The following is a 131,612-nucleotide window of genomic DNA, read 5'->3' as shown; positions in this document are numbered from 1 at the left end:
CTGTGAGGTTTCAGTTCTGTTTTGTTTTTCTGTGGTAGTTTGTGCTGTCTTTTCTCCCCCTCCCTCTTCTGGTTTTTCTTCCCTCTGCAGGTATGCAGTAAACGAAAACCTGACAAGATCAGCACCCCTATGCTAATGTTGCTGCAGCCCCTTTTGTAGTCAGGCACAATTTGGCTATAGCTCACCTCCAAGCTTCTTTGTGAACCTGTTGAATAAGAGTCTTTTAAATAAAAACTCCTCTCAACAAGGTTTAATTATAAACAATATATCACAGTTTAATACAAATGTATTTATTTGACAAAATGAGGGAGGGAATGATTTGAAGTGAATCCGCCTGTTAAATCCGCTTCTGGTTCTGGAGCATGAGAAGGAGAGACGAGTGGGGGGCAGATACACAGATATGTAGGGACACAACTAATTATAGACTTTAAATATGAAGGTCAGAAAAGCTTGTAGTCGCAGTCCAAAATATTCAGCATACTTTCAGTGAGCTTAGGCTACATCATCACCCTAACTCTTTGCATATTAGAAACTATACACTTTAACAGCGAAAGGCTAAAAAAGTAGTGAGTGTGTATCTCCCCTTTCATGATTTTTTTTTTTTTTTTTGGGGGGGGGGGGGAGTATTTCTCCATATATTTTAGCTTGAAGGTCCATTTTGATTATATTAATAATTAAATATGCACCCCACCCTTCCCCTTTGGTACATGCTATGAGGGAATTAAAACGTCATGATTTTATGTTTTTACAAAAAAAAATCAATAAATCCAAAATTCATTTAGTTTAACAAAAAAATAACATCTTTGCTAACTTTTCAGTATTAAAACATTCATGCAATTCCACTGAAGCAGACAAAAATCCACTTCTACAGGGGTTTTTGAAACTATATTTGAGTGTCTTTGCCCCACAAAAGAAATTGCAGTAGTTTTAAATAAATCCATCCAGTCCTTTGTTTGTGGTCTGCACAAGTCTGACAACACAGAGAAAAATGTTCAAATGTTCTCATTTTATGACATTACAAGTTGGACTCTGGTAAAAAAAAAATCGCCTCCTCTCCCCTAATTTCTCTACTCATGGACTCCACCTCTAGCCTAGAGCAAAACTTTTGTGCAGTCTGCAATTTTCATTCTCACTACAGAGGAGGGAAGTCTACCAGGAAAACTGGGAGAGGGAAAAAGAGAGACTATTGGCTGTGGGTGGCACAGTACCCTGTGTGTGTGAAATACACTCAACAAAAATATAAACGCAACACTTTTGTTTTTGCTCCCATTTGTCATGAGATGGACTCAAAGATCTAAAATTCATTCCAGATACACAATATTACCATTTCTCTCAAACATTGTTCACAAATCTGTCTAAATGTGTGATAGTGAGTACTTTTGCTTTGCTGAGATAATCCATCCCACCTCACAGGTGTGCCACATCAAGATGCTCATCAGACACCATGATTAGTGCATAGGTGTACCTTAGACTGTCCACAATAAAAGGCCACCCTGAAATGTGCAGTTTTTGCTTTATTGAGGGTCTGGGGACTCAGAACCAGTCAGTATCTGGTGTGACCACCATTTGCCTCATGCAGTGCAACACATCTTCTTCGCATAGAGTTTATCAGATTGTCAATTGTGGCCTGTGGAATGTTGGTCCACTCCTCTTCAATGGCTGTGCGAAGTTGCTGGATATTAGTGGGAACTGGTACGCGCTGTCGTATACGCCGGTCAAGCACATCCCAAACATGCTCAATGGGTGACATGTCCGGTGAGTATGCTGGCCATGCAAGAACTGGGACATTTTCAGCTTCCAAGAATTGTGTACAGATCCTTGCAACATGGGGCCGTGCATTATCTTGCTGAAACATGAGGTGATGTTCATGGATGTATGGCACAACAATGGGCCTCAGGATCTCATCACGGTATCTCTGTGCATTCAAAATGCCATCAATAAAATGCACCTGTGTTCTTCGTCCATAACAGATGCCTGCCCATACCATAACCCCACCACCACCATGGGCCACTCGATCCACAACATTGACATCAGCAAAGCGCTCACCCACACGACGCCACACACGCTGTCTGCCATCTGCCCTGAACAATGTAAACCGAGATTCATCCGTGAAGAGAACACCTCTCCAACGTGCCAGACGCCATCGAATGTGAGCATTTGCCCACTCAAGTCTGTTACGGCGACGATCTGGAGTCAGGTTAAGACCCCGATGAGGACGACGAGCATGCAGTTGAGCTTCCCTGAGACGGTTTCTGACAGTTTGTGCAGAAATTCTTTGGTTATGCAAACCAATTGTTTCAGCAGCTGTCTGAGTAGCTGGTCTCAGACGATCTTGGAGGTGAACCTGCTGGATGTGGAGGTCCTGGGCTGGTGTGGTTACACGTGGTCTGCGGTTGTGAGGCCGGTTGGATGTACTGCCATATTCTCTGAAACGCCTTTGGAGACGGCTTATGGTGGAGAAATGAACATTCAATGCCCGAGCAACAGATCTGGTTGACATTCCTGCTGTCAGCATGCCAATTGCACGCTCCCTCAATGCTTGCGCCATCTGTGGCATTTTGCTGTGAGACAAAACTGCACATTTCAGAGTGGCCTTTTATTGTGGGCAGTATAAGGTACACCTGTGCACTAATCATGGTGTCTGATGAGCATCTTGATGTGGCACACCTGTGAGGTGGGATGGATTATCTCAGCAAAGCAAAAGTGCTCACTATCACACATTTAGACAGATTTGTGAACAATGTTTGAGAGAAATGGTAATATTGTGTATCTGGAATGAATTTTAGATCTTTGAGTCCATCTCATGACAAATGGGAGCAAAAACAAAAGTGTTGCGTTTATATTTTTGTTGAGTGTATAAACTTTTGAGCACGTTTTGACCCAGCACAATTTCAACAAATTAAATCACAAAGCAGCTCATTCAATGAACCGCAGCCTCTAGAACAGGCTTCTGTTCTAGAGGCTGGTGGAGTGGAAGCAGCAGGTTATGGAGAGTGTAAAGATGCTCTCGATGACGGAGTAGAGGAAAGTCAGGAAGATGTTCTTGCTGACTCCAAAGGAATTGAGCTTCCTAAGGAGGTATTTCCACTGCTGAAATTTCCTGAGAATCTCCTCTGTGTTGGAAGAGAATTTCAGCAGACTGTCAAAGATGGTACCCAGGTATTTGTACTCCTCGACTACTTTTACAAGCTTCCCGTGGATTAAGGTGTTTACTGCTGCAGCCAGTTCCCTCTGCTTGTTGTAGAAGGTCATCACCCTGTCTTTGGTCTTTTTGAAATTCAGCTTAAGGTAGGAGCTGTCACACCACTCCACAAAGAACAAGGAGACCACAGAGAACATCAAAAAATACAAAATACTGAGGAGCCTGATTTGAGGTATGATACCACAAGGTGAAGACAATAATCTGGCGCCGGCTGCATGGAGAGAGCCAGTTTAAATAAAGGAGCTGACGAGAGGGGCCACGCCTGAGCGCACACCTGCAACCAATCTAATCAAGGGGGGAAGGGAGAACACAGGATTAGCAGACAGACAGAGAAACTGACAACAAACATACATGGAAAGCACTAAAAAAAACCCAGATCATAACATTTCTGGTGTCTTTTAAACCCATGAAGGTTTGGCACCGAATGAGCATGACACATAGGCTAAGTCAGGGGTCGGCAACCCGCGGCCCTCGGGCCGCACGTGGCCCTCAAGCACCCCCCCTGCGGCCCCTTGGCATTCCACTTAAAACGAAAAAAAAAATAAAAAATCTTTTTTTCTTGAATTGTGTTAGTCCCGTACTGGCTTCTGTACATGGAAAACTGCTGTAATTGAACATGAAAGTACATTTTACCCCTTTGTTTTTAAAATTCAACATAAAATAGAGGATGTGTCATCATATGTAAACTTCCAGGCGCTGCTATAGCAACAGGTTGCGCGCACTTTCTCAAGTGGATCAAAATAGATTCTAAAAAGAGGAAAATAAGTGACGAAAACCGAGAATTCAATAGAGCCTGGACTGATTTTGTATGCATGCACAGTAAATACCGCTGGACTACCAGAATGTTTAATATGTGGCGATAAGTTAGGTTCCAACAAAAAGTACAACGTAGAAAGACATTTCCAGAAGCATGCTAATTTCTCCGAAAAGTATCCTGCAAGGGAGGCAAGACAGAGGGCTGTTTCGGAACTGATGCTTAAGGCATAAAAAAGCAAAATGAGCTTTAAAAAATTGATTGCTTCTCCCAATGCCACTACATCAGCCAGCTTTGTGGCAGCGCAGGAGATCGTCAGACGTGGTAAGCCATTTACGGATGGAGATTATGTGTAAGACACATTCATTGAAACATCCAACGAGTTGTTCGCTGACTTTAAAAACAAAACCGAGATCATTCAGAAAATAAAAGACATGCCCCTGTCCGCAAAAACAGTGAGGGACAGAACCGTAAAAATGGCTCTATTTTTGGTATTTTTTTTGCCAAGTATGCTTATAAGTAAATACAAAGTTGTTGGTTTAACACAGTATTCTACATTATTTCCTGCAGCAGACTAGCTAAATAAAAACAATCAAAGTTTAAGATGTGGTAAAAATGATAAAATATAAGCAAATGCTGGTGATATAGCTTTTAAATAATGATTATTTAGCGCATACAAGTACTCTTGTTTTTTTGCGGCCCTCAACAGTTGCCCAGATCTCATTTCTGCCCAAATGTGGCCCCTCACCGAAAAAAGGTTGCAGACCCCTGGGCTAAGTGAATTACAGTCCCTCAATTGTAAACTGGCGAGCTGGTATATTGTGCAAAGTAATTCAGTGTTTGGCTGTCAGGACCTGGCTCTGGTAGGTCACATAAAAAAAGGAGACAATGCCATGATAAACATTTTAATCAAATATTTATTCAAATTCGATAAAATTACATAACCAAACATTTATTTCACCAAAGTACATCAAATTGAATATTAATAAAGTCAGTGGTGTGTGATGTGCATGAGAAGAGGAAGTGAGTGTTAAGGTGACGTCAAATGCAAACCGACTAACAATTACTTAGCACACATACCCAAAATCCATAAAAACACAAAAATGGCTAAGTCTGTACTTGGGCAGCTAACTAGGAAACTGATGGGTGGAAGACCTCAATGAACAAGTCCATAATCAAAGAAAAGCTCTTTTTCCCCCTACATGATTACAACACAGATGAGAAGGCTTGGATATATTAATATTCATGTTGACTCCACCTCCTGCCACTTTGCTGCTGAATTCTTACAGTTACTGGATTACTTCAACCACACAACATGCTGACGTCCCCACACACAGGCGGGGGCACACTGGACTTGGATATCACAAACACTGCCACTAACAACCTAAAGTTCTATGATCTTGGGGTCTCTGACTAAAAGGCCCTTGCAATGAAATTGCCACTGCTATGCTCCTGCTATCAACCTGGCCTCCATAACATCTGACCACCAGCATCTCTCTTTCCTGCCACTTTTCTCATCAGCCAATGACGCAGTAGATTTCTATAACCACACCATGAGCAGAACCCTCGATATCCACACCACTGTTAAAACCAGGACAGTCACCTTCTCACACTGAGCCCCCTGGTTTACCATTGAGCTGAGCTCTGCTGCCTTGCTAGCATCTCACAACAAGAAGTTGAGAGCAGCAATCACAGAATGAAACCTGTGCCCTGTACCCCTTTCCTACAGCCCTGATAAAATCAAACATCCACGCTTTAAGTCCTCTAATCACCACAATCATTAACTACTCCATACTGTCTAGCCATGTCCCACCTACGTTAAAATCAGACCCCGGCTGAAAAAAAACAACCTAGACCCAGACATATTCACCAACTACAGTCCAAATTCCAACCTCCCGTCCTTTCAAAGGTCTGTGGTAAAAGCAGTTGCCGCCCAGCTTTCACAACGACCAACAACCTAACGTCTACGACAAATTCCAGTCTGGCTTGTGCTCTGCCCACAGCAATGAAACAGCCCTGGTTAGGGTCACAAATGACTTGCTAATGGCGGCTCTCCATCACTGCTTTTCCTCCTCTATCTGACGGCAGCATTCAATACCGTCGACCACAACAAAATAAGACAGAAAATAAAACAAAATTGGTATATAGGACCAATAAAGTACTGTTCCTGACATTGAGTCACTGAGTTGGATTTAAATGGTTTTTTTGTATGTTATAAGCCACCCTTATGAACACAGTTTTAAATAAATCTATTGGTAAGGAATTTATTCCCAGATTTTTGCAATATTCCCTTACTATGTGCAGAAACAAGCATATTGCACCTATCCTGCACTCATTACACTAACTTCCCATCTCACTCAGGATCGAATATAAAATCACATTACTTACCCATCAATGCATATACAGCAATGCCCCTCTATAACATAAAGAACTGCTCACCCCACAAACCCACATAAGACAACTCTGATCTGCCGCCACCAACTGTCTCCAAACCCCCAGGACGAAAGTCTGCTCAATTGTGGACAGAGCCTTGTCTTCTGCTGGTCCATGTCTGTGGAATGCTCTTCAGGATCATCTGAGGGGCCAACAGACACTGGACTCCTTTAAAAGGGATCTGAAAACTTCGTCAAACTCCAATTTGACTACAACACCCATAACCAACAAAGTATTATATTTCTGTCCACCAGTAACTTTTAAAATGAAGGTGCCTTTTGGATAATGTAAAAATGTCTTTTAAAACTGAAACAAAGTTCAGTTTAACATTACATAAAATGGAGCTTTCATCCACATTAAATTCAATGTGATATAACCACATATAAAAACACTTTTGTTCAACAATTAATATTGAAGACAAGCTTCATCTTTCTATAACTTCCTTCAAAAACTAAATCCACATACTGCATTGACAATATCAGCACATTCACCGTCTAATTTAGGCCTTGTTTTGTTGAATGAATGGGATTTGCTTTTCAATAGAGAGATAAGCCCCATTTCCACACAGCAGTCCGGTACGGATCAGTACAGTTTGGTACGCTTTGGTTCGATTAAGCCTGATCCTGTTTGTGTTTCCACAGCCACCCGTGCTCTATTTGGTAGGCGTCCCGTAAGCTGGATGCCGATAGTTGCTACGTAATAACATCACATGCACCGCTAACAGCAAACCACTAACTAATATATTCCACAATGGAGGAAAACGCGACACTAACAAAACCAACGCTGGAAGACATTCAGCAATTCATCTACTCTGTCACGTGTGGCTCTTTATTACAAGAACTCAATCAAGCTTGTTTCAAAGAAGGCTGTGTGCGGCGAGGAGAAATACATACTTAAACAATCACATGTGTTACAGTCAATGGTTTAAACACAGTGGAGTTTTGTTTCTTTCGAACAATCAGCGGACTGCAGTGTCATATCCCTGGGTTAAGGGGTTAATTTATTTAGTTTTTTCTGGTATAATGTCTTGTGTTTGTGTTTTACTTGTTCTGGTCCTCAGTTTTTGGTCATGTGCTCTTTGTTCCTTGTTTCCCTCCTGTCTGATTACCTGATGTGTCTCACCTGTGTTGTGGAATTTTTTCCATTACCAAAGAGTGAAAATAAAGAGTGAGAAGATCTATTCAAAAAGGAACCCCAAGATCGATCTGGTCTCAATGAACATTTATTCGAAGGCAAGATAAGCGTTCGAAGACCCCTCTCTCACACGGTGAGGAGAGAAAGAGGCCCCGAGAAAAGGCAAACATAAAAACTTATACATTTCCATCACACTACACAGATCACTCCCCCATCACGCCACATAGAGACACTGCCCACCTGGCAGGGCACCATCTATCCCCTAGTGTGAGAAAAGAGACTACATGACTATTTACCATCTCCCAAGGCTGAGAAGGAGATGGAGTCCAGTGAGAAAGAGCCTGGGTGACTCTTCCCACATGTACAGAGTGTGAGAAACAGAATAAAGGGAACAAACTGATGGGAAACAAAACACCCAATATGCTGTGCATGTAGTATTCTAAGACATTTCAGATACATTTCATATGACAGATTCTATGAGACCTTTGTAGTACACATGGAGTAAAATTTTCCATAACACCTGTCCCTTGTTAATTCCACCTCCATTTTCTGTCAGTTCTGTTGGCCACATGTCCTTCTCCCCAGTGTTTTTCCACTCTGCTGATTACCTGATGTGTCTCACCTGTGTCTTGTTAACTCCACCCCCTGTTCAGTATATAATGTCTGCCTTCCCCTCATTCTGTGCCAGTTTGTCTTGTATTTTTGTCCCTATGTCATCTTGTTTCCAGCGTCTGTGTTCCAGCATTTTCTGTCTTGACTTTTTGGAATCTGAAGAAGTGTTTCTGCAAGAATAGAAACACAGCACACACGAGCACTAACAGCTTGTGCTAATCATTGGCTCAGATTCCTCGGTCTTGGAGTTGTTTGTGTTCAATTTAATTTTTTCATTTTGCTCTGTGGCTGCAGTTATTTCTGATAGCTGTTCAGGTGAGTGTTGGGCTTTCACTTTAAACACATCCCACTTCTCAGGAATCAGGCCTTTGTTGAAGAGCACAGAAGCCAGGTAGGAGAAAACCAAGATGGCAGCAATTGCAGACAGCATGGAGATGGTCTTGACTGGAGCATACTGGACATAAACACCATCCTCAAGAGTGCATCCTGGGAAGTGTAGGACTGGTGCTAATCCAAGTGATGGGTCTCCACTCAGCAGTCTTAACACCAATCCCACAAGAAAACCCAGAACTGCTCCATAACCGTTGGAGATGTTGAAGAAGAGGACGCAGACGAGTTGAGGGAAAATAAAGATGTACGTTAATTCACCACCAAGAAACCAAAACAAGATGACGCTGTTTTTCAGGCTGGTGAGTGATGTACCAACCAGGCCCACTACCACCACAGCAGCACGGATCACCCACTGTAGCTCTCTGTCTGAAGCCTGGAGAAGAAAAGAAAAGACAAGAAAGAAAATTAACTATGCTTACATGTTTTAGTCATCCATCCACTTGTAATGGTGCCTACTCAAGTAGCAACCACCAATGTTGAAATCATAAGAAATATGTAGTCTAAAAACCTGCAGTTCATTGAGTGTCCAGTGGGTGCAGAAGCCCCAGAAGTCAGATACAGACTAATTCAAAAATGTTTATTTATTTTGGTTACAGAACAAATAAACTTGTTTAAACATTGTTATAAAAAGATCATGTCTTTGTTACATATTGTATAGGGGGTGAACATTTTTTAACTGATCTATGTTGATATTATGAAAGATAACAGCTTACATAAGGCAGACCTGACTGATGGATGGGTGCAGTGTAGCTGTCCTCGCCCCTGTCTTAAACATTTGGAGAATCCTCTCAAAGAGGCTCTTTATTTTATTGTTAAAAAAAATTCTATCAAGCAGTCCTAGCTTAGGAGCAATTTATGAACATTTTCAGAGCAACTCTGCTGGAGGGATGAACAAAAACTTCTGTTTTAATAAGTTGTTGTTGACCTTATTGTAAGGTATCACACATTTCTTTCCAGAAGCTGCAATTGTTTGATCCAAAAATTGGAGATAGAACAAGTGTTCTTTTATAAGTCACCATGCATGTCTCACTTTGCATTAAAGAAAGTCCAAGACAGGTTGAAGTCTCTGCTTAAATATTTTTTTCTTTGGTTCAGCCTGTGATTGAAAAATATTCTTCATCCAGTGTTTGGAGAACATTTTATTCTCTGCTACAGAAACTATGAAGCTACTTAAAAGTGATTCTCACTACGAACAGTTTTTCACTTTAGGAGCTCTTTCGAGGGCTAAGATCCTTTGTAAATTGCCTTCATCTTTAACAGAATCTAGTCCTAACTTAAAGGAAAAATTCATTAAAATCATACAATTTTTTCACGAGGTGGAACTCTTTGTTCTTAAGAAGCTTTGTGAATTCAGCCCCAGAAGTAAAACAATACCATCCATTCTCTTCTGCATTCTGTTCCCAAATGTTAAAATTGACGTCAAACCCAGCTGGTTGACACATACCAGTGAGGCCAGCTTTTTTTGTGATTCAACAATTAAAAAAAATGCATGATTACTACCTGAGGCCTTAGGAGGCCCTTGTATATGTTGACACTGAAGACAGAAGATGCTGAAAGCAACGCGGAGTCAGCAGATGACATCACAGCTGCCGCCACACATCCAATACCGATTATGGAGATGTAAGATGGAGTGAGGTGCTGCAGGACAAAGGGAAGAACAAAAGCTGCTTCCCCACGTTCATATGGAGATGGAGAACCATAGGTTGTCAAGTTCCAATCTGAGACATACAGGCAAAAGAAGAATTAAAAAATTGCCACATTAATGGCTTTGAATTTTAGTTAGCAAACGTGAAAATATAATTCAAAAGGCACAACAATCATTAAGAAGAGTAAATTGAGTAAAACTCTGTGGTTTGGTTTGTATCAGCAACAACAAGATGAATGCAAATAAATTATGTAGCCCAGTGGTAAATGAGGCAATAAATGAATATGTTAGGATCAAAATAAAATATGTATTGTCTTACGAACAACAGGATTACGGCATACATTTTAGGACATCCTCAGGTCTCAGACGAAGGTGTCAGACCTCAGACGAAAAAGCATCAGTTCTCAGGAAAACCTCTGTTGGGTGTCAGACCTCAGACTAAACAGCCTCAGATGAAACTGTCTCAGACTAAACGGCGTCAGACTCAGCTCTGCTCAAACTGAACGGCCTCACACATTTATTTTTATATTCGGGGGGGGGGGGGGGGGTCTAAACGGCCTCAGACATTATTTTATTTATTTATACATTTTAAAATTGGGGGGGGGAGCGGAGCGTTGCCGGGGAACATGAAACGTCATCAAGATGCGACCACAACAGAGTTGTCGTTTCGTCTGAGGCCGTTTAGTCTGAGGTCTGACACCCGACGGAGGTTTTCCTGAGAACTGATGCTTTTTTCGTCTGGGGTCTGACACCTTCGTCTGAGACCTGAGGATGTCCTAAAATGTATGCCGTACAGGATAAAACTAAACAAGTTAAAATAAGTTTATTGATAAAATTTGTCGAGCGTTAAAATGGTTAACTTAAAGACATTTAAGATATTTGCATTTGAAAACCAAGTTACATTTAAATGTGTAAAAAAGTGTCACGCGTTTGCACGTGAGCAAAATGAATCTTAGCACATCTACACATTTCCTCGGTGAATCAGAGTTTAACGAGAGTGTGCGTGTAAGTGCTTTAATTAATGAACGTGGAGCGGAGACATCGATTGGGAAACTAATGTGCCGCTGCATCCGTCTGGTTTCTCCTTGGTGACGTTTCAACAAGGAATTATTTTGGCGTCTGTGGACTGTGAGTAAGACTTTGTTTCAGAACCAGAGGACTGTTTCCAAAGTCTGCTTTGTGGGGAGAGGTTTAGTAGATTATGATAATGTGAAATAGACATTTTTTGTGCTTCTGTCACCTGACCGGAAACTTCCATCGCAATACACACTGGCATCCAGCAGGCCTGCAACGTGCTTGTTTCTGTGTGTCAGTGTGCATGTGTGGACCCCTATAGAGTTTAAGTCATCTTATCAAAGTGTATATTTAATTGTGTTTTGCGTTTAATATAGTTAAAAGTGCACATTTTTTAAGGTCAAGTTAATTTGTTACTGTAATTTTAGTTAAGTAAATTCAGGTTAACAATTGGGTAGCTACCTTTTTTAAATAAAACAAACCCTGTCGCCTGTCATTCTAGAAAAAGTAATTTGTCAAATCTTAGATAGTTAGAGTGGTAGGGTGCTACAATTATATACACTGCCATCATCGAGTGCATTCATCGAGTGCATTCTCTCCTCCTCCATCACAGTCTGGTACGCTGAAGCCAAAGCAAAGGACAAGTGCAGGCTGCAGTCACTCACTCTGCAGAGAAGGTGATGGGCTGCAATATACCAATTCTCCACCACCTGTACACCTCCAGGTACATGAGGCGTGCAGGTAAGATTGTAGATGACCCCTCTCACCCTGCACATGGAGTGATTGAGACTATCCCCTCAGGGCCAAAACCTCAGACCACAAGAACAGTTTCTTCCCCTCAGCTATCAACCTCATGAACAATGTCCCAGCCCCTCCCCCCACCTAACACAGACTCTCATCAACCCCACAGTCAGAAAACGAAGAGGGCCGTTACGCTTAGGAAAAGATATACACAAAATGAACATCCCTCACTTTAGCTGTTACACCTTAAAGGACTCTGCCTGTGTAAAGCATCAAACAACATGCATTTCACACAACATATGTTGCCATACTATGGAGATCTTGATATATAACTGAAACATGATAAGCAAGTAACACATAGAAACAAGATGGGTGTTCAATTACTGTTTGTTGTTAATTTACACTGATGCAAAAATACAAAGACACTACTTTCCTATATCTTGAAGTTTTGACATATGTTGCATTTTTGTGATGACGTTTTTTTTTCACAAAAAGGGAGAAAAATGTTTTTACCTGTGGATGCAGCTGCTGCTCCAATCAGTACAGGAGGTATAACAAACAAAAAAATGCTGAAACCAGCGATAAGGCAAGTGATCTTGGCTGTGGCTGTTGAAGAAGCTGACAAGGTCCTCTGGTGAACACACTGATATCCCAGAGACCCTAGTGCCTAGAAATCAGAGAGACTGTGTCACAAACACACAAAGAGACCCAAATGCACGACTCGGTAGGCAAAAACAGTTTCTCAAAAACGTTTAATCCAGGCAGGGTTCGGTACACGGAAGTCAGTCCAAGAAAGCAAAGGTACAGAATCGGCATGCAAAAACGGGAATCCAAAAACACACAGGGGTCAGAACAAGACGAACTGGCACAGAGTGAGGGGGACAGACATTAAATACTGAACAAGGGGTGGAGTTAACAAGACACAGGTGAGACACATCAGGTAATCAGCAGGCTGAGACACACTGGGGGAAGGGCATGCAGCCAACAGACCTGAAACGAGACACAGGGTGAGTAACGAGTAAACGGTAAAGGTGTCTGAAAACAAACTGTCTGATTCTTAAATTACCATTGAAAGTGGTTTACTGATAAATACATATTGTTAGACAATATATAATTAAGTGGCTATCTCACTGTCAATTTTCGAAACATGAGTCTTTTGCACCTTTATTGAATTTGCCTTAAGAGAACTGTGTTCTCTCTTATTCTCTTTGGATTACGTCTGAAAGAAAGTATCCACTGAACAATATATACCTCATAATTCCCTCTCTGAGAGCACCGACTTCTATTTGTGGAGTGACTGAAGATATTCCTTCTACATATTTGTTACAGGTCTACAGTAAAGTGCATTTGATAGTGGTCATTTTTTGGCTTCCTTACAAAGAATAAGAAATCGTCAATAATCCTCCAGGTCATTTTTAGCTCTGGTGTTCCAATCCAAGGAGCATGTAAAGTGTTGTTCATCAATGTTTGGCTAATGTCCACGGTGGAAGGGTTCATCAAAACAAAGGGAACACTGGCCCACTGTAGAAATACATAAAACATAAATGATAAACATAGAAAGGTGGTCACTTATTAATTTTACTGTCTAAGAAACAAAATCCAATAACAAAAAAGAAAGAAACCACAACTTTATACTCACCAACCCCATGAAAATGAGTACAAGCTGTATAATATCTGTATATGCTACAGAGTAGAGACCTCCCAGAAGTGTGTAGACAATGGCAACAGTAGCAGAACTCCAGATGCAAACAGCAAAAGGTAAATCCAACACCACATTCATGATTCCTCCTATAAAAATCATTGTGTATTCTTTAACAAGTCTCTCTGTATTCACATTTGTTGTATGCTTCTATAGGGCTCAACAGTGTGGTTCTGCAAGTAAAAATCCCATACACAAATTGAGTCTGTTTTGAACTACATATATCTTTGTATTGTAATTGATGAGTTTCTTTCTTTTACTCCTCACATTTACCAGCTGATAAAATATTGCCTCTCTTTTGAATCTAAGAAGAGGCTGCCCTCTTTTGTTTTTGTTCTCTCTTTTTCAAAATCATAGTACGGTAATACTTATGCATACATTGATTGCTGGGTTTTGTTGTTTTAGTTTGGGCTGGAGATACCAGGGGCCTGAACTACAAAGCAGGATTTGGGGTTAGCAAGCTAACTTCAGGATGAACCCTGGGTTTTTCATCCTGCGGAGCTGGTTCACTTCTTACCTGGATATATGGCCATGGTAACTTATACTGCACACCTAACCGTCTCTGAAGAAGGTTAGGTGTGTCTTTGAGTTTTAATGTAAAATTTTGCTTCTTATGGCTTTGAATTATATTTCATGTTAATATTAACTGTTTCCATGCCACTCTGTTATCATCAGAGCTGCAGTTGAAACATAACTTCTCAAACAAAAACAGAAGTTATCATAGTCAATTATACACTCAACAAAAATATAAACGCAACACTTTTGTTTTTGCTCCCATTTGTCATGAGATGGACTCAAAGATCTAAAATTCATTCCAGATACACAATATTACCATTTCTCTCAAACATTGTTCACAAATCTGTCTAAATGTGTGATAGTGAGCACTTTTGCTTTGCTGAGATAATCCATCCCACCTCACAGGTGTGCCACATCAAGATGCTCATCAGACACCATGATTAGTGCACAGGTGTACCTTATACTGCCCACAATAAAAGGCCACTCTGAAATGTGCAGTTTTGTCTCACAGCAAAATGCCACAGATGGCGCAAGCATTGAGGGAGCGTGCAATTGGCATGCTGACAGCAGGAATGTCAACCAGATCTGTTGCTTGGGCATTGAATGTTCATTTCTCCACCATAAGCCGTCTCCAAAGGCGTTTCAGAGAATATGGCAGTACATCCAACCGGCCTCACAACCGCAGACCACGTGTAACCACACCAGCCCAGGACCTCCACATCCAGCAGGTTCACCTCCAAGATCGTCTGAGACCAGCTACTCAGACAGCTGCTGAAACAATTGGTTTGCATAACCAAAGAATTTCTGCACAAACTGTCAGAAACCGTCTCAGGGAAGCTCAACTGCATGCTCGTCGTCCTCATCGGGGTCTTAACCTGACTCCAGATCGTCGCCGTAACAGACTTGAGTGGGCAAATGCTCACATTCGATGGCGTCTGGCACGTTGGAGAGGTGTTCTCTTCACGGATGAATCTCGGTTTACATTGTTCAGGGCAGATGGCAGACAGCGTGTGTGGCGTCGTGTGGGTGAGCGCTTTGCTGATGTCAATGTTGTGGATCGAGTGGCCCATGGTGGTGGTGGGGTTATGGTATGGGCAGGCATCTGTTATGGACGAAGAACACAGGTGCATTTTATTGATGGCATTTTGAATGCACAGAGATACCGTGATGAGATCCTGAGGCCCATTGTTGTGCCATACATCCATGAACATCACCTCATGTTTCAGCAAGATAATGCACGGCCCCATGTTGCAAGGATCTGTACACAATTCTTGGAAGCTGAAAATGTCCCAGTTCTTGCATGGCCAGCATACTCACCGGACATGTCACCCATTGAGCATGTTTGGGATGTGCTTGACCGGCGTATACGACAGCGCGTACCAGTTCCCACTAATATCCAGCAACTTCGCACAGCCATTGAAGAGGAGTGGACCAACATTCCACAGGCCACAATTGACAATCTGATAAACTCTATGCGAAGAAGATGTGTTGCACTGCATGAGGCAAATGGTGGTCACACCAGATACTGACTGGTTCTGAGTCCCCAGACCCTCAATAAAGCAAAAACTGCACATTTCAGGGTGGCCTTTTATTGTGGACAGTCTAAGGTACACCTATGCACTAATCATGGTGTCTGATGAGCATCTTGATGTGGCACACCTGTGAGGTGGGATGGATTGTCTCAGCAAAGCAAAAGTGCTCACTATCACACATTTAGACAGATTTATGAACAATGTTTGAGAGAAATGGTAATATTGTGTATCTGGAATGAATTTTAGATCTTTGAGTCCATCTCATGACAAATGGGAGCAAAAACAAAAGTGTTGCGTTTATATTTTTGTTGAGTATAAGTTAACTAATGACGGAAGCTGTGTAACTGTAGTCTTTGGAAGTCTGTCTGTCTTAAACGTATCCATATTAATAACAATTGTTCAGATTTTGTGAGATATGACTCTGCTCACGCCCGGCTCAGTTTTGCTTTTGATAGGTTATATGAAGCGAACGCCGCATCTTACGTTTGATTTTCTTCTTGGAATCTGAGGATGATAACCAGCTTTTATTCTGGGGGGGATATTTTCAAATGAATACAATTTTCAACTGAATAAAAACTTTTTTCAATTGAATAACACGGTTATGTTATGGTCTCCTTTGTTTGAGACTCACTAATTATTCTGGTTAAGGAGACTTTAAAAGTCAGAACCATCCAATGTTAGCTCCCCTATCAGACACAAGTTCATGTCAATGTAATCTTAAAAAAAAACATGGTTTATTTGTGATATTGTGGAAAAGAACGACATTTCCCATGATCATACGAGTGTCACAGTGGCATCTCTTATTCGTGGAGCTTGCTGTTACCTTGGAAATGCTTTCAGCCCCTCTGCACTGTTTAGGAACAGAAACTTCTGTTAGCAGACTCACTAGTTCTGTGACAATTAAGGATTTGAACAAGAAAATTCACTTCCTGAACCACAGCCGCAAAAAATCACTGGCGAGCTCTATAAAAAAGTCTACAGGAATTTACATCCTTGTAAACATTTACTGCATTAGACATATTTAAGCAACATCTTTACAAGTACATCTGAAAGTAACATGCTTGAAGGAAGTACCTAAACCAATTAGTGTTGAGGGTATCCAGATTACATCAACAAAAAGTGAAACCAGGCCCAGTCCAGCGGCTAGTGCTTTTCCATACTTCATTTTGAAAGGGTCCAGCATTGTCACACAGCATCTATCCCTCATTGGCTTGGAAAAAATAAATCCAGCTGAATAAAAAAAAAAGACAGAACACAACTTAGTAAGAACAGAAATTGTTACGAGTATCATTGATCCTCTATGAATTCTGGATGATAGATAGATAGATAGATAGATAGATACTTTATTGATCCCGAGGGAAATTCAAGGCATTCAGTAGCAGTATACAGACAGGCAGGACACAAGACATTAGTTACAATACACACCCGCTGTCCCCCCTCCCCTCTGTATACAAATCCCCCAAACAGATTTAGCAGCCCCTATGTGACTAAGAATAAACATAATTATATGTTAAACCTGTGCAGTTAGCATTAGCAGTTAGACTTAAAACTAATATGGCATAATGTACATAACCTGTGAGGAGAGAAAAACATGTGTTGGTTAAAAGAGACCTGTAAACAGTTAAAGAGCCTTAGAAACAAAGTGCTGACCTTTAGAAACTAGTTACATGTGCATGTACAGAAGTGTTTGAGCTTATGCCAGAGGTGTGAGTACAGTCGTTAAACAGTCAATGCAGGAATGTAAATTGGCTCACCCACTTAAAGGAGGATGATCACCATAGTAAATGTTTAAGCACTGGATGTAATCCATATTTTGCAAGCCCAGATCAAATAGGTTGAATGTCAACAAGCCTGACATGAGATCAGGGACGACTGAGAGCATGAATATGTATGTCCAAGTCCCACCTGATGAAGAAAACCCAGCAATGCCTCCTTCTGATCTTCTGAAGAACTTGTTAATGCTGCCCAATAGAGAGTATCCTGACATATACATCTGTACTGTCTGCTGAAGTAGCTGAACTGCAGAAGAAAAGAAGGATCCTTATTGGATCATCAAGAATGGTTCACAACCAAAATGGTTCCATGGAGTATTCGCTGCCCTGTCTCATCCTTGTCAAAATGGATACTTTGACACAATTGTTTATATTTGGAGGTATAGCTGTGGAAGGGAACTTCCTGCCCTTCCACGTGCTTATGTGGAAAGCATTATTCAGGAACAGCACAAATTCCTACCCTTGTCATGCATACAAGGAAAGCTATAAAGCAGAGAGATAAGCAGTAAACCCACCCAGAGCAAACATCCATGACAAGAATGACATTAAGTCAGAATAGCATAAAGGGAGGAAGGATGCAAATGTACTTGCAGAGGGAGCAGAGATGCATAGGCAGGCTAGTGCAGTTTAAATAAGGTGGCATAAAAATTATTTGGTCAATAGGATGCTTTCAGGAGATCAGCTTGCTAAGATCAGCTGACGCAAACTTTGGCACAATAGTGACTCCATGGCCTGTCTGAACTAACATGAGACTCCATATTGTACCAGGACACGTGACTTTGTTGACAGACAATACTCAAACTGGGAGTTTCAAAGATTGATCTTAATGCAGTGCTAAAGCACTAACGCTTATGGTAAGGAGGAATTACATAGAACAACAGACAATACCTGTCTTCTTTTACCTGAATAGTATAGTACCTGTAGTTACCTGATCAATTAGGTAATGTATTTTTGGTAGTGCACAGTAAGTTACAATCGTAAGAAAAGATTTTTTTTATAAAATAAGCAGAAACACAGTTGCAACACATTAATCTGGCTTATAATGATAAGTCTGACTATAACTATTTGTGCGTTTTTTGCATGCTCAAAAAACAGATGGCTGCCCTTTAATGGCAGAAAAACTCAATTTCCCTTCTACTCCAAGACAAAAATGTGCAATTTCTGAATTACCCAAGATGAGAATCATCCATCCATCCATTTTCTGCCGCTTATCCGTCTAAGCAGAGATGCCCTGGCATTTCCAACAGCTGAGAGACATAGTCTCTCCAGTGTGTCCTGGGTCTACCCTGAGGCCTCCTCCCGGAGGAACATGCCCGGAACACCTCCCTAGGGAGGCGTCCAGGGGGCATCTGGAACAGATGCCCAAACTACTTCAACTGACTCCTCTCAATGTGAAGGAGTAGCGGCTCTACTCCAAGCTCCTCCCTGGTGACCGAGCACTTCACTCTATCTCTAAGGGTGCATCCAGCCAACATACAGAGCCTATGGCCGCTTGTATCTGGGATCTCGTTCTTTCGGTCATGACCCAAAGCTCATGACCATAGGTGAAGATAGGAACGAAGATTGACCGGTAAATCAAGAGCTTCGCCTTTCGGCTTAGCTCCTTCTTCACTACAATGGACTGATACAGCGACTGCATGACTGCGGACACCGCACTGATCCGTCTGTCAATCTCACGCTCCATCTTCACCCCACTCGTGAAAAAAAGATCCCAAGATACTTAAACTCCTCCACCCGGGGCAAGGACTCCCCAACGACCCGAAGAGGACAAGCCAACTTTTTCCGGTCGAGAACCATGGCATCAGATTTAGAGGTGCTGATTCTCATCTCAGCCGCCTCACATTCGGTAGCGAACCGCCCCAGTGCTGAAGAACTGCATTGTTCCTCTTGGATCCGAGGTTTGACTAACAGCCAGATCCTCCTCTCCAGTATCCTGGAATAGACTTACCCAGGGAGGCTGAGGAGTGTGATTCACCAATAGTTGAAACACACCCTCAGATCCCCCTTCTTGAAAAGAGGGTCTGCCAGTCAAGGGGGAACTGTCACCGACCTCCACGCAATGTTACAGAGATATGTCAACCATGACAGCACATCAAGAGATTTAAGATACTCAGGGCGAATCTTATCCATCCTTGGTACCTTGCCGGGCTGCGGAACGCCTGGCTTGCCGGTACCCGTCAGCTGCCTCAGGAGTCCTATGCGCAAGCAATGCCCAATATGACTCCTTCTTCAGCTTGACAGCCTCCCTTACTTTCGGTGTCCACCACCAGGTTTGGGGATTACCGCCACAACAGGCACCAGAGACCCTGCAACCACAGCTCAGAGCAGCTGCTTTGACAATGGAGGTGGAGAACATAGTCCACTCTGACTCAATGTCTCCAGCCTCCCCCAGGATCTGTGAGAAGCTCGCCTGAAGGTGGGAGTTGAAGACCTCGCTAACAGAGGGTTCAGCCAGATGTTCCCTGCCAAGTCTGACCGGCTTCCTCCCCTGCCAGCGCATCCAACTCACCACAGGTGGTGATCAGTTGACAGCTCAGCCCCTCTCTTCACCCGAGTTTCCGAGACACACGGTCAGAGTTCAGATGACTCTACCACAAAGTCTATCATCGACCTCCGGCCTAGGGAGTCCTAGTGCCCTGGGGTTAGTGCCTGCAGGAGAGCGCCTGGTGGCCGGACCTTTGCCCGTGGGGCCCGGCCGGGTCCAGCCCGAAAGGACGACGCAGGCCCGTCCTCCTGTGGAGTCACCTCCCACAGAGGAAGCCGTACGGGTCCGGTGCATTGTGGATCGGGCGGCAGTTGATGGTGGATGCAGCTTCTGGCTTTTGGGACATGGAATGTCACCTCACTGTGGGGGATGGAGCCTGAGCTTATGTGGGAGGTTGAGAGGTACCGGCTCGATATAGTTGGGCTCACTTGGAACCCAGCTCCTCGAGAGGGGCTAGACTCTTAACTTCTCTGGAGTTGCCCGCGGTGAGAGGCGGCAGGCTGGTGTGGGCTTGCTCATAGCCCCACAGCTCAGTTGCCAGTTGATTTGTAGTTCACCCCGGTGAACAAGAGGGTCCCCTATGCCTTCCAGTAAGGGACAATTACTGTCGTCTCAGCCTATGATCCAAACAGCAGTGCAGAGTACCCGGCCTTCTTGGAGTCCCTGGGAGGGGTGCTGGACAGTGCTCTGACTGGGGACTGTATTGTTCTACTGGGGCACTTCAACGCTCACATAGGTAACGACAGTGAGACTTGGAGGGGGGTGATTGGGATGAACGGCCTCCCTCCCAGAGCAGTGTTCTTTTATTGGACTTCTGTGCCAGTCACAGTTTGTCTACAACAAATAGTATGTTCGAGCACAGGGATGTACATAAGATGAGAATCAGTCCATGTAAAATCATACTACACTTCTTATTTGTGGTTCGTAATCATGATGTAATTCAATCAAATATACAGTATCCTTTCAGATTTCATTTCAAAATCTTACCAATAATAAAAGATGAACTGTATGCTGTCATCATCACTAATGCGAAGGTTAATCCCATGGAAGGTGTGTACACCATCTCAGCAGTGCCAACAATAAAGCTTCCTCCGACCCACGTAGCTGCAGGGTGAAAATACACTCAGTAAATACTTTTTTATGACAACGGCAGCTATTTCTTTAGAGAAGAGGTTTGGTGATACTTCATTATCAATGATTAACCTTCGGTTGAATTCTTTAATGATGACTTGATTACACTATGTTGTGAAAAAAAGGTTAGCAGTCTTGTCATTTTGTGTCAGCCACCAAACACATTTTTTTGTAAATTTCACAAACATTTCTGAACATTTTTGATTGAGGTTCAGAGGAACCGAAACATTTACTCATTTTTTCTCAAGAGTTCATTTGGAATAAAAACACCAAGATAAAGGAAGGCATGCAAAAACCTCAATCAACAGGATTGGGGCAACCAATTTTAACCTTTAACCAATGTTCTTAAAAATGGGAAGCATTTGTTGTTCCCCCTCTTCTCCTTCAGCTTTGTTATTTTCAGTTCTACGGTATTAGCTGTGCGTCCGGACTTGTTAGTCAATCCTTTAGTAACTTGTGCAATTAAGATTTGATCTCAGTTACAAAAAAACTGTTTCGGATGGCAGACTAGCTCTCTTAAAAGCCCTCTTTTCTTTTTTTTTTAAATTCTTTTTTATGTTTTTCCAGGTCTATACAGTCAATGATAATTAAGCCATCTGCAATTGTGGCCCATGATAAAGTATCACAAACTCAGTAAGCAGTACAAAAGCATGCAAGGATCCATTAGGCATCCATACATCCTGTCATATAACTTTTTTTTTAATATAGTAAAATAAGAAGAAGAAGAAGAGAACTTAAGAAACAAACATGTTGGGGTAAACGTCATTGACACATACATTTTTTTTTTAAAGAAAACAAAAAAGGACACAAATTTACTTTAAACAAACAACAGTTGCATTGGCGTGACATACATTAACCATCTTTCCCATGTATTTAAAAATGTTCCTTGTTGCAATCGCAAAGCAAACGTAATCATTTCCATCTTAAACATATCATTGATTATGTCAAACCACTGATATAACACCTAATGTGTCAACAAAAAATAAAGTGTTAAGATGTAAGTAAATAGTTAAAATACAAAAGTTAAAGAGGTGCAAGTAGTGATTGGACTAGTGATGGGAATTCAGGCTCTTATTAGAGAACTGTCTCTTTTGGCTCGGCTCTCTAAAAAGGACTTAAGGATCTTTCCTAGACAGCGTCACATAACGCGACATCAGCTGATCACGTTCAGCTGTCAGTCAGCCTTAATAGCTGTTCATGTTCACACAAACACACAGGACCTGATTTTCTAAACGTTTGCATGTATTAAAACGTGTGCAAACTTGATACCACCAGTAAAAAATGTGCTGTCTGATCTACTAACAGCGAGCAGTGAGGATTGCGTCTTTCATATGAGCAAAACAACAAGTAATGTCGAAATAGTACGTTTGCCTTAATGAATATACAACATGAGGCGTTTCTGCACCAGCGTGCAAAATACTGGGAGGAGAAAATGGAAAGAAGTTAAGTTAGTACACGCAACATGATTGTGACGGTGTCTAAATTTAACATCTTTGAAAAGAACCCAGAGCCCAGTGTTGCGCACAACATGCTGCATTTAGGAGGAAACATAGGCACAATAAAAGACGTGTTAACATGTATAAATGGTATGCATTTATTTTTTTAATTTGCTTCAATAATGGTTTAAAAGAAACACCATTAAACTATAACTGAACATTCACAGCCTCTGCATTCTAAAGAATTTCAACATTGACACTTATGTCGTCCTATTTCCCTCTTTAATAACAAACACCTGAAGAACAACCTGCAGTCTGCTTCAAGCCAAAAGGACAATATCTACTGACAAACAGATTTTATATTGAATTGAGTATTTATTATTTGTTATTATGATTATTATCATTATACAGATTTGACTTAGCCTAGCCTATATTTTGACAATGAACACGTTTGTGACTGACAGGCTCCATCTTCATCAAACTGTCATCATCATCATCATCATATGGTGCATGGCACATAATAGAACAAGACTAAATATATACATTGAAGGACACAAGCATACAAAGTAACACACAAACATAGAAACACTGAAGACTAGTGTCTTCAGTGTAAATCAGTGATAGATACGACAGGAAACTGAAAGTACTTGGTCTTTTTAGATTATTGAAATGTTCAACACGCCCTGGTTCACACGGCAGGATAATTACGCAGATTTTGGCCCCGATACTCCCCTTCCGATAATCTTAAACACGCCCCGATCGTCATAACATAATCTTATAAAATCATCCTCTCATGTGTGGTGTGTTCAGACTGCTCTCGTCTGGTCGGAAGAATGTCAGGACCGCTCCAATCTCATATTGGGAATATTCAACATGTTGGATTGTTTTGGCCCGATTTCTCATCATGTGTGGTGTCCCCCGAGGGGGAAAACCAGCATGAGCCTGTTGACTGTGACGCGTAGCCAATCAGAAAGCGAGGTGATGTAGTGGCGAGGAAACACCGGTAGCAAAACAACAACTACTCACCTCTATATCATCATGTAGCAAGTACAGCTCATGCTCCCGTAGTCTCCACTCCTTTGACTGACCCCTCTTTTTAAAACGTGCTTTTCAGATAAAATCACAGCACAACCGATCCCTATTACATCCTCTTTGTCCGTTTGTTGACTCTGGAATCACGTTTGATCTCGAGAGGTTTTGCGAGATTTCCTGTCTGATCAGGGGACGTTCGCGAATGAAATCGGTTCGTGTGTGGTGTGTTGATGCTGCCGTGTGGCCGCACACCACACACTGTACGATCAAAAAATGTAAAACCTCCGATTATTTATCGCTGTGTGGTCTCTAAAGTTTGGAAAATCGGTCGACAATTTTAAAATCCTGCCGTGTGAACCAGCCTTCTGTTGGATACAAGTTGACTGTTTAGTCCTTTTCCTAAATGTTGTAAATAGAAATCTGACTCCTTTAAATAATTACCTTGAATCTGTGTGCGCATTCTTATGATGGGATGAGAGGAATGACTGGAGGCGTCTATTTAAGGTTAACAGAGTTTATTAACCCGATGAATCAAGAATACAAGTTACAGAGTCTCTGGGTTCAACACTATGTGTCCCTGACGACAGACAGATAGCTGGTCAGTTTGCGAAGTCTGAGCCCTGACTATCTTTCCCTGAACCCTTTTATACACTAGACAGAGAAGATCTAACCAAATAATGCATTCAAGAATGTGTGGTTTCCTTCCTCCAATTGGGGCATCTTTGCAAATTATGCGTCTCTTGATGTGTGGTTCCCATTCTCTCATTGGTGCATCATACTCCCGAATCCTTTCTCCAATCTGTAGGGGAAGACACTTCCTACCTGGCCTGTTTCTTATCATAACCTGACATCTAGTCTAGTAACCAATTCTTTTTAAGGAGAAGACCATTTAAGTGATTAGCTATTAAGGCTCACTAAACCTAAATAAAGTGGGTGAGTGACTAACTGTTCAGGGCTTTAAACTAAACCTATGTTTGAATTGGTGAGTGATTGGGCAAAATAGATATTAGTTAGAGGTAAATGAACGTCCAGTATTTTCAAGTAATAGCATATAAATGTGAATATAACAAAAGGAAAAAGTGGCTTATAAGAAAACCTTTTTAAATTTAAACATGTCAACACGTCTTTTATTGTGCCGATGTCTCCTCCTAACAGCAGCCTGCAGTGTGTAACACTTGGGCTCTTGGATTAGCACGTTCTTTTTAAAGGTGTTAAATTCAGACACCGTCACAACCACCGCAATTTTTGCCTGGCTTGGTAAATCACATTACGTGTACTAACTTAACTTCTTTGCATATTCTCCTCCCAGTATTTTGCGCACTTGGGCAGAAACGCCTCGTTTTGCTTATTCATTAAGGCAAACGTACTAAATGAAAAGTACGTGTTGTTTTGCTCATATGAAAGACGCAATTCTCACTGCACGCTGTTAGTAGATCAGATAGCACATTTTTTGCTGGTGGTATCAAGTTTGCACACGTTTTAATACACGCAAACGTTTAGTAAATCTGGCCCTTACAGTGTATAACTTAATATATCCTATGGATACTTTTTCGTGTTTTCGTGGAAATAGCAGCTGAAAACTTGCTCATTCAAGGGAGAAGCTGCTCTCACTCCAGTCAGTGGGACAAGCCAGCATCGTTCACCTGATACCTGAGGAGCTGAGGCGGCAGTACAGAGGCTGTAGAGCTGGCACTAAGCTAAAGGCTAGGCTAGCGGCTAAGCGATGGAGGTACAAGCCCTCGGTTCCGGTGATAGTTATGGGGAATGTAAACTGTCTAACCAACAAGATAGATAGAACAACTGGACATGTAGAGAGTGTAGTTTAATGTGCCTCACAGAAACTTGGCTGACACAAAACACCCCGGACGCTAACGTGGATCTACCGGGCTTCACTACAGTGAGAGCGGACAGAGACACGAAACGTAGCGGCAAACGGAAAGGAGGAGGACTCGCGCTGTTTATTAATACCAGATGGTGCCACCATGGACATGTTACTGTGAAGGAGGCAACGTGCAGCAAAGACATCGAGCTGCTGGCGGTAGGTCTCCATCCTTACTATATGCCCAGGGAGTTCTCCCACGCCATTGTTGTTTGTGTTTAGATTCTTCTGCGAGCGCACGTCGAGACTGCGTGTGACATCATCCACTCTAACATCTCGAGACTACAAACCCAGCACCCTGATGCTTTCATTGCCATCTCAGGTGACTTTAACCATGTTACATTGGACTCTACACTACCGGACTTTCACCAGTTTGTAAGCTGTCCCACCAGGAAGAACAGGACAATAGACCTGCTCAAACGTGATGGACGCCTACACTGCCACCCCCTACCACCTCTGGGGAAGTCCGGGAACCTGGTCCTACTCAAACCACAGTACAAGACAAAGATCCAGAGACAACCGGTAACAACATGCATGTTCTCCTAAGGCAGAGGATGCTCTCAGAGACTGTTTTGAGACCACTGACTGGAGTGCCCTGCAAGAGACTCATGGTGAGGACATTGAGGGAGTCACACACCGCACAACTGACTACATGACCTTCTGTATGGACGTTGTGGCTCCCACTAAAACTGTGCACTGCTTCCCAAACAACAATCCCTAGATTACCAGTGATGTCAAGGAGATCCTCAACAGGAATAAAAGGGCATTCAAAGAGGGAGACCAGGCAGAGCTGAAGCGTGTGCAGGGGGAACTCAAGGTCAGACTCTGAGAGGCAAAGGAGGAGTACAGAAGAAAGGTAGAGAAGAAGCTGCAGAAGAACAACATGAGGGAGGTCTGGGAGGGCATGAAAACCATCACAGGCTGTAAGAACAAAAACAACAATGCAGAAGATGGGGACCCTGAGAGAGCAAACCAGCTCAACTTGTTTTTTAACAGGTTTGATTGCCCTGTCGCTGCAGCCAGTGCCTGTCCCCCCAGCACCCCTCTACACACCCCCTCCCTCCCTCTCTTTCACTCCCCCCAACACATCCACCAGGACAAACACAATCTCCAGAAACAATTCATCCCCCCTCCCCCCCACCATCACCAGGGACCAAGTGAGCAAGGAGCTGAAAAGACTCCGCCACAGGAAGGCAGCAGACCCGGACAAGGTGTGTCCCAGGATGCTAAAGGCCTACTCTGCTGAGCTTGGGGAGCCACTTCAGCTAGGTCACCCATTCCAACACGCACAGGATCCCCTGCAGTTTGCATACCAGGTGAAGGTGGCTGTGGACGATGCCATCCTCTATCTGCTACACAGGGCTTAATCTCATCTGGACAAAGGGAGCAGCGTGATGAGAATCATGTTCTTTGATTTCTCAAGCGCTTTTGACACCATCCATCCCCTCCTACTGAGAGACAAGCTGACCGAGATGAGGGTGGACTCGCACCTGGTGAGGTGGATTACTGACTACCTCACAGAGAGACCACAGTACATCAGACTGAAGGACTGCACATCTGACACTGTGGTCAGCAGCACCGGAGCACCACAGGGGACTGTGCTCTCCCCTGTCCTGTTCACCCTGTATACCTCTGACTTCCAGTATAACTCCGAGCTTTGCCACATGCAGAAATACTCGGACAACACTGCGATAGTTGGTTGTGTCAGGGATGGACAGGAGGAGGAGTACAGGAGCCTGATCGAGGACTTTGTGGCGTGGTGCAGTGCCAACCATCTGCAGCTAAACACCTCCAAGACCAAGGAGATGGTGGTGGACTTCCAAAGGAACAAACCACATCTAGAACATGTTTCCATCGGGGGGGGGTCAACGTGGAGGTGGTCAGGACCTACGGGTATCTGGGGCTGCAAACAAGCTGGACTGGTCACCTAACATGGACACTACCTGCAGGAAGGGACAGAGCCGTCTGTATTTCCTGAGAAGGCTGTATTACCTTCACACACCACCCTCTGCACAGCACCTTCACCGGGCAGAGGAGCATGTTCAGTGACAGACTGTTGTCACAGTCGTGCTCCATGGAAAGACTCAAGAACTCTTTTGTCCCCCTGGCCATAAGACTGTACAACACTTCACTGTCACGGCAGGAAAGAAGCACACGGTGAATCCTGGACTCATTTTTCACTTTTTTCTCACTCCTCATCTGCACTGCTGACCTCAGAGTCAGCCTCCAGTTGGACACTTTAATGCATATTGATAGTCACCTTTTACTTAGCACTGGTCACTTTAATGATACTAACCCTAATCATGTCTAGTTTCATCCTACTGTATTGTTATGCTACATCTGTAAGGGTTGACATGATCACCCTAATTAGGTCAAGTTTCACTCTAATGTCTTTGACATTTATGCTACTGCTTCTCAATAGTTGGGTACTTTAATGACAATCACCCTAATCACTCCTGGTTTCACCTTATTGTTTTGGACACTTAACTCATTCCCCGCCATTGACGGAAATTTCCGTCAATTGGTGTTTTCAGTGTAATACGATAGGGGGCGCTCTGACAGATGTTGTGAAAAAGTTACAGGACTGTGGGGTCAAAAACCAACAAACAAGACCACCCGCGGGAAAGTAGAGAGAAAAAAAACAAACATTTTCTTCGTCCTTATTTTCTAGCGGTCGGAGTTCGATCAGTCTGTATGTGAGTTTGACGTGCGTCAAAAAGTAAACATTAGCCGTATAGATATGAGATAAAAGCTCTTGAACAGTACAAACATGCCGGCGCCAGCAAGGAGATATTCGGCTGCGGAAGCAACAGAGTTAATTATCGATACAGACTCTGATAATTCATTTTTTGACCTCCGTGAAACTGATCTGGATGAAGACGGCGGCGGCGACAGTGAATGGAGGGATTCAGGACGTGTAAGAGGTAAGATATGATCACGTTATTTTTTTATTCACCGTGATAGCATATGCATCTGATAATTCATGAGATAGCATGACGTCGAAATAACATATCTCTCATTTTTGTACATAAACTATGTACCAAACGAATTTTTGACGGACTTTTTATTGTAATTTCCAGACACAGAGTCCAGGTCTCCAAGATCCAGGTCTCCAAGGTCCAGACATACACGTAGGTGCAAGAGGTGAGTCATGATAACATATGTTATTTAGTTTGATAGTATGTTACTTGGATTGTATGATTATTAGATACTACAAGACAAGAGCATCTGCTAATTTGTGAGAGAAGATAAAAAAAAGAAATAATTTAGCTTTCATTTTGTACACAAACTATTTACCAAATGAATATTTGTTTGACATTTTACTGTCATGTTACACACAGAGTCCAGGGATTCAAGGCCCAGGTGTCCTTTATACAGACCTACCCAAGGTGAAAGAGGTAAGATGTGATATGAAGAGGCCGAAAAATAACGTTCCTCTCTTTGTGCACATCACACTGTTGAATAAAAAAATTGTCTTTCTAATTATTTACAGGTCGAACACAGCAAAGAGGCAGAGGTCGGACCTGTGGATCTTATGGGTGTGGTGGAGGTCAAGTACCTGGTGACCAAACAAGAGGGCCTGTAAACCAGCCAGGTGCAGGTCCTGGTCCAGGTAATCTGATGTGGAAAGTGATAGAATATTAGGCCTTTTCTGCTTATAATCAAAGTGTTTACTGCAATAAAGTTTCATCACCCGGTCCAAAGGAAAGGTTTGATATTTACAGTTTGAATGATGTTCGCTTACATTTATATTATACCAGTTATTTTATCATGTTTTATTCCAGGTTTGTGTGTGTTAATATAATTGTCTGACTTTTCAGTAAGGTGTTTGTGTGAAGAGGGCTTGTAGGAGTGAGTGCACATTCCAACATGTGTTTGATGTGTCCCTTTAAACTGAATCACTCACCAACTCAAACATAGGTTTAGTTTAAGGCCCTGAACAGTTAATTACTCATCCACTTTTATATAGGTTGAGTGAGTCTTAATTACCTAAATTGTCTTCTCCTTAAAAGGAATTGGTTACTAGACTAGATGTCTTTCTTGTGATAAGAAACAGGCCAGGCAGGATGTGTCTTCCCCTACAGATGGTGAAAGGATTCGGGAGTAGATGCACCAATGAGAGATGGGGAACCACTCATCCGAAGACGCATAATTTGGAAGTTGCCCCAATCGGAGGAAGGAAACCGCACATTCTTGAATGCATTATTTGGTTAGATATTCTCTGTCTAATGTATAAAAGGGTTCAGGGAAAGATAGTCGGGGCTCAGACTTCGTGAACTGATCCAGCATCTGTCTGTTGTCAGGGACACGTAGTGTTGAACCCAGAGACTCTGTAACTTCTATTCTTGATTCATCGGGTTAATAAACTCTGTTAACCTGAAAGAGACGCCTCCAGTCATTCCTCTCATCCCATCAAAAGAATGCGCAGAGATTTGAGGTAATTATTTAGAGGAGTCAGATTTCTATTAACAACATTTAGGAAAAGGATGAAATAGCAACTTTTATCCTTCAATACCAACTTTTATCCTTCAAAAGAAATGAACTGGCAGCCAAAAGACTTTCTTTTCACTGAGAATCCTGGACCTCTAAATGATGCTGCTGCTGGTCTTGATCATATCATTCGTAAGCCTGACCTTGAAATGTACTGGTCTACAGATGACATTTTGGCCTCCTCCTACTTCAACAAGGTCATGTCCCGCAACCAGTTTGAAATCATATGGAGATTTCTACACTCCAATGATTATGAATCAAGGCCAGCAAATAGCACTGACAGGTTGTACAAAGTCTGCCCTGTCTTATATTACCTTATATCTAAATTCAGTCAAATGTATCAACCTAACACCAACATTTGCATTGATGAGGGTATGCTTCTGTGGTGTGGACGGCGAGCGTTCAGGGTGTACAATCCCCAAAAACCTGTCAAATATGGGTTCAAATCCTACATCCTTTGTGATTCTGACACAGGCTACTGTTACAACATGAAACCCTATTGCGGAGAAGGCACTTCCCTGGGAGACACAGTTGTCTCTCTTCTTGATATTGAAAATAATAATATTTAAGTGTTTGTAAAAACAAAGTATTTCTGAGTGTATAAGAGAAGAAAAATGTATAATATAGTTTGTAAATGTTGTAGTGCTACACTATTCAAAGAAAATGTATAATTTTATGTAATCATTTTTATTTATTTTAGTTATTTATTTTAAAATATAACTGTAGTTGTCAAATGAAGGTAAAAAGAATCCAAATGTAAACTCAAAATCACTTTTTTTCTTGAAAATAAGTGTGTTTTACAAAAGTGCTGTTTTCTCAGCTTTTTGTCCGGAATGTTGTTTTTTTTGTGAAAATGGCCGATATTCAAGTGCTGATAAAAAAAGATGGAATGAAGTTTGAATAAAATAGTTTTTTGTATATGAAAGCAGAGGCTCTGATCTTTCTTTTGATGTATTCAATATTTACATATTCAAAGAACAAAATATTCTGTGAGTCTTGAAAGATTGGTGAAAATGGTGAAAAAGGCTGGCGCTGGCTGGCAAACATTCTAGAATTCTCTGGCGGGGAAAGAGTTAATGCTAATCATTTCTCCTTTATGTTGCTGAGCATTTAATGGCCCAATCTGCATCCCTAACTGTCTGCATTGACTGTTTAATGATTGTACTCACACCTCTGGCACTACCTCAAACACCACTGTACATGCACAAACAACACTTGTTTCTAGAAGGTCAGCACTTTGTTTCTAAGGCTCTTTAACTGTTTACAGGTCTCCTTTAATCAGCACGTGTTTTCTCTCCTTCACAGGTTATGTACATTTATGCTATATACTGTAAGTTTAAGTCCAATGCTAACTGCACAGGTTCAATCTGTAATTATGTTTACTCTTAGTCACATAGGGGCTCCTACATCTTGTTCGGGGATTATTGTATAGACTTAGACGGAACTTTATTGATCCTTTTGGGATGACTTCCTCAAGGAAATTTAGGTTCCAGCAGCATATACAATAAAATCAAATGTAGCAGGTAACAAAAAAATAAACAGAGGGGAGGGGGACAGCGGGTGTGTATTGTAACTAATGTCTTGTGTCTTGCCTGTCTGTATACTGCTACTGGATGCCTTGAATTTCCCTCAGGATCAATAAAGTACCTACCTACCTACCTATTGCAGTGAACACATTGAGAATAAGCAGAAAGAGGCCTATTATTCTATCACTTTATAAAATAAAGCACTTACACCCAGGGAAACACACTAGCGAAATAAAAACTTAAACAAGAGAAATCCAAAATTCAGGAATTCAAAACTAAATCCTGACTCAGGTACTGAGCCATAGCATTTATCCAGTGTCTCCTCCAGGCTTGTGCTGCATGTGATGTACTGATGATTACCGTTTAATGATTTATCCAGAGAGCAGTGGTTGAAATCACCCTAGGTAAATTTGGGAAAGTCTGGTGATATGTAATCCAGTTTATTTAATAAGTCTGTGATGTGTTTACTTATTTCTGCTCCGTTCATAAACTCCCAGAGAAGCCAAACTTGTAGAAATGCCATAAAAAGCATCTGGATATCCATGCCGATGGAAAAAAAATGCTGGGGGAAGAAAAAAAAAGAAAACGAGATGCTTTATCTGTATAGTATTAGTTTAGAAGTTAAAAACACTTTAGCATACCTACATCACAGTGGGGGATCATATAATAGTCACCAACCCTACATGGACCCATCACTGTCCGTGCAGGGTCCCAACACAAAAATGGTGGGAGTGGAATCTATGTTTGCGCTGAAAAATTATCTCTTTTTAGAGCATGCCATGTAAATTACCATTCCAACTCACTTATTAACTAACTTTTGTCTTTGTTCTCTTCATTATGTGTCCCAAATACACATTAACTTCACAGCATTGCCTGAGTGCAGTGAAAAAACTGTTTTTATTTATTCTCTCCTGTTCCTCCTTCTTGCGGTTGTCATTCTATATTGTCTAAGTTGTGTTCTACTCACCTGTCATTGTGAAGATTCCCACCACCAAGCTAATTCTCCTATTTCCCAGAAGAGCCATATCCATTCCAGTTGAGGCACTTTTCTTCTGTTCCTTTTTGGACTTGAAAGAAGCCCAGATGCCGGTTCCTAGAACCAGCAGGTAAAAGAACACCATTGCTATCAGTCCTGGGACGTTGAGAGCCATGATCAAACTGTTTGACTTGCTTTAACCAGAGGCTGATGTTTGCTTCTATTGTTTTTCTGTAGTAGCCACTGAGTCAGACTAACAGGTCCTCCCACTTATCCCACGTTTTTTTTCACCCTGAACTGCTACCTCCCCCCGGAACTGCTATCTTACCGTGGTGTGGGAGTTTGACCGCTCGAATGATCCTAAGAGCTATGTTGTCGGGGGCTTTATGCCCCCAGCAGACGGGGATAGTGTGGTCTAGTGGCCATGTACTCGGTCCTACACACATCAGGACTGCTTTTGGATTTCACCGGGACAGTTGCTAGGATTTACATTGCTGCACCGTTCACGGACGAAGTGGGACTTTTCATTCCACTCGTGTCACTTGAGCATTTTTATTAAAATTATTGTTAAAACTGATTAAGCTGTCTCTGAGTCGTGCGTCTGGGTCCAAACAATCAGTGAGTCGTAACACAGGCAACACCTCAACAAGGACTTTTTTGGTGGAAAATTACTAATTCAAGGTCTCATCTTTGTTGTTAAATAAAAATAAAGTATTTAATTGTAATGCTGGTCTCTTTGCTATTATTATAGCATTTAACACAATAACTTTATTGCATGTGTAAAAAGAGCCTTTGTTTGCCCATAATACCCTTATGGGTAGTAACCATCAGGGACCCATGATAAGCCCACATGGGGCCCAGCTAGTTTGGGCCTCAGATGGGAGAAACATGTGTTGCCCATGTGGGTCTAAGCAAGGGCCAATGGAATCCCCACCTTGAGCCCATCTGGGCTTGCCCACATGGGGCCACCATGGAACCCCCGGACCTTCACTGCACTAGGGCGGTTCGCTACTGAGTGTGAGGCGGCTGGGATGAGGATCATCACCTCTAAATCTGAGGCCATGGTTCTCGACCGGAACAAGTTGGCTTGCCCTCTCCGGGTCGGTGGGGAGTCTTTGCCTCAGGTGGAGAAGTTCAAGTATCTCGGGGTCTTGTTCACGAGTGGGGGGAAGATGGAGTGTGAGATCGACAGACGGATCGGTGTGGCGTCTGCAGTCATGTAGTCGCTGTATCGGTCCTTCGTGGTGAAGAAGGAGCTATATCGAAGGGCGAGGCTCTCGATTTACCGATCGATCTACGTTCCTACCCTCACCTATGGTCATGAGCTTTGGGTCATGACCGAAAGAACGAGATCCTGGATACAAGCAGCCAAAATGGGCTTCCTCCGTAGGGTGGCTGGGCGCACCCTTAGAGATAGGGTGAGGAGCTCGGTCACCAGGAAGGAGCTTGAAGTAGAGCCGCTACTCCTTCCCATCGAGAGGAGTCAGTTGAGGTTGTTCGGGCACCTGTTCCGGATGCCCCCTGGACCCCTCCCTCAGGAGGTGTTCCGGGCATCTCTCTCCAGGAGGAGGCCCCGGGGTCGACCCAGGACATGCTGGAGAGACTATGTCTCTCGGTTGGCTTGGGAACGCCTTGGGGGGTACCGGAAGAGCTGGAGAAGGTGTCTGGGGCGAGGGAAGTCTGGGTATCTCTGCTTAGACTGATCCATCCCCGGATAAGCGGTAGAAAATGGATGGATGGACATTTTTTTCCAACCAGTGTTGGTTTTCATTCGAGAACTATTTTATAATGTAAGCCTCAATCAGGGCGTGCTGATAATATCAATGGCTCGAGCATGCTTTAACCCTTGAGTGTAGTTTGCCGTTACGATCTCTGACTGGATCGGACCCAAAAGCACCACTCGTAAAACAGGTTCAAACAAGTGTCCAATTTAATAAACAATTAAGTGACAGTGAGGGGGAGGGGGTGATGCATCCAGGGATCCCAATGGTGAGGTGAACACTCGGTCCGAGTGTGATGTGAGTCTCCAATCCCGTGGTGAAGTTCCTCCTGAGAATATCAGCAGGCAGTGAGCAGGTAGTGAAGAACACACACAAATCCAAAAAACGACGATCTGAAGTGGTGTCCTCTGATGCACAGAGGAGTTAGTACCCAGCTTAACCAAGCTAGATGAAAAATACAAAAGGGCCGTGATCCAAAAAACTCAACTACCACACTGGTAAGACGCAACGATCTGGCACCGAGGCAGAGGAAATCCAGGTTTAAATACAGCCAGGGTTGATGAGACGATGAGATACACCTGGTGCAGCCTGCACCCAGATAGCCACGCCTACAGCCACACAGACTAACAGGGGAAGGAAACATGAGGATCACAGACAGGGAGCACAAACACACAACAGGAAAGGAAGGACCTGCCATGACAGGGATCATGACATTTGCTTTGCAATGATATTGAGTGCTGTCAGATGATGACCCCTTGAAGAGGTTTCCTACTACCATTAGTATACCACAGGATTAATCCTTGAGGATATTTTGTTTTTATGGTTAAATCTTCTTAAATAAGGTTATCACAACCCAGTCACCAGAGCAAAACGTTGACGTTGGCAAATTTCAGAAACGTTTCAAACAAAAAAAAAGTATTATTTCTACATTTCTAGAAATAATCGCTTGTGGCACTTTGGGGCAAAAGGAAGGGAAATAGTGTGGGTTTTTAGCTTTAAAAACAACTTTCTGCTTACGAAATAATGTAGAATATTTTAATCTGTCATTCACTGAATAGCGTGTTTGCTATAATGTGTATTGAGAAAATATGATTTTTTTTAAAGTTGCAATCTGGGTTCCCTACCATGCACTATGACTAGATACAATTAGAAGCTCAGATAACTCAGATTATGTTTACTTTGTGTTCCTTTTCATTTTAATCCCAACAAACCAGAGTGATCATTGATCACTTGTAGCCACTCATAACTAATGTCTAATGCCCTACAAAAATTTTACATCCAAGACAAGGCTGTCAAATGTGTAGCACTTTGTTTTGGCGTAGCGCCAGCAAGGAAAGGTATGTCACATCAAGTGTGCTGCAGAGGTTATGACCTCACACGTAGAAGAGCAGCTTTTGATCTGAATATTTAATTAGCAGTACAATGCATTTCAATAAAATGAAAAAATAAATCAGTTGAATACTGTTTATTGTGTTGAATTTTGAATTGTTTGAGTTGCAAGTCAAATGTTTGCAAACAGCCAGGGACTTTGTGTCAACTTTTTCTGTTGATTTATGCCATTCAAATGGAAATTTGAAAAAATGTCTATGGCAATGGAATGGAAAGAGACTGACTAGCTTTTAAAGCATTTTTTTCATTCATGAAGGTAGAATGCGGAGTTTAGTGTATGAGCCTTAAATTATCAACCATGCTATCTAGTGTGTGAGTTTGAAGTTTAGTCTGGTTTTAAAAGTTAAAGAAATAGGTATAGACTTTGTGGGTCATATACCACTCCAGAACAGGACATTTTTAATTAAATTACTCTTTTATTCTTATTTTTATTTTTTTTTATTGAATTGTCTTGGATGCATGTACACATTGCAATTAAATGGCACAACAGCACATGTGAACTAAAACATCCATAGTATTTAGAAACAGAAATGACTGAACATTAGATGTGTGGGAAGGAACATCGCAAAACCCCACACATGAACTGTAAAACAAATTAATGTTATTAAAAAAATTAATAATAGTAATAACAGTAAAAATAGAAATAGTACATAATAAAAGCCCAGAAGAAAACATAGGAATACAAACAAGGACAACAAGCATACAGACAATAGACAGGACAACAGACAAAAAGATTGACTTACAGTAAGTGGTTACAGATATGTTTACCGAGCTGACACCAAAAATAGCTTTTAGGGGGCAAAGAGAAATTGTTTTATTAAATAATTTAGAGAACAAATCAAAGAATGAAGACCAGAAGGCTTCCAATTTAGAGCTCACCCAAAACATATTATAGAGGGTCGCAGGCACTATTTTGCATCTGTCACAAAGCGGGTCTATGCCAGGACATAATCTAGCCAAAGCAGATTCACAGTAATGCAGGCGATGTAATACTTTGAACTGATCAAACTGCAGCATTCACATACGGAAGAAGAGTGTATATTAACAAGGGCTGCATCCCAAACAACATCTTCAATGTTAAAGCCGAGCTTATCCTCTAAGCGTTGTTTTATAATAGTTAGAGAAGGCTTATTAAATTAGATTATATAATCATAAATCCTGGAAAGCTTTCCCCTCTGAGATTTTAAACATAATGCTGCAATATGATATTAAATTACTCTTTGGTCTGACTAAAGTGATACATCTGGAAAAAAGAAACTTTTAAACAAATCTAGAAGTTGTTTCCCTCATTATACATTTTGCAGACATTTTATCATTATGGCTTGATGTGAATGGTTGTGCGCTAAACATTTATGGTGCCCAAGATAATGGCTCTAACAACAGTGACAGTGATGTCTACAGCATCAGAATAGCAAATGCTACTTGGCCAAGCAATGGGCTACAAATAAAATCTTTCCACTTCACAGTTTTATTCACTATTACGTAAAACACCATGTTGATGAATGGACACATCACATTATTACAAAACATCTCCTTGGGCAAACTGTGTTACTTTTAAGAGCCACATCATACACATGGGCCCTTCATGAAATAGTGTTCAGAGCACAAGCTGAGATCGTCAACATAGAACACACTGAGTTTGGATGATTGGAGGAACCCCCTCAGACAAGTTTGTTGAAATAGGTAACTTGTGAAATGTGAATTTTATCCATTTTTCTTGCGTTCAGAGAAATATGACAGATTTCCTGTTATGTTTTGACTATGATTGTATGCAGGTTTTATGTAGGTCCTAACATGGTTAATGTGCATAAAAAAATGTTATGCAAGTAGCACAAAAAATCCTCTGTGGGGAGGCATTTTTGAAAATTTCTAGGGGGGCGCCACTGAGCCAATTAGCCACACCCACTTAGGCCTACTATACCCACATGACAAGTGTTACTTTCCTACTGGGATCATGTGCATGACGTTTGGTGAATTTGCAACTATGTTAAATACCTCAAAAAATTACTTCCTGTTTGCAGCGTACAATGCGTCTTTATGGGGAAAGTGTTTGACGTAGACATTTGAGCTTGAAATGGTAGTATGGCCACGGTCTTAGGACGGTCCACACCCCTTTTGAGGAGGATACAATGAACTGTGTAGCTGTAGCTAGTGCTTATTCAGAAGCAGTAACTTCCTATTGTCAACAGATGGCACTGTGAGTAATACAGAAAGTACAAGCATGGTTGTGTTCAGGGCAGACCCTATATCAAGCATGACAGTGTTGGGTTCAGCCAGGAGGGCAAAGTTCAGGCTGTGTACGTTTGGAGAACTACGACAAAAGACTCTATATCCCAGCATGCCTTGCAGGTACTCCCAGAATGCTTTGCCACACCTAACACATAGGTGTGAAGTCTGGGAGGTATAAAGCCGGCAATGCCCCATTGTTCTTCCTCTTTCAAACGTCGTCTGGCGACGTCCGAGGATACTCCATCTGCTTCCTGTTTCACAACACGCTTCTCTTTGTTTAAAAGTATTGGCGCGCAGCTAATCCCAGGGCCTTGAAGCATACCGACGTCCTAATTTCCGAGCCTAGATCATCCACTTGAACGCATCTCAAAGAAGAGCGTCTTATTTCTCCCGTAGTAAAACGGTATTGAGAGAGACTGTAAGGATTACGTCTCGTTCCATCCTTTAAAGAAAGGACATCCACGGAGATCACCTCGCTCGACGGAGGACACTACGGCTCTGCTCAACCCCCTTGGACGCGCCGCCATCACCAAACTGCAGGAAGACCGTTCCAGGACCTCTTTTCTTCCTTTCATCAACCGTGGACAAAACGGTTACAAGTGAGGCTTAGCTAGGTCTGGGCAGTTAGATTTAGAGAGTGTGTTTAATAACTGAGTTATTATTGTGAAACGGTGATAATATTTGCTTGGTGTTTGACCACTGTGTCTTGGATTTTACCAGAGTAAAATCTCTTTTGTTTTCTTTATTTGTGCCGCTACATCCCGTGTGTTTCCCTGTGAACTCTCACGTCATAACCGGGTAATAGACTCATTATCAGAAAGACTAGTGTGAACGCCGTCTGATAGAAATCCGGCCACTGGCTTCTGGTAAGTGAAGTTAACTATGCTCTGAGTTGTGCGTGAGAGTCCAGGCCGAGATTGAGCTTCTGAGGTGCGCTTCTCTCTCGCTTTACACACACACGCACCTTTCGGCAGACGCACACACATAGAGATCTGTGGTTTTCCAGACGCTGCAGAAACGTAGATCACGTTCTGTGTCCGCCATCACGTGACCACGTGTGGTCCCTCTCTCTTCCTCTCTCTCTCACTCTTACACACACACACACACACACACACATACACACACACACACACACACACACACACACACACACGTGCCACGCTTGTTTGTTTTTGTTTGTGGCCTGTAGTTTGGTTTATAATAGTTGTTTGTTTGATTGAGTTTCAATGGTTTATTAAACGCAGTTTAATAACAATTATTGATTTATATTAATAATTAAATAAGCTTAATTATTAAATTTATTTTGACAACTAAATGTTACACCATAAAACCCCAACATAACCGTTGGTCAGGTATTCGCTCCTGAAATCCCCAACAACAGAATTGGTGATTTCTGATTTTTACTGCACGTCACGCCTTTTGATGAAATAATGTGTAGAGTATAATTTACTATGTTCAACATGTCTAAACAAACTGAGTTGGCGTCAAACGCATAAACGCTTTCGGACAAGTTCCTTCAAATAGGTGTCCTATAAACAGTGTTTTTTGGACTTTCAAAACATTTTGGTGGACTTCCTGTTGACATTACAGCCAAGCGCTCACTGACTTTTTTGTAAGTCTTGGCATGATTAAAGTAAAAAACAAAACAAATGTGTGTTGTCAAAAGGGGGCACCCTTGAGCCATTTTGCTAACTTTTTTTACAAAAACAATTTTTTTTTCACCAGACTCGATGACCTTGAAAATGTGTGAGTTTTTGTTTACGTTCAGGCCCTCAAAAATGTCTGCAAAGTAGCGGGAGAATAAAAACACTCCTAAGGGATACAATGGGGTCGTTCGCACTGTCAGTACATCGGGCCCTAAAATTAATCATTTGAGTCATTTACGATAAATCTATGAGAATGGGAAAGAAGAGAGGAGGAGGTGTAGGAAGAGGGGAGAAGTGAAAGACATAGGGGAGGTGGGAAGTAAGAGTGGAGGAGGGGAAGAGGTGAAGGGAAGAGAGGAGGAGGAGGTGTGGTGGTGAAAGGATCCTTGTGGGGAGAGGGGTAATCACGTTATCGGGGTCATCAGGTGGGCACCCTCCTTCAACGGTGTTTCGTTGATAGACCCGCAACACCTCCGGAGGGCACAACGGCAACACCTCTTTACTGTTCTTTGTAGCCCAGTTGGTGTACTTATTTTTTAAATCCAAATCCACCTGTTCCTTCTGAGGGCTTTCTTCAGCGTCTGTCCCTGAACTCCCATGCCCTTTAGGAGCTTGATTGTGGATGTGGCCAGAAATCCTCTGCACCCAACCTCTACCGGGAGCACATGTGTATGCCAGCCTTGTATGGCGTTATTATTGTGCCACATTGGCGAGAGGCCGAGGAGACGGTTTTGAGAGCACAGTGGCCCTCTCGCGAGCACATACTTTTATTTTGAACAGCAAATACATATCTGACCAAACCAAAAACATGATCTATGCCCGCTCAACTTTGTGTATGCACGCTCAACTTTGTGTACACGCTCTCTCAACCTCTGCTCCGTGTGCTCACGATCAGCTCTGCTCTCAACACGACCTCAAACACATTCGTTTGTGAGGTTTTTTGGTGCTGTATTGTCACATGTAGAGGTGTGTAAGAACAGCCAACATTTAACTTTTCACAGTTTCACAACACTGAATTACACAATTAATTTTCAACCAGACTACAAACAATTGCCGTAGCCACGTGTATCTCCTTGGGCAAACAAGTGTGTGCTGGTGCCACCGAAAGCAGTAACTGACTCATCTATCAGATTGGCCTTTCGTTCACACGGCGTCTGTGTTTCACAGGGGTGAAAACGCAAGCTTTTGAATTCAACCTCCAGAGTGGAGCGAAACGAATACGGGCGGCATATCGCTTCGATGCGTTTCTGTCACAGCGTCTCCGTGTAAACGGGGCCTTACAGTACGTAGTAGTTGACATAGATATATATAGAACATACATATATATATATATATATATATGATTGGTTGATGAGACGATCAGTTGGAAGCTACGCGATTGGATGTAAGGATAAGGATAATCTTTATTGATCACCCAATGGGGGAAATTTCACAACAGCTCCAAAAAACAGTAAAAACAGGGAATATAAACAGCATCAATAGCAAAAAAGAAAAAAAAAACAACGGCTATGAGCAAGTTTACATTAATTAAATAAAGGGGATAAAAAAATACAAAGACTTTAATAATAAAAGGCATAAACCCACAGCGTCATGACATGCAGGGGGTGAGAGGGATTCGCTAACATCCTCCTCTCAGCCCCCTCCTCTACAGAGGACAGTCCAGGACCGGACCGGCCCTCCTGACCAGTCTGTTCAGTCTCTTCCTGTCTCTCTCTGTGCTCCCTCCTCCCCAGCAGACCACTGTATAGAAAAGTGCAGACGCCACCACAGAGTCATAATACTTCCGTAACAGAGTCCTGCACACTCCAAAGGACAACAGTCGTCTCATCAACCAATCAGAATTACTCCCTCCCCTCCGCCATTTACAAGGGGTGTGACGGAAAGAGTTGCGTAATCTAATTTACTACTTACTACTTCTTCTTCAGCCTAAAAAACAATCTGTTACTCTTCCATGCCTTCATAACAAGTTTTAGTCCTTCAGAGACTTTAGTTACACTGCAGCAAATCTTTAAGATTTGATAGATAATCTTACATAAAGACATTTTCTATTAAGCAGATGGTTAAATAACAGTATTACCACTTTAGATTAGATTTCTTAATGAATTTGGTATTTTTTTTATTTCGAAGACATGCTCTCAATCTCTATTGAACCAGGTTTTTTACAAATACATTTTTACATTTCTTATCTGCCTATCTATGCCTGTTTGACCGCGACGAACAGCATTTCCCCTATTTACTTGAAAATGTTGAGGCAGTTACTGCCATTCTTGTACAAATACTTTCTCACCTTAAATCCAAAATTCATTTATTTTAATAAACAAAACATCATTGCAAACTTTTCAATGTTAAAACATTCATGCAATTCCATTGAAGCAGACATATGAGAAATCCACTTCGACAGGGGTTTTTGAAACTGTATTTGAGTGTCTTTGCCCCACAAAATATGTTGCAGTAAATTGAAATAAATCCATCCAGTCCTTTATTTGTCTGCACAAGTCTGACAACACAGAAAAAATGCTCTGTTTCAAATGTTCTCTCTGTTTATGACATCACAAGTTAGACTCTGGTCAAAAAAAATCCCCTCCTCTCCCCTAATTTCTCCACTCATGGACTCCACCTCCAGCCTAGAGCCAAACTTTATTTTATTCTCACTACAGAGGAGGGAAGTCTACCAGGAAAGCTCAGGGGTCTCAGGAACAGAGTGTCCTGAGAGAGCTGGTTTCTACAGGGTCACAAACCTCCTCTGGTGCTTGATTCATGTTATATTTTGACCAAAGCACTGCACAGATGTTTCATCTAGACCACAGTGGACTGTTTGAAAAGGTGGGAAAGAGGGATTATGTGTTCGCTTGAGGTCGCTTGACTCTAAAACGTAAATATGGGTCATAATTTCACGCTTGCACAAACGACCAGTGGAGTCGTTTTTGTGGAGGACAGGCTGGCATGTACACATGTAAAGGTTACTCTGCATTTGTCATTGTGTTTTTTGTAAAATATATAAATATCTAAATATGACAGTGGTCATGTCCAGCAAGTAGAACAGCAGCTGGTGAGTTAAAACATTCAGCGTCGATGCCACTTTTTTAACATATTTTGATTTGGTGAAGTGCAATAAGGGAATCTAGAAGATCCACCCCACTCATTGTTCTATTGTATTCTTTTACAACAGTGGTGCAGGGCACTTTGCTGATTACATTCTCGCTGGGGATGCTCCCGCGAAGTTACTGAGCGGTTATCAAACCATCTCACGGCATGTAAAGTGGTTTCTTCTCTAATTCATTCTAATTCTGTTTTGAGGTGTAGGGGTTTACTTCTGTTACACTTTAGAGCCGCATACAGATTTGATTGCTCTACAATGACATCAAGAATGTCTTCATGAAAAAAAGCCTGAAGCACTGGAGCGGTGACATTGTCAGGTGATGCTGGAATGTTGTCTTGCCATGCAGGGTAAGCAGTGACATTTAAATTGTAAGGCGTTATCCAGCATGGATATATACTTTTGTTATCCTGTAAATCAGAATATACTGTCAATAGCCTTAAAAGGTCGATTTTCGCCATGTTTTTGGAAAGAAATGTTACATAAATTATGCTAGGAATGAGATTTTCCTAAGTCCCTATGTAAAAATCATACTTTAGCTTGGTACGAGAATGGAAAGTTTGGTGTATATACAGTGGGTACAGAAAGTATTCAGACCCCTTTACATTTTTTACTCTTTGTTTCTTTGCAGCCATTTGCTACAATCAAAAAAGTTAATTTTATTTCTCCTAAATGTACACTCAGCAACCCATCTTGACAGAAAAAAAACTGAAATGTAGAAATTTTTGCAAATTTATTTAAAAAAACCCTGAAATATCACATAGTCATAAGTATTCAGACCCTTTCATTCCCTGCATTGCAAAGATAACAGCTCTTTTTGTTGTTCAAAGGTTAAACCTGCATGAATAAAGCCAGGTATAGACTTAATGCCTGCCCCTATTTAACATGACGTGCTTATAATCAACTAGTTTATAGTAAATGTGTTCTGTATACACTGTACTACATTGTTGTGTTCATCATTGGCTCTAATGCCTCGGTATGAGAGTTGCTTTCATCCATATTGTCATTCTCATTAGGTACTCTGGGGCCATCTATTGGTGGCAGTGGTAGAGGTGAGTGCTTGGCTTGTACACATCCTCATTTTTCAGGGAGCAGGCCTTTGTTAAAGAGCACAGAAGCCAGAATCAAAATGGCAGCAACAGCAGACAGCATGGATATAGGGTACATCCCAAGTGTCTTATTTGCAGTCTCCTCGGTCCTCTGCTGAACCGGAAGTAGTTCCAAAGCCGCCATGTTGAGGATCGTCCCAAAGCTCTTATAGCGAATGGAGGAGAGAGGATCGAGGAGAGAGGAGGCTGATCTGAGGAGCGATGACCGAGGAGACACGATAGCTGACTTCACGGAAGTCTTTTCACTGACAGACACGCCCCCTTCTCGTATATCACTCACTGATTGGACGCTGCACAGGGTCAGACTTCAGTGAAACTTCTCAACATGAGCAGAGTTTAATACCGGAGAAAAGACGGACATTAAAAAGACGCAAAACGGAGCGTCGGACATTTAAACAGATGATGAACATCAGTGAGTTTGTAAAGAGCCGCTCTGTGATGAGCTGGGATTAAAAAGAGTCTGACGAAGAGGAGTCCGTTTTATATTCTCACTTATCTTCTGAACGTTTCATCATTTAGATTCTAATCAATCATTTTCAGTATCCTGACACATAAATATCCGTTTATAAAATACAGAGTTCGTTGTCTAAATACAGGCTAGGTTAAGTCCAAACTGTTTAATAATAATCAATAATTATAGACAATTCAAAATGAAATCTTTTAGTCAGTAGAAACTGTCCTTTTGGTTATGAGTAGACTGCAGGTTGTTCTTCAGGTGTTTTTTTTATCAGGTAAAGACAGTAAACACTGTAACTGTGTGTGTTTGATGAGAAATAATACAGTGTGTGTGTTTGATGAGAAATAATACAGTGCGTGTGTTTGATGAGAAATAATACAGTGTGTGTGTTTGATGAGAAATAATACAGTGCGTGTGTGTGGACATAAACAGCTGTTCGGCTGATTGACAGCTGAACGTGATCAGCTGATGTCGCGTCATGTGACGCTGTCGAGGAAACGACGTCTCATGTGTCTTAAAGCTGATTTCCTCTGTCCTCTCTCCTCGGCTTCATTTCCTCCGTGCATCTCTGGTGGGCGGGACTAAGACGCAAGTGGAGGAGACAACTCGGAGGACACTCGGTGCAAATAAGGGAAATGAGATTGAGCCATAGATCTCCACTTAGCAGTCTTAACCCCAATCCCACCAGAAAGCCCATGATAGCTCCATAGCCATTCGAGATGTCGAAAAAGAGGATGCAAAAGAGTTGAGGTAAGATTATCACATAAGCTACCTCATTGCCAAGGAACCAGAACACTATGATGCTGTTTTTCAGGCTGGTAAGTGACGTACCAACTAAGCCAACAACTACAACAGCCACTTGAATCACCCAATGAATCTCTCTTTTTCTGATGCCTTAAGAAGACGGAAGAGAAAACAAACAGCTAATTAGCAACTGATTTACTCAATCATTTCACTTTGTACAGTTCACACTTTTTGCCTGTGTGTCGCAGTTAATTTATGCGTCAAATGCTTTTTCTCACCTGAGGCCTCAGAATGTTTTTGTATATGTCGGAGCTGAAAACAGAAGCTGCTGAGAGCAAAGCAGAGTCAGTTGATGACATCACTGCAGCAGCCACACATCCGATACCAATAATGGAGATGAAAGACGGAGTAAGATGCTGCAGGGTGATGGGCAAAGTTAAAGCTGCTTCCCCACATTCATATGGAGATTGAGAACCTTTTTTTCTATGTATTATCAACACAGTTGGATTGTTATTGTTGGGTTTAAATGACTGATAGATGGATGTAAAGATAACTGGTTTGCTGATGAAATTATTGTTCATCTACAAAAAATCCAAAATGATATAAAACCGGGCAAAAAGACAATTACACCATGTCCTAAGAGCAAGCGAGCAATGGACATTTTGTCACACGTGCTGTCCACATTGCATCCATCTAATATTTAATTAATTGCTCTGTGAATTTCAATTTCCCTTTGCAAACAGTTTGTCAAAAGGAAAGTGTGGTGGTTTGTTTTGAGCTGTTGACTCACTGTTACGTTCCCCAAACTTCTAGGAGATGAGAGGGATGAACAAAACTAAATAAATGGGTCAGTTGAAGAACAAGGAAACTAAATTTGTAAGTTAAAGAAAAAATAAGATTTATTTCTTCTGACAGGATCATGTCTGAACGAAGAAAAACAAAAGGACTCCTCCAGATCTTTGCACACACACTTCAGCTCCTACAATCGGTGATCAGCAAAAGAGAGACGAGCTCCAGCTCCAGCACACTGCCTTTATACCCCTGCCATCTGATTAACAGCAGGTGAGATTCACTCACCAATCAGGCCACCTGCAACAGAAAGGGAGAGAAAAAGCAGAGACAGCAGCCCGTGACACCTCCCCACATAAGACCAAAAACATTTGGTTTTTTTTTTATAGCAAATACACTATCAAAATTACTTCACCAATTCACAGTAATCTGGATCCACTCAGAAAAGTGAAAATTGTTTATACTGACCATAATCCACTTTAGAGGATCCTCCCCCTTCTTGTGCTTGATCTCGATATTGAAACCCTGGACCAGTAGAGCCCAGCGCATCAACCGCTGGTTGTGATTGTACATCTGGGCCAGGAAGACAAGTGGATTATGGTCAGTATAAACTGTCACCGGGGTAACACTGGAACCCAGGTACACCTCAAAATGCTGAAGCGCTAGAATCATGGCCACAGAATCATTCTCCACAGTTGAGTAGTTCAGCTGATGACGCTTGAGCTTGGTCGAGAAATAGCATACTGGATGGTTTTCCTCCCCTGTTCCACCCTGCAACAGCACAGCCCCAGCTCCAGAAGCACTGGCATTCACCTCGAGCCTAAAGGGACGTGAGAAATCCGGAGCAGCCAGTACAGGAGCACTGCAAAGAAAGGATTTAGCATTATCGAACGCATTACAACACTCTTCACTCCACACAAATGGAACAGCAGGGCTACACAGCCTGGTGAGAGGAGCCACAACTACCGAAAAGTTTCTACAAAAACACCGGTAGTACCCAGCCATGCCCAGAAAACGCCTGAGTTCCCGCCTGGTTGTAGGAGCTGGGTAAGCTAAACCTGCCTCAACCTTTGCATCCACTGGTCTAACCTGCCCTTGACCTACTTGCTTACCCAGTTAAGTTACTGGGGCCTTTGCAAACTCACACTTTGCAAGGTTTAATGTTAGCGATGCCTCAGCAAGCCGCTCAAATACTACCCTCAGACTGTCTAGATCATAGACTGTAAAAATAACCAGTCGCTGGAGTACACTACAATGTCATCTAAATACACATTACAGTTTGGGACATCACCCAACACCAGGTGCATCAGAGGCTGAAAAGTGGCAAGGGCATTCCTCAGTCCAAATGCCATAACTGTGTATTGCATGAAATGATCTTGAGTGACAAAAGCTGATATCTCCACTGCTCTGGCAGCCAGCGGTACCTGCCAGTACCCTTTTAGCAGGTCCAGTTTGGTGATTAACATAGCTGGGCCTATGCTATCGATGCAGTCTTCCATCCGAGGGAGTGGAAAAGAGTTGGGTACAGTCACAGCGTTCACCTTCCTGAAATCTGTACAAAAACAAGGAGAACCATCAGATTTAGATGCCAACAAACACGGAGAGCCCCATGGATGATGAACTGAGAACTTTGGGAACCCCCTGACTACCATCCCACCTCGGAGTGACACTTACCTGTTGCGGTTTTTCTCTGTCACTTATTGGAGAAACTACGTGGCTGTCAGCTGGCAACTCTGCCTCCACCGGCAGTGCCAACAACCCCGGAGAATCTAATTAACGGCAGGTGAGATTCACTCACCAATCAGGCCACCTGCAACAGAGAGGGAGGGAGAGAGAAAAAGCAGAGACAGCAGCCCGTAACACTCACATAACAGCACTTAAAGACAATGTCAATAAACAGCTTGTGGTGAGCTGAATAAAGTTTTTCTCTGGCGTTAACACGACACAAAGCACAAGATTGAAACGCTGATTTGGTTGTTATTGATGTCCCACTGTCTCTACTTTGTAGAACAAGCTGACAAGCTCTGTTAAGTGAGTAAAGACAAATGCCAGTGCTTCTAGAACCCGCCTCCTTCCTTGTCTGTCTTAAAATTGTAGCTTAAAAAAGGAAGCAATTGAGTCAAGCTCCGGTTCTATCTATGATGCTTGTTTTGCATGTGTCACATGCTGTTAGGACAGGCTGTCAGTCAGAGGGAGTATCCTTTACACTCCATCAAAATCTTTATTGAAAAATAAACACAATTTTGTTTACATGTACCTAGATGCAGCAGCCATCCCAAGCAGTGCTAAGGGTATCACAAATAGAATTACTACAAATGCAGCAGCAAAGCATGTTAGCTTAGCTGTGAATGTTTTTGCCGCAATGAATTGTGGGGTGGCACTTTCTTATCTCCTTTCGTAAAGGATGGTCCAGTGTTTCCTATGCTAAAGGAGGTTATAAAGGAAGCATTGAGCCACCTTTCTTTCACTTTTAGAGAATTCGAACGGCTCTTATCATAGCCGCCACTTAACTGCTTCCGGGGTGAAGGAAAAACTGCTAGTGAAAATAGATAGGAGGGACAATCTGAATGCACCCTGTGTTCCTTCCCTCATGTTGTCAGTTCATTGTAGTTTGACGGCCTACTGTTTGTGCGTGGCTTTCTCCATGTTTCCCTGCTCCTGCGTTTCGGTTTTGGATTTTGTTGGATTGCATTTTTGAAAAGGGAGTTTTGTTTTGCCTTTTTGTTTCTTTTTTTTCTGGTTTAATAATAAATCATTTTTGTTACCTGCAATTGGGTCCTCCTCTCTGTTTTCTGCCCGAGTCGTGACGATTACCTGGTCTGGGAAATTGAGTTTTATTTAAATGTAAAGCTGTTAACTTGACCAGTGAATGGCTGACTGTATTTCTGTGTGACATTTTACCTGATAGTCAGGTACTTGTTTTTATATTGTTTATGTTTTTCAATAAACTTTGGCACAGCTCTGCTTTTTAACAACAGGCGTTCAAACTATAACCACGCTTGAGGGATCTGAATGAATAGATAAAATGAATAACATATCAAAATGTTATTCCGTGACAGGGTGGGTATCTGTAAACAGAGTCGGCTGTCTTATAGACATACGAGGCCTCAATGAGTCAAAGCATAAAATGATTAGTACTGAATAATATAATGAAAATAACAGTACAGGTCCTTGTTTCTGTGACCTTCCCCAACATCACAGAGAATAGATCCAGCTCCAGGTGTAAACTATTTTTCAAGGAATTGTTTTTGTTCACCTCTTCCTAAAATACAGATACAATAGTATATGTTGACACTAGGTTTAGGGGTGCTGTTCATTTGTTGTCATTTGTGGTTCATTTAGTAAGTGCAGTTTGTTAAGTTGTTAGTTAAAGTAAAGTTAGTCCCTCTGTTTAATTGTGTTATTTAATTCAACAACACTTATTAGATCATGCAGTTTGTCTCAGTTTTTAGTTGTCACACAAAAAACAATTGAATCCTCTCTTTCCTCGATCTTGGTCGTAGAACAAATTGTTTGCTTTGCCAATGTGGGGGAGGGCTGTGGTACTCAAAATTCTTTTTGTCATTGTCTTTTAACATGTCAACTTGACCCATGCAGTTTCTGGCAAATTGGTTTGAAAAGATAACATCTTTGTTCTTATCATTTTTGTGGGGTAAACAGAAACCAAACACAAGCCTGAAGTAACTATGTATGCCAAGAAATAATGTTGGCAGTACCAGCGCCAGAAATGTACCAATGTTATTTATATTATAATACACCCTTATACATGGGGTTCTTATAACATTTAATAGGCTGTAGGGAATGGGTGGAGGGTCACAATCACAGTTAATGTTATACCAACAAAAAATATTTGGCCTCATTGTAGTTACCCATGTCCTCCCGCAGAACATAACTTAATTATTAATTTCTCTTGCAAAATTCCTTTTACAAAAAGGTTCAAAATGACTGGTAGTCCTCTCCCATCTAGCCCAATTTGGCATAATCCTGTTTTCATAGCAGTTGGCGTACCATCAGTCAACATCAGGTGTCAGAATTCTAATATTTATTGTCTGGAAGATACTTTATAATCAGAGATGGGAAAATGTTTGTTTTATATTTTCATCTAAAACAATACCTTTTATGAAAAAGATAGATAGATAGATAGATAGATAGATAGATAGATAGATAGATAGATAGATAGATAGATACTTTATTGATCCCGAGGGAAATTCAAGTTTGTTTGTTTTTTTTGTTTTTTTTGATACATTAATGAAGATTATAACAATTTTATAAACCATTGCTTTTATTTAATATAGGTTGAGACAGAAAAAAATACAATACAAAATATTCCCTCACTTTCCTGTGACAGAGTATATACAAATATTGTCTGTTGGTCAACAATTTTTGGCCATAGCCATTTGCAGTATTGCAAAAAATACTTTTTAGCAAATGTTTGCAAATGACACTTAAGTCTTGAAATATTTTCTGAACCTGAAGATCAATATGTATGAACTATAATATTTAAATTTGAATAAATTGGATCCTATTGGTACAATTTACCATGAGTGTTTAGAAAAAAGAAAATATGGCAAACACAGGTAAACTAACAGCTTGCTCAGTCTCGAGGGACTTGGGTTGGGAACCAGAGGATTGTCGGTTCAAGCACCAGCAAGGACCAGGTCCAGCAATTGGTCTGGTTGCCAGTCCACTTCCTGAGCACTACAGAGGCTCCCTTGAGCAAGGCACCAAACCCCACAACTGCTCTGGAGCATTCATTAATGCATGTCCATAAGATCATGTTTGTTCAAGTGTGTATTTTGGCCAATGTGTGATTAGCATGTTCATTAAACAGATAATTTGCCCTTGTTGTGATTAATAAAGTATAAATTATTCAAATCATTGGCAGATTGGCTCGATTGTCTCAATCTGAAAGTTGTTTTCATTTAATTTCTCTGTCTCACTATGTTCTTCTGTGCCATCTATTGGTGGCAGTGGTTGTGGTGAGTGTTGGGCTTTCACTTTGAACAAATCCCACTTCTCAGGAAGCAGGCCTTTGTTGAAAATCACAGAGGCCAAAAAGGAGAAAATCAAGATGGCGGCAACTGCAGACAGCATGGAGATGGTCTTAACTGGAGCGTACTGGACATAAACACCATCCTCAAGAGTGCATCCTGGGAAGTGTATGATTGGTGCCAGTCCTAGTGTTGGGTGCCCACTGAGCAGTCTTAACACTAACCCCACCAGTAAGCCAATAACTGCCCCATAACCATTAGAAATGTTAAAGAAGAGGATGCAAACAAGTTGAGGGAAGATTATGATGTAGGCCACTTCAGAACCAAAAAACCAAAACATCAGAATGCTGTTTTTCAGGTTTGTGAGTGTGGTACCAAACAAACCCACTACCACCACGGCTACACGGATCACAAGCTGAATTTCTCTGTCTGATGCCTGAAAAGAAAAACAACGAAAAATGAATGAAATTAGCTGTAAAGTTAGTACTGAAATGTGTTAAGCATTGCTAAGGGAGGAAACAAAAGTTAACTGTTCGAAATGTTAAAGAATTTCATTTGGGCCCAATGGATAATGACTGTTCCATTTATTTTCAGTTCTTGGATTCCTTTCCTATCTGTGGGACATTTTTCAAGTGTTTCCAAAGTGCACTAGGATTCACTTATCTATTTTATGAACTGATCCCAAATTAAATTCTTACGATCACTTTCAAGTTGCACAGTTTTGGACTTAAGTAGCACCATCTTCACTGTGATGCCTTATTCAGGTTTTAAAATGTTTTAATGGAGCAAATAAAAAATAATAAAAAAAAACAGCTACCCAAATCTTCTCACCTGAGGCCTTAGGATTTTCTTGTAAATGTTGGAGCTAAATATAGCAGCAGCAGAAAGCAAAGCAGAGTCAGCTGATGACATCACAGCGGCCGCCACACAACCAATACCAATAATGGAAATAAAAGGAGGGGCGAGTTCATGAAGAGTGATGGGCAGAATTAGAGCTGCTTCCCCACGTTCAAGTGGAGTTGGAGAACCATAGGAAGTCAGGTTCCAGTCTGTGATAATGAGACAAAAAAGGGAAAGACTGAATAAACGTAAGAGGTAAGAGAACGATTAAGGTTTTGTTGTTGTTTGTTGTTTTAGCAATTGTAGCCAAAACTTCTGCTATGCCATTCAGACGTCACTCTGATGATGAGGCCTTAAATGTAAGTAATGCAAAACCAATATATGACTGTCAATGTCTATTTTACTTCATTCTTTGGTATTAAGGGTACTGTACTTCTTTATCGTTGTTGGTTAAAGAAATAAAATAGAACTTTGTTTGATGTAACATTAAGCATAAACCATCTTTATAATGTTATGTACTGTACTTATAACTGTTGATTTTTGTTACTTATACTTCACTGACAGCTCTGGGGACATTGATAGTCCTTGATGAAAAAATGAAAGGCCATTAGATAGTTTTACAGCATCAGAATGCAGGCGTGATTTTTGAAGTGTAAAATCTGTTGATACCTGTCGATGCAGCTTCTGCCCCAAGCAGTATTGGAGGTATCCCAAATAGAGGTAAGATGAAAGCAGCAACACAACATGTGAGCTTGGCTGTGGCTGGGGAGGAAGCTGACAATGTCCTCTGGTGGAAGCACTGATATCCCAGATTCCCCAATGCCTTCAAATGAAATAGTTTTTTGTTAAATGTATTCACCTGTATGGCAATCACACTGGGCAGATGATGTATACTTTCTGCCTATTGTTCGCAGTAAAAGCATCCCTAAGGTCAGGGGTCTCCAATCCATATAGTAGATATCTTGTCAGGTATTATCTTGCTTTGATTAATCATGTTAATTAATGTTATTTCAAGACACTATAGATAAAAAACAGGTAAAAAAAAAAACACACACACACTTTTTGTTTGAACTATTTTCAAATAGCCAACATGAGTACAGCACTAAGCAACATTTAGCAAAGTTACAGTGGTAAGGAAAATTGTCTGAAATCTCGAGCAGAATGAGACTCATGTTGCTGAGTTGAGGGTCTGGAGGGGTTTCCACAGCAGCAGGTCGTGTGTAACGGCTCCAATATGCTCCACAGATGTGGATGAAGGGTTGAGTCACTATAAGCCCCAGACTGATTTAAACTATGCTTATATAATTAGTAATGTGAATGTAATATTTACATATTGAAACATATTTTATTTTAAAGTCAGACTATATCCCACATCACTTAAAAAATACTGCACCACAGTTACCCCCAGCTGAGTGCAATGTGCCGTCCTCAGTGTTTAATTAGAGAGCGAGAAGCGACAGATGGAAAATTGTGCTATTTTAATAAACAGGTCACTATGGCATTCAATAGCACCACTGACAATACCCATCAACAACAGAGAGACTTATATTCATAAACAGCATCATTCCTTCCTTACAAACAATAAGAACTCATCAATAATTATCCAGGTTTTGTTCAGCTCTGGTAACCCAGTCCAGGTGTTGTTGATCACCATCTGGCTCGTGTCAAAAGAGTAAGGGTTCATCATGACAAAGGGAACACAGATCCACTGCATAGAGAAAAAAAATGTACATTATGAATACAAAACTTTTGAAGGTGGACTCTTTGATGCCTTATTGTAGATCATTTTCTAAAATCAAAAAGCCAGACACACCATATTAAACAAGACAATATCAAACTCACCAAACTAAAAAATATGAGAATAAGCTGTATAATATCTGTGTAGGCTACAGAGTAGAGACCTCCCAGCAGTGTGTAGGTAATGGCGACAGCAGCAGAGATCCAGATGCACACATTAAAGGATAAATCCAAAACCACACTCATGGTTCCTCCTGTATAATAATATATGTATAAAAACATTGCATAACTATTGTTCAAAATATTAACAGTTCATATTAATTAAGTTAGACCTAAATTACTTCCAATTAATCGGAACATTTTTCATTTAACGTATAAAGTATTATTATGAAAACAGTATTACAGATATGTATGTTGAATGTATTTGTGTTTTTACCTAAACCGATAAGAGTTGAGGGCACCCAGGTCAAATCTATTGCAATGGAAGCCAGACACAGTCCAGCTGTAACTACTTTTCCATATTTAACATGAAAAGGGTCCATCATCGTCACAAAGTTTCTTTCTCTCATTGGCTGGGCGAACACCAAGCCACCTTTTAGACAAAAAAAAAAAAAAGATTTAATGTGATCCGATGCAAATTTCTAACTGAATCCCAAATAAATGCGTACTTTGTGTAATTGATATGAATTGAAAGGCAATTTATCATTTCAAGAATTTTACTTACCAGAGAGACAAAAGATTTGGCCTACTGTACAAACAAATATTTTGGCATCACGTAACTGAAGTCCTGATTTTACACCTGTGGCCAAGTGTCTTACAGTTTTAGTTGGGGGCAGAAATATGACGATGATGGTTGCTAGTCTCAGCCACAAGGCTGCCTGTAATGTGTTCCAGGAAGAGGAAGTGGAGTACCCAAAGGCCAGCTTACCTAATTCTGTATGGACCTTAGCTACAGAAAGCAATAGTAGGTCAGACGAGTGAAGGCTATAGCTACCGATGTTGGGTGAAATTAGGGTGCATAGATACTGTAGGAGGGGAGTATACAAAGAATGGACTTCTAAATAAATGTTAGCCAATGGATGTGCATCCGCAGAGCCAGAGAGGGCCAACCAGCCTTGGTGAACAAGGTACAGTATATTAATTTAGGACCCTCAGAGGCTTGAGCACTCAACCTTCAAAAATAAAGAATAGCATGTCGCCTCTGGCGACCCTATTTGAGCGCGAAGAGGTATGAGGTGTAGCGTTATGTCAGTAAATGTTTTGCCAGTATGGAAGCGCCTACTTACCTTCCGAGGTTCATGGGGCATCCTGAAGAGACTTTATGAGATTTTAAAAGATTTTATAAAATTTATTAAAAATTCTATAGGTAAAAAAGAACGGACAAAGTCTTTCAAAACTTGAATACAAACCAGTAAAGTAAAAATATAAAATGCAATATAAAGTAAAAAACAAGATATTGAAATTTGAGTTACCTGAGTATGTGAACCCCATAGGTATTTTCAGGTTTCGGACTCAGAGATTAAGTCCCCAAAAAGGGAATTTTAAGAATTAGAGAGATGTAGAGTCTTCTTGCAAGTGCAAAAAAAGTAGATTTTTGTTTCATGGCCTTTTTATAGCCAAACTGTCTCTTTGTCCGTAATCTTGAAAGAAAAAAAAACGTGAACAATGCTGCGGCATCTCAACTCTCAACAACTCTGAAAGTGAATTTTCAGAGGTGTCATACACCCGCACGTTATCATCCATACAACTCACAAGTGTGATTTTGGCTCAAGATATGGTGCACTCTCCCTGGCCTTAAAGGTGCAAAGGTACCTAACACATGCATGCATGATAAATTGTACATGTAAAAGCAATACAAAAAAAATATGATTATATGATATATGGATTAAATGGTAAATGGATTAAATACTAATCAAAGAAATAAACAAATACAGTAAAAACAAATGTAAAAATCTTTCTGATCTATCAAAACCTTTTACAGTAATAAGGGCTGTTTTCCTAGAACAACATTTGGAGAGAAAAAAAATGCTGGCTTCTATTTGAGAACATCGGTGCAAATAATTCTGGAGTTTAAGAACATATTTATAAATCTGCTTTGGACTGAAATTTCAAAAGAGCAAATTAAAGAAATAATTACATAGAGTATTGGTGAATGGAGCCTAGTGTCACATCCCCGGGTTATGTGTTCTGTTTATTTCTGTTACCCTCATGTATGTGTAAGTAACTTTGTTACTTACCCTGTGTCTCGTTTCATGTCTTTTGGCTGCATGCCCTTCCCCCAGTGTTTCCCGGTCTGCTGATTACCTGATGTGTCTCACCTGTTTTGTTAACTCCACCCCCTGTTCAGTATTTAATGTCTGCCTTCCCCTCACTCTGTGCCAGTTCGTCTTGTCTCTTCGTAGCAGCGTTACTAGCATTCTTCTGTTTAGCTTACATGATCTGACCCAGTTGTGTTGTGACCTCAATTTCCTGCCTGCCGTTTTTGTGCTTCTGCCTGGACTGATTTGACTACAGTGTACCAAACCCTGCCTGTGAATAAACGGATTGTGAAACTGCCTTTACCCCTGAGTCGTGCGTTTGAGTCTCTTGTCTGGTCCTGATACCTAGTGCTCTTACTGAGTTAAATTTGTGGGACATATTTTGTTTTAGCATGAAAAAAAATGCAATTATGATATATACAGTATTTTTAAACTCTTACCAATAAGGAAAGATGTGCTGTATGCCAGTATCATCACAATTGCCCACGTAGGTCCCAAAGAGGGTGTGTACATCATCTCACTTGTACCAACAATGAAGCCTCCTCCGACCCAGGTAGCTATAGGACAAAAAGACACGTACATTTAAATAGAAAATGACAGCTATTTGAAAAGAGGACAACATTTTGGTGGATAATAATTATTATTGTGAATTAAGGGTTAAAAGGATCTTATGCAATTATATAATCATATAAACTTTATTACAGGCTCTAAGCCCAATAGGCAGACAAACAACATATAAAAACAGTTACATAAACATATAAACAAGGAAAACAAAAAAAAAACCTTAGTCTTAGTCTTAAGAGTCTTAAAAGGCACTCATACCAAAGATGTGATTGATATTGGACTGAGCTACACCTGGGCCTTGTGAGCCTCACAACAATACAGTTTTGTGACTCATCAAGTCGACACATGAACTTAAACATCAGGTTCCTCAAGAGGGCCTGTAAACAGCATAATCTCAATTCACAAAAAAATCTTAGAAGCACTACTACTCCTGGGCTTCTTCAGCAGTATCCTCAAACAATCATTGTAATGCTACCTGCAGTTTGCGCATGGTCTCCTGTTTGTAGTTGACCCATAAAGGGGCTGCATACATAGGGGTGCAGTAAGCACGGAACAAGTTCACTTTTACATCATCAGAGCAGTAATGGAATTTCCTTACTAACATGTTCGCTTGGACATACAACATTCGTCTTTGCCTGTACATGTCAGCATCATCTTCCATCTTGTCAGTAATGATGTGCCCAAGATATTTTGTACAGTTGGGTACACAGATGCATTGCCCTGACAGGTAAAACATTGGAAAGTGCAGCTTCTGATCCTCCTTAGTCCTACAAGCTAACACAACACTTTTTTTTGCATTGTACTGTACATCAAACTCAACCCCATACTTTGAGCATATATCCAACAACTGCTGGAACCCTACAGTGCTTGGTGACATAATAACTAAATTGTCTGCGTACATCAGGTGGTTTAACAGAGTGTTCCCTATTACACAACCAGTCTTACATTTCCCCAGCTGCTTTGAAAGATTGTCCATGTATAAGTTAAACAGGGCTGGAGACAGAAACCCCCCCGCCGTACTCCATTCCACTCCATAGTATATCACTCTGTATATCAGGTATAGAAAATTCTGTAGTGCAAATGTATAATCGCAGGCCAAAGAGTTCAAGCAGACAAACCTCATGGTTAAACATTTCAAACACTTAGCTCAATGGTTCAGCTTGTAAATGTTTTGCAAAATGTACAGATAAGTAAATGCATGTTTTTTGTTTTGTTTTTTAGAGACAACGACTATACCAACTGAAAAACAGTTCCTGTAGCCATGTGTTCGATGTGTCCTTGGGCAAGACATGTAACCCCGAATTGCTCCCGTTGGTTACTTGGTTGTATATGAATGCATGTAAATGAGCTTAGTCAATTATTATTAGTGTATTATTAGTGTTTGAGAAGTCAGAAGATTAGAGAATCACTATTCAAGCTCCATTTACCATTTTAAATATTTACCAGAACAAAAATATCTGTGCCATATGTGAGCCAAATAGATTGCAATATTTTGAAAAGTTGACGAGGTTCATTATTAAACAGATAAAACTAATTTGGGCCCAAAACGGACCCATGTGGGAGTCAACACTTAACTTTCTCAGAATCTGTTTCAAAACCAGCAAACCATCAAAACTACTTTCTATTTGTCCTAAGGGCAAATAGTTTTAATCATAATTCCATAATCTAGCAATTTGGGTGATATGTCTACGGTGCCAAATGCATTTGTTTAAATCAGTGAATACCCCCTTGGTGTATTTGTTGTTTTCTATAGCTTCTGTTATTTATTTTATTATTCTATTAATGAGGACCTATTTGTTCGAAATCATTTCTCACTCATAGTTCATTTTCTTTTTTTTTCCTTTTCTTTATTTTAGTTAATATTTTATCCTCACTTATTTCTACAATAAACATTGACTGCAGAGTTGTACTCCCACCACCTTAACTTCTGCTTCTCTCAATTCTATTACTACCCGTTCATCAGCCTGGAACATCTTATATCAATTTAGGTGCTATCGTTTCTGTTTATTTCCTGACATTATGCTGCAGAGATAATTCAGATCAATAACAAAATAGTCATGTGTTGGTTATACAGCAAACGACAATCTGCATCCATGTTTTGTCAGCCAGTGTTCTACTTACCTGTCATGGTGAAGATTCCCACCAACCAGCCAATTCTCCGGTTTCCCAGCAGGGCCATATCTGTTCCAGTGGAAGCATTGTTCTTCTGTTCTCTTTTTGACTTGAAAGAGGCCCAAATGCCAGTTCCAAGAACCAGCAAGTAGAAAAACACCATGGATATCACACCTGGGATGTTCACAGCCATGATGGAACCAATGACTCACTTCCCCAGTACTGACGACAGAATTTTTAAACAGTCAAGTATAGCTCCACTGTTTCCAAATTCACCTATTGGCTAGCACAATAGATAAAGAATTTTAATATTCACATTTGAATTTGATGTTAGTATCTTTAAACACATTGCGATCAAATTCAAATTCATACATTTCCTACATTTAAATGCTTCAGCCATGTATTATTGTTGATATTTGTGTTATATTCTCACTTTCTTCACTTTTAGAGAACAGAAGACTATAAATGACTTGTACATCAATCATCCATAAACACCATAGACTGTAAATAGATATAACTAATGGTCCACTTCAAGTATAAATACATGTATGGGAAACAGGGACATTTGTGTATGATACCACACTCTACATGAAAGTAATAAACCCTTTTAATCCATAAATGATTGACTCCATAAATGATACTCTATGATGTAATAACTTTATTATATTATTTGGAGAAAAATATTATGTCTGCCCCATAATGTAATAGCTGGCCCATTTTTGGACAAAATGTTACTAGTTTTTGGGCTCAGTTACATTGTTGTCAACTTATTACATGGGGTTTTGTTACATTTAGGGAAGTTGTTACATTTCGGGCTCTAACAAGCAAAAATTATTAGTCCAAAGTCATGACAACACAGAGTTCAGACCAGAAGGCAGAGCTGCAGTCTTACATACTCCTCTGGGATTCCTTTAGAGGATTTTCCCAGAGACTGTATCTGTTTCCAGACCTTTGTTACCATCAATCAAAACTTAAAATATAACTTGGATTAAAATTAAAACCCCATTTATCTCCAGAATTAGTAACCTCGTGCCCTTACCTGGTGCAGATTCCTCCTCAAACTTTGGCAGTAAACGCTTCACAACTAGTGTTGCAAAATTCCAGGAATTTTCAAAGTTGGAAACTTCCCATGGGAATTATCGGGAAATTATGGGAGTAAACTTGTATTTACAAAATTGAAGGTTGTCCCTTAACTGGGAAATTAAATATAATTGGGGAAAATTTATTTCAGCATAATCTTGATTAAAACAACCAGATTTCATGCAAGCTCACTTGAATATGCTATTCTTAATCACATGCACAGAGCACACTGTTTACTGCAGGATTGTTGAGGCCATGCCCTCTATATGCATTGTGCACTCTTCCATCACATGCAGAGATGATTTCTAGAACCCTGGACCTCACTTTGAGCTCAGAGCACAAGACCATTGAAGCCACACATTTTAACCTGTGTACTACATAAAGGGAAGTAAGTTTTTTATGATATTATGGGATAATATATTTTAAAAATGTTGTGCATATCTGTTGAAAGGTTTTTGTGAATTGTATTTTGCATGGATTTCTGCTTATTACAATACAAAGTGTTTATATTTATGTATGGGTTTCATAAAGTACAATTAAATTACCCTCAATTTCCAGTGATTCCCATAAATTTCCATTATTACCATAAATTCCCATAATTCCTATGGAAAGTTTCCGATTTCAAATATTTCCAAAATTCCCAAGTTTAACTTACCATGGAAAGGTTATGGAAAATTACCAGAAACTTTCCACCCCTTACCTTTAGTTAGCAGCTATAGATATACTCAATATGTCTTTACTGACAGGCTGTGTACCACAGTCATTTAAAGTAGCTTATACTTGACTACACTTGATTTAGAAACATATAGACCTATACTGTATCTAGCTCCTTCTATCTTATAGTGGTGGCTAATCAATTATGTGACATTCAGGAATTTCCATCACAACAGTTTGAATGAAGATAAGGTTAAATGATTTACTACTAGCCTCAGACAGGGGACTTCAACCTGTGCTTATCCTGTGTAGTGAAAAAATACTCTCTGTCTGTCGTCCTCATTTGAACTTAGAATACATTGATGTTTGTGTGTCATTTGGCACCTGTTTCTCTGTATGGCCTTGCCTGAATCTCACTCTTGTAAATTTTTACTTTTTTTTTTATCTGAGTAAAACATGTTCCCAAACAGTGTGCTTTATCAGTACTCACCTTTGAAAGGAGTTACTGTTGTGTTTCACCTTACCAGGTGTTTCTTAAAAACTTGCTTAAAGAAGAAACTGACATTATTGCCTACTAATGCCTCAAAAGTGATTCATCTACAGTATGAATGAGATTAAACACTTGAAAGACTAGCAGAAGGAGTAGCCACAAGGGTGAGCCAAGACCAATGGCCATATGTTACTGATGTACAGTATATGCGATACACCTATAGCCTGTGAATGTAAAGACGTGTTCTGCGACAGGGACTGCCCCGGGAATCTTTGATGCATTTGTGACTGATGTAATAGTTTTGTAGCTGATTACCCCTTTTGCAAAAGACATTTTACTATATGCAATAAAATACACAAAGACAATTACCAATTATTACCAATTACCAGGTGTTGTGGATTTTTCTGATTACCAACAGAAAAATCCACAACACCTGATAAATTGTGCTGAATTTGATACTATCCTTATCTTGAGCTTCCTCGAGGTAATATTATGTGGAAAAACTCAATACATTTTCATGGCTGATTTGTTTCAACAATACATATCAATAAAGCCTGATCAGCCAAATAAACCAAAAGCATGGCATTATGACCTGGATAACCAGAAATGGTTACTGGTTAAAGGGATACTTCATTTGCATGAAGCTTTGTATCATTAGAAACATGGTAGTAGTGTTGAATGGTCGTGAATCCAACCTTCATTTTGCCCTGAGACGAGAAAAATGTGTTTTTCTTTGCTTGAAAGTTTTCTTCATGTGATGCAATATGACACTTTTTGCATCACATGAAGAAAACTTCCAGGCAAAGAAAAACATATTTTTCTCGTCTCAGGGCAAAATGAGGGCTGGATTCACGACCATTCAACACTACTACCATGTTTCTAATGATACACAGCTTCATGTAGATGGGTGAAGTATCCCTTTAAGCAGGACTACTCAATTGGTATTGTACCTCGAATCTTGGCGCTAGTGTATTTCTTAGTGAACGAATGGTTTTCTCTTACACATTCTCCTCATGTTTTTCCCTACTCATCAGCAACAGCAATACTCAACTGCTTCCTGCCTGCCTGCCGCTCTACAACTCTGCACTCACTTTACATGTGTTTGGACTTCAAGATCATCATTAACATCACCACTCCCAGGAGAGCATGCACCTTTGTTTGTTCACCCCTTAGTTTGTTTATTAAAAGAACACTGTTAAATCATATACCTGTCTCTGAGTCGTGCATCTGGGTCCAAACATTGTATACCCGTGTAAATCATAACAGATGTTAACCATTTATTTAGAGACGTTACACACTGAATGTGGTCAAATTGACCCAAAGATAATTGGAGGGTGAAGTTATATAAATGTCCTCGATGACGTCTGCCTGGCATCCTCCAACACTGTTACAATTTTGGGAGTTCTCTTTGATCAAGATATTTATTTTAACTCTTATGACGTTATTATTGTGACACATTGGTGAGAGGCCGAGGAGACAGTTTTGAGAGCACAGTGGCTCTCTTGCGAGCACATACTTTCATTTTGAACAGCAAATATATATCTGACCAAACCAAAAACATGATCTATGCGCACTCTGTCTCCTCGGCCTCTCGCCAATGTGGCACAATAATAACACCATAAACTCTCACATAAAACCAAGTTCAGCTGCCTATTTTTACCTTTGTTATATACTTAAAATCATATGTGTTCTGTCACAAAACTATGCTGAGCAACACGTTTTCCTCCAGGTTGGATTCTTGTGATTCTCTTTTATTAGGCTGGCCAGGTAAATCGCTGAAGATTCTTTAACTGTTCCAAAATGCAGCAGCTCTCATACTGACAAGAACTAGGCCTGATTGAAAACAAAAAATAATTAAGGGGCATACAGGAATACCACAATAAGGACAAAATAGCAAAAGCTGTCCCTGGGATGAGGAAATCTGGTAGAGTAGGCTATGGTAAAAGAGGTCATACTGTGGGTGTGGGGTAGGCTTATATTTACAGCCTATGTGTTGGCTTCATCTAAAAAGTAAGCTTTTGTTATAGAAAGCTGACATTTGTTATTCAAGAGCAGGAGAATCTCTGACAGGGTCTGTCTACAGCCGACTTATTAAGTGTGTAGCCTAACTTTACACTTCTCCTTTTCAAGCTCAATTATTGATATTGCTTTTTATTATTTCATTTTTTCACGTATTTTGTTCTTCTCTCAGAATCTGGTGTAAAAACCATTGATGCTTACTCCGACACAGAAGGTGGCGGTACTAAGCGCATTTCAAGCCGCCGTTCACCAAAGAAGAAGAGGCAAGCAAACTGCGCACGCGCGGTTTCAACTTGAATCTGGTTGGTCTCTTTCAAACTGAAGGCGGCTGTGTTGTTTTGTTAGCTCAACTCTAGGTAGCGCTAACTATAGCTCACGAAGGGAAAACGTACACGGTTTCAGTTCCTCATGTCTCAAAAATAACCATTGACAGGTACGTATCTGTGTTTGGAAGTAACCATTTTGAAGAGACATAGTTAAGTTATTTTCATAAACGCAAACAGAACTTTGTTAAATGATGTTATGCTTCAAACGCCAACTGACAGGTGCGGAGACGCTGCTAACAGGCTAACTTGATCAGAAAAGTGGGCAGTCAGTGAGAAACAATTGATTAACGATGTTTTATTAACGTTTAAGCAGCTCCATTATATCACTTACATGACTTTTACAACAAATTGAACTAAAGTCCCGACCTCGATAATAGCGTGTAGCTCTGGAGAACTATTTGTATTAATTCAACTCTGGGTTAAATATTGTTCTCAGTTACGAAATGCACTTTCTTTTTTTAATACAAAAGTAGCCAATACAAGCTGTAAACTACACACTTTCCTTTTTTCCCCTCCAGAAACATGGAACAGGTAGAGGACAACGATTTGAAGAGAGATCTCTCGTCACAGTTCAACACTTCTCCAGACTTACAGGTGATCTAATGGCAGAGGAAATAATAATAAAAATGTCTGCACAATGAATCACAATGGTTTACTTATCATAATATGAGCTTCCTCAAGAAACAAATTGCAAACTTGAAGTTAAGTCTCACCCAGTAGATGCACATTTGACCTATTTGATGGAGGCTCAGGTTTTATGACTATGCTTTAACAACAGTCACATGAAACTCCAGGTAACTGCATTCTGTTATTATTTATATATATAATTTGGCATGGACATCACAGATACATTAGACCAACCAAACGCATGAAGTGTTTTAGCAGTTCTCAACACCAGTTGCCCTTTGATTGTTTGGTTTCATTTTAGTGGGTAAATAACTTCTTTTTTATGACATGTTGCAGACAAGTTCTGTGTCAAACATAAACAACAGCAGGAATACAGGTAGAAATATAAACTGAGTAATAGATAATATGGACTCTTTAATATTATTATTATTATATTCTACACTAGATACAACTTTCTAACATCATGCAGGCTTCAAAAGCAGACTGCATTAATATGATGTTATCTTCTTTATATCACAATATATATCACAGATAGAAAAGGTAAGGCAATGTCAGTTTTGTCTTAAAGGGGACATGTTTTGAAAAAAAACATTTGGGTAACCTTTTTGTCTATCCACCCACTAAATGTGTTTCAAAGTTTGGTACATTACAAGTTGGATTCCGGTAAGAAAATCCTTCCCCTGTGATCTCTTCCAATTGACTCCACATCCAGCCTAGAGCTAAACTTTTACGCAGTTCTGCCATATTACTGTAATTGTCCTCTAAAGAGGAGTGATATCTACTCAGGGGGCGGGGTTCATTGCATTTAAAGAGACACACACACACCATAACTGAGCGTTCTGAGAGAGCTGGTTTCTACATGCTCACAAACCTCTTGTGCTTGATTCATGTTATATTTTGACCAAAGCACAGCACAGATGTTTCATTTAGAGCACAGGGGACTGTCTGAAAAGGGGGATAATATGTTCTCTTTAAAATATCTGGCAGCCCGAGTAGAATGTGTAGATTCTGATTTCATCATGTTTTTTAACCGTCATTCCAGGTTGCCCGAAATTGAAGAAAATGTCTACTACCACTTTTGCAAAAACACACCACATTGTGGTGTTGGATAACATCATTTCTTGTGAAAGTTTCCATTAGTGCTTTGCTTAAGTGCTTTTTACCCGACTTAAAGTGAAGGCCGCCAGTGGCAGTAATGTTGGCATCTAGTAACCACTCATTCAAAGAGGTGTGTTATTGGGTAGAGAAAGTCCCCAGTCGGACAAACTTTGGTCTGTTTTCTTGGTCAAACATGAGAGAAAATGTTGGCATTGTGAGAATAAACAATTTAATGAAAAGACATCCATATTGGAAACAGACTAAATTGGTATTTTAGACATTGGCCTGATTTTTACAATTGATGAACCTCTACTAAGATGTAATCTTTCTATTGGTGCAGCAGTCCATCATGGAGGAGAAAGAACACCTTCAGGTTTACCTCCGCATCAGACCCTTCACCTCAACAGAGAGCGTTAATGGAGAGTCCCAGGTAACGACATCATAAAATCAAATCTGTGTTTATAGATTAATCTGTGCGGTTTGTCTCATGTTAAAACATATCTGGATGATGTGACTCAATAAATGCTGACGTGTTGAAATTTCAAACCCTCCTAAACAATTTTGCATTATCATGTTTTTTTTGCTTGCAAAAAGTCACCATGAATGAATAGAGACCCCAATAACTTTTATGAGGTTACTAAAGATAATGTAAGAGAAAAACAATCATTTCAAAGAGAGATACATCATCATGTTCTCATCTTTTGTTTTCAACAGGACTGCATTAACATCGAGCCTCCTGACACAGTTCTCCTGAAACCTCCCAGTGTGTCCCTCCCAGCAAGGCTGAGCACTGATAGAGCTTTCCCACAGAATGGACAGCGCTTCCAGTTCTCTCAGGTTGGTGTTTCCCGCTAAATAAGGAAGTCACCCAGATTGTTTTCAACTTCTCTGGCCACAGAAAGCTTCATCCCTTTTTTCTTTGACGTATGTAAAGATATTTGCTTGGTTTTTCATTTGGAAATGCATTGTTGCGTTTTTAAATGTATTTGTGTCTCCCTTTATAACATCTTGTCTAAAAGAGGATCACAGACAGGACAAATGATCTTAGCAACAATGACATCACCTTATTGTTTTATGAACCACTTGGCACTGAAGTGTATTTAGTCTAAAAACAGGACTGATGAGGTTTTTCGCTCTCCTCTAGGTGTACGGACCTGAGACAAGCCAGAGAGAACTCTTTCAAGGCACCGTCAAGGACTTGGTGAAAGATGTTCTTGGAGGCGGCAACTCTCTGGTGTTCACTTACGGAGTCACCAACGCTGGAAAGACCTTCACATTCTTTGGTCAGTTTCACTATCCTTCATTTCAGAAGGGCTTCTGAAGCTGTTTCAATGAACACAGTGATCTACATGTGTCGTTTTCATGATGAAGAGCTTCATAGAGCAGATGCAGGAAACTTCTCCTTCAGCTGTTGGATGAGTTCTCATGAAGTATCAGATGGAGTTTCACCATTTTCAGTTCAGCTCAAGCACAACTATGTGTGTGTCAAAGCTTATGTCTGAAAGGGTTGGAAATGAATGATTTATGTAAAAAAAAAAAAGGGGGGGGGGGGTATGTTGCTAATAAATATGTGAGCGACCTTTCTTACCTAGTTCTTTGGCAAGCTGCAAGAAGACCTCTGGCTGATTAGTCATTTAACTATACAGGAATAACAGAAGAATTAGTGAACGGACACAATTTTGTTTTGTTTTTTTGTTTAGCTTGTTGCGTTCACTTGTAGGACCTCAGTTGAGGGACAGGACACATGGGGAAGACGAAGTGGATTGACATACACAACAGGGCAGACGGTCGCGGTTCCACCTTGGCCTCAGGGCATAATCAGACTTACATGTTGGGCCCTTTAAACAACCTTATTATCATTCGGCTCTTACACACGCCAGTTTCAGGCTTTGTGCACCCCTTACGTCTTGTGTATAATGTGTGACGCACAAAGGCATTAAGTGGTTTGGTCTCTGATCTGTCAGCAGAGGAACGAACAGACTGCAGCTCCTTTCACTCTGAATGTTTGATCTGCACTTGGACTAGAGAGAGAGAGAGAGAGAGAGAGAGAGAGAACTAGCATAAAGAGTTCTGTTTGCTGCAGATATCACTTTATTAGCAGAACATAACTTTTGATTATTTGATCATAAATAATATAAATTTTATACAAATATGTTAAGAACTATTTTAAAAAAAGTAATAAATTAGTGATATTAAGCAAGAGAAGTATGCAGGATTTTCTCTTTTCGAGTAAGTTTTTCGCCCTACGTGCCGACCTTATTGGATGTGCGAACACCATGAAAAAAAAAGTCAATCAGTGCATGATCGAGGAGGGAAAGTCTCTTTTTCTTTAAGATTTAAAAAAGATGTTAGCTGCAATATTTCCATGAAATGAGTTTCCTGTATATGAGGGGAGGTGGCCTCTTGAGATCTAAGTGCATGCTGCTTTTTCTCACTCCAGGTCCAGATGCTGATGCTGGCATCCTGCCCAGATCTCTTGATGTCATTTTCAACAGTATTGATGACAACGTTTTTACTGGGATGAGCATCAAACCTCAGCGGTGCCGGGAGTTCACAAGACTCACCAGGGAGCAGGAGGCGGAGGAGGCGCTGTTCAAGAGAAACCTCTTCAGACAACTTAAAGAGGTCATCTTTTAAAGAGAGCTTCACACACACAAGCGAGACACAAAAATAACTTGGGCTACTCGGGTCTTGTTCTCTGCATAGCAGTCTCGGTCACCTTTTGTTGTTGCAGTACTGGGAGTTATTTTGTCAGGTGTATGAGGAGGAATTTGAGTCCTCTCTTGTAGGCAGTAACGCCTCAATCTGAAAGAGAACCAAGGTTTAGATGCCAACAGATAAGTGTGACAATCAGTATCCGTGAAAGAAGATGATGTCATTTCCAGTGACATTTAAGGGCTTGAGAAAGAAGGTTCGAATGCTTCTCTTGTTTTATGCTCTCAAGAACTCAACCCAGCAGTGAAGAAGGTCGTCAAAGGCTTCTCTTTTGATTCCAGTGTTGGGAAGGTTCTGAGAAGGAGGGGGAAGGTCATGCTCTCGAGGCTTGTGAAGTGAAAAGTAGAATAGTTCTGAAAAAAAGGCTGTCGTGTTTGATCCGGGGTTTTTTTGTGATTTCTCATGACATGCTTTTAAAAGTGCTGCACTGTTAAACTTGTTTGTAAAAGAATTTGTCTATGACTCAATTTTAACTCTTTAACATTTACTGACTTTCAGGGTGAGAGGAGCAATGCAAGCCTGTTGAACTCGACTAATAAGACTCTACATGAAGGCAAGAATTCAATTTTTTCCCAAGAATCTTTTCATCAGGAACCTGTGTTTGTTTTTGTTTTTTTTTCTGTCTAGCTGCAGGGGCCCATTTCAGAAACTCCTAGTCTAACTCTGAGCTCTGAGTTGATTCACCCTCAGGAGGGACACTCAGTTTTTGGTTCCAGATCAGCTGATTTGAGTTTGTTAAATCTACTCTGAGTAAGTTCACTCGGTGTTCAGCGTCTGCACCAAGAGGATTAAAAGCCAACATTAATGGAGCCCCGATACTACAATTCACCATGGCAATAGATACCAAAAAAAAGATCCTCGTACTTTAACCTTCTTGAAATATAACCTGCAGATGTAAGGAGGGTATGAACAGGTTTTTAGAAGAATGAAATACACTGCTGCAGCACTCAGGAGAGAGAGAAGTGGTGTAAGAGAGAACAGCTGCTTGTGTAATAAAGTCTATTTAATTCATATTCAGAATTATGATAGCCTATTGGAATGGTAGTAAACCTGAAATATATCTTTACTAAGAGGCAAGCCAGCAGGAGAAAGGCGACTTTGAAACGGCTCTAAAAGAAATGTAAGAACAAAGTAGGCTCATGGTGGTAGCTGACCTTTTTATTATCTTTGTCCCAACATGCTGTGTTCACACACAGGCTAAATATAATCTCACCTTTATCCTGTTTACTTTATAAATTAGTCCTAATTAAATGAACATCTCCTCACATAAATGTAGACTCTTATTCCCTGAGGAGTAATGCTGCCCCTTCATCTCGAGGCTCCGAGACTAAAACACATTCCTCATACAACTAGTACAACTATTCAGACAAATGGTGAATCTTCCTTCACACATGGAGTGATACGGCATTTCTGGCTCTGAAAAAGTTGACGGAGAGAAAGTCAGGGTTCACTGAAGAAAACCTGCTCCCGACCAGGTTCAGTTCACTGATTCAGTTACTATAGTAACTGACTCCTTGCTAAAGTACCGGTAACTTCCCTCTCTGGAACAGGCCCGAGTTACCCATCTATTTCTCGGAACTCCCCCGCTGAAACAGAACGCTCAGAGTTTCCCTCATTTCAGGGTTAACTTACTGAAACAGGCCCCAGCACTGACAGTGACATCACCTGAAAGCTGCAAACAGAACATGAATAAAATACTAATCCACTGCTGTCACTGAATGTGATTCAGTGTATGCTATTACTTTCAACATGTTTTTAATGTTTGTTTCTTTACAGGCTCCTCCATGCTGGATGCTGCAGCTTCATCAGAAGACATAAACCTGGAAGTCGAAGCTAACACAAAGTTCTCTGTGTGGGTTTCCTTCTGTGAAATCTACAATGAAAACATTCATGACCTGCTGGAGGTCGTTCCCAGTGGGGCTCTGAGGAGGACTGCACTGCGGTTATCACAGGACGTCAAAGGCAACGCCTTCGTCAAAGGTAAAAGTTCTTCTCATATAAATAAGAAAAGAAAAAGTGCAATTTATTAATCGATTTTTTTCTTCTTATCAAAGTCATCACTCTTTACTCCAAAAAAAAAAGTATGTCGGTACTTGCACAGCCATGTACTGTAACTCAACATGTCATGGTGATCAGCCAACGTGACTGACAGAAATGAAAAGTGTTTGTGTCCTCCCAATTGTGTAAAGAAAGACACAAGTGCATTATCATGTTGTATCCATGTTCTTCCAGATCTGCGTTGGGTTCAGGTCAATAATGCAGAAGAGGCTTACAAGGTGATGAAAATAGGAAAGAAGAACCAGAGTTTCTCTTCCACCCGGCTAAACCAGCTCTCCAGCAGGAGGTACAGACGTTCAGCGTGCACTTTTCTTCACATACGGAAGCTGAACACCGAGTCCTCATGTTGTCTGTCTCCATACTTGATCAATTATGGTTCAAGACGTACTGACAAGAAAATCAACTAATCGGAGTGTCAAAAATCACACTTATTCCTGCTTTTAAATTCAGTCTGACAGTCAGTTTATTCTGTCTCTTTATAAAGTTATGAAATACCTGTAAAGCTAGTGTACCTGATTTCTTTTCTTTTTCTGCAGTCACAGTATTTTCTCCGTTCGCATAATGAGGATTGAGGACGTCGGGACTCCAAGGGTCCACATGGTCAGCGAGTGAGTAAATCTTAATTCTCTCAACATTGTCTTAGCTCAGAAGGACAGGATTTAAACAGTGTGCATGTATGTGATGGATTTTCTTTGTAGTATCATGTTATTTATTCAGATTAGGACTGTCAAGCAATGAATCCAGATATTTAAATATTTTACTACGTTTAATCAGGTTTCAAATTCCATTTTTAACAACTTTAAAAATGTAGCTTTTATTTTTGTGTTTAAATCTAAGAGTACTTAACTTTTTGTTTGTATTTAACCCCGTTTTTATTTTGAAATAAACAAGTACCTTCTGTTAGATCAAATGCTTCTCCACAGTGCGCCTAAAAGGACAAAATAGCATGTGATTAACCAGGTTAAAACATTGCAACGCATTCATTTGAGACCTTAATTAATCACAATAAACAAGTAACTGCTGACATCCCTAAGTCACTTCAATGTGTTTGTTATCAGGTTGTGTCTTTGTGATCTGGCTGGCTCAGAACGATGCGCAAAGACCCAGAATATAGGAGAGCGTCTGAAGGAAGCTGGAAACATCAACACCTCGCTGCTCATCCTGGGAAAATGCATCAACGCACTACGACACAATCAGCAGGCCAAGTGAGATGAGGACCATTATTACATCATTACCAATCTGGAGTTATCCCAGGATAAGTCTGCAGAGTTTGCCTTTCAACCTCTACGTAGGCAGGTGGAGCTGTTTTTATTGGCTGTTCTACCAGCTCAGGAGCAGCCCATCCCCGAGCAACCCTGCAGCATTTGGCCCCCCTGGAAGAGAGCCGTCCAATCAGAAAAAACTTTCAGGCCAAAGCTGAAATTAGGCTTTTTACAGCCGCCATTATAAAACAAATAAGGAATTTTTAGACCTGCAAATTAAAGCTATTCTCGAAGTTTCACAGACTAATAACCTGAAAGGTCAAAATGAGTTTAGTGTGGTTTCTTTATTTAGCAAAACCAGACCACAGCTAAAGGGAGAGCAACAATTTGACTGAACTTTATAACGTGGACAACATCACGATCTTGATGGGATTACAAAGTTGCTTATTGTGTGCTTGATGTATGAATATGGAAATGCTTTGCAATTGGGACAAAAATGGAAGTTCTATACCTGACCAGTGGTACCTTTTTTATTTATATCAAGCGTAGCAGCTCAAACCGTTCAGAATGCACTCAAGCTAAAGCTGACTGACCTGTATGTGTGCGTTTACTCCCTCAGGCTGCTGCAGCATGTTCCCTTCAGGGAAAGCAAATTGACCCACTACCTGCAGGGCTTTTTCTGCGGTCTAGGTAAAGCCTGTATGATCGTCAACGTCAACCAGTGTGCCTCCATGTACGATGAGACTGTTAACGTCCTCAAATTCTCTGCTGTGGCACAGAAGGTACCTACACCGTTTCCTCTTTCCTTCCTGTGTTGTGTTTACTCTCAGAGCTGCTCTCAGTCATCACCATCTAATGGGTGTTCCTTCTGTATTATCTGACTGTAGACCTTTCCATAAAATACTTCCAGATGTAAAATTGCATCGGTTTAAATTCTCTGTCTCTTCTTTTTATAATAGGATTAAAGACAGTCAATCTGTTCCTTTCATTATCCATGTAAACACCATGTGACTAACCAAACATGCAAATCCAACTTAGAAACTAAAATGACTCAAACACTCAAAAAAAGTAAAAAATAAAGTTATGACATCTGCTGTGCTGAGTTTTTACTCTCGTCTTTTTGCAGGTTGTTGTGCTGGCCACCAGGCCTCTTCCCATCATACCACAAAGGTCCACTGGGGAGGGATTGTTTGTCATCAGCAAAGATAGGAAGGCTGTTCGGGGCAGCAGGAGGAGCTCCCTGATTGGCTGGGATAGTAGCCTGGAGGATGTACAGGTGAGCTGTACACAATAAAATGCTTTTATAGTCCCGTTTTCATCAGTTTGCCTTGTTTTACATGGATGATCTTCATCAATCTTAAAATCTCGGGTCTAGGAGGACGTGGATAATGAGTCTGAGGAAGAAGAGAGCCTGATGGAGGTCTCAGTGGATCAGAATGGCAGTGAAGAAGAGGGGAAAGAGAATGACCAACATGTCATTGGACAAGCTAAGGTAAGCAACTTCACTTCATGAAGTGTTTCATAAGAAGATAATGACATAAAAAAACAACAAAGTACAGCCCAGAGAGCAGGATCAATGATGGAATATCAGGGAGGCAGGAATAATCTCAGGGGAGTGTGAACTAGATATAAACCATTGGCAGATTTCTTTTTTTTAAGGTATGGGAGATATACAGGATACTTTGTTATTCTTATTTTTTATCTCTTCATTTCCTGTTTCCTAAAGCTGTGTGTTTTACTTAATTTAATTATTGTTTGCTCATCAAGACTCATTGTCTCGAAAGCTGCAGGACGATCAGTAAAACAGAACAGAAACATTCTTTCATTTAATATCTAGTGGCTTCATTGTTTGTTGGGACTACCGTAAATTCCGTACTATTGAGCGCACCTGGATATAAGCCGCACCGGCTAAAAATAAGTAAATAAATGTATTTGTACATATATAAGCCGCACTTGATTATAAGCCGCAGGTGTCCACGCTATAACAAGAGCTATTTACACAGACGTAGGCTACCGGTAACATCCGCAAATACTGTAGCGTCCGTACGGACGTTAAAGGACGACGAGAGCGTTCAAATAATAACTTTTAATAACCCGATCACTGTCGGCCGTGACCACGCCGTTTACAGCAGAGAGCAACACATAACTTGCCGTAACAATCCAACTCTCTCCCCCAGCGTTCTCTCATACAGCCACTCAACACGTTCTCGCTGGTGCATTCACTGACTCTCCACATAATCGGAATTATGAACACATTATCAACTACTGACTTTACAACATGAACCGTTACAATACGAAGCTTAGCCGACGGTGTCTGTAACACGGCTGATGAAAAAGATGACCGTAATATATTTCACAAGAAAAAGTCCATCCATTCACTGCCTCAGAATGACTTCATTACTCACTTCCTCAGTCTCTGTTGTCGCTGTCAGTGTCATCTTAACGTGCAGCAGCTCTGTTAGCTTCTTTGACAGCCAGGTCGATCGCCTTTAACTTGAAAGCTGCATCATATGTATTTCTCCGTGTGTTTTCCATCATGAGGGTGCGTGCATGAAGCGCAAAATGACTGATATTAAGATCCGACGTGACGAAGTCAAATGTTTTTGCGGCAGAAGCTCATTGTCCCCCATAAAAAATCCATGCATTAGCCGCACCGGAGTAGAAGCCGCAGTGCTCAAAGTGTGAGAAAAAAGTAGCGGCTTATAGTCCGGAATTTACGGTACATATTTCATTGACCGTTCTCATGCAGAAAGATTTCTTATTGTCTTTTTATTTATTTCAAAACAACGTTAAATGTTGTACTACTGAAAGAAACATCATTCTCCAATATTGAACTCTTCAGAGGCAGGTGGCGCTGTTGAAGCAGCTGCAGCTCCAGCTGAAGAAGGAGCGAGCCGACAGTCTGCTCATGGAGGCCAGAGTCCGAGAGGAAGTCAGCAGAGAGTTCTCAGAGCTCTTCTCTGAGATGCAGAATGACTACACGTGAGATTTTGTTTCCTCTAGGTCACCGATGTAAATTCCTGGAAAAAGTGTGGCTCTTGTATTTAAGTGCTGAAAATCTGTGTTTGTTAAATCAGTGACCGCCTGGCGAGAGAGAGAGAGATCTTGGAGGAGCGAGCTGAAAGAAGACTGGAGATCTTTAAGAACCTCATTGACAAAATGGCCATCGCCGGACCGAGTCAGGATGCACAAGCCATGGTGACATATTTCATGCGTCCTGTGTTTAGCTTGACGGTTGACTGCTCACTGCCGTCAGAGCTAAAGTAAAGTCTTGTGAAAGAGTCGATATCTGGAGGCTGGTTTACCCATCGTAGTGCGTTTGGATCACGTTAATGTGCTACATTCACACTCCACACATCCAGCTCTCCAGAGCAGAGTTGACCAGTGTGAATTGTTCAGCTGTTGTTAAACTCCAGTTGTCTTTCCTGTCCATTAAAAGAAAGCTGGACGTTATAGGCTGTGAGAGCATCGTGAATTGCAATGTTTCCAACTTGTCAAAAAAGAATCTGATAACTCTTCTGTCCTTGCACAACTTCCTACATGAACAGCCCAAGGGGAAGTGTATATTTAGCTGCTAAGGCTAAGGCAGGTGGAGGTTAAGTATTTTTGTTCCAGTGTGCTCTGACAGAGCTGCCTCAGGTCACAAAACCTGGATGTTAAGCTCACTAATTGTCCCTGACTGATTTCTCCAATGTTTTCTCCCCCTTGCAGGACAAATCTCTGGACAACTTCTCTGAATTGGCAGATGTCAAAAAGGCAGCCGAGGCTGTTCATGCGTGTCTCGCTTCAGCCAGAGATGGGACTCAAGGGGACAGAGAAGACGCTGTGGAGGAGATGGAGAGAAAGGTGTTGAAACTGAATGAACTCCAGCAGAAACTCCAGAGCCAGGTCGCTTCCAGAGGTAATGGTTAAAAACAACAAACATTTCTGAATCCATCAGAGTCAGTCTCAGAAATAGTGGTGTGGCTAAATACTTATTTTTGTCAGACTTTCAATTTATGATACAAGCGTGAAAATTGGCATGAGCAGTCTCCATGGGTCACTTGATGAGAAAATTGTCCGAGACATTTGAAATTTCAAGATGGCGGCATCACATCTATGAACACTACTCTTAATCCAGTGATAGTTGAAGGGTAATGTGTCACTTTGATATCGGGTTAAACCTACCTGTTCAGACACCCTGGGTGATCTTGAAGTAATGAAAGCTGTACATAACATTCCACTGAGAGAACTGACTTTACCTAAAGTACAAATACACGTATTTTAAAGAACGTTACAGACGAGCAGCAGGAAGGAAAGCAAGCTGCATCACCGAGGACCCTTCACTCGTTTCAGCTGCTCGTCTCACGCAGAGGTTTCAGAGTACCCTTCGCCAAAAAAGACATTTAAAAATTAAAGCTTTGTATTCCCCCGTGCAATAGGTACTTTAAACAGGGCTAGGTATCACTGCTTTTTAAACGGGCTTTGCACTCATGTTTTTACTGACTTCTGGAACTGCTGGTGTGATTTTTGTTATGAATCTAATGGGTGTGAATATGTTTGATGTTGGAACCTCTAACCATACTGCAGCTCCTTCTCTGTCTAATAATGACCTACAGGAATTTAGAGAGGATCAAGTTTTTTGAATGTTGAATATTAAAATGTCACTCTACAAAATAAATGTTAGCAAGCTATGAAAACTTTTTTTTATCTAAACACAAACTGTATTTTAACATGATTGTTCTGTATACAAGTGTGACACTTCTAACCTGCTTTTCACACCCTTTTGTTTTTCGTCTCCTGTGTTATTTTGCAGCTGAACCCAGTTCAGAACACAATGACGAGAAAAGGAGACTCATCTTGGAGCTCCAAGAGGAGTCATTAGCGAATTCCCGGCTGGAGAAACAGGTTGAAGACCTGCAGAAGGGGGCAGAGCTGGACTCACAGAGCCACTCCTCGCTGGTCGAAGAGCGGCGTTCCCAAGAGAAAGAGCAGCTGCAGGTACGAACCCCTGCGGGTGAAATCTTAATGAGGAGGAATATTAATAAATTATTTATATATATATATATATATATATATATATATATACACACACACACACACACACACACACACACACACATATACATCTGTTCCTACTGGTTGATTTAATTGGTGCTGTGCAAACATTCATAATAAAAGGATGAATAATCACTCCTTTGACACAGGAGGCGTTAGCCGCCCTAGAGAAGGAGAAGCGAGGCCGAGAAGACGCCATTGCTGCTTTAGAGTACCAGACTTTGGGAAAAGAGGAGGCACTTGCATCCTTAGAGGAGGAAAGAAAAGCCAGGGAGGAGGCCTTCGCCACACTCGGGGATATGAAAAGAAGCAGAGAGGAGGTTCTGGCATCTCTCAAAGAAGAGAGGGAAATCAACGAGAAAGCAATGGCAGATCTGGAAGCTGAGAGGAGAGCCAAGGAAGATGCTATTGCGTCCTTTGAAGAGGAGAAGAAACGCAGGGAGGACGTACTTGCAGCTCTTAGGGAAGAGTCGAGCGGCAGAGAGGAGGCTCAGACTACTGTGGACGCTGAGAGGAGGGAGATCAGGTGGCTGCAGGAGGAGGCCGATAAGAAGGAACAGGAGGGTGAGGCACTGCGAAGAGAAGTCCAAGAGCTGACTGCCAAACTGGAAACAGCAGAGTGTCAGGTAGGCAACAAAATGCTTCTTTTTGTTTTTCCCTTTAAATTAATAATACATTTTATAAGGGTGCCTTTCATGACTCTCAAGGTTACCTTCCAGAGAAATAAAAAAATATAGCAATTTTATTTTGAAGGATGACATGATAACTTAATATCTATCTATACAAATACAGTTTTAATTATGATTTTTCATGTTACAAGGATTCATGTTTTAGTATTTTTAACCTGACATAAGCTTTAGAGTTGTATCTGTTGTTGATGTTTCACTAAATGGTTTTGATGCAGCAACAGTAACAGGAAGTGACGTTTGTGTTTATTGACCACAGGTGTCTCGAGAGACTGAGAGGGCTGAACCAGGATCAGTCCAACAACCAAACGCTCAGAAACAACTGGAAGAACACGCAAAGGAGATGCATGAAAAAACTTCCCAGATAAACGCCCTGCTGCAGGAAGTCCAGAGCCTGAAACAGGAAGGACGAGGATCAGCTGGCGGTGACGGTGATCAGCTGAGAGAAGAACTGTCCGAGCTGAGGAAGAATCTGTCGGAGGAAAAGGAGAAGAATGACAGCTGTCACAGACGAATGCTGGAGCTGGAGCATGAGCTGGCGCAGACAAATGAACAGTTGGAACAGAAACGTCTGATTTCCAACCAGCAGGCCGAACAGTTCACGGAGAAGCTGAACCAGCAAGAAGCAGCGTCAAAACTTGAACTTGAGGAACTGAAAAAGAAGCTTCAGGAGAAAGAGGAGATGTCACGCCTTCAGATAGATGAACTCGGATCCAAGCTGGAATGCAGAGAACGGGCTTCCAAAGAAGAAGTTTCACAGCTCAGAGCCAAGCTTGAGGAACAGTCGCATGTCTCGATTAAACAGATTAAGGAGCTCAATGAGAAGCTGCGAACACAAGAAGTGACCTCACAGCAGCAGATGGACGAGATGGAACACAAATTGAGTGAACAAAAAGCAACCTCAGGCAAACTTTTCGATGATCTCAAGCAAACGCTCAGTGAGAAGGAGCGAGCGACAGAGCAGCTCAAGGCTGAATTAGAAGAAGCTGCAGTTAAAAGTTCCTCTCATTCTCCTGCTGATGAAGAGCTAAGGAGATTAAACTCTGATCTCCAGGCTGAGATGGCATCCCTCAGGGAGAAAGTTTCTAGCATGGAAGAAGCAAAGGAGTCTGTTAGCAGAGCTAGCGGTCTCCTGAACCCAAAGGACGGGGAGGTGGGTGAGACGCTAGCAGAGTGCAGAAATGCATCAGCAGAGAGGGAGGCGCGGCTGCAGGAGCAGCTTCTGGAAAAGGAGGGAGAGCTCAAATTGCTCCGAAAGAGCCTCAAGGAGGCACAAGAGCGGCGGGAAGAGGAGGAGAGCCAGGCGGTCCAGGAGGCCCGGCGCAGGGAGGTGGAAAGGCGCAGGGAGCTTCTGGCGGTGGCCCATGAAGCCATCGCACAGAAGGACGCGGAGCTCGAGAAGAAAGCCGAGGAAATAAAAAGGTAAGACTTTTACAAGTTGATTCTTTATTATTTCACTTAGAAAAAGAGAGGGGCTCCACCTGATGTGTAGAACAGAGCGTGTCTCACTAACTGTAGCTCTGTCAGCCCGGCCTTACCATTGACAATGAGGTGGTCTTCTGATGTACTGAATTATCCCCAATCCTTCAAGAAGTCGACTCCAACATTTCCTGTATTCACAAACTTTAGTAAAAATCATTATGTTGGAAAAGGTGACTCAAAAAGCATAAACAGCCAGGTTATATAACGTCTGGAGTACCGTACACAAAACTTTGTTAAATCAAATTTTTTATTTTTAAACCATCAGCAACAAGAAGTTCAATAAGAAACTCATCAAACTCTAGATTAGAGTATGAGCCCCTGTTAAACTTCAGCTGTTTATTATCTTCTCTTCAGGGAGTTCTTTGTGTGCTTTAGCGAAAATGAACCCCCCCCCCCCCGGTGTTGTGGTTCTGTGCTACGCTTCATTATTCTGTCATGGTGAAATAAAACTTCTCTTAAACCCCTTATCTCTTCACACAAGTATCTGGATGTCCCCGTAGAGTTAGAGTCTCACTCCCTGGAGTATGAAGAAGAAAATGAATGCAGCGTTGTTTTCTTCCAGACTGAAGGAAAATGCCCAGCAGGACACGGTGAAAGTCAAGAGCCTCAGCCTCGACCTCCAGAGGAAAGAGGACGACACTTCAGACCTCCGAGAGAAACTAGCAGACTACAAGAAGCAAATTCAGCAGGTCCAGAAGGAGGTACACGTCTTTATTGTTGAAATAACCTCTTTGGTGTGAATTGTTCAGCTGTCATTAAGCTGCAAATATAATTGTCTTTCTCATAGCAGCACATTTTCAACATTTTCAGTTATTAAAAACATCTTTTTCTGTTCATGTCTGAAGGCCATGTTTATTTCTTTAAGAAGCAGATATGTAACTCTGACATTTAGTGTTTAAAATGGGTACTGCAGCCCACATTTAAAACAAAAGCGATCTGCCTGTCCACACTCCATCCTCCCTGTAGTCGATGTGAGCGCAGGTTGCGACGTTGCAGACACCGAAGCTCCACCTCTCTGGTCGTGAAGCTTTTTGGAAACGAGAACAGAGGCCATTTAGTTCAGGGAGAATGGGTTCTATCTGAAACAGTTTGCTTGCCTGCTTCCATCGCTGAAACGCTGTTTGGTTTGACATTTGGCTGTCAAAATTGAGGGGCGAATTGTCTGTTTGCCAAGTGCCTTAAAGCGGCAGACTTCTCTGGTCAAAACAAAACAAAAAAAATTCTGCTCTGGAATCTAAACTTCAGAAGAAAGACATACTGGCAGATGGATTGTTGTCAGAGAAGCCATCATGTTTCATTCATGTGCGATGATAGAGTGAGGTCATTTTATGATGTCATTCAGTAGAAATCTTACATTTCCATGCTCGCTAAAATGATTGTGTAGCGCACTGTTCTGATTTTAGTTTTACTTTTAAACACATCATTTGTTATAAATGGATGTCCTTGATTTTTTAATAATTCATAACGTAAGTTTGTAAACTTTTTTTTTTTTTTTTTTTCTTTCTCTGAAGATTTCGGCCATGAGAGAAGAGGAAAAGCTTTTGAAGCAGAAACTAGCCGACATGGAGAAAGCTAAAAAGCAGCTTCAGGCCGATCTCGCCATCAGAGACAGAACCATCCAGCAGCTCAAACTGGTAAAATACTCTGAAATCTTGAGCAGACCAAATCTCTCAAAGCTTTGATCTTCTTTTTTGTCACCATCTCCTTATGTCCTTCTTCCCCTCCTGAAGGAACAGTCATCAGAGGACAAGTCTGACAAAACGCTCCTACTCTACCAGAACGCCTGTAAAGGTAAAAAAAGATATGTTATACTAGAGGAAGGAGCCAATCCCAGCTGTGATTGGGCGAGAGGCGTTGTTATCCCCTAGACTGTTTGTCAATGAATAACAGGGCTGATCTATAGAGACAACCAGCCACACTCACAATCAAACCGACGTGCAGTTAAGAGTCACCGTTTAGCCTAACAGCATGTGTTTGGACTGTGGGAGGAAACCCACGCATGCACAGGAAGTACCTGACAGTGATTGGAAACAGGAATCTTCTTGCTGTGAAGCAACGAAAACCTTAGAAGGCAAACAAAGTATTAACTTACAAAGGGCTAACCTCCGCTCAGAGTTAAACCAAGCCGCAGTACGTTGAAACATTAGTCTTTTGCAGCTTAAAAACTTGCAGGAAGTGATTTGTGTTGTCGTGTTATTTCTTTGGATTCTGCCTGTGTGAAGGAGACCTCCATCTGTGGAGAGGCTGAAGTGCAAGACTTCCCTTCTTATCTGCACGATAATCATTCCCCATCAGATTGGCTTGCAAACAGAAAAGTCATTGTTAGATTTTGCCCTCTGGAGTCAATATATCTGTCTTTTGTCTGAAGTTAACATCCTGAGTGTCTCAGTAAGAATATGTATTTTAACTCTTTAACCTTTTTTTTTTTTTTTTTTATAATCGTCTGAAGAGGAAAAATTCCTGCCTTTGGGATGAACATATTTTAAAAAACACTCACTGCTGTGTGTGTGGACCTCCAGGACCTTCTTTTTTTTCTTAACCTGTTCTTGTTCTAATTACTGTTTCGAAGACCTTGAAGCCAAAGAGCGTGTGGTGGAAGACATGCGTTTGGCACTGACGGAGCAGGAGGAGACACAGGAGCAGATGGAGCAGATGTTGGAGGAGAAACTGAACCTCATCCAGGAGCTCTCCAGTGGTAAGAGAACAGATGAATAGGAACATGGAAACAAAGCAAACGAATAAGGGGAGTATTGTCCATGGAAAGCTTAAGAGTCCTTTCTTGCTAACTGAAGAGCTAGATCAGCAGTCGGATCAGTAAATCAAATGTTGGGTCACTATGGTAACAGAAAAAAGGAGGGGAAATAAGGTGCATCACAAACAGATTCAGTAAAACAACTTTTTTCTAAACTATTATGCTTTTTAGAGATCAATCACTGAAGCAGTAAAAAAAGTCATATAACACATAATTGAAGTTGTAGGCTCCAAACAGTTTGGGCTTCTTGAAGAAATGCCACCCCAAACGTCCTGGATAGAAGTTGAATCACATATTTTCTTCTAAATAAAACCGGAAGTGAAAAGAAATGGCATGCCAGCTGAATATGGAATATACTCTCACCGTACAGCTGTTCAACTGCTGGTTATTGCATATTTCTTATCAGCCAATCACATGGCAGCAACTTAATGCATGTAGGCATGTAGACACGGTCAAGACGATCTTCTACAGTTCAAACCGTGGATCCGAATGGCAAAGGAAGGGGATTTCAGTGACTTTCAACGTGGCATTGTTGTTGGTCATAAAGTGTCACAAAGTTCATATCATATCAAACTGGTTTCTTAAAGGGATACTTCACCCATTTGCATGAAGCTTTGTATCATTAGAAACATGGTAGTAGTGTTGAATGGTCGTGAATCCAGCCCTCATTTTGTCCTGAGACGAGAAATGCAATATGACGCTTTTTGCATCACATGAAGAAAACTTCCAGGCAAAAAAACACACATTTTGCTCGTCTCAGGGCAAAATGAGGGTTGGATTCACGACCATTCAACACTACTACCATGTTTCTAATGATACAAAGCTTCATGCAAATGGGTGAAGTATCCCTTTAAATATCGCAAGGAGTTCACTACACTCAAACAGCCTCCACAGTCACCAGATCTCAATCCAATAGATCACTTGTGGGATGTGGTGGAACGGGAGATTTGTCTCATGTATGTGCAGTCGAGAAATCTGTAATAACTTTGTGATGATATCATGTCGATGTTGACCAAAAAAACATGTGTCCAGCACCTTGTTGAATCTATGCCACATAGAATTAAGGCAACACTGAAGACAAAGCAGGATCTTACCCAGTACTAACAAAGTGTGTCTAATAAAGTGGCTGATCAGCTTTCAGGAAACCTTGAACTTGAGCTTGGAAGGGAATTGTTTAAGTAATTCTTTGAATCTAAATGTTAAGTTGTTTTTCTTCTTACCATTTCAGAGGTGCAGAAATTGAAAGGATTGTTATTGCAGCATGACGGCAGAAACAACTCTCAGCATCAGTCAGACAGTGCACCAGATGAAGTCAGACTGGCCAAACAGGAAAGTGCTCAGGCTAACGAGAGCTTAAAGGTAATGGATGGAAGGAATCTGAAAATGTAAGAAAGTGTTGGAGTATAAAATGCAATTTCATCGACAGAGTCAGCTCTCTAAGGTTTTTTTCAAGAGGTATTATTCAGACTGATACCTGATGAAATGTCTGGGTAGCTTTTCTCATGTTTGTACTTGATTTAGCCCCACCCCTCAATAACCAGGTATCAGATATTTAAAAGGACATTCTCTTGCACAGCTGTGTACAGAGAAACACCAGTCCGAACGCAGAAAGTGGCAGGAGGAGAAGCTGTCCTTGATTGGTCAAGCCAAAGAGGCAGAGGACAAGAGGAACCAGGAAATGAGAAAGTTTGCAGAGGACAGAGAACGCTACACTCGCCAGCAGAGCCAGTTGGTAAGAAACGTACAGAACACGGACAAGGACAAGTACCATGACTTAAAACGGCCGAGCCAAATCACAACCACAGCTCAAGGCTCAAACCGAGTCTGTCGAGCATTTCGTGACTCAAACATTCTCATTTTCATTTTGTTCCCCGTTTTTAACTTTCTCACACTCTTTTGCATCCAATGCAAAAACCTGCTTTTGTTCATGTGGCGTGCTTATCATCATGTCAGGAGTCCTTGACGTCTCAGTTGGCTGAGAAGGACGAGTCCATGGATAAGTGGAGGAAGGAGAGAGACACTCTGGTAGCAGCTCTGGAGGTCCAGCTTCAGAAACTTCTCTCCAGCCAAGCAGAGAAAGACAAACTCATCCAAAAGTTGAGCCACAATAACACACAGCCACCACAAGAGGTCAGTGTTACACAATGTTTATCTTTAACGTGTGCTCCCTGAGTCTGTCAGAACGTTGCTGCTTTTTTAGATCAGAGTCTAGCTTTCAGAAGATTGGGTGGTACTCTCTGGAATATAGGATCTGGTTTATGCAAAATGGAATCTGTCATCCCTCACATTTAGAGTAAATCTGCCTAAAAAATGATCATCATTCAGATGTATAGATGCTTCCCTCGGTTTGAAACATCCTTCTGAGTTTCACCTTTTGGAGTGTGTACAAACAGAAACCTCGGAGCAACTGGTCCCCAATCATCCGTCAGCGCCAACCTCCTGCAGTGATGTTATTGATCGGGGGTTTAACCAGAGGTGACACTGTGCTGAGAGTTTGAACCTCTAGAGCTTGTCTGGCCATGTGATTCAAAGATGATTTAGCCTTTCGATAACATTATCGTGTGAATCTAACCTTAAGTTTTCTGCAGGTTGAAAAACATGTCTAAGTCCTTACTTTAACCCTGCAGAGGGAGGGACGAGAACTTTTGGTTTCTTGCTGCACCAGAAGCAGAATTATCCTCACGAATCTGTGCCACACGGAGGTCCTCAATCAGTCATGTTGACCTGCAATATAATCTCCATTGTAGTTGGATTGGATATTGACGGAGCTTATTAAAAAAAGCAAAAAAGCAGTGATGGTCGAGCAACATAGAGATAAAATACATAGAGCGAGCAACCTTTAATAACAAAAAAGCAGTTATTAAGTTCTCTCTCTCTCTCTCTCTCTCTCTCACTCTCACTCTCACTCTCACTCTCACTCTCTCTCTCACTCTCACTCTCACTCTCTCTCTCTCTCTCTCTCTCTCTAACTTCAGTAGGTTTAACAGAGGAGTTAGAAACAAACCTGTAATGAAAGAATCCTGTGGTATAAGAAGGGAGCTGTAGCTCCTCCTTTATTTTTCTGTGTCCACTGGAGCGAAGCGTTGGATTACGATGTGTACTATAGGAGGTCATTTTGAGGCTCGGTTTGTTAATTTCACAGCCGGCCAAGCTGTTGCTCCCCCAGTGCTCTGCAAACTTCAGAAAAAGTGAGAGTAAAGATTACGTCAAGTCAATGCAAAGTTAATCAGGGTTTTTTTATCCTGACGGTTTGAATGGAAGTTACACATTGTCATGTTCTTATTAAGATTCGCTGGTGTTTTTTCGGTGAATGAGAATTTTCACCATGGAGCCCAAATTCTGTCTCAAATGCGTTTTTAATACTCTCCTTTGATGCCCTCCCCTTTTTTATTCTCACTGAGCATTAGTGTGGTTTCAAAGAAATTGTAAAAAGAAAAAAAAGTTTTCAGTGCAACCAGACGGGATCCCCAGGATAATACGCCACAGTGAGTGTGAATTATCATTCCGACGCCAGCTTCAGTGTCTCATATGACTGCAGTGATTCTAATAAAAAATGTGACCGGCACCATTAGGAGAGAATTACATTTCATTGTATACAGTGTCTCTGTATTGCTAAAATCCACAAAGGACGTGAGAAGAGGAGACTCGACAACATTAGCATTAGTCTGGTTTCTAAGAAATTTTAAAAAAGTTTTCCGTGCAACCGGAAACAACCTGCCTCAGCAGGGATTAACTGCACATCATTACATACAAATCATTCGAGCATTGATTCTCTTTTTATTAGCGACGCAGAACATCAACACACAATGCTGTAACTGAGTTTGATTGAGATTTTTAACTGGATTTTTGCTCGCCCTGCTGAGCGCATTGCAACTTCTCACTTCGGGCTTAGGGTTTACAGACCTACCAGGACATCGGAGAGAAATATCTAGTTTGGTAAAGAAATGTCCAATAGTTTGGTGTGCAGCTCAAATGTGTCCTGCTTGTGAAGTGGTCGTTCTAGAGCTGCAGCTCCTCTACTAACCTAAACTCCCTCCAAAGCTCCCGTGACCTGAGCATTTCATGTTTACGTTGAATCAACTTCCTTTTTCCTCACATGGTTTTGTTCAGGCACAATGTAAATGTAAGACTCTAATTAATGTATTTCATTTCAAACAATTAATTTATTGAAACAAACAAATCTGAGCTTTGAACAAGACTGAGTGTGAGACAAGGATTTGGTTACTGAGAAGAACCTTTCTGCTAATTTTATTTTTATTGATAAAAATAGTTTGAGCGTTCTAATGATTTGTTGCTCTTACTGATTTTATTTTTTTATTGCATGTATGGTGAGTGTTTAACTTCTTCTTACAGCTCGGCGATGATGGTGGCAGCGACGTGACAAAGCTGCAGGCTGCTCTCTCTGAGAGGGAGGCAGAGATCGTTCAAATGCAGGAAGAGCTCAAGGCTTTGAGAACCAAACAGACTGACACACTCACACAGGTCAGTCCTCAAGAAACACTCCACCAAAAACATCCCCTCGTAATGATCATAAAACCAACGCCGCTCCATCAAAAGGCGCCTGCTTAGTGGATTGTACGGCTGTATGTCAGAAACTGTCGGCTGCAAAAGATAGCGGTTGACAGTGTAGGAAAGTATTATCAGGAATCTTTCACAGAAGCTGTGATAAAACCTTTCAAATATACGCAGGGTGATAACACATGCACTACTGTTGACTTGTTTTTGGGTGTTTGTGACGTATAATATTGTTCAACTTGTGCCTGTGACAGAGTAACGAGTGCCCTGCCACATTGGTTGGGAAACCCGAAAGTGAAACAATCAATCGGAAGTCAGGAGGAAGGAGGGACACGAGGGCGTCAGTCAGCAGTCAGGTAAGCTCGTGAGATGACTTTAGGTTAGTCTGTAGTCAACTTTTTACATCCAGTATACACGTCGTTTAGGTTTTAGGATGCGTTTTAGAACTGTACTCGGTTTAGTGACCGGACGACACACGATATTACTTTCAGAGACGAGAGGCTATTTACAATATTCTTAAGGAAACTTTGATGACGAAATAAAAGAATGGAAATCTTGTCTTCTAATCAGTTTAAAGTCAGACGATGTGAAACAATGCAGGTCCCTTGTGACACGTTTTAACCAGTACCTGTAATCGTCTTTTGATATGCGTCTCTGCTTATATAATGTCCTTGTCTTATCTGTCACTATGTGGTTTTTTCTTTTTTCCAACGGGGAACCAAAAAAAGCTAAAATATGAAATAGTTTAAGGAACCAAATACTTTGAGGTTAGTTGTAACAAATGGGATGTCAACATTTACCACCTGAACCTTTTTGTATTGTCATCTTGCTCAGCAACACTTGTGTGCACAGGGCAACCTCCATTGTCTCTTCAATGACCCCAAACGTGACTCTGCACACATTGTTGGTACCACAGGGCTCAGCTGGCTTTCCTTCAGTCTTGGACTCCTCTGAGATTTCCACAGAGAATGGCAGGACGAGCCGCTTCCCCCGGCCAGAGATGGAGATCTCCTTCAGCCCTCTGCAGCCCAACCGCATGGCCCTGCGACGCCAAGGAGAGGAGAACGCCGTCACTGTCAAAATCACCCGCTCGGCACGCAAGAGGAAGAGCGGAGAGATGGAAAGGGTAAGAACTAATCACTTTAAAGCAGTTTGAGAGCAACTTTCAACAGAAGAAGCAACATTTTTCACATCCAAAAATAGGAAATTGTCGTTTGGTGTTTTTAGTTCACAACTGATCGAACATTCTTGATATATTTTGCCCTCGTGGGCACACTTCGTACAATATGTGTCTAACGACAAAAAAATGATGGAAGCCGGAAAAACCAATGTTCACCCGCAGGTTGTCCAAAAAGAAATACTCCCTAGAGAACTACAAACAACTGCAGTGCAACATAAGCCCCAGAAATTGGCTTTTTCAGTCATTTCCAGAGATGTGAGTTCATTTTTCACAAATGTTGAGAGCTCCCTATTCTGGGGAGGAAATGTCAGTGTGGAACCTTTCCCTAAGCCACCATCAATCCAGCACAAGTAGTGTGTGATTGCCTCCACGGTTACTTCTCAGAATGAAGGAACTGTAATTTGCTAGCGGTTTTACTTTTTGACACCATCACATGGCAAACTCAAGCAATCGTGACGTGTCACCCAATTGTTTGGAATATGGAAGTGTTTCAGTTTGAATGCTTGGGTTTAGTTTGTTTGCCGGAGGATTGGGGCTGATTTCCTGGTTGTTCTAAACGTTGCTGTCACTCTTGCTGCTAAAGTTCAACATTTGACTCTTTATCGGCTGATATCTTTAAACTATATTGATCTTAATAGATGGATAGATATACACATAAGCACATTGATTGTGTTGATCAGTTGTGGTAAAGTTATTGAAGACAACAATGGGCACTCAACTGGAAAGTAGCTGCATATGTACGTCGTGCATCATCACATCACAGTATGGAGAGTGATGACACTTGTTGTAATCCACATATCACACTGCATGTGTGTGTGCAATGTATATATAGATGTATCTGTACGTGTGTGTGTATATATATATATATTATATGTATGTATGCAGATATACTGTATAGATATATAGAAAGATTTTTTTATCTTTTTTTATCAGTCTGTCCCTGCTAATTGCTAAAGCTAGCTCTTAAATTCAGTTGAAAGCCCAATAGAGCAACAAGAAATTCAGCCAGGCCCACAGGTGACTGGAGTAGATCCTGAAGTGTGTAATTAAAAACTAGACTTTGAATCCATGGATCAATGAATCCAGTTTTGAACAAAAAAAATCGATTCTGAAAAAATGCAATCATGAGAGACCCAAAGATTCCCAGCCCTACCTGTGCATATCTGAAATGAAATTATGCCATAATCATGTGATATGATATCATCAACTGGCGGATTAATCAGTCGGGTTCTACATGTAATGTCTGTTATCATCTTAGTATCTGGTACCATAAGCCAGATCTTTTCAGTGAATCTATTATTTTGTTTATGAACTCTGTCACTTCTGTTAACTGTCGTACATCGTCTTTATTTACTTTGCTGTCCTGCTGCCTTTGTCTGTCTTGCAGCAGTGATTGTCAAACACACGTGCTGCTTCAGCTTTAAGTTAATTCAGAAGCATGTGCGTTGATGCAATAAGCTCCCTGCGACAAGAAACAAAAGGAGATCACTGAGATAAACATGCGACGCCGTTTATAAGCTTGGAATAAAAAGTAGACACGTTTTAGTAGTTTTTTTTATGTCAGTGTTGGCCTCACTAATTCTACCAATAAGATTGTGCAATTGACTGGAACTCAATGAATGCCGTTTGCATACTGTGTAGGCAAAGTGTGATAAGTGCGAGTAACAAGGTCAACAAGCCAATTCCATCTGTGCTGTTTGGAAAATGGATAACACAGGCCTCATCCTGTGATCAGCTGGGTTCCACGGCTGTTCTGAGAAAACGCTTGCATGTCCCATGTTGTGTTTTTAAAAAGTAATCCCAGAAACGGAGCAAAGGAGGCCAGACATTAAGACTTGTTAAGTGAGGCTGCGAAGGAGGGCGAGCAGGGTGAAGGTATTTCTCAGGAAACTGCCTCCCTGGAATTTGATTAAATGCAATGGAGGAATTGCACTTATGTTGATTTGTTTGTTTTGATGAATGCAAAGCAAGTAGGCTAATGCCTCTGCTACAACTGGCTCCCAAAGGCATGCAGCACATACAAATGCTAAAACAAGCAAGAAGGAACGTACACACAGCTCAGACAGACATGTTTCTATAAAGAACACACACGCACACACACTCACTCTGCTGGAGTTTTGCATTGAGACATTACTGCATATTTTGAAGGTTTTTTTTTAAGTAAGTCAGCAGCAGATATCGTCATGTACTGTCATACTGAATGTTTTTCACAAGACTGCACATGACATTTATTTCATGTTGCTGCCCATACATTTTCTCATGAATGTCATTTTCATTTGTTTGTTTTTTTATTTTTAGTAATAAGGGTCAAATGTTGTTATCTCAGTAGTTTGTTGAATTATTAGATTAAGATTAAAAACATAATCATGTAAGATAAAGTCTGAACTAACTAGGGTTACTCTGGTTCAGATCAGACTAGTTCAGTGCTTCAGTGGTGGAGTTCCGGTTTGATACGAGTTTGGTTCAAAGCGGGGGGGAAAAGCAACAAAAGTCCCAGATGCATTATTAGATTTCTCAAATGTATTTTAAACATTTTTCAAGTTACTGTTTGTTCTGAGTAGTCTGGTTAAGAACCACTTGTGGTAGCTAGTACAGAATTATATTGAACGTTAAACCAAAGAAAATTGGGGGGGGGGAAGGAGCCTCCTGCTGCATTTATAATACACACTTGAAACCAGGGTCATCCTGCATAGTCATAGTCGTCTGTGCTGCATAGCCTTAAAGACACATTTGCTTTGATAATGTCTTCCACCCTCTCTGCGTTCACAACCTGAGGATTTAAAAAAAAAAATCAGCAGTGGACACGTTTTGTTGCACACTTGTTTTTTGCTTCTTCTTTTTTTTTTTTTTTTAAGTAGCTCTGGTGATTGACACCTCTGGTTGATAGCGCCATGTTGGACGTGTTTCCAATGACAATCTGAACTGAGCACTAGAAGTGTCCCAACATAACGATTTTAAAGAAGCAAGAAGGGTCTCTTAGCTCTGGCGTGTCATAGTACTTCTGTAAAGTCAATCTTCTTTGTGCTTTTTTGTTTTTACTTTGTCTTCTTCGTTTACAAAGCAGTGTGGCTGCCTTGATCGATGTGTGGCTGCCTTAAATTTCGCCCTCTCAAACAAATTTGTCTTGTGACTGCATGCAGCAAACAGTGACATCTGAACTGTGACAAAAACAAATACTGTAACTGTAACCATATCCTACAACCCAGTCTGTATCCTTATTAAATAGTTTAAACACCATAAACCTTATACAACATGAAAAACACACTTGACCTCAACAATAACAAAGGTACAACTTGTATTGATCGGGAAAACATTTTTATTATTCAACATGTTTATTGCTCACAAGCGTCCTCGGTTGGGATTTCAAAAAATATTGTTGGAACTAGAAACATTCTGGTGGTGTAACATAGCACCAAGTCACTGTAGTGGATATAAATGATACAGCCACATGCATGCGTTCACAGATGGGTCAGAGACAACAATCTCATAAATCATAGATCCCCCTCACAAGGAGAAAGACACTCAGTGCCACATTTGAGACTGAAGTAAAACACCCACACACACGGCCCCATATGCTCCCCTCAGAGAACACATTGAACAGACCTTCTGCTAACATGAACAATAGGGCAGGTACAGTTCACGAACAGATCACATCAGGTTAATGTTTGTCACAGCTCCTCTGTTTCAGCAACCAGTTTCCCACCCTGCTTTCTTTCTCTCGTATAGGTCGGATGTAAAATATGAAAAAGGAGTCTACCGGGTCTTTTCACTGGCTTTAATAATTCAGGATGTTAACATCTAAAATTATGATCAAAAAAGTCATGTCTCAGTAGCAGAACAAGTCCAGTCTGTATTCCTGCTGCCTCTTCTTTTCTTTTTTTTTGTCTTTTGGGACACCGACGTCCCAAATCGAGCTACATTAAAGCACACATGTTCTTCTGTTTACATCATCATCATTGATATTTGTTGGTGTTGGCTGCACGTTTTCCCTCTTGTAAATATGGAATTTCCCAAGAGGCAGTGTGCTTGAGAGGTGCTAATATATTCTGAGTGCAAAAGCATGACAAAACCGTATGCTATTTGTTCAGTATAGGAAGTACTGTTAAAAAGTTGTATAATACATCTACTATGCAAACATACACCCATTCCCAATGGGTGAAGCCTTGGCCTAGAAGAGCGCTCTTCAGGTGGTCCCCAACCTTCACTGGGTGTTTCGACCCTTATCCACAACACCCTCCAGTTGGCGGGTCAGCAGTGACTGGACAGGTCACTGCCCCTCTCCTACAGGCTTCCAGCTTGTGTCCTCTCGTTTATGCCAGCGCCAACAGGAGGCTCTCTCCGCTGCTTCCCCCAAGTCTACGAACAGCCCCTTTCCTCAAGTGGCCTCTCAGCCCAATCTTTGTCATTAGATCCCACGCAGATTGAGCTGGGAATCCTCTACATCGAATTTCCACCTTCATCAGCCATGTTGTCCACCCCCTATCCCGGCAGTCTTGGGCAAGTTGCTGGTATTTGGCTTTTTTCCTCTCTGCAGCTTCCTCACAGCCCTCCTCCCACGGCACTGTCAACTCCACCAGGATGATCTTCTTCCCCTCTGGAGACCAAATGATGGTGTCAGATCTTTGGGTGGTGGACAGGACTGCTTCTGGGAAGTGGAGTTTCCTCCCGAGGTCAACCACCATTTCCCATCTCTGGGCTGACTGCAGGAGATTCTGCCTGGCTTGGTTGTGGGAAACCGTTCTATGGCCCTCTTTCACAAAAGTGATGGTGCTGAACAGCGGTCCTCCCTCATCCCCCACCTGTGCAAATTGATTGCTCAGAGTAGAAAGGATATCTGGAAGGGCTCCAGCCGCCACATTTCACTCCATGTGATGGTTCTCTTGGGGAGGTTCCACCTTGTCCAGGCGCCTTGAGTTGCGAGCTCAATGGATTTTGCTCTTCTCCCTTCTTCTTCAAGGTTTCAGACTTCATCCTGGATCAAGGTTCTCCTCTCCCTAGGGGTTGACTTTGACCACTGCTGGAAGTGTGTGGTTCCTAGACCCTGTCTTCCAGTGCAAGGGTTACTAATGATGTCTTTGGTCCTGAGCAAACTTTGTGCCTGGTTGATTGCCGTGCTGGCGGCCCACTTACGGCCAGATCTTGTCCTGACTCCTGCTCCCCTGGTGAATTGCTCCTGAGAGTCTCATATGTCAATGACAGTCTGCACTCGTCGACTTTGAACTCCTCCACCACTGATGACATCGGAAGCTGGAGCTGGACTGATCTTATGTAAAGCCCCAAGGATGTAAAGCTTGAGGGTACTCCCAACCATCTTCGAAGGTGCTTGTTGAACTTCCTCTCCATTTCTTCAACAGTTGATAGGGGTACCTCATACACGGTGAGATGCTACATGAGTCTTGATAGCAGGTAGCAACTATTGATGAAGTTACTTTAGTAGCAATGGGAGTCAAAAATAAAACGTTTTTTTGTTCTGACACACCTTACAATGAAACTATGCTAAAGATGATGTCAAACTGAAATATGAAAGACCATGTGTTCTGTTTGGTAGTCTTTGCTGAGAAGTGATTTGACCAATCCTGCAATCTACAGTCCATAGAAGTTTTTCTTTTAAGCAGCGTAGATGAACAGAATATTTTTGTTCTTTTTTTTGTTTCTGAGATTTACAAGACAAACCGCAAGACAAGCATTTCTGTAAGATAGTCGATCACACTCGCCATGAGCACTTTGTCCATCACAACTTCTCCTCTACGGGTCATTGGTTCAAAAATATAAAATAAAACTTCCATCCAAAGTATGCACAATGCAATCAACCTTTCCCTTTAAAGCAGTGTTTATAATAAAAGGTGCCAATTTACTAAAAAATAAAATAAAGTTTTTAAAGTGAACATTCAATTAAATAGATTAATATTTGTTGTTAGCTCAATCACTAGTATGAGAACTTTGTCCTTGATAAAGTCAAGAAAATACTTACTACTGATTTTTAAATACAGTTTTTGGAAATTGTTGCTACTCGTATTTTTTGGCTGGCACAAAGGAATAATAGATATCTGATTTAAATAAACGTTTGTGCTCAAACCAAAAAGAAAAGTCTTGTGTAGTGAAGTTTCCATGATTCCTTTCTCTCAGATGGGAATAGATATTTCATTTGAGTGCCATCCCAAAGAGAAGTTGTGATCACTTTTACTGGGTCATAGCAGAATAACAACAACAAAAAAGTTCAGCACTTTAAACCATGTTTGGGGTGCCAAACTTATAGTTTAGTTATTGTGTTTTCAAGAATTTCCCGTCAAGAAATTCAGGAGACTCAAGAGACGGAAGATGTACAGAGTAGGGGGCCCTTCTTGTCACATCTCTTCACTCTTCAATATTTAAAACCCTTCAGCAGTGAGAAGTGTGTAAAGACTTGTTGGCACTGTGCCGACATGCACTGACAAAAGCTCATTAGCTGGGACATATTAGGCTACATTCATGTTAAAAGTATTCCCATAGCTACACTCCTTTGATTCCGTCTCCGTGAACTTTGCTGGTATGATGACATTTCCCCGTTTGATACCAGCAGTGGGAGTACTTTTAAGGGAGTGAAAGCTTCGCGATGAAACCCCAAAGTAATTCCACTAATGACTGCCGTTCTGCTGACGGAGGTTGGTTCAACAGAGAGAACTGGAACAGACGCAAAAGCAAGGGAGGTGCAATGAAAAGCCCAGAAGATGGTTTTTTGCCTCCTTTTTTTTTGGTGGGGGGGAGGGAGGTAACACATTCAAATTGATGGGAAGTTGCATCACCATTTATTCTGGAGATCTGTGGCATTCTAATGAAAAGTTAAGAAAAGGAAAAAATCTCATTTTGATGGCAATTTAAAAATACTGGGATGGCATGATGAGACAAACTCTCAGTGGGTATAAGGATCATTTCTGCATGTAAACACTAAATTGTTGTAAACATTTGCCAACAGAGAATTAAAATGACACATCGATTTGACATGTCATTTTTTAATCATGGAAAAGAATTAACTTTAGTCTTTCTTTAACAAATTGGTCTCTAAGAAATGACATCATGCTGTTGCCGTCATGACCCAGTTTCCATTTGGAAAAAGCATTTGCCTAAACGTACATAACGTTTGTGAAATGTTCTCAGTTTTTGAGTGTTAAGGGCCTGAGGATCGAAATGTGTCAGCACACCAATGACCTGTCAGTTTGATAAGTAACACTTTTACTCATAAACAGAAAAAAAAGAGAGGATGTGGTTCTCAGAAACAAACTGGGAAAGGTGAGTTTTGAGAAATGAATGAGTGTAGGGAAGGGTGAATGTAGCACTGAATGAATAAATCGAGAGAGACTGGTGTAAAGTTGGGGGTGGGGGTGTGGGAAAGCCAGAGGAAGAAAGTCAAATGAAACAAGACAAGGGAGGAAGGATAGAAGGCGAGAGACAGGGGAGAGAATACAGAAGTGGAGAGGGGGGGGGAGGTTTTGGAGAAAAAGAGGAGAAAACACGGTGGAAAAAGGAGAAGGGGAAGATAAAAGTGGCAGGCAAGCAGAGTTAGAGAAAAGATTCTGAGGCTGGTGGAGTGGAGTTGGTTGGAAAGATGAAAGGGGTGATTGTGGGTAGAGTGGTTGAATCGGAGGAGAGAATAAAAAGCAATGTAGGAGGGTAAAAACAGCAGCAGAATCTGAAATCACTGAACAACGTTGCTGCTGAGTGTTCAGATCTGAGAAGATTCTAACTGCACAGCATATACATATTTTACTCAATCATTAAAACATGTTCCTTTTGTCATCACTACCACATAAACACATTGGGGGAAAAAAACATATATATATGTTTTGTTTTTTTTGGGTTTTTTTAACTGTAGCTCAGAAAACCCATCCATTTTAAGACAACATATAATCCCGATCTCTGCGTCACCAGAAGGCGGGAGTGGCTCAGTTTTAGAGACGATCACCTCTCAAATGGAGGGTCAAGGGTTCGATCCCACAGCTCCTCCATGGGATTGTTTGATGCCTAGCTCCTGCAGCCGCATGTCAAGGTGTCCTTTGGCAAGACACGGAACCCCAAATGGATTTAGCCATCAGTATTTGGGCGTGTATGAATAAGATGAGTTAAAGATAGTCGTAGTTGAATGTTCCCCATGTTGAATGTATGGATGCCCATCATGTGAATTGAGCATCATTACTTTTAAACAACGTTATATGAACCATGGTGTGTTGTACTTTGGAAACCTTGCTTTTAGAAAAAGACAGTATGTACTGATTATCTTGTACTGTGTGTACTTAAGGACTAACCATGATCGTAATATTGCTTCATGTCATTATAAAGCAACATATTCATAGACTATTTAAAGGGACAGCGCCTTGATTTAATGCTCTTTTAGAACAAAAACAAGTCTGACTATTTTGTTCTCTTTGCATCACTCCATGCACTACAGAGACAGTTTGATGTGACACAGCCTATACTTACTGGAACCTACTGTCCCCCTTCACACAGCACATAATTGTTCACAGCTAGCTCTCACTTTCCGTCTCCTACTCTCATTTCACAACCTGTTATAGAGGCTTTCTAGTCCTATCAAAAACACTCCCACCAACTGTCCTCATCAGTCCTCATCAACATTGGAGAAATAATTACGTAATTAGTGCATGGAAACAGCTGCATATCTACAAACCCAAACAGCACCAAGAGTCTATTCCAATGAGGAGGAGGGGTCTTCAATTTTAAAATTTGACTTGTTGTAGTAGAGAGAAAAAAAAGATCCCCTGACACCTTGGTAAAATTGCTTAAGTGTTCACTTTTTCTAAAATAGCATTCAAATCATTCATTCTTTGAATTTCCCCCCGGGGACAAATCAAGTTTTTTTAATTGAATTAATTCCAAAAATCCACCTTTTAACTCCGTTTTAAGAAATGAACATGTGATGCTTGCATGTTGACCCTTAATACCCACATTAGCTATTCTTAATACCCAATCAAGTGATGTTTGGATTTTCACACTGAAATAAGTGACTCAGAATCATTTAATGGGTAATTCCTTCTGCAGAATGTCTTGCCTTGTTAAGTTTCAGGCTAACAGGTGGGGAAAAAAACAGGACAATCTAGCAGCTCGCTTGGCAGACATTTGTTTGGAAGTTGAATGAGATCCAGCCAGGAATTAAAGAACTGTAAATACATTTTTTTACAGTTATAAGGATGCAAAGCTGTCTTCATATATTTGAAAATGTAGCTTTTTACCAGATAGAAGTGTAGAAAGCTTGAAAGTAGGGTACGTCAGGGCTGTGGGCCTTTGTTTGTTCTGAACTTTTTCTGCGAAGTTAAATGCAGCTGTAAAATATCAAAATGTTCATAGTGCAGCAAATTTTGTGTTGCCACAACACCATTTTTTTTTGTTACCTTCCAAATGCCACATTCGTCCTGCAAGACTTAGGTCTTCAGGTTTTAGGGATCTGTTACCAGTATCACTGTTTCTCCTGTCAGAGTCACTGTGTTTTTGAGCCATTTGATTGCATCTCCTTCCTAGCGTGTTGGATTCTGCATAGACAGCCTGTGAAAAAGGTCAAAATGTTTTGTTTTTACCCATGAGAAGATGGTTTGGTTTTGTTATTTCAGAATGTGTTTCTAACTTTTAGGGTTCTGGTTATGATGCTGGTGTCAGATTGTGCCAAGTTAACTTTTTTTTTTCTTTTTTTTTTTTGACATCCATCAGTTTCTTTGGTTTAGGGGCCTTTAAATCACAATGTCACTGTGGTACAGAGCTCTGTGGTCAATAACTGGCAGACATTGGTGATGGATGGTGGCATCGCCAATGGCCCAAACTGTAGCTCAAAACCATGTTGTTTTTTTATTATCAATTTTTCCTCAACCTCCTGTCAGTAAGTTTTGCATTAAGATGTTGCTCCAGACATAGACGCTTGCAGTGCTATACTGTTGCCAGAGTGTGCTGTAGAGGTCTGCTGCATCCCTTCACTCAATCTGTCTCTCTGTCTTTCCCTGCCAAAGTGTCTGCAGGCAGGTTCTTGGCCTATCCTTGATCCAGCTGAGAGTCAGCACAGACAGAGAGCAAGTTCACCACTGATTAATGGGACAACACTAAACAGAAGCACACGGAGGTCAGGGAAATAATAAGAGTCAAAGTACAGATGGACAGAGCAAGGTCTTCAGAGCTCTGTTTTAAATTGCAGTTTTGCATTTATCCAGGTCTACGGAAAGAGAACAACCCATCCATCCCTCTCAGTTACTGTCGTCAGCTCATTACTAATTGGATAGAGTGGATGAGTATTCAGACATAAGGTTTTTTTTTTTTTGGTGGTGGTGTTTCAACAAAAAAAAAGAGTAAGTGATGAAGTAAAATATGCCTCATTAGATTGTGTTGTTACAGAGCCAAAATGGCATTATTTCAGTTGTGTTTGTAGTTGCATATCGGGCTGGGTAATATGACCGGAAATCAATATCACGAATAATGAAGGATTATTTTGTTTTATTTTTTTTGCCCCTATAGTTTACTGACATGGTCTCTACTGTAAATATGCTTAACTATTAAAGCTGGGAAATTGTTTCTCATGAAAGGGTGCATATCTAATGCACCGTTTTGTGGTTATTTATTGAATATGTCTAAATGAATTCCAAGCGTCGCTCAAAATGAAAACAAAACATTTTAATTTTAAAGTAGAAATGAACTTCTCTGAAACAGTAGAAAATAATACCTTTAATATCTTGCAAACAGTTAATTAATTGATTGAATTCAGTTGATAAATTTTAGATGATTTTCCCAGCCCCAGTTGCATTATTGAAAAGCTACTTTTGCATGCGCGTTCATGTTACTATCTTCCCCCTCTGACTCAAAAAATGTACCTTGTGTGAAAAACACAAAACATTTCTGAATTTATTATCAGCCTGAAAACACAGGTTTGAACATTGAACATGAATGCTGCATGTAGTAGCGTGACTTGTGAGCTCTAAAAGTCTGCACCCCAACCCCATCAGGACCTGGACGGTTTAACTTTTAATGCTTTCTTGTAGAATTCTGTGAAACATTAAAGTTAGGTCCTTCCTTGTGACACTATTAGAAACAGTGACTGAATGAACTTCTGGAGAGACACAGAGTCGAATGAATTAAACAATTGAATAACATATTAGCCATTGAATAACCGTAATTTATAATCACATTGGGTTTTGATCATCCTCCTTTCACTATGAAACAAATGACTCCACAGGAAACAACCTAAAATCATAGTTTGTCTATTTGGAAAATGTGCTTGTTTACCGCTGTTAGTAAAGCCAGCAGTAGGTAAGCTAAGCAAAAATTTGGGAATACGGCTTGGATTAAGGCTCTGTGTTATATATATATACAGTGTGTGTGTGTGTGTGTGTGTGTGTGTGTGTATATATATATATATATATATATATATATATATATATATATAGTATTACTTACATTACCTCAAATATTTCCAAAAGTTATCAAAGCCAAAGAAATCCATATTTTTATAGTTATAATGGACTGTGTCTTGTTTGCTGTCACCATGACAGCTCAAAGAGAGAATCACTCCCGTGATACCCCGCCAACCTCGACGTCATCTTTTGTTATTGTTTTGATTGAGATCTCCCTGACGATGGATTTTACATACTGTGCGTTTAAGGAAGTTACCCGTCACTTCCTGTAGCTTTAAGAAGTCAAGACCTCTTCTGCAGCTTTAAGAGATTTCGTTTTTGTATATGTAAAAAAAAAAAAAAAAAAAAAAGTTAATTACTATAGTAAACATAAACATTGATGCAGTGGACACAGTCTCGTGCCTCTCATTGGCCTTAAGCTTTCCGTTGTGGAGCATAGAGCGAATCATTGAACAGACAGATTCTTTTCCATTGAATTTACTGGTGCTGGACACAGTTCATTTTTAGAGGTTTGTTTTCCATGCATTGTTTTCCCTATTCAAGCTTTGTTAGCTCTTTGAAGTAAGCCTATACAAAAGAAGAATTGTTGTGCTGTCGACCGTGACCAATCCAGTTTTCTTCCATTTGGTTTTGAAGGTCTTACACTGTAAGGTGCAGGGAGGGGGGGGAAAGCAGTGTGGGCTTTTCAATGAATGTAAAGGTTTAAGATTGATCTTTGCTCATGCACATCAGAAGACATTTGCATGAAGAAGTCACCTTTTCCAAATTTTGACATTGGGCACCTTCTGAGCCTTTATATCTTCAGCACTTTATTGGCTGGTTTTGTATAGTAGTGCGTTATTAATGGCTGATCTGCTTTAGAGTTATTGGTTCATCTTACTGTTAGAGTAGTCTTGACTGCATCACAGGTTTGTTTTTAACCACGTTCTTTCTTTTCTGAAGTCTTATATTTTCAGGAGGAGTAAACGAAGAACAACACGAGAGGTACTTTGTTTTTTGTTTTTTTTCTCACAGTAGACACCTTCACGTTTTCATTCCTCCAAAATTCACAAACAAACAGCCATTCCTCATCTTAGCCTCCATCATCATTCACTAATTAATTTCAGTTTATCTTCAAATGCAATGTGCTATACCAAATGACTTACTCACCTGAACATCTTGCACCACATGGTGAAGAGTTAAACGTCCACAAGCTTCAGTGTGGTGGTGGTAGCAGAAGTATAAATGTAAACGGTCTGTATTCAGGCAGATGGATGACAGCAAAGTGAAAATAATATCAGGACAGCATTGTGACTGACAAAAGTAGGGAGGATTAGAATAGTGGTAGCTCAGGGGGGCTGGTGATTTAAAAGTAATAATGACAAGTTAATGACAATAAGTATTTGTATTCTGATTTATCTTATAGTCGGGTAATGTCTTCCTGAGCCCATGTTAATGAAAACAGAAGGACTTTTTTTTCCTCTTTTTTTTTCTTGGATGAGTTGATGGTCCACTGCTGTCATAACAACACATGATGGAAAGAGAGAGAAACAGAACCAGTTTTTCCCCCCTAAGTGTTGGATAAACAAATCGTGCTCCAACTTAGAATTTGGCCAAAGTGAGTCCTTTAAAAGTGATCTTTTATTTCTCATTAGCAGTAGGGATGTTCCTTCAGCATTTTCCATGCTATTGTTATTGTACAGTGTCTTACTGTGCAATAACTGGAGTATTTGGGGGCATTGCACCATGAAGGTTTTCTTTGCTGGAGGGTTCAACTAATTGAACCATTTAAAATGTGATTACTTGCAGAAGCTTCCCCCTTTTTTATCGTATGCCGTTGTCCCAGAGTCACCCCGGTATTAAACCTCAAAAACAAATGTTCTCTCCAGCACAGTTTAGAGCTACAGCACAGTTTGGTTACCATGGGAAGATATACACAATTTAGTGTACAAATCCAAACCACATCATGAAGGATTCAAAGCATTTCTGTAAAAGCTTTTCCTTCCCAGTTTGTACTGAAGACAAAGAGGATTTTCTGGCACAAACTTCACCAACTGACAAAGTGCATGAAGAGTAAAAGGGTAGAGTAAAACTTTATTCCAAATTAAGACAGTTGCGTTTCGGCTCGCGGCGTTCATCAGGGTCATTGCTTGATGACTACATTCACTCACTTCTTACTACAAGTGTTGCTGAGCCTTCCCAGTTTGTACCCAGTTGACCAGAGAATGTTTGGAAACTAAATGTAATCCCGCTCTTGTCTGCTCTAATCTTTTTTTGTTATCACCTCACACCCTCGACTCTTTTAGAGTACAATCAAGCTGCGGCTCTTTCCTCCCTCTTGAAGAGAGGTCAGAGTGGAGGCTGAGCCACAGGGCAGCGCTCTTAAAAAAATTGTCACAATTGAGTTCCTTGTTCAAGGACACTTGAGTGGCAACTGTGAGTTGAGGTGTAAAGTTATTATTAAAGGGCAGCTTGTATGACCACAGGCTTACGCTGCTCCAATCTGAAAATGGAGTCACTCGAGGAAAGAGTTCTTCCTGTACTTCGGGTTCACCAATTTTAGCTTTGTAATAAAGATGAAGCTGCTCACCCAGCTGAACTCTCTGCTCCTAAGTTTTAGCTTTGGCTTTTCTTGGTAAAGATTTTATTCCCCAAGCTTTTTCTCGATGTTGATAGCAGTTTGCAATCTCTTCCCTAAACATTCTGTTTATACAATCAGTTAAAGTTTACATTTAAGATATTATCTCCCTCTCACTGCTTTTAGAAGATTCTCTATGGGAGCTTTTAGAAAGGCTGAGACTGGCAGCTTTCATGCTCAAATGTTTAAAGGCCACTTTCTCAGCTTCTGCAGCAGCATATTTGTCTTGGCATAAAAAAAATAAAAAAATCTCCCTTAAGATTGGACTCTGTTAGTTGGGAATCAAGTGATGCTGTTTTGACACACATCCTGCTTAAACTCAAAATCTTAAATGATTTCTTGAATATTTCTGATTACTTTGCTAAATACTGCTGCGCATTGCATGACAAATGATCCCCTTCCAGCTTTCTTATTTCTTTCATGTAATCTCCTCGAAGTTGTCTTGTTTCAATTAATTACATTGTCAAATCACTGGAATAATTAAAATGTAAGTGCTACCTCTTACTGTAAGTGGAGGAGGGGGGGAGTTGGACGGCAGAAAGTGGATTCTTATCTGATGGCTTTGACATCCGAAGGCAGTGACCCAGGCAGCGAGAGACGGCCGATTTCATCAGCCATCCAGACTTCTGCACCCCGCACCGTTCCATTTCTCTCAGAGATAATAGAGTGTTGGCAGACTTGAACATGTAAACTTGGCACTATGTGAACACACATGAGCAAACATAAACTCATTCAACCTTTTTGCTCTGGCACACAATCGTTCTCTCTCCCGTCTTCCTTCATTCCACTCTCTCTTTTTCCCATCTCTAGTCTCTTTGTCCTCTAATATTTTTTCAGACATGCCCTCTTCATCCAGCTCCCGTGGATCCTCGCGCCCCTCTGTCTGCTCAGCAGATGAGTTCTTAAACGATTTATTGACAAGGGTGAGGCTTTTCTTCCAAAGGGAGACGTTGTCACTGTCCCCGAAAATCTTTATCTGTACTTTCAGCCTTTGTGATTTTTGTTCAAGTTTTGTGGCGTTGTCAACATAAGTGCTGTGCACTGTGGAGACGATCATCCATACACACTGATAAGCAGGACGTGTGACTGTGTGGTCCTACACCATGACTTTGATCCTTTTCATCAGTGACAGACAAAATAACCCTGTTCAATGTCGTTTGACTTATTCATAAACATGTGAACTGTATGAGGATTAACTTGAATCCTTTTTGGCTGCATGAATGCAAAGGCTCCTTATGTACAGTAAATATTACTGCCCAACAGAGATGGGATACTTAACAGTGAAGGGATTGTTTTCAACAATCCTCTTTGCTTAGGATCGTTAGCATTCAAGATAAGATAATCTGTGCATTCTACCAACGTTAGTGTCTTAACTCACTCATTTAGGGTGTGTTTGACTTGTTTCACTTTCCACTGGCGCATGCACAAAATTCTCCGATGGTAGAAGCAGCCATGGCAACACTGGGAGTCTGAGGTGGACAAACTACACTTTATTACTGTGAAGGAAGGACTTGGTTTTTGTTTAGCTTTATTTTAGCTAAAGTTGACCAATTAGCATAATGCTAACACCAACACTGGATAGTACCAACCATTAGGAGTACTTCAGGGCAACTCTTTAGAAACTGGGATGGCATTTACAAGAGTTCACTTTAAGCACACTCCTGTTCTCCGTATCTCCACTCCATCTTTCTCTGTCCTCAGTGATTCACATTATCTCATGTCTCATTTACTTCCTTCACACGCTCCTTTTATCATTTCATATCTTCCTGTGCCTCTCTCACATACACAAACCATTCATCTCGCTTACTTTCACCACACTCAAATTACAATTCATCACTTTCACTCATCACTACTCTTCTGAGTCTCTCTACTTCTTGTCTCACTCCACCACAAAACGCTGCAATTCCACCATGATACCGTATTTTGCTCTTCTTTTTCTTTTTTCTTTTTTCTACTTTTACAATTTCTACACCAACACTTCTCACTCACCGCCTCCCTTTTGGTCTTTCTCAGATTTGTTCTAAAAAATGTTCTCTGAGTCACTGATGACTCCATGTGTTTTCAACCTGCTTCCCTTCCCTAAAGTGGGGCAGCTTTTAATGTGTCACTGACAGCCACTTGTCAGCTTAGCTTGTGGGAACCTTCTTAGGTCAGACCTAAAGGCTACCTGTGAGTCTTTGCATTTGCCAGAAATGTAAAAAAAAAAAAAAAGTTCAGAAATGTTATGAAGACTGACAGCTGTATACCCATGTGGGCATATCGAGTAACATGTTTCCTTGTTGTCACTCTGAAAACACGGATCTGATCCTTAACTGACCTGCAAAGCTGCAAGTTTGGTTGAATAATCAAAGCCTTGGTTACGGATATTCATCTTTTGAGAAAGGAGTATTAATGTATCCGCTTTGATTTAAGGCTGCATCACAACCACATCCAGGAAACTCATTGAATGGTCATAACATTATTTTTTAGTAACCGTACTACTAAGATTAGTTTTAACATTAAAACAAATCTTAGTAGAGGCTTTGCAAAAGGAGAGTGGTGGCCAAGGAAAAGTTTAAATATGAGTGACACAATGTCCTTTACCGGTACATTTTATTAAAGCAGTGGATCACAACTGTTTGCGTGCTGTTAAAATGGGCTTTAAGGTTGGCGACCTGTCCTATGACATGCCATGAAACACCTAGCTATGGGATAGTTTTCCACCTGGCGAGGGCTTGCTGCCCTTTGTGATGTCATGAAAGGAAAATCTCCAAACTGCCTGTTTGAGCACACATTTTCCAAAAAGTGGAGCAGAGGAAGCGATGGAGGGAATGGACTTCTCTGATAATTGGGGGATTTTTAGCGCTAAAAACCCATAAAATGTATTTTGCACTATATGTGACCTTTCAAAGCGGAACAATCATAATCCATGTTCTCATCAGCCATTGTGATCATCTCATCCCCTTCATAACCTCTTAAACAGCTGAGTCGGGAGAAAAATGAAATATAATACAATTGAAGGGACTAAACTGCCATGTCTTTTGTTTAAAATAATATTAAATGAGAGGCTTTTAAATGAAGAGTCAAACTTTGTGTTTTTAAACCAGCTTTATCGGCCTCTTTTCTTTGTTTGGAAGTTTTCCTTTAAAAAAAAAAATCATCCATAAAGTGGTGAAAACTTCAGAGACACTCCTTCACCTCAGTCTTAATGAAAGCTTTACTGGGATAGTTACTTACATTCGAACCATGTTCTGAAGCAAAGCTGTTTCTGAGACGTCCAGGCGATATCTTTCATCTGAGAGTAGTTGAGCTTGTCGAGCCTCCAGGCTCCTCCAGGCAGGTAAATAACCCTAAATTGGAGCCCCTGTTCTTGCCTTGATAATTTTTCCAGCTGGTAAAAGAGAAATTGACTGCCTACTGAGGCGGGCGCACAAAATGTCCTCATGCTTTTCTCTTTATGTCTACCTTGTATTAATGACCAGCCTCATCTCATCGTAACCGTTCTGTCATTATAAAACATTTTGTGTTTTGTTTTTTTTAGCGTCTTGCTTTTTTAAATTTCTACTCTGCTGCCTCTCGGTACAGATGACTCACTTCTCACTCAGCGTTTTTTGTTTTTTTCTCTCCTCTCTTTCTGCTGATAGGAAGAGGTGGAGGCAGAGAACAGGAGGAACACACGGACCAAACTGACGCCAAAGCTGACCCCGCACCAAGAGGAGGTGACAAGCAGACACAGATATGCATAATCATGACCATGTGCTCTGATGCATCCATACATGTGTGAACAGAAAAAAAAAATCATATTTAACACATTAAGGTGGCAAAATGATAATGGGAGAATGCTAAATCATTACGCAGTGGGTCATTGCATAAACAAAGTCAGCACATACATTCTTACATAAGCGGCCATATTTCTTTTAAATGTGATTTTTTTTTAAAAAGGCGTAGTGGATTTGGGGGCTGTGAAACGAGAATGGACATGGCTATATTTAAATTAAAATAGTTTTATTCCACATAAAAAGGTTATCAAAGTGCAGACTCATCCAAGAAATTTTTACAGAGAAACTAAATTACATATTTGTATGAATGGTGTTCTTTGGCTGTGACGCTCTGCTTCATGTGCTGCAGACGTTGCAAAGGCTAAACTGCTGAGTTAATTACTAGTAATAATGTTTATTTATGTCGCACCCGTTTTTAAGAACAGAGTGCTTCACAATAATGGATTGAGCAGAGGCGTGACAAACGGACTGATGAGTCTTAATTTGCGTTTTAAAAGTGACCACAGAGCTCTGGGGAAAGACCGTTCCAAACCGTGTCCGCTACATCCTCGGAGTCTCCCTGCTCAGAGGACCTAAAAGGACCTACTCGTGTTACTAAGTCTGCAAAGAAATGTTTTCACATAAAGTACATATGTAACTGTGATCGGGCCCATGTGAGTCAGAGAATACCAGCTGTCAGATCATCAAAATATACAAAATATAATAAATCTCTCACACACACACACACACACACACACACACACACACTACTATTACACTGAGGAGGACACTTTGATATGTGAATCTTTTCCAGCTTTGCTCTCCGTCAAAAACCAAGCATCCCTGCAGACTGAAGTTTCCTTCATACATTATTTGGTCTTTTTTTAAAGAACACAGCTACATACTTCAAGAGGTCTGATGCTGTTTGCAAAGTTTTTTTTTGTTTGTTTTTTTGTGATGAAACACGACAAGAGGAATTCTTGTCCTTGAAAATGTGCAAGCATGCCTAAAAATCTTACAATGCTTGCATTTTCTTACTACAATCACACAAAGGTAGTTCCATAGAACATTTCATGTTGTCACCGTGGATGGGCTTCAAAGCTTCACTACAGAAACCGATGAGTGACGTCACTGAGGCCATGTTCATGTTTTGTATAGTCTATGATAAGATAAATCAACTTACGTTTTTATTTTTTATTTTTTTTTAACTCTTATCTTATTGTTAGTATATTTTAATATTAGTTTTGTATTTATATGAAATATCTCTTCTCTTCTAAATGAATGTAGTTTTTGCAACAAATAACTGTAATCTGCTCAATTTCGCCACACAGACAAAAACATCAGGAGTACGCTCGCTTCTTGAAAAGTTCCACCAGATATTCTGTTCTTTATCGTCTAGCACAGCATTAACATAAACATTACTAAAACAGAGCCATGTAACTACACGTATGAGGCACTTCCAGACAAGGATGAAGAAGAAGTGCATGCATGGCAAGATTTTTAGTCACGATCAGTGGTTTAGAAAATTGGTTAAATCACCTCAGAAATAATATCGTAGATACTTAAACAGGCCATCGTGTTTTGCATGACACTTTCAGGTGCGTGGCGAGACGCTCCCAAATGATTCATCGACTAAAAAGCAAAGTGTGACATATCAACAGAAGTTTGCTTTGGTCTATTTAGTTTAGTCACTGTTCAGAGCCGGTGTAGTCTTTGAGTGTTTCCTCATCCACGATCGCTACACTGCTCGTCTATTACAAAACACATTTTGTAATTAATTATACACCGCACATGCCGACAGACTAAATACTGTTCCCTGTCATCTATTGTCAGGTCTCTTCCTCTGCGCGTCGCCATGACTCCCAGAGCAGCATCCGTAGCAGGAAAGAGGGAACGCTGCAGAAGATTGGAGACTTCCTGCAGAGCTCCCCCACACTGCTCGGCTCTAAAGGTCGGTTTGTCTGTTTACTTTGTGAGATATTTATGTCATTGGCTTTCACTGGGGGGAAAAAAAGAAAAAAAACTACCAGAGGGATGAGTAGAAGTTGTAAAATGTCTTTTAAACAGGCGTAAAAAGAAGTTAAGATGTGATGAGTTTACAAAATGATGCTGAAGAGGAGGGCTGATGCAGCTTTTTGTCCGTCACAGCTGAACAAATTATTTGTTACCTGATGACACATCTGAGCAGAAAGCCTTTTTATAACTGCAGCATCCACAGTATCACAACACAACATTCTTCAGTGAAAATAAAATCAAGAGCAGGAATGATAAATAAAAACTTGTTGTACAAACTGTGTGAATATAAAAACCCTGTGTGTGGGGGGGAAAGCATGTTAGATATAACAGAGAGAAACAACAGATGAGCGTAACAAGCTCTGTCTCGTTCACTCCTGGTTTTAAAATGTCCCACATTTTATGACAGAAATAAAAAGTTTAAATCAGACCGTTTAAATCAGACCGATGGGCGTGATGGCACTGTTCATCAGAGAGTGAAGGATCACTTTAGCTTACTACCATCACACAAAGTTCCATAGAACATTTCACCGTGGATGGGCTTCAAAGATCCACTACAGAAACCGACAAGTGACGTCTGAGACTACGTTCATATTTTGTATAAAGTCTATGATTAGATGGATCGACATAATTTATTTTTTATTTTTTTTGTTACTCTTATCTTAGAGTATATTTTAATATTAGGTTTGTATTTATATCAATATATTTTCTTTTTTTAATCTTACCTTTAAGCTGTTCAATTCATCCACAGACACAAACACCAGGAGTACGCCTGGCCTTTTGAAACGTTCCACCAGACATTCAGTTCTTTATGGTCCGAAAAACAGGTCTGAAATATTCAGGTATCGTCTGTGTTGGAAAACTGATGTTCTATTATATTACTTTTTTATTATTATTTAGTTCAGCAGCACACTCCTTTATCATCATCCAAAGTCTTTTGCGTTAGTTGTAACTCACATTCTGTGGTTTTTCATTTTTGGGGAGGTTTTGAGCCAGCAGGCATTAGACAGTAAAAGTGCACATCAGGTTAATACCCACGTGCACCATCAGGGTGAGCAGGGTTGCCTGTTTAAGAGCTACAAACACAAACAAGATAATTAGCATAAAGTGGGCCTATTTGATATGGTATTTAAAATGTCTGAAGCGGCTGCTGCAGAGTAAGTGACGGGTAAGAGGATTAAAAGCACGCTGCTGGAACAGCCTGTCTTTGTGTTCTTTTTCTCACATTTACGACAACGACGATCACGACTGACTTAAAAAGAAGGGAGTGCATTTAACCGTTCAAATAAAAGGAGGATGAGATGTTTGTACAGGACAGAAGAGGCACTTTGTTCACATTGATGGACAAACAGAAAGTACTAAGAGTGACTGAAGCTGCTTGTTACAGTTGCTCCTGCTCATTTTCTCTTTAAGCCTTAAACATTGTGTTTTACACAGCACATCATGTTTATTAAGATTTCTCAATATTGATTAAATCTTCAATTCTCTTAAAGAATTTCTTCTGATATAAGCATGTCCCTCCCTTAGCATGGAACTCAACAATAAGTTTACTTGGACTCAGTCCAGCATACGGATTAACTGCTGCTAGCGTCTGGTCCGAATGAATCTGAAATCAACTTAAAGCACATTTAAACACAAGGTTGACCAAAGTGCTTTACAGAAGAAGAGTCTATATAATATTAACATAAAGTTGACTAATTAGCATAATTGATAAAAAAAAAACTGACTGGTTTAATAAAAGTGAGGCGGCAGGTTATTTATTTCACAAGCGTATTGCATGCTGCCGCTCTCCTCTTAATGAGCGCGTGCTGCTGCAGCCTCAAATGTTCTGACTTTAAAGACCAATCAGCCAAAAGATCTTTGAGGGGGAAAAGAAAACTCCTTAAAATGTGAGCAGTGTAGTAATCATGTGTGTTAATGATGAAAGTCTGCGTCAGTCCATCACGAGCAGCCCTTTAAATTCCTTTACTGATGCAACTTCTCCTTGACAAACAGAAGATCACTTCAGGTTATATCACAAATGAGCTTCAATATTCCAGCTGTGATCAAAAAATGTTTTTTAAAAAAAGTTGCCAAGGTCACAAGCTTTGGCCTTTTCATCTACACACATACACAAACACACACTGTACACAAACACACAAAGGCATGCCTATACTGCTAGTACAGGTATCTTACACACTGATGCACCTCCAATCATTTACTAAGAGAGTCCAGGAGGCCGTGTCATGACTCAGAAAATGGTATTTTTGGTGGGCTTGTTTACTTTTTATTAGATAAGACAGCTGCAGATCGACAGGGAATGTGAGGAGAGAGAAATGATGGGGACCAGGGGATGGAAACCAGTGCAACATGGATCGAAACACGTCGCATGACACACAAAGGACAAACTCTGCTGCAGTCATTTGGGGGGAAGAGAATGCGGGTTTGACAAAGTAACCGGACCAAGGGCAGCGAAATTTTGGGACACTAATGATGGCTTCGAGGAGAGAGTTAAGACAGGGAACATATTAGAGTCCATTGGAGTCATCTCTGTGCTTTTTATCCTCGGGGAGCAGCAGTTTCTCTCGGTCAATTAATTGTCGCCTCGGGGATTCCAGTGCAAGGGTGCTGTCGTCTGCAACCATCTGATCCCCCCGCCCGCCCCTCCCTGCTCCACCCTGCTGTCTCCTTCATCCCTCACCTTCACTTGTCTTTTATGTTTATAGTTATGAACTTCCCCCAGTATCTCGCTGCCTTTCTCTGTAAAAGTTTCTCTTCTTCTCTCCCCGCGCTGTTCTTTCACCGTCCTACTGCCTTCACTTCAAGTCTCATGTGCCGTTTCCTGTCTTTGTGTCCCATCTCTTCTGTCGCTCATATTCTTTATTCTCTGCCGTCTCTGTAGTCGTTATTTAAAAGATTTGGCACTTATCGTTTTATTCAAATTTAGTTTGAAGAATTCCCCTGAAAGGGCCAAATTCCACGTTTAATATAAGCTGCTGACGCATAAAAGGCCCCCCTTTGAAAAGTCAGTGATACAAATCAAAGATCAAACGCATGATTGCTGGACTGACTTAAGAGAACTCAAAAAAAAAAAAGTTAGTGAAGAGAGAAAGTAACGTCTTGGTCAGGAGAGATGCAGCAAAGACTGGAAAAGTATAAAATGCTTTTAAAAAAAAACACACACCTGATGGGATAGTTCACAGTTCGGAGCATGAAGAAGTGTAACGTAAGACGAATGAGATCCTGAATTGTTGAAGAGCTGAAACCCTGCAGCAGGAACGGTCAAACCACCTCTTCCAAAATGAATAGAAATAATTGATCTCCTCAGTTGCTACGATGCTGTGAGAAGAAACTGCAGGAAAACATGAAACCGTCTGAACTTTAACTAAACATGTTGTCTGCATCGAATGGCCCAATGTCTTTGGGCCGTCTTCTATCACATGGAGGTTTTTTGCTCATCATCACATTCTATTTTTATTTACATCTCCCCACGTTTTAGGAATTAGGATTGTAAAATGTAATCTTTTTTTTTTTTTTATAAAATTAATCTCCTACTCACCCACTCTCTTACATCAGTGGAGCAGATTCTTGTTATCTCATATGTGATGTTAAGTGTTTACAGTTTGAATATTAATGCTGCAATCCTTGTTTAAGAATGATTTATTCATATTAAGAAGTTTACACAGCACATTTTAGAAAACTGCTCACCACCATGAAGTAAAGCAGCCACTTAAAAGATATCCATCTCTGTAAAGTCTCTATTCAGCATCTTCCTCTTCCTCTTAAAACTGTCTCCCACACTGCAGCCAAGAAGATGATGAGCCTGGTGAGCGGCCGGCTTGATGCAGACTCAGCAGCCTCCTCCACCTCCTCTTCATCGCTCAGTCTCAGAGCCAAGAAGAACAAAAAGAAGCTCTACAGGCCGGAAATCTCCTCTCCTATGGACATGCCCTCACACCCTGTGAGTCTCGCACCAACGAGCGACATTACAAAGTACATGAGCTGTACAGAGGACTTAGAGAGGTGGAAGTTTGAGTTTCAGCTTGGCAGCAAACTCAGAGCTGGTCAGGTGCAGGCACATATGTTGCTAATACGCGGTCAACATTTATGTGGAGTTTCATAAGTGAAATTTGGTTATCAAATGAACTTTCATAATTCACTTTATTTAAAGGGATACTTCAACCATTTGCATGAAGCTGTGCATCATTAGAAACATGGTAGTAGCAATATGACGCTTTTTGCATCACATGAAGAAAACTTTCAAGCAAGAAAAACATGTTTTTCTCGTCTCAGGGCAAAATGAGGGCTGGATTCACGACCACTCAAAACTACTACCATGTTTCTAATGATACAAAGCTTCATGTAAATGGGTGAAGTATCCCTTTAATGATCGATATAAATCAACAATGTTATCAAACTGAGTTTAATAAACCTAGAGGGGCACCACCCTGAAATCAAGGAACAACCAAATATTACAATATCAGCCTCAAAGTTAATTAATTAGATACTGATGGTATTAATGGAAACACAAGCAAGATCAGGGTTCACTGAATCAAAGTTATCCGAACTGTACTGAACCAAACCGGACCTTTGGCTCCTCTTCCCTCTCCTCGATTTCTGACCATCACTATCCTGTCTCGAAGACATAAACTTAAGGGTTGTGGTTGGTGTACACAACAGGCTGCAAGGAGGATCCAGCATCTCCTTCTAAATGCTGTAGAGCCAATAACAGAGCGAGCACCGCCTTCTCAGTAGAGCTGTAGTCCTTCTAAAAGAAGCTCCTCATTACTGGAGTGCAGCAAATAGATTAGTGGTTTATACATTACAGAGCTGATAGATACTGAGTCTCAGCCTATGATCTAAGCAGTACAGCTTGTACCCGTGTCAAATTTGACCTTTACATCTCACCGGCGTGTCACCCACGATAAAATGTCCCTTAAAGAAACAGTGAAGCAGCCAGAGCTGGGCAGTGTGGGGACTTATTATGATGCATGGGTGTATTTTTTCAAATGAGATTCAGGGTAAGACAATATAGTATCAAATAAATTAATGTTGAGTTAAAAGAATGTCTCTCTTCACTCTCTCTCGTTGGAGTTGAGCTCTCGTCTCAGGTCTCATTAGAAGATGACTTCAAAGAGCTCTGCCTAACATCTCCTGGAGTTGTTTAAGTGTACAAACCCTCCACAGAGCCACAGCGCGAGCTCCAAGTGGAGAATTCCTCCTGGTTGAATTCTTGAAGCGTTCCTGCTTGTCTGTTTCACCTCCTGCTGCAGACTTTTTTTAGGGCCCATATGACCGTGCTGTAAAAACACTTTTAACTATTTTCAAGAGAGTGGCTTGTTTTATGTTTTAACAAAGAGTCAGTCATGATATTTTTGATTTGTTTTATTTTTAAAAGATGCTGTCCTTGCATTAATTATTCACATGTATACATGTTTCACAAGTTATTCCTTCTCTTCTTATTTCAGATCATTAGCAGAGAGCCAGAGGAGAAAGAGAGCGACCACCAGATCATTAAACGGCGTCTGCGCTCCAGGATGGCGAAATAAATCATACTGTACTAAATGTTTTTTTTTTTTTATTATTATTCCTAACACTATTAAAAAATGAAGGATACATATACATATAGTCTCTAAACATAGAAACATATTTTAAGGGAGCGAGTATAATCAAATATTCAATATTGCAGCTGGTTATCTTGCTGTTCTCTAGTATTCAGGAGTTCCCTTTCTTGCTTTTCTGTTAAAATTTTGAGAAGATCTTTTTTTCTTCTAGCGTCTGTGTGCAGTACAGAGCTGGACTGAAGAGCTGATTGGTTTGATATAACATCAAGACTAGCAGAGGAGATCCAATGTAGTTAACTTCATATAAAGTTGTAAACAAACACTCCATAACCTCTTAAACTCACTAACACATACTCCTGTTTATTTTTCTCCGACATAAAACCGCAGCTTGTGTTGTACGTGCTGCAGCGGTTTCCTTTAAATCACAAGTTTATCCAGCACACTGAGCGAGCAGTTCCTTTTCAGCTTGACTCCCCCTGACTCCATCGTCTCGTCATCTACCTCTCTGAAAGGTCGACCTATTTATTCATAACACGGATTCTTTGATTTTCAATCAACTTCTGCCTGAAATATTCTGGCTGTGAAATAATCAATTCTCACTCGTACTTTTTTGTCTTAAACAATGCTTTTACTCTGAAAATCACTCGAACGTCACCGCACAAACTCTCGTCCTAAACTCTCTGAATCAGTTGGTCTACTAACACGACAGAAGAAAAATGCTGTCATTTCCTTTTCCTTGATGTGCAATTTATTTTTTCTTTAGAATGTTCTGGACTCTGCTGGAGTTTGGTTGATATTTGGAGCTTATTTATGTATTTTTTTTCTCTCTTTCTTCATGAGTAACCTACAACATTTAATTTATCTTATAGGAAACCACTACCTTACGATTTTCATAACAAGTCAGAGTCCCCCTCTTTCCTCAGACTGCACTTTCTATTGCGAACAATTTAAAGCGAGGGAACAGAAAGGATGAATAATACTTAGAAGTATGAGAAACAGTTCTTTGTGTACATGTTACTCAAACCAAATGTGTTCTGGTTTGTCTACATTTGCTGACAGCTATGGCTTTAGCACTGGTAGATGGTGGGATCTCTTTAGGTCACTTTATTTTTCTAAGTGAAGGGCTGCAGAGGTTATTATTCTTTTGGTGTTTATACATAAAGTGACCCTGTTAAAGCTGCTTGAGCTCATTCGTTGTCTATTTTCTGAATAATTGCACTCTTCTGTACATTCTCCCGTTTTCTGTCATACATATTGTCCTGTACTTTTCTTATTGTGTATCAATCATTTAACAGTTAAACATACAAACTTTTGCCAATCCAATATGGACTTCTGCTGTTTTTTTCACTTGTGTCAATCAAAACCCCTAAAGCTCTGAGTGTTGTTTTTCACATGCTATTATTAGTTCCTACATTCTTTATAAATACATGACGTAAGTAGCAATCAGGAGAGAATGTGTTGAAAATGTGTTACAAAAACAAATCAAATATCTGCTCAACGATGGCATCTGCTCAACCATCACATGGCAACATGTTCTGAATCTCCTGCACACAAGTACACAACATTCAGAAGCATATTGGAGTTGTACAATAACAGCAAAGAAATTCTCCATCTTGGGGGTCTTTGGCAGTAGCTCAGACTGTATCTGAGGGTTACCAATCCAAGTCTTGCTATATACCAAATACAGAAATGGGACTGGCTGCTGCTAGTTTACTCACTGTGTTAGCAAGGCCCTTAACCTCCATCTGCTAAAGGTTCCAGTCTTTGTGCAGCACCCCCCTAACCTCCACCCCCGTCTTTCATCACTCTCTAAATGCACCTTTAGATTATTTTTCAGCTTTAGGTATGTGTGAAGCATAGAAAATAGAGAAAACTTTAACTTTAACTTTCACTTTATTATTGCCACACATAAACAAGTCAATAATTTATCTCAACAATCCTGCATTATTTTTGAAGGAAATTGGCCACTCCCGCTGTCAGCAAAAATAGTGAGTAAAGTAGAGGTTAAAAATCCTCTGTGCTTTGGTCATTTGCTTGTTTAAAGTAATATACTATTAAAGGGATACTTCACCCATTTACATGAAGCTGTGTATCATTAGAAACATAGTAGTAAAGGTAGTAAGTAGTTTTCTTCATGTGATGCAAAAAGCGTCATATTGCATCACATGAAGAAAACTTCCAGGCAAAGAAAAACATTTTTCTCGTCTCAGGGCAAAATGAGGGCTGGACTCACAACCATTCAACACTACTACCATGTTTCTAATGATACACAGCTTCATGCAAATGGTTGAGGTAACGAATACTTAAAGGCATACTTCACCCATGTGATTACTCAATAGTTATAACAATATAGCCTTAGATGTGTCAGTTTTTAAGAGTACAGTGCAAAGGAGGCACATTTCAAAATAAAACAAATCTTAATCCTCTTTGGTATGCAAGACAAAAAAAAAATCACATTCTCTTCCAAAATCTTGATTTAAAGTTAGAGTGCAGGTAGAAACTTTTCTCAGTTGATGGGATTAGACAAAAGGTCACAGAGCAGCTAAAGTCTTCTGGCCATCCTCTGGTGAACTGACCTTTACTGACAATCTGGACAGCAGTTGTTTTTCTCTTGGAGCAGTCCAACCGAAGGAACGTGTGATATTTTCACTGTGTGGATGTGGTGGTTTGAAGCTCACACTAATGGCTTTGAAGACTGTTCTTTTGGATTGCTGTGAGCGAGATGATCTACATTTTTATTTATTCAGTGTTAAATGTGGGAGGGGGAGTTGTGAAATCAAGTGAATGCGGTAGCAATAGGAGGTGTTGCTTACACACGCACACACAATGTTTTAAACAAATCAAAATGTTTGCGTGTGTGTCTGGGTGTCCGTATCATATATCTGCTGCTGTTGACGTCAGAGACGTTCGGGACATTTGTCCAAACACTGACGGTGTCACCGGCTCACACTGTTCCACCCAGCAGTGAGCTGGTGGGGGGCAGAAAATCTGTTGGTGTGCACTTGTGTTTCTGCACACACAGGCTTTTATTGTGTAGAGGTGAGTATCTAAGTGGAGCTCCCAAAGGAAGCTTTGACAGTCAAGTAAGAGTCCAATCTAATTTCATTCTCAGTTTTGCAATCTAATTTTCTTTCGTTTATTTGTAGTCCTTTGTACTGTCAGGATTTTATTTTATTTTTTTCTGACAGTCAGAATTTCAGACAGAGCTGCTGAGGCTGGTGTTTGCAGTCCCAGCAAATATGAAGGAAGGAAAGGTTGTTGTAGTAATTTTGAAATTGTGGCCTGATTTTGTTGTTCTTTTATAAAAGAATAAAAAACAGTTTTCTTTTTCTTGTGATGGCTTGATCAGCACATTTTCAGCACCTTAAAAAAAAGATTGTGTAAGCCAAAAGGTTTATCTTAAAAAAGATCTTTTTAAAAGCCTGAACTCAAAATGTGCTGAGTGTTTGTAGAAATTAGCAACCATGAGAAAATAAGCTAGGTCCCCTCTGTTTTTATATAAAGCTGCGATACACCATTTATATGAAGGATTATTAGGGCAACATTAAATCTGAGAGTTTGGAGATTAAAGTCGCAAATTTATTAGAATAAACTTGGAACTCTATGAGAAGAAAGTTGTGAGAGAAAAACCTGTCAAATTTATGAGATTAAAGGCGTGCATTAACAACATTAAAGCTGTTTTTTCAGTCTAGATATACTGGAAGAGCAGCAGGTGGCTGGACAAAGATTTGGTATACTATGAACTATTTGGGAAGTTACACTTTAGTCAAGAGTTCTCAAATAAGGAAATACTACACCTTTTGCCACATCAGCATCATATTGTCATGATTAGGTAATTGCAAAGATACTTCAGGAAACTGGAGCTTTTCTGAAGAAAGAACCACACTGACATGTTTCTTTTGTAGCAGAGTAAATGTCTTTGACGGTTCCCGTTTCATCATTTTGCACAGGCGGGAGGAGGCCGCTCTTTTGATACAGCTTTCAGAATCATTTTAACCACAGCCTAAATTAAGTAGTTTATTCTCGTAAATTGACAACTTTATTCTTGTTCTTACATTAATCATAAAGAAGAGAGACTCCGGGGGGGGGGGGGGGGGGGGGGGGGGGGGAATATTTAAGAAACCTATTGTGACAGTCACAATAGGTGAAAAGTGAGAAAATACAAGACAGGCTGGGTTAAAAAAGAAACCTGGGTGAGCAGGATGACAGAGAGCTTACCTGACGCCGAATAAACGGGATGACGAGAGTGAGCAAAGAAGGCAGCAAAGGTGACAATTCAAATAAGGACACATCTATCCAAACTGTGGCTCTTTTTTTTTTTCACTCCCTTCCGGCTCAGGAACTCTTTCAGGGGAGAGAGAGAAAAGAAAATGCAGTCATGTGTTCTGCGAATGATGGAGAGGCTGCCATGATGCAATTTTAGCAATCACTTCCCACACAGCTGGGCCTTTGTGCTTTCTGAACAGCCCTGCTTCCTGATCACAATCCATGCACACAAAACATAAGTGTGTGGGTATGTGTGAAGATGGGGAGCTTCAGTATGCGTTTTATTTTAAAGTTGGATCAATTTGCAGAGATAAAACTTCATTAAAGGGGTAAAAAATTCAAACTAAATTGTAATTAGTGATAAATTTGCTAAACTTTTTTTTTTTATTATCAATTTTAAGGTTTCTTCATCAATCTCCTTTCTTTTTTTGCCAGTTTCTCACTCAAATCTCGTGAACAAGCCTTCATGAAAGTTTTTTCATGACTGATATTTATCATCCTGACTCGGAGCAAGCAGGAGTTATGACGCTGAGTGCTATGTCGCTGCAGGGTCAGACGGAGAAGCAAACAGCCAAAACTGACCAGGGGAAGATGAGGAGTGAGGAAGCCAGGACTATCTGCAAACACAGCAGCAGGAGGACCTCGGACAAGAACAGTTGGACGAGGCCTTGCAAGAGGGGAAGAAACAGCAAGTGACGGTAACGTTCCTGGTGAAAGCTCAAAAAAAAATGGGAGAAAATTCATTTAAGTCGAGTATCCTTTGACATCTCCCATCAAGCCATCCTGACAGGATGTGTGGCCCTGTACAACTGCATCAACAACAACATGGGTGGGATACCTGAACCTGACATGACAACGGGGAAATAGACACAAAATCTGTGAGGAAGGCAGCTGACTGCACTGGTGATGGTGATCCATGATGGCAACCTGAGCAGCAACAGTGATGACGGTTTGGTGTCCACAGGCACCTCTGTGGTCTCTGTAAACACAGAAAGATGCAGTCACACAAACCACTGATAGTGGTTTCCCCTAAAGAAAAGGCTTTTCCTCATAGGCTTTTGCTTCAAGTGATGTTTCAATTTCTCTTCAGTTTTAGCGTGACTTAAAATTATATGCAAAGTATGGTCTTATTATGGGGCCAGCTATTAAGTTTAATGAAGTGGCAATCTTGGGTATTGAAAAATGAAGCCGAGGCAGGCGTGCAAAAATATGCAGTTCCTCAAGTGCCCACTTGATTCTGGCTGCAGAAGCTCTGGAAGTCACATACACACCCATTGTAAAACACCAATTTATACAGCCAAGTTCAAAAACCTAATTTGGTCTGGATAGCTCATGTCTTTATCTGCACAGGCTTGATGTAGCTGTTTTTCAGGAGGCTTACAACCTGCCTCAGCTCCAGCACTTTGCCTGTTTGATCATAAGTTAGACTGGGGCAGCATTCCCAATATCGTGATCATCTACAGGCTTCAGAAATCCACTTCAGATACCAATTGGTAATTTCATTGATTGTTCATGTAAAAATAAATTCTAAAAATGAAAACATCCCTACAAATATTTGATGCACCAACTACTTTATGATATTGTGGTGGTTTTGGATACTAAAAATAACCAAATGAATTGTTATAATGACCAAAACTGGAATTCTCTTCTCTGAGATGTAAAAAAAAAAAAAAAAAAAAAAAAAAAGGCCAAATAAAATCCCCAACAACTATAAAAGATTTTTCTTTTGTCAGTCTAACATGTATGATTAATCATAACAGTGACACCAGTTCAGAGTTCCTTAGAAGAATCACTGTATTACAACAGGGGCTTGTGCCGTTTTGAAAAAGTAAAAGTTAAAAAAATAAATAACAGCCACTGATTAGGTCACGTCTGAGTGAAAGCTGCATGCGGGGTGAGCGGTCACTTTTAATTAGAAGGCTACTTACGAGTAAACCAACAATATTAATAACTTGATGAAGAAAGGCTTACAGACACTGTATTGACTGAAATGCTATCTTGAATAGAATGTGCTTTAAAGTGTTTGTTTGACACATTTGTTTTTCTTCCGATGGCCTATGAGCTAAACACACTAGCTTCTCGAAAGAAGACAAATGTGTTGATTTGCTGTACACTTTTTTTTTTGCTGTACACTTTTTCTTTTTTGTTTTGTAAACCAGAGGACACCAAATCCATTACTTTTTCTTGTTGTATAATCTGCAGCCGGCTGTTTTATCTGAACATCTATACCCATTTCAGAGTTTTGAATCATTCTCCGCCCTTCCAGACAGCCATTTGTTTCAGATAATCTCTGTGTAAATTATTTTTAACATTTCTGCAAAAAAAGATAATCCATTACCAAATTAATCTACAGTCATGTAAATGTTCTGTTTAGACATCAGATTAACAATGAAATGATCCTTCGTACTTCTAATGAATGAGCTGCCTGAAGAGAGTAACCCTGACTCAGAGGAAATGTTTGTACATTTTTAAATCCAACGGCCTGAACTGAATCCATCTGGCACCAAATTAGATGAAAACAAAGCATGAGCAGCTTTAACAAACATCTCACCCACACAATGCACAGGTGGTTAAACAGACACTCCAGCATGGATGTATTAAAAGATTCAGACAAACAGCCAAAGTGCCCATCTGCACAAAAATAACCCCAAGAACCTTGATGTACTGCAAAATACTTTATATTTTTCAGACAGACGTTAACTCCTTGTTTGGAATTCAATGAAATTCAGTCACAGGGTAGAAACATAACAACGAATAACAGAAGAGAGATAAGACAACAGCTTTGTCGGTGCCTCAGGGTTTTAACTGCGATGCACGTATCCAGCTTATAAGGAGTCCAGCAGTAAAATGTTTTATTGTCTAACATTCAGTACTGAGTGTTAAATCCATCCCATCCGCATTATTTTTAATCAACACATTAGAAAATATGATGGTATAAAGCGTCTCTGTTATCGGATATAAACAAACGTGTGTATTTAGTTTTTAGTTTTTGTTGACAGGGTTAGCTAAAGGCTAATTTAAATCAACATTCTCTGTTATTTAAAGCAGTAGACTGAACAACGCTTTGATTGCTTTAAATCTCCTAAGCAGTGATTGACTTGATTTAAAATAAACACAAGAGCTTTGTCTCCAAATAACAAAGTGAGCAAACCTCCCCTAACTCATTTGTGCCCTCATCCTTATGTGTGCCCACCTGATGAACTGAAATTAGTTTCTACATCGCAACCCAATCCAACTTTATTTGATAAAGCACTTTAAAACAACCACAGCTGACCAAAGTGATGTACGGTAAAATAAAAAAACAAAATAAGTTAAAAGGCATAAAACATGACTCAAGGTATCCAGTAAAATAAAATAAAATATATAAAATAAATGAACCCAAACAGTACTGCCACCTTCAACAGATCCAAGCTCTGTTTAATGGATAGTTCAGTATTTTTTGGGTTGTATGAGGTACTTGACAGTTAGTATATTAGCTACCGGAAATGTCGGTCAGCACAGTCAACATCAGGGTAAGTGTACACTATATTTAAAAAAAATCACAGCGCTTTACATTTCAGCTTGAAGCCCTCTTTGTTTTAGCTACTACTTCATCAGCAGATCGCATAGTCTTCTTATGGCTGCAGTGCATTAAACATAGCTATCCCTTTAATGGCAGCTCCAGGTGTTGGCAATGTTGTCACTGCACCATCATGGCTCCTACTGGACCCCACAACCCAACTTTGAAACTAGATAAGCAGAAAGAGAGCCAATATATCAACAGGGTTATAAACTGGGCACCTTTCTTGACAGCTGTTTTGTCAAGTTAGGCCCACAATACCTCAAGGAGACTTGACAGATAGCTCCTAGCTCCAGTCCAGAACAACCCCGTGTATGCTAGTTCTCACCACCCATCACATTGACACAGTAAAAACAAAAAAACATCATTGAGCTTGTCACTGGACCTACATTGCATGTTTTCACTTATATCACCAAATACCAGGCACTCATGGAGCACTGCAGAAGCCGAGGTTAGCATGCTTGATGCGACCCAATTAAAGAGGGCTGTCAGGCAGGGGCATCCTTGATTGCAGACATCAGCTGGCACTTTTCTAGACAGGAGTTGAAGCATTTATTTTAGCTAGTTGTAAGTGTGCTTTTGACATATAGACAGGATGAGCCGGAAACCAGCCCTGCCATTAGTGGAGGACCTTCTGAGCCACAGCCACAGCTATGTTAAATATTTAGGACCTTTCACAGGGCTACAATCCAAAGACATGTTTGAATACACTCTGTGACAGTCCTGATCCTGGCAGTCTTTCACTGGCCTCTGCAGCGAAATCACTTTTGCACAAAATGAAGGTTATGACAGAACTCAAGCTGTGGTTGGTCAGGGTTCAACATGTTGTCTCACACATTTATCATGGCAGAAAACTTAGATGCTGTGTTCATGTAGTCTAACACAGTGACCATCTGGACGGTGTTGATACTGATCCAGATTTCAAAAGTGGCCTTAATATTTGATCCCACCCTGATGCAAAGGATTTTTTAAGGTATTTTAGGTCTTGCAACCTGTTACAACAACTCTATTTAAAAAATTTGGTTTGATAGAGGAATCCCCTATAGAATGGCTCGGGTAGATCCATTTCACATGTCCCTCAGTTGTACTTTTTGGTACATTTGCTCAAATATATCACCCTCACTTTGACTAATAAAAAAGCGAAGTACAGGAGAAAGCATGTCTGGTTTGAACGCACAGCCTGTGTGGGCGGCCTGAGTGGGACTGAACAGCCTCTTCCAGTACAGCTGTTTCTGCATTCTCTAATGTGCTGCAGAGATGGAGGGAGAAGTGCCTGACAATCCCATTAGAATCCAATTATTTCTGACATTTTTCAAAAACAATTACCAAGGTTGGACTCAAACATTTTCCTTGACTGGAGAGGTACCAGCTGTCATTCAAGGACTCATCTTCAAAACGATGAATTTTTGCTCTCCACTAAAAAAACAAAGTGTGCTATCAATCACACAGAAGAACGTGTCACTACTTTGTTGGAAAAACAGATCTGACTAAGGGGACCAGTAGATGTTTAACCTGAAGCATTCACAGAATGAGTGAGCCGTCTTTTGTTTTTGTCACTTTTTTTCCTGACACAGAGTTTTTCATTCACCTAACAAAGCTTTAAAGTTCTGCATTATTCACGCTCTCTGGTGGTAAATTTGGAGGGAAGAGCTGAATGTAGGACAGAGCTGAATCCAGTTGTTTTTTATCCAGACCTGGATTTTGGCTGCTGTGTGTGTGTGCGTGCGTGCGTGCGTGCGTGTGTGTGTGTGTCACATAGTAAAAAAAGGAAACAAATCAGGGAAATGAAGTTGTCAGATCTTTATCTATTCTTCTTCATCCATTTACATCTGCATTCAGCCTGAGAAGATGCTCCATGTTCAAAGTGACTGAAGTAAATAAGGACACTGGTTACTTGTGACTTTATACTTTTGTTTGTCAGAGAAATATAAATAATACATAAAGCTATACAAACAAAAGCACTATATATAACCATATTCATAGTGTTTTTGTGTATGTGTGCTGGCTTTTAAATCCATTGATCGTATGTTTAGAATTTTCGTCTGCTTTAAAATGGATGTAAACAGAGCTGACCTTATTTATGCTGTCCATGTATATCTGTAGTCGTTATCTGTAATAGTTCTTGAATGGTTGTTACTGTGTTTACAATGAAAGCAGTTAAACACAAAGACTGATTAAAAAGATGGACGACAAGACAACTTCCCAAAACTGAAGTCATAAGATCTAGATAAATAGAAGCCTCAGTTAATTTACCATTTACCATGTTCATGCCATCTCCACATCTTTATCCATTGTCTCGTATAGATTCCTCTGGATTAATTTTGTTTTGAAATTATTGAATTTCTGGGTCTCAAAAGAATATGTATCAGGCTGATTCAGAATAAAGAAAATGCATTAGCATACTATCCAAGTAAAGATAGGATCAAGTCTTTTGGAGCAGCAACATTAAACTAGCTGCTCCTATACCAAAATGTGAAAGTACAGCTTCTCACCATTATAAACTGCCTGTCTAAACTTTAAGCTCACTTAATTCTCAACTTCATGTTTTCCTAATCCTGTTCGGACAGATGTGGCTGAAAAAGTGAGGCTGTTGAAGAAGTTTAAACATGATTATATGAAACTGAACTCTGCAGAGCATGATTCAGGGTCATATGAGGTTGCTCTGTTCCCATACTTTGAGGGTGCTCAAATCCAACCTGACACCCAAATAATGAAACCCAAACATGAAACCTAAACCTTTGCAGGAGCTGCTTGGCTTACTTATCGTATCTTAAACTCTATTCACACCTCGGGATCACATGTAATTTACAGGATGAGCAATATCTTTGTGATTTACCTATTTTGATACAGAGATGATCCTTCTGCATTTCCACCCCTGAACCATCTGCAAGCTCTTTTATATTATACCAGCAGGCTATTTCATTTTTGGTCTGAGGTAGAACAAAAACTGTGTAAAACCAAAGACAAAGATCGTAATGCTACCTTGCCACGCAGGGCTGGATTAAGCAACGAGGGTACCCTGAGGGCAAAGATACAGTAAGCAGTTGTCCTCCTACTGGTTTCCCCATTTCTTCAACTCTCTGTGCATTATGTCTAGATTTTGGTTTGCCCTCATTTGCTTCCACTTTTACAATGTGCACTTCGTAATGTAAAAATGTATAAACTGAAATAATCACGTCATAAATGTTTAACTTGAACCACACATGGACAGGGAGAATGTGGACCTCTTAGACATCCAGCCAGCGTAAATACCAGACAGACAGACAGACAGACAGACAGACAGACAGACAGACAGATATATAGATAGATAGATTCTACATGCAAGTTCAAGACAACATCATACTGGACTTTTATTATCTGATGACCTATGTTTGACAGAATATTTTACAATAGATATAATTTATACCGTGATGAGAAGACCCTTTACATAATCAGTGAAGATTTCAGCAGCTTGTTGCACTTTGTTTAAGATCCTATAAAAACGCATTCCCAAGACAGTGATCAAGTGGTAAAGAATGAAGAATGACTCGTTCAGATCCAATTGTGTATATTTGCTTGCAGATACTAAAAGGCTTAAATGTAGATAAGTCAAGTAATATGTAACAGTCTTAGCAGTCTTACCAAGACATTTGTTTGTGCAGTCTTTATTCAATCTTATATTCTGTATAGAAAGTTATCCCGCCTTTAACACATCATTCATTGTGCCAACTGGTGCAACTGTTTACACATGAAGGGCCTGATTTACTAAGATCTCAATTAAAGAGTTCTAAATTGCGCGCTCATTGCAAAAGTTTGCATGTTTGGCTTGTGGGCGTTTTGCGGGTGATTTACTTAGAACATTTGCGTCAATGACGTCAGGTGCAAACCTTGTGGAGGCGGTAGTATTTCAGTCAGGCTTTTGCGTGTTCTACTGGTTTACGTCACAGAGAGTTTGGAAGGAAAGCTGGACGACTGCAAGCGCAAAATAGGTATTAGTTAGAGGCAAATGAACGTCCAGTATTTTCAAGTAATAGCAGATAAATATGAATATAACAAAAGGAAAAAGTGGCTTATAAGAAAACCTCGGTATTAAACACGGCCTCTCTTTTCTTCCCTTCCTCTTTTGAATAAATTGTAATGCATTGTGCAGGAGGTGCGAGTCCTCTGTGGCACTGGTGCTCAGTGTTTGTGCCACTCGTGCCATTGTTGCGCACCAGAAGCTGGTCAGCGCTGTGTCTGATCGGACATAAATCCCATGGCCACAGGTACTGAAGTTGGGGGTACAAGCATGGTAAGCCCCCCCCATTCAAGCGTCCCACAGCGCAGCAGCAGGGGAGGGGGATGTAGAGTGAAGAGACGAGCGCGCTCTGGAGCGCACCAGAGACACGCAACCCGAGAAAATGAAATGCCCAGTTTAAAATGTAATGTTGGCGAGAAGACGGAAATAAGTGTCAATGTTGAAATTCTTTAGAATGCAGACGCTGTGAATGTTAAGTTATAGTTTAATCATGGCGTTTCTTTTAAACTATTATTGAAGCAAGATAAAAAAAAAATAAATGCATACCATTTATTTTTCTGTCATTTAAACATGTTAACACGTCTTTTATTGTGCCTATGTCTCCTCCTAACTGCAGCCTGCAGTGCGTAACACTGGGGCTCTTGGATTAGCACGTTCTTTTCAAAGGTGTTAAATTCAGACACCGTCACAACCACCGCAATTTTTGCCTGGCTTGGTAAATCGCATTGCGTGTTGTTGTGAACATTTGAAATATTTCAAATTGCTAATTTGTCTGAACATGTATCAGAGGTTTGTAAGGCTGATCTAATTCTGTCTCTGACTCCTTTAAAGTGTTGGCACCATCTGTCAGCTTGAATTCATGACACTTCTTAATTCTTCAAGCATGCTCTCTCAAAGGTTTGATAACAAGATCTAAAGTTGGATTTCATGTGTCCAACTTATTTATGTCTCAGAACCTCAAACAGGGTGCTGACTTTTTGGTTGCTCGAACTGTGTGTTGATTGGTTTTTGACTCATTTTGAGTTCATTCAACAAAGACCAGTGAGAACAGGAACAAAGACACCAACGTTAAGTAAGGGATCATGTATAGTGAGCGGGTTGTGAGGGTCCTGATCACCCTAAAAGGGAGACCCTTTATTTTATCATGTGATCCATATTTGGTTGTGGGTTTTGTCAATCTTTTTTTAAATTTCCTATACTCTTTTCACTGTCCTATCAAATACAGTCAAAGTCCTCACAAAACAAACTAAATAAAGATTTAAGCTATTTGTCTGCCTATATTGGAACTATTTTGACTGTGTTAAAACCAGGCCTAAACCTACAGAATAGCTAGTGCAACCCAGTGCAGATATTTCATGTGTTAGTCAAATGTGCATGTCTGATGTGCCTTAAAAAAAGTACATGTATTTTATTATTCTCATGCTTACCCTAACAACAGCCTCTTGGTAATGCGAAACAGTATCTTCTATTACTCTCTGTTCTGCCTGCTGTTAGCTGATGTCTATTCGTGTTTAACATCTTATGCTGGAGTCTTTGTGAAGGTTTATCAGTCTGAACCTGATTTGATCTTCAGGTAGTTGAACTTGGCTGACTTGAATCAACTCTAGCACTTGAGGACAACGTATAGGAGCCTCTGTCACTCATCATTTTCTCCCTGGCTTCATCAATCTCTCTCTCGCTAAGTCTCTCAGACCTCTTCTCCCAAAACAGCCCCCCCATCACTCCATCCAATATTCACTGCAAGTGCTCTAACGTCAGTAGGCAAGTGTGTGTGTGTGTGTGTGTGTGTGTGTGGGCGACACTTGACTTTAAGTGTGCATTCCAAGCTTGTTCCTGCAGCTTTTAGCGGCTCACTTGAAATCAGACACGGTCAGTGGAGGTCATGAAAACGACAGTAAAAAAAAAATCTGCAGATTGTCGTCACATTGTATAGAAGTCTCCAAAGCTGCAGGGATTAAAAGTGAACAGGGTCAACGTGGACCCTTTGTCTGGCTGTCCTCATCCAGTTGGAATTATAAAAAGGTCAGTTGTATCCGAGGTGTAACTGTACAAGCAGAGGACACTACAGCCTATAATAGCTTACAGGCATGTCTTGATATAAATGACTGAACAGTCTTTGGATTAATATTTATAAATACAAATGTGAACAGCATGAGGTAGCCATAATGAAAGACATATCAGTAATGGCTCACCTGTGTTGAATTATCTTCAGAGTCCATGAAATAACTTAATGCAGGAGTAACTAAAATAAACATATCACTTTATTGTCCTCCTTAACCTTCATTGCTAATTTATCTGAACATGTATCAGATGTTTGGGACGCTGATCTAATTCTCTCTGTGACTTCTTTAAAGTGTTGGCACCATCTGTCAGCTTGAATTTCTGACACTTCTTAGTTCATGTTCCAGGTTTGATAACAAGATTTTAAATTCAATTTTATCTGTCCAACTCATTGATGTGTCAGAACAACAAACAGGGTGCTGACTGTTCGGTTGCTTGAACTGTGTGTTGATTTGTTTTTGACTCATTTTAAATTCATTCATCAAAGAACAGTGAGAACAGGAAGAAAGAAACCAATGTTAAGTAAGGGATCAAGTAAAGTGAGAGGTCCTGTGTACCCTGAGGGGTCATCATAACGTGATCCATATTTGGTTGTAGGTTTTGCAGATCTTTGAGGCATCTTGTGTTATTTAACTTCTTCTTTACTTTCTCTCGTTAACAGACCTTCGTCCTCTTTCTGCGGATTGATCAAGTTTGCCCTGGAGACTGTGAGATAAGAGCATAGACTTTGTCCTGAAATAGTTTGTTCTTCTTAGTAACCGTTTGAACAGTGTCAGAATCATGTATTTAACACAAGCCATGTTATACAGTAAATGTTCATTTGGGGGAGTTCTGTAGCTAAGCTATGTACCACAGGATTGTGAGAACGATACAAAGTCCCAAGCACGAAAAAAAAAAAAAATCAGTTTTTGTTTACACAGAAATAATTCAGCTTCTAGAGTGTTGAGAATATAAACAACACTTTTACAGTTTTATCCTGTATTAATGAATGCTGCCCTGCTTGGGATTTATGTGCTTGCATATTGTTGTCTAAGTTTTTGTCATGGGTCTTTTTTATGTTTTCTTTAGTCATTTAATTCATACTGCAACGTGAGACAAATTCCCCCCAAAACTGTAGCATTTCGTGCAGTATTGTTTTGTCACACCAACATATTGTGTTGTTTCGTTTTGGGGTGTATGGTATTGTACAGTGTTATGCCGTGTCATATCGTTTTGTATGGAATTGTGATGTATGCTATCGTGACTTCTGGTATTGAATCGTCACGTTTTATATTGTATCGCATTGTGACGTATTATATTGTACCGTGACGTAACATATTGCCAAATGTGACAATATTGTATTGTGATGTATTGTATCAGAATGTTTTCTGCATTATAATAGCGCTCTATAGTTACATTTTATTTATTTATACATTTACATGTTATTGGTAACTTTATACTTTGACAAATTAAGAAGTCAAACTGTTTAATATTTTATTATAAAAGATGCTATACAAAGACATAAACACCCGGGGGAATAAAATGATTAAATCCATTTATTTAACAAATGGGAATATGTTAATCTCCCCCAAGCAATCTTTTTTTTTTTCTAGGGACAACAAAATCAGCCTGCAGACTGTCGAAAGTTGCCTGAGTGAGTAAACCAATCCATCAAAGAGCTCAAAATAATTTCTGTCAAGGTGACTTCAGGGTGGTGTGCACTGATCTGAGAACTCTGCAGATCTTCATGTGCATGCAAGAGCTGCTGGGTTGCTCAGACAGGTGGGACTAACGATCAGACTGCCACAAAGCCTTACATCTGTATGTGCTGCTGATACAAAAACAATTCCAGAAGAGAATCACAATGGGCTGTGAGAGTCAAACATGATTATCCTGAAAAAAATATGATTTATTTTAGACTATCTTTAAACAAAGCTTGATTCTGTTTTGTTTGCTACCATGGACAGAATTCATCTTTGCAGCCTGGAACTCTCCATTATGGACAGTCAGTTGTAATTTAGGATGAATCAAAGTCTGCAACGACGTTGTGCATTTTTAAGCCAAGAAATCATAATGTGGCATCCAAAACCAGAAAAATAAATGCCAGAGATACTTTGAAAAACAGAATGGTAGTCAAGATCACCTTCAGTCTTCTCCCCAACGTAAGCTCCACTTATTTGTGAATGATGTTGAGTTGCAGAGCTCCTGATGTGTAGCAAACAATAGTTTCGCTCCAAAGTTCTTGTTTATTCTTTTTAGTTGTAACCCGTCTTTAATTTTTACTCTTTTGTCTATTTTAAACCAGCCAGAAACAACTGCTCATGATTTGGTTTAATTATGGACTCATGGGGCAGTTATGTGATGTTTTGTCAATGTTAACATACTTTGATTCATCTATTCCTCATCAACATTTTGCTCAAATTTGACTTGTTACAGTTTTCCACAGATCTTCGTAACATCAACGCTGTTTTGTGCTGTTCTTACAGGATTCCAAATTTCCGAACTGAAATCACGTGAACACACTGAAATTGAAAAGAACAACTTCATAAGTCGGAATCTTGGACATCCCGAGCCGCAATATACCCGTCTCGGCTCAGGAAAAGTGCAGGTAGTATGAGTGCAGACTGCTCACACCAAGGTCACAATTTTTGAAAACTTTTCCCCTCTGGTAGGCATTACAGATCAGTGTACACTAAAACTGTGAGGGCACACTTTCTGCTCAGTGAGAGTGGTGAGAGAATCAACTCACTGCAGTCAGGCGTGTGTGTGTGTCACTGATTGGCTTTGATTAAGCTCAGGTGTTGGGAGTTTATATATACTTGGAGTTTCCAGCACTTCAGTCTGACTCATTATCTCACCTTCAGAGGTACTGAGAGGTTGTGTTTTCACTAATTGTCTGTGTATAGAAACACCGACACGTCTGTGTATTAGTTTTCCTTTGCCAGTGTCCCAGAGTGTAACTTTGGGTTTTGATAGTTGTTGTTGCTACACCGGCCTTTTGTGTTAACTGTTGAAGTCTCCCTGGCAGCCTTTGCTTTTTTAAGTGTTTTTTGGGTCTCCTGGACAATTTTTTGTTTTGAGTCAGCTGTTTGGCAGCCGGGGTTGAGTTCATCATTTGTGGTGCATTATTTATAATGGGAAGTTTGTCTTGGCTCTCTACAATTGCGTTGTTTCCCTCCCTCCCCGATCACTTGCTTGTATTTTTAACTTGGACCTGTTGGTCTGCTCCTGCATCCCACTCCCCTCTACTCCTAACACAAACAACCAAACAGAAGAACGGTTTTGTCCCCTAAGCGGTCACTCTGTTAAACACTAAACAGTCACAGAATGTCAGAACTATCGCTGTGACATTCGGCTAACTTTGAAACCTAACATACACTGTGCATGTACATATGATTATATTGTGACTCATTTAGGGTCTATAACTTAATCATGTAAATACGAATAATTATGATCCTCCTCTGATCTCAATCTGCAGTAAATTCTGTAGAAACTCGACCTCATGTAAATAAAACTTTAAACATACATTTACATATATTATGATCAAGTTTATCTCAGCATACACTACCCACTTCTTCACGATTGTCTCATTTAGCCTTGTACATTTCAGTCTTTGCTTAATTTGTGTTTATGGTTGATATTTAATGTTATACTTTTTTACAAAGAGAGCTCAGTTCACTGCAGTCAAATTCCTTGTGTGTTTGCATAAAGCCTTGTTCACACAGCAGGATAATTACGCCGATTTTGGCCCCGACCATCTGTTAAACACGGCCCATTAAAATCATCCTGTCGTGTGTGGTGTGTTCAGACCGCTCTCGTCTGGTCGGAAGAATGTCGTGACCGCTCCGATCTCAAATCAGGTATATTCAACATGTTGGATTGTTTTGGCCCGATTTCTCATCATGTGTGGTGTCCCCCGAGGGGAAACGAGCACGAGCCTGTTGACTGTGACGCGGAGCCAATCAGAAAGCAAGGTGATGTAGTAGCGAAGAAACACCGGTAGCAAAACAACAACAACTCACCTCCATATCATCATGTAGCAAGTACAGCTCATGCTCCCGTAGTCTCCACTCCTTTGACCGACGCCTCTTTTTAAAACGTGTTTTTCACATAAAAACAGCACAAACGATCCCTGTGACATCCTCTTTGTCCGTTTGTTGACCTTGGAATCACGTTTGATCTCGAGAGGTTTTGCCAGATTTCCCGTCTGATCGGGGGACGTTCGCGATTGAAATCGGTTCGTGTGTGGTGTGTTGATGTTGCCATGTGGCCGCACACCACACACTGTACGACCAAAACTGTAAAACCTCGGCCGACAATTTTAAAATCCTGCCGTGTGAACCAGCCTTAAGTAAGCATACCTGGCTAACAGCTGATTCTGCTTCTGAAGCATTGACATGTTGATAAAATGATAGTTGATTGACAACTATACAAGAAAAACAAAAAAGTAAACAAAAAGTACACGAATGACATTTAAACGTATCTCCTATCCCTTCTACTTCTTAACAAGCAGGGTACTCTTTCAATAATATCTTGGAACACGTCAGCTTTAATTGCACAAGACATTTCAACTTTTTATAACCAAAATCTGCACATCCTTAACAATAAAATCTAACATTACAAAAATACAAAACTGGCTACCGCCATGTCGCATAACAATCTGGTTTGTTTTGTTTTCAACTCCAAACTAAATTCCTGCATTTAAACTTGCTAGTTGAACTCTTAACACTTGGTATACAGTATCCCATACATGCTGCTTGAGTAAGCTCCAGTAAACCATAATTCGTTAGCAACACAGTAAACTGGGATTTGGCTTGGCTCTTTTTTAGCTGTGTTGTAACAATTAACAGAGTTTTTTTTGTTTTATCGCCCAGGGTGGAATTTTGGCCAATTCTTTTTTGCCAACTCTTCCCTCAACCAACTGTTTTCCTCCATGCAACCAGAACCTGATTGATTATTGTACTTGGACTACAAACGGAAAGCAGTAAACTTCTGACACAAAGTTATGTATATTTGCTGCAGTCATATTCAGATTTCTTGTCATAGACACCCCTTTTTAAGTTTCTACATTTACTTCAGCAAGTTAAGTGTCGGTTGCACGACCAGAATCAGCCACAGTGAGCTGTCAGTACTGTTAAAGGAAACGTGCACCATTTTCGTTCTCATCCAAGATGTCATTAACACCTTTTGACTTTTCTGTGCCGGTGAAAACTCAAACAGCATGACAGATATAGCTTAAAAAAACTTAAACAAGCTCCCCAGAGTTGTTCCCGGTTTTTATGGCTTCAGTCTTCATCAACAGTCACTCTTGACTTGCTTTGAGTGTTGGACTGTGTCAGCACCGCCGTCACCTGCTGATGACCACGATGCTTCAGGGCAGCCTTACTGTGCTTTTACTCATGACCTTCATTCCAATCACATTCATCCATAAAAAGTATTCATCACTGCAGAGAACAGGACATGACCAGTGAAATGAGCAACCTCAATCACACGGAAATACTCTGAGCACACACCACACACACACACACACACACACACACACACACAAAGTTAATGTTGTTTGCAAAATTGTAAAAAGTTTTAGTGATTTCTTAAATGTCATCACTTTGACCTTATACAGGATTTTACTGATAGTAACCAGACACATGATGAAACACCTTCAACACCAAAGAATCACTGTTCTGTTGATGCTTTTATGACTTCTTTCTGCTGATAATCATCTTCTTCACTTTAGTCGTGTGTTTTTACTGAAACTCCTTCATCTCATAGGTCTACAGAAGACCTTTGCTCCGTTTTTGAATGCTTGAAAATATCCAATGTTTTGATTGACAGAATGTCGAACCCAGTAGATCTGCAGAGATTGTGATATTATAATGAAAGGGCAATGTATTGGTAGTCTTAAAACAAGAGTGCGCACTGAAGGAGCTCTATTTCGGAGTTACAAAAGTGTAATTGGAAGTGAAATTGTATGTACAATATTCTTCCAAATTAAAATAATTAAGACCATTTTTAAAAGAGAAATAGATCTTGTATAAATGAAGAAGATAATGGACTGTCTAATTTTACAAGACGCTAAGGAGGGAAGAAAAATATATGCGGGTCAGTTAATAAACTAGCCCATCTCCGTAGTCTAACAGTGGATTTAGGTTTAGGCTGAGCTTTTATAGGAACCTTTAAAGGTACAAACACAAGCTAAACTTTAAAAAAAATTCCCACTGAAGTGAAGTCAAAGCCACACCTCCAACACATATAGACCTATAGACATGCACTATTTGAATACTGCTGAATGAACAGTCACAGCATGTTGTTTTACAACAGTCACACTAGCAATCCATACTGTCCCTTCCTCGATCATGATTGGCCTCTCCTTCCCCAGTCCTCCGCTGGCCGGCATGGCCTGCACTCACACTGCTCCAGGACAAACCGGGCCTAAGCATGGTTACCTTATGTAGATAAAG

At 40.6% G+C, this 131,612-nt stretch overlaps 3 protein-coding genes and 1 long non-coding RNA gene across 8 annotated transcripts; 2 read left to right on the top strand and 2 right to left on the bottom strand.

The window, feature by feature from the left end:
* Positions 1–8,329: 8,329 nt before the first annotated feature.
* On the bottom strand, positions 8,330–32,575 carry LOC306835901 (high-affinity choline transporter 1-like; the record flags this gene model as incomplete). The annotated part of the gene is made up of 8 exons (XM_079362688.1): positions 8,330–8,898; positions 10,026–10,243; positions 12,439–12,592; positions 13,303–13,446; positions 13,565–13,713; positions 16,747–16,902; positions 20,917–21,033; positions 32,392–32,575. The coding sequence occupies 8 exons, from the start codon at positions 32,573–32,575 to the stop codon at positions 8,338–8,340; spliced, it is 1,683 nt and encodes a 560-aa protein (XP_079218814.1). The 3' UTR covers positions 8,330–8,337.
* A 17,270-nt stretch (positions 32,576–49,845) lies between these two features.
* On the bottom strand, positions 49,846–60,666 carry LOC306835900 (high-affinity choline transporter 1-like). Of its 4 annotated transcripts, XM_079362684.1 has the most exons (9): positions 59,123–60,666; positions 58,093–58,305; positions 55,848–55,964; positions 53,586–53,741; positions 53,255–53,403; positions 52,989–53,120; positions 52,082–52,235; positions 51,404–51,621; positions 49,846–51,008 (listed from the first exon to the last, which is right to left on the bottom strand). In XM_079362684.1, the coding sequence occupies exons 2-9, from the start codon at positions 58,274–58,276 to the stop codon at positions 50,457–50,459; spliced, it is 1,662 nt and encodes a 553-aa protein (XP_079218810.1). In that variant the 5' UTR covers positions 58,277–58,305; positions 59,123–60,666; the 3' UTR covers positions 49,846–50,456. The 4 variants fall into 4 exon arrangements, with proteins under 4 accessions (XP_079218810.1, XP_079218811.1, XP_079218812.1 ...); XM_079362685.1 differs by having other exon boundaries at positions 58,093–60,666; XM_079362686.1 differs by lacking the exons at positions 58,093–58,305; positions 59,123–60,666 and having other exon boundaries at positions 53,586–53,962; positions 55,848–55,904.
* Positions 60,667–62,595: 1,929 nt separating this feature from the next.
* kif20ba (kinesin family member 20Ba) lies at positions 62,596–112,615 on the top strand. 2 transcript variants are annotated; one of them, XM_079362678.1, is made up of 35 exons: positions 62,596–62,759; positions 63,171–63,246; positions 64,718–64,807; positions 65,092–65,214; positions 65,522–65,660; positions 66,818–67,002; positions 67,591–67,645; positions 68,869–69,072; positions 69,325–69,436; positions 69,687–69,758; positions 70,209–70,355; positions 70,972–71,134; positions 71,479–71,628; positions 71,728–71,844; positions 73,195–73,334; positions 73,430–73,550; positions 74,064–74,253; positions 75,148–75,332; positions 75,539–76,015; positions 76,335–77,497; positions 78,120–78,258; positions 79,069–79,191; positions 79,288–79,348; positions 80,127–80,252; positions 81,538–81,668; positions 81,886–82,041; positions 82,263–82,439; positions 84,663–84,791; positions 85,079–85,180; positions 85,741–85,950; positions 98,325–98,366; positions 103,623–103,697; positions 105,570–105,687; positions 109,535–109,689; positions 111,197–112,615. In XM_079362678.1, exons 2-35 carry the CDS (start codon positions 63,175–63,177, stop codon positions 111,275–111,277), a joined length of 5,730 nt encoding a protein of 1,909 aa, XP_079218804.1. In that variant the 5' UTR covers positions 62,596–62,759; positions 63,171–63,174; the 3' UTR covers positions 111,278–112,615. The 2 variants fall into 2 exon arrangements, with proteins under 2 accessions (XP_079218804.1, XP_079218803.1); XM_079362677.1 differs by lacking the exons at positions 62,596–62,759; positions 63,171–63,246; positions 64,718–64,807; ... (3 more) ...; positions 67,591–67,645; positions 98,325–98,366 and having other exon boundaries at positions 68,873–69,072.
* On the top strand, positions 91,063–92,009 carry LOC306835905. The gene is made up of 2 exons (XR_013780711.1): positions 91,063–91,166; positions 91,359–92,009. It is a non-coding gene; the product is annotated as an uncharacterized lncRNA (long non-coding RNA).
* Positions 112,616–131,612: the final 18,997 nt, after the last annotated feature.

The sequence above is a fragment of the Symphodus melops genome, assembly GCF_947650265.1.
Source record: "Symphodus melops genome assembly, chromosome: 15".
Taxonomy (NCBI): domain Eukaryota; kingdom Metazoa; phylum Chordata; class Actinopteri; order Labriformes; family Labridae; genus Symphodus; species Symphodus melops.
This window is presented reverse-complemented; position numbering and strand designations above follow the sequence as displayed.

Coding starts and splice junctions, on each gene's coding strand:
- LOC306835900 (XM_079362685.1), bottom strand. CDS start 58,276: ATGGCTGTGAACATCCCAGGTGTGATATCCATGGTGTTTTTCTACTTG. Junction 55,965..58,092: donor GGGAATCTTCACCATGACAG/GTAAGTAGAACA, acceptor TTTGTCCTATAG/CTACCTGGGTCGGAGGAGGC. Junction 51,009..51,403: donor AGAAAATCCTAAGGCCTCAG/GTGAGAAGATTT, acceptor TTTTCTTTTCAG/GCATCAGACAGAGAAATTCA.
- kif20ba (XM_079362678.1), top strand. CDS start 63,175: ATGGAACAGGTAGAGGACAACGATTTGAAGAGAGATCTCTCGTCACAG. Junction 78,259..79,068: donor TTCAGCAGGTCCAGAAGGAG/GTACACGTCTTT, acceptor CTTTCTCTGAAG/ATTTCGGCCATGAGAGAAGA. Junction 82,042..82,262: donor CTCGCCAGCAGAGCCAGTTG/GTAAGAAACGTA, acceptor TCATCATGTCAG/GAGTCCTTGACGTCTCAGTT.